This window comes from Coregonus clupeaformis, chromosome 31 (genome assembly GCF_020615455.1).
Source record: "Coregonus clupeaformis isolate EN_2021a chromosome 31, ASM2061545v1, whole genome shotgun sequence".
NCBI lineage: Eukaryota > Metazoa > Chordata > Actinopteri > Salmoniformes > Salmonidae > Coregonus > Coregonus clupeaformis.
The window spans coordinates 13,382,723-13,526,901 of record NC_059222.1 but is presented as its reverse complement, the minus strand read 5'-3'; the positions used below and the strand labels follow the sequence as shown (position 1 = coordinate 13,526,901).

At 44.8% G+C, this 144,179-nt stretch overlaps 1 protein-coding gene across 1 annotated transcript; it reads right to left on the bottom strand.

Annotated features, from left to right (window-relative positions):
* Positions 1-53,320: 53,320 nt before the first annotated feature.
* On the bottom strand, positions 53,321-115,085 carry LOC121547579 (heparan sulfate glucosamine 3-O-sulfotransferase 3A1-like). Its single transcript, XM_041858920.1, has 2 exons — positions 114,017-115,085; positions 53,321-55,356 (listed from the first exon to the last, which is right to left on the bottom strand). The coding sequence occupies exons 1-2, from the start codon at positions 114,658-114,660 to the stop codon at positions 54,735-54,737; spliced, it is 1,266 nt and encodes a 421-aa protein (XP_041714854.1). The 5' UTR covers positions 114,661-115,085; the 3' UTR covers positions 53,321-54,734.
* Between the last annotated feature and the right edge of the window lie 29,094 nt (positions 115,086-144,179).

The window sequence follows — 144,179 nt, the reverse complement described above, 5'->3', positions numbered from 1 at the left end:
GAATAGGGTTGCCTGTGTAAACACAGTCTTCGAGAGGTTCCTTATTCAAGTGATATCATGCCACGTGTAAGTAACACAGTGCCATGTTTTAAGTAATGCCATGCCACGTTTGATGCCACAGTTTCGAATTGTGACTCGCTCGCATGTCAATCTAACACAGCATACTGAACATAAGATAGCTTTAGCAAGGCTGTAATTCTGGATACAACTGTTTAACCAGAATCTGTTTGGTAACCCAAGCTGATAATTACAGTGGGGAGAACAAGTATTTGATACACTGCCGATTTTGCAGGTTTTCCTGCTTACAAAGCATGTAGAGGTCTGTACTTTTTATCATAGGTACACTTCAACTGTGAGAGACGGAATCTAAAACAAAAATCCAGAAAATCACATTGTATGATTTTTAAGTAATTAATTTGCATTTTATTGCATGACATAAGTATTTGATACATCAGAAAAGCAGAACTTTATATTTGGTACAGAAACCTTTGTTTGCAATTACAGAGATCATACGTTTCCTGTAGGTCTTGACCAGGTTTGCACACACTGCAGCAGGGATTTTGGCCCACTCCTCCATACAGAACTTCTCCAGATCCTTCAGGTTTCGGGGCTGTCGCTGGGCAATACGGACTTTCAGCTCCCTCCAAATATTTTCTATTGGGTTCAGGTCTGGAGACTGGCTAGGCCACTCCAGGACCTTGAGATGCTTCTTACGGAGCCACTCCTTAGTTGCCCTGGCTGTGTGTTTCGGGTCATTGTCATGCTGGAAGACCCAGCCACGACCCATCTTCAATGCTCTTACTGAGGGAAGGAGGTTGTTGGCCAAGATCTCGCAATACATGGCCCCATCCATCCTCCCCTCAATACGGTGCAGTCGTCCTGTCCCTTTGCAGAAAAGTATCCCCAAAGAATGATGTTTCCACCTCCATGCTTCACGGTTGGGATGGTGTTCTTGGGGTTGTACTCATCCTTCTTCTTCCTCCAAACACGGTGAGTGGAGTTTAGACCAAAAAGCTCTATTTTTGTCTCATCAGACCACATGACCTTCTCCCATTCCTCCTCTGGATCATCCAGATGGTCATTGGCAAACTTCAGACGGGCCTGGACATGCGCTGGCTTGAACAGGGGGACCTTGCGTGCGCTGCAGGATTTTAATCCATGACGGCGTAGTGTGTTACTAATGGTTTTCTTTGAGACTGTGTTCCCAGCTCTCTTCAGGTCATTGACCAGGTCCTGCCGTGTAGTTCTGGGCTGATCCCTCACCTTCCTCATGATCATTGATGCCCCACGAGGTGAGATCTTGCATGGAGCCCCAGACCGAGGGTGATTGACCGTCATCTTGAACTTCTTCCATTTACTAATAATTGCGCCAACAGTTGTTGCCTTCTCACCAAGCTGCTTGCCTATTGTCCTGTAGCCCATCCCAGCCTTGTGCAGGTCTACAATTTTATCCCTGATGTCCTTACACAGCTCTCTGGTCTTGGCCATTGTGGAGAGGTTGGAGTCTGTTTGATTGAGTGTGTGGACAGGTGTCTTTTATACAGGTAACGAGTTCAAACAGGTGCAGTTAATACAGGTAATGAGTGGAGAACAGGATGGCTTCTTAAAGAAAAACGAACAGGTCTGTGAGAGCCGGAATTCTTACTGGTTGGTAGGTGATCAAATACTTATGTCATGCAATAAAATGCAAATTAATTACTTAAAAATCATTCAATGTGATTTTCTGGATTTTTGTTTTAGATTCCGTCTCTCACAGTTGAAGTGTACCTATGATAAAAATTACAGACCTCTACATGCTTTGTAAGTAGGAAAACCTGCAAAATCGGCAGTGTATCAAATACTTGTTCTCCCCATTGTATATGATTCTGTTTACATGAAGTGATCAAGTGTTGGAGTCTGAGAGTTCTTTTCTGCAATTTCAGTCACTTACAAGACATCCAGAGGGCTAGCATGATTACTCTTTCCTTCCTGCAAATTGCATTAGGCCTACAATTTGTGAATTGGACATCAACACTCTATTGTCAAATGTTGTTCCCTTTTTGAATGAAAACCTCTTTGTTCTGTCTCACCAGAATGGCCCACCAACACATCTCTGTGTCATGATGATCAATAAAATGTAGTTCTGTAGTTCTTAGAATACAGTATGTCTAAACTTCTCTTTAGTTCTTAGAAACATGACTAAACTGTGCCTCCCACCTCTTACATATTTTAAATACTTAAATCCTAGCCTCTGAAGTAGACTCTAAACATATCCCTTAAGTATGTGACTCCTGGGGTAGAAACATCCCCAGAGCCCTTAGAAGCCTGTAGATGAAACAACCTTCGACTAGAGCAGCATATGTTAGTGGTGAGGAGGAAAAGAAAAACGCTAAAAATCAAGGGAAGGAGAAGTTGTTCAGGAGGAGAGCAGGTGGCTGCTGTGAGTTCAAAGACTGTCAGGATGAGGCTATTTTATTTTCTCTCTATTTTTTCTCCTGCTCTCTTTTTCTTCCCTCCGTCGGGTCTTGTCCTGCTAGGCTTCCTCTGTTCTGTCTGTCTGCCTGTCTGCCTGTCTGCCTGTCTGTTCTGTCTGTTCTGTCTGTTCTGTCTGTTATGTATGTTCTGTCTGTTCTGTCTGTTCTGTCTGTTCTGTCTGATCTGTCTGTTCTGTCTGTCTGTTCTGTCTGTTCTGTTCTTTTCTGGCTATCTGTCTGTTCTGTCTGTTCTGTCTGTCTGTCTGTCTGTCTGTATGTATGTATGCCTGTCTGTTCTGTCTGTCTGCATGTCTGTTCTGTCTGTCTGTTCTGTCTGTTCTGTCTGTTCTGTCTGTTCTGTCTGTCTGTTCTGTCTGTCTGTCTGTCTGTCTGTCTGTCTGTCTGTCTGTCTGTCTGTCTGTCTGTCTGCCTGCCTGTCTAGCTGTCTGTCTGTCTGTCTGTCTGTCTGTCTGTCTGTCTGTCTGTCTGTCTGTCTGTCTGTCTGTCTGTCTGTCTGTCTGGTCTGTCTGGTCTGTCTGGTCTGTCTGGTCTGTCTGCCTGTCTGTTCTGCCTGTCTGTTCTGTCTGTCTGTCTGTTCTGTCTGTCTATCTGTCTGTTCTGTTCTGTTCTGTTCTGTTCTGTTCTGTCTGTATGTCTGTTCTGTCTGTCTGCTCTGCTTCAGAGTGGTGTTATTATCAGTAAAGTGCTTTTAAATCCTTCTAGCGCTCAACACCAGGATGTCTTCTGCATGCTAATCCCCCAGGATACTGATCCGTCACTCCTCCCTCGCTCTCTCATGCCTGGCGTGCCTAAGACAGCTGGGAAAGCAGTCTCTGCCCAACGATCCCCGCACAGCACACAATGGGGATCTCTCAGACAGGGTAGGCCATTGAGGCCAGGGACCAGACAGAACACTGACTAGTCTGTACAGTGGTTTTACAGTAGGGATGTCTGTGTGCTTCAGAAGAATAACATGAGCTCTGAAGAGGGTCTAGGGAGACTCTGGGGGAATCATGGCAGGACAGGAGGGGTATGAAAGGACATACACTGATGTCCAGCCCATCATGATCAGATCCCTCTGAGAAGGTCATGGAGTTCTTTCTCTCAGGCCTTTTCTCAATTCTTCTTTCCTTGATTCCTTGTATCTTCTGTCCTCGCCTTCTTAAAACTCATAGGAGGAGAATGGAAGAGGGGAGGATGCTTGGGTCATCTCCACCAATGTGGTTTTAGAAGGAGGCAAGGCAAGACGATGCAAGGAATCGAGAATAACTAGAAAAAAGAGCCTCAGATATCAAGAAACATATGGGTTATGTCACCTCAGTCGATTTGTCAAAACCATCCTTTCAGGTTAGCTTAACCCTAGCCCCACCACTTCAGAGGTAGATACTTTATTCTGCACGGTAACACCACTATGCCTTCCCCTAGTACTTTTCAGTCATTGATCTGAATGTCTTCCATTGAGAAGCCTATAGCCATGAAACCTTAGAGGATGACTTTGAAGTGAAAGTTATCATCTACTCAGGACTCCGTAGGACTAAATAGCATCCACTGAGATAGAGATTTATCTGAGAGAGAGAGAGAGAGAGAGAGAAATATATATATATATATATATATATATATAGAGAGAGAGAGAGAGAGAGAGAGAGAGAGAGAGAGAGAGAGAGAGAGAGAGAGAGAGAGAGAGAGAGAGAGAGAGAGAGAGAGAGAGAGAGAGAGAGAGAGAGAGAGAGAGAGAGAGAGAGATTCATCTGTACTCAAAGCATATATACCCACTGTAGTGATTAGGAGGATGGAGAATCCACACAGACAACCTCTCTCCTCTCCCTTGGAGTAACGCCCAGCCCTCTCATTCTTAAGTCCTCAAGGCAGTTTCAATGTTTTTGCTGATTCAGTCTATTAGCTGATAAATAGGCCATTGAAATAATCACAAGCTAAAGCTATATGGTTTTAATTAAAAGTTTGACTTCCCTCCCTTCCACTCTTTCTGCTCTTTCTCTTCTCCTCTCTCATTTGTTCAGGATGAGTTTAGCGGTCTGTTGCTTATCAGGGACTCTTTGATTTAGGCTAGTCTGTAAACGTAGTCTTTGAATTTGTCTTGAAATCAAATCAAATCAAATCAAATTGTATTTGTCACATGCGCTGAATACAACATGTGTAGACCTTACAGTGAAATGTTTACTTAGAAGCCCTCAACCAACAATGCAGTCTTAAGAAAAATAAGTGTTAAGTAAAAAATAGAGAAAAAAAATAAATAATAATAATAATTAAAGAGCAGCAGTAAAATAACAGTAGAGAGGCTATATACAGGGGGTACCGGTACAAAGTCAATGTGCGGGGGCACAGGTTAGTCGAGGTAATTGAGGTAATATGTACATGTAGGTAGAGTTAAAGTGACTATGCATAGATAATAAACATAGAGTGGCAGCAACGTAAAAGACTGCAATGCAAATAGTCTGGGTAACCATTCGATTAGCTGTTCAGGAGTCTTATGGCTTGGGGGTAGAAGCTGGTAAGAAGCCTTTTGAACCTAGACTTGGCGCTCTGGTATCGCTTGCCGTGCAGTAGCAGAGAGAACAGTCTATGACTAGGGTGGCTGGAGTCTTTGACAATGTTTAGGGCCTTCCTCTGACACCGCCTGGTATAGAGGTCCTGGAAGGCAGGAAGCTTGGTCCCAGTGATGTACCCTCTGTAGTGCCTTGAGGTCGGAGGCCGAGCAGTTGCCATACCAGGCAGTGATGCAACCAGTCAGGATGCTGTCGATGGTGCAGCTGTAGAACTGAGGACCCATGCCAAATCTTTTCAGTCTCCTAAGGGGGGATAGGCTTTGTTGTGCCCTCTTCATGACTGTCTTGGTGTATTTGGATCATGATAGTTTGTTGGTGATGTGGACACCAATGAACTTGAAGCTCTCAACCTGCTCCACTACAGCCCTGTCGATGAGAATGGGGGCATGCTCGTCTTGATCACGTTGAGGGAGAGGTTGTTATCCTGCCACCACACGGCCAGGTCTCTGACCTCCTCCCTATAGGCTGTCTCATCGTTGTCGGTGATCAGGCCTACCACTGTTATGTCGTCGGCAAACTTAATGGTGGTGTTGGAGTCGTGCCTGGCCATGCAGTCATGGGTGAACAGGGAGTACAGGAGGGGACTGAGCACACACCCCTGAGGGGCCCCCGTGTTGAGGATCAGTGTGGCAGATGTGTTGTTACCTACCCTTACCACCTGGGGGCGGCCCGTCAGGAAGTCCAGGATCCAGTTGCAGAGGGAGGTGTTTAGTCCCAGAATCCTTAGCTTAGTGATGAGCTTTGAGGGCACTATGGTGTTGAATGCTGAGCTGTAGTCAATGAATAGCATTCTCACGTAGGTGTTCCTCTTGTCCAGGTGGGAAAGGGCAGTGTGGAGTGCAATAGAGATTGCATCATCTGTGGATCTGTTGGGGTGGTATGCAAATTGGAGTGGGTCTAGGGTTTCTGGGATAATGGTGTTGATGTGAGCCATGACCAGCCTTTCAAAGCACTTCATGGCTACAGACGTCAGTGCTACGGGTCGGTAGTCATTTAGGCAGGTTATCTTAGAGTCCTTGGGCACGGGGACTATGGTGGTCTGCTTGAAACATATTGGTATTACAGACTCAGTCAGGGACATGTCAGTGAAGACATTTGCCAGTTGGTCAGCACATGCTCGGAGTACACGTCCTGGTAATCCGTCTAGCCCTGCGGCCTTGTGAATGTTGACCTGCTTAAAAGTCTTACTCACATCGGCTACGGAGAGCGTGATCACATAGTCATCCGGAACAGCTGGTGCTCTCATGCATGCTTCAGTGTTGCTTGCCTCGAAGCGAGCATAGAATTGGTTTAGCTCGTCTGGAAGTCTTGTGTCACTGGGCAGCTCGCGGCTGTGCCTCCCTTTGTAGTCTGTAATAGTTTTCAAGCCCTGCCACATCCGACGAGCGTCAGAGCCGGTGTAGTACGATTCAATCTTAGTCCTGTATTGACTCTTTGCCTGTTTGAATGTTCGTCGGAGGTCATAGCGGGATTTCTTATAAGCGTCCGGGTTAGAGTCCCGCTCCTTGAAAGCGGCAGCTCTATCCTTTAGCTCAGTGCGGATGTTTCCTGTAATCCATGGCTTCTGGTTGGGGTATGTACGTACGGTCACTGTGGGGACGACATCATCGATGCACTTAATGATGAAGCCAGTGACTGATGTGGTGTACTCCTCAATGCTATCTGAAGAATCCCGGAACATGTTCCAGTCTGTGCTAGCAAAACAGTCCTGTAGCTTAGCATCTGCGTCATCTGACCACTTTTTTATTAACCGAGTCACTGGTGCTTCCTGCTTTAGTTTTTGCTTATAAGCAGGAATCAGGAGTATAGAGTTATGGTCAGATTTGCCAAATGGAGGGCGAGGGAGAGCTTTGTATGCGTCTCTGTGTGTGGAGTAAAGGTGGTCTAGAGTTTTTTTCCCCTCTGGTTGCACATTTAACATGCTGGTAGAAATTAGGTAGAATGGATTTCAGTTTCCCTGCATTAAAGTCCCCGGCCACTAGGAGCGCTGCTTCTGGATGAGCGTTTTCCTGTTGACTTATGGCCTTATACAGCTCATTCAGTGCAATCTTAATGCCAGCATTGGTTTGTGGTGGTAAATAGACAGCTATGAAAAATATAGATGAAAACTCTCTTGGTAAATAGTGTGGTCTACAGCTTATCATAAGATACTCTACCTCAGGCAAGCAAAACCTCGAGACTTCCTTAGTATTTGATTTTGTGCACCAGCTGTTGTTTACAAATATACACAGACCACCACCATTGTCTTACCGGAGTCAGCTGTTCTATCCTGCCGATGTAGCGTATAGCCCACTAGCTGTATGTTTTTAATGTCCTGTTGGTAGGATAACCGTAATCTTAAGTCATCCAATTTATTCTCAAATGATTGAAGATTGGCTAATAGGATTGACGGGAGAGGCAGTTTACTCGCTCGCCGTCAGATCCTTACAAGGCACCCCGACCTACGTCCACGATATCTCTGTCTCTTCCTCATGCGAATGATGGGGATTTGGGCCTTGTCGGGTGTCTGTAGGATATCCTTCGCGGCCGCCTCTTTGAAGAAACAATCTTCGTCCAATACGAGGTGAGTAATCGCTGTCCTAATATCCAGAAGCTCTTTTTGCTTATAAGAGACGATGGCAGAAACATTATGTACAAAATAAATTACAAATAACGCGTAAAAACACACATAATAGTACAATTGGTTAGAGGGCTGTAAAACGGCAGCCATCTTCTCCGGCGCCATTAAATTACCCACTTGCCATTGGATCCTTACAAGGCACCCCGACCTATATCCCCGATATCTCTGTCTCTTTCTCCTGCGAATGACAGGGATTTGGTCCTTGTCGGGTGTCTGAAGTAAATCCTTTGCGTCCGACTCGTTAAAGAAAAAATCTTTGTCCAGTACGAGGTGAGTAATCGCTGTCCTGATATCCAGAAGCTCTTTTCGCTCATAAGAGACGGTGGCAGAAACATTATGTACAAAATAAGTTACAAATAACGTGAAAAAGCACACACAATAGCACAATTGGTTAGGAGCCCATAAAACGGCAGCCATCTCCTCCGGCGCCATTTAGAAAAGGTAAATGGCGTTCATGAAACCTGGCATCCGCTCTTCAACATCAATCACCAACCAACACAGAGACACAAACAACACTACCAAGAATGTGACCGAGCACAAGTACAAACAGATATGCAGTTCTAACTCTCTAACTTTATAAAGACAAACCAAAGAGCCCTGTGTACACAACACAACATGATCCTGTTTGAGTGAAAAGATAATGTCATAATAAGTCTGACAGATAGGGGGCAGTGTCCTCAAAGGCAGTACCTTAAAGCAGCCAAAACTTGGCTTTGATAGAAGAGAACTTCAGATGGTTACAACACTTCTTGAAGCACAAGAAGAGCATTTTATCCCATGCCATTAACACAACAGTGTGGTTAGGTGGCAACTTAACCAGGGTATCAGAAACTTTAAAACACACATGGTAAAGCTTGCTTTATTAGACACAATGAAATGGATCATGTTTTTCTCATCACATTCAAATGAATCTTTAGTAAAATGCACATTAAGATTCAGTGTAAATCACATTAAATTATTTAATTTGGTCCTATGGTCCTAATTATGGTGCATATCACATGTAGAAATTGGTTTATATGAGTGTAAGGTTTTGCCTTTTTCTTCCCTGCAGCAGTAGGCTGAGAAGAATATCAGTGAAAAGTGCCGGACGAAATCCTGGTATATCACGATTCACAACAAAGCCTTACCTACACAGCTTCCCATTCTGCACCTGGCTGAATTGAACACATTTAGTCTGCTAATAAGGCCATTCTGTATCTTTTTTTAATCAGTATGTCAAAAAGGCAGGAAATGGGTGAATTTGCATCAGTGGACTGGCTTCCCTTGAGGCTCAGTTTAAATGCATGGTGGAAGGATTTCATTATAGAGTACAATGCTTTGGACACACGCTATCTGATATCAATGAGACTGTAGAATATGAGAAATCATCTCCTATACCATTGACCTCACATGTTCGTATGCTTGGTTAATTCTACTTCTTTGAAGATAGACTTTGACTGTCTTACACTTTTCAGTCCTTCCCAGCAACAGCTTAACCTCAACGTTCAACCTACTCCTCCTCTCTCTACCCCAGACAAATCAGAACAGTGCTCCATCCTTCTCATCCTTGTTCGTCCTGTGTCTAAGTAGCCAGACCTTGTTGTCTACTGTACGCCTGTCTCGCTTCTCCTACAGTAGTCAGTCTTTGTGCCTGCGGAACAGAAATAGCTCTTAATAATAAAAGATTGATGTGGAGTAAGGTTGTCATTACATGCTGCAGTAGACAATTAGGTGCCTCCTCCCCAACACGATGCTGCACTCACTTCCTGCCTCCTCTCCTTCCTTCCCTCCTTCTATCTTTCTCTCTCTCTCTCCTCTCCCTCCCTTTCCTCTAGCTTTGTATCATCTCTCGCCCTTCCTCTCTCTTTTTATCTCTCTCTCTCCTCTCCCTCCCTTTCCTCTAACTTTGTATAATCTCTCGCCCTCCCTCTCTCTCTCTCCAACCCTGTGTCTCTCCTCTGTAGCCTACCCCAGGTGTTCCTCTTACCCCCCTACCACAGCCCTTCATCAGTCCCTCATCCCATCAACCACACTACCTGCTGCTACTCTGGTGAACACACACAAACACACACACACACACACACACACACACACACACACACACACACACACACTTGGCTGCATTGACATCTCAATAGGGTGTCTCTATTCCCCCTACTATCAACTTACATACTATAATCGTAGCCAATCATCTTGGATCAGGCTTGTCTGCCCGAACAGCCCATTGCAGCATCTGGTGCCTCTGTGTATTCATTCCTTCTCCAAAATACTAACAGGCCAGGGACTCTCTGATAATTCCCATAATAAGCCTGATAATTGTGTGTATGTTGAAGGAGGAGGAGAGGTATGTTAACAGGTACGATATACAGAACTATAGCTACCATGAGGGATACCAGGATATAACTCAGGGGAACTTTGTGGTATTGTTTCTAACAGGTGCTCTGAGGCAATGCTTATCTTTACTTTCATGCCAGTGTAACAGTATATTTTATCTACATAATAAAAATGCTTTAGGACATTCAGATAAAAAAAGCATGGATCATTTGGATCACAATAAAAGGAATAGCTGGTGATGTTAAACTATTTTCTGTACATGATCAAAATATAATTATCTCGCTTTAGGTCCACAGAACAATACGAGATGCTATACAAAATATCATTTCTGATGCCAAGTAAATTGTCCTACTAAGGCTTGGGGCTCTATTCAATCTGTAAAGCTGAAACATTACAGATTCCATGATAGAAATGTAAAGGTAATTTCTGATTGAGCCAACATTTGCAGCGTTTACCGTGAATGCAGTCATTGTGGGAACATTGCCTTTAATGAACTTCCACAATGCGGATTGAATAGAGCCCTTGATGTTTATAATGTTGAAGGGGAGCTAGGTTACATAAATAGTTGTTTACCTAGGCTCACCACAGTGTCATTGTAGTGTGGCACTGCAACACAGAGAGAATGGCCCTGCTGTCACAGGCATTGGTGCTCATTTTCATACATTCAAGTTTGGTTTGCAAATGAAAGGCAATCAGAGACATTCAATTATTTAGCTACTGAGACTAGCTACCCTCATTGAGGAGAATAAACCAAAACTAAATGACATTGATTAAAGATGTGATTGACAGATTTAGAGTATGAGGTTGGCTCTGTTCAATGTCATACAAACCTCCCGGACCACAATGCAACACTGGAGAGGAAAACCTCTCCTCCTTTGTCAGGGAGAAAGACATTCCAGGACGGTATGCAAACACCTCCCAACTAAAGTGAAATATTGCCTGTGAAACAGGAGATTTTACATACGCTGAACCACAGCAAACGATTCCCTCACTCTTCACTTTATGTTTCAGATTTGTTATGGAAATGATGTTGCAGTCAGAGTGAGGGAGGAAGAGAGGGAGGGAGGGAGGGATTGATAGAAATGAGAATGAAACTGAGCAGGGTGTGTTAGGGAGGAATGGTGTTACCTAATTGACCAACCAACCACCCCTGTACAGTATTGTTATTATTGAACAGCCTCTCTCTCTCTCTCTCTCTCTCTCTCTCTCTCTCTCTCTCTCTCTCTCTCTCTCTCTCTCTCTCTCTCCTCTCTATCTCTCTTTCTTTCTCTCTCTCCCTCTCTCGCTCTCTCCACACAGTCTCGTTCATTGTGTGTATGCAAACAAGTTAATCAGACACAGAAGCCTGGGCTGTGGCTGGCTGGGACCTGGCCCTGTGCTGGGGCTTCACAGCCATCAATCATCACATTAGGAATCTGGGGAAAAACCAAGCAAACACACGCACAGGATCACACCCAAGTCTGAGTCCCTACATAGTGCACTACTTCCATAGGGCTCTGGTCAAAGGTAGTGTACTATGTAGGGGATAGTGTGCCATCTGGGACATCCTGAGTCTACTGTACTGCACACTCCCTGCTGAACTCAGCAGCACCACAGAGCTGGCTACACTAACATTACAGCAGCCAGCCAGCCAGGGCCCAGACTAGACCAGAAAACCATCTGACATGACAGTAGGGGAGAGTCAAGGGAAATATAGTATTATTTCTAACAAAGACATCTACATATATTTCAGGATGTTGTGTATCCCTGGAAATAATCAGAATTCATGTAAACATTACAAATTTGAAAACGTAGCTTGTCCAAAAAAGTGGTCTCTTGGCACAACTTACCCCAGGTATGGGGTAAATTGAGCAACAGGACAGGGTAAGTTAAGCTGCCTAAAAATGTTGGTACTGAATTAAAACTACCTTTTTCTAACCATGCCTATCTTTATTTCTCAAAACACAATTCAACACAATCACAATTGCTTTTTTGTCTTTTAAGCATCTTTTAACAGCTAACAAACACCGTACTTTTTAAAACTCTTTTAACATAGGCCCTGTTGTTACCTCATATTCCAGCGATAATGCCTTACATTACGCCGGGGAAGAAACACTTCAATTTGCTCAACTTGCCATTGGCTCAACCATTGGCTCAATTTTCCCCATGGCAAACATTTTGACTGTATTAGCCCACACAGCTACAAGGATGCACTTTCATGCTAGGTTTAGGACCTCATATTGAAGCTTATAGAAACCCCAACTGATGTATAGAACAATCTTAAAATGATCTATCATTTTGTTCGACCTAACTTGCTTACCACTTTTTCCATGTGGTTTCTTCCCTCACAGACTCTAAGAAATGATGACCTCTTCCGAAATATTTGTTCAAATTATACATTTTGTGTATGGTTTCCAAGCAACCAGGGTGGCTCAACTTACCCCTTTGGCTCAACTGGTAATAGTCTCTTTACCTTGGTCACCATAACTTGTCTGTTTTGTCTTTGCCTTTCTTCATTGCATGTCTCAACTCCTAGTCTGTTGTCTGTTGGTGTGGAATGGCGGGCCGAGGTGGGCTTTGTCTGTTGGTTCCCTGGATAGCCAAGGTTGGCTGTTGTTTCTGTGGAGGGTTTGGGCAGCACTCTGTGTGCTAGTGGGAAAACACTCTCTCGCCTAGCAGCCAGTGGTTCTTGCAGTGAGCGGTACCTGGAGTGCCTCCAGAGCCATCAGCGTTCATGGTCTTCCTTTTTTAGAGCTCATTTATCCATTGTTTTACAGCGCAGTAAAGTGGAATGGCTTCAAGGTATTATAGGGAGTAGGGACTGGGAAGGGTCTGCCATGAGAACTCTTTTATTTATTGTAGAAGAAACAGTGGGTAATCCTTTTCAACTGATCCTGAACCCATGAAACAATCCCAGTTCTGAATATGACCAAATGAGATTTAGGCTTCACCATAAATTGTTTTTGTAGGTTGTTCAATGTTGGCATCCGACTGACTTACCATGGGCATTTGCCTTAGCAGTGAAGTGTCAACCAGTCCCCCCCTTCCCTTCTCTTTGTCCAGACAAAACTCTGTTTGACCTCATGTTTAGTCTTCCAAGGGGGTCATTAACGGCTTCTCCTGCAACGTAATGAAAACGTTGTGACAACAGTAAAGGGTGAAGCAGCAAAACAAGGATGAAGAGACAGCTGAACCAACCTCTATTATAGACATTCCAGGGCCACCAGGGACTAAGGGGGTTTAGAGAAAGAAAATGATGGTTATCATCCCAACACCCCTGAGACATTGATATTAGCGTTGAGAGCAGAGGATGGATTTAATGATAACCCTGAGTGCTAGGCTAAATCCAGCTTTAAGGAAAGCCTATCATAAAACCCTCTGGGTGTTGGCCCTGTCACTGGAGTCAAAGGGTTCTTCTGAATATCTTCTGGAGATGTGAATTTATATAATAAAATAATAAAATATGCCACTTTATTCAAAGCAACTTACATTCATGCGCACACACAGTGCCTTCAGAAAGTATTCACACCTTTACTTTTTCCACATTTTGATGTGTTACAAAGTGGGATTCAAATGGATTTAATTGTCTTTTTAAAATTTTTTACAACGATCTACACAAAATACTGTAATGTCAAAGTGGAAGAAAATGTTTACATTTGTGAGAAAATATATATATAAAGAATAAAACACTAATATATCTTGATTAGATAAGTATTCAATCCCCTGAGTCAATACATGTTAGAATCAGCTTTGGCAGCGATTACAGCTGTGAGTCTTTCTGGGTAAGGCTCTAAGAGATTGGCACACCTGGATTGTACAATATTTGCACATTATTTTTTCCCAAAAAATATCAAGCTCTGTCAAGTTGGTTTTTGATCATTGCTAGATAGCCATTTTCAAGTATTGCCATAGATTTTCAAGCCAAAACTGTAACTAGGCCACTCAGGAACATTCAATGTCGTCTTGGTAAGCAACTCCAGTGTATATTTGGCCTAGTGTTTTAGGTTGTCCTGCTGAAAGGTGAATTTGTCTCCCAGTGTCTGTTGGAAACCAGACTGAAACAGGTTTTCCTCTAGGATATTGCCTGTGCTTACCTCTATTCTATTTATTTTTATCTTTAAAAACTCCCTAGTCCTTGCCGATGACAAACATACCCATAACATGATGCAGCCACCACCCCTTTTGACTGCATTCATCATCATTCTGTGGCTTGTTGTTTTTCAACCATATGGTCGCTGGCAAGATGAAGAGTAATGAAGAGTAATTTGCTTTGTCTCAGCTCCTCAGTCCTGTGAATAGACTCCTGCCGCAACCAACACACATACGCATGCACATTCACACACACATACACACACACAACCAACCCACCCAGCACATAAACACTTCCACATGCTGTAGGAATCTATGGCCTGGGTGAAGTCCTCCTCCCAGCCCAGAGCTTGGACTGAGGCCTGCTCTAACCCCTCTGCTTAAAAGCTGCACCGCCTTGGATTTTTCAACACCACCACAGGTATGCAGGCTGGCCACTCTAAAGTCTACCCCTACCCATTACTCACTTAGACCAGCTCTACTGAACATGGCAGTGGAGGCTGCTGAGGGGAGGACGGCTCATAATAATGGCCGGAAAGGAGCAAATGGAATGGCATAAACACATGGAAACCATGTGATTGATGTATTTGATACCATTCCACCAATTCCGCTCCAGCCATTACCACGAGCCTGTCCTCCCCAATGAAGGTGCCACCAACCTCCTGTGGAACATGGGCTGCGTCTCAACTAGCACACTAGTCCCTATATAGTATACACATTTTGAACAGGGCCCATAGGTCTCTAGTCAAAATTAGTGCACTATATAGGGAATAGGTTGCATTTGGGTTGCAATCAAGAATATCCTATGATGACACCTGATCTGCTCGTGCATCGGCTAATTTCTATACATTTCACTGCATGAGTGCATAACTTGATAGGTATCTGGATAAAGCCATTAGCTACAGCACCTATGCTAAAGTTTATTCTATTCTACTATGCCATTTACTTTATATTCATATTCTTATCTTTCTTATTGTTGTTGCATTGACGAGAAGGATGTCATTTGGGTGGTGGACCATTCTTGATACACACAGGAAACTCTTGAGCATGAAAACCCAGCAGCATTGCAATTATTGACACACTCAAACCTACTACCATACCCTGTTCAAAGGCACTTATATATTTTGTCTTGCCCATTCACCCTCTGAATGGCACACATACACAATCCATGTCTCAATTGTTTCAAGGCTTAAAAATCCTTCTTTAACCTGTCTCCTCCCCTTCATTTACACTGATTGAACTGGATTTAACAGGTGACGTCAGTAAGGGATCATAGCAGTCACCTGGATTCACCTGGTCAGTCTATGTCATGGAAAGAGTTCTTAATGTTTTGTTCAGAAAACTTGGGGGCCAAATAAAATCACTCTGTGTATTGGGGAACCCTGCTGTATATCATGTCTATCCTGTACGACTAATACAACTTGGTGCTTCTCAGGTACCTGCTCCTCTATATGGACACTTTAACTACCTATACGTTGTTACATTATCATTCATTTGTTACATTGCTACTAGAACTAGTTACTTAATGCCTCAGTGGACTGTTCCCATGCTGAATGGCAGTGCTTCATATTTCTCTTAAGCCAGTATGGAACCTACCATCACTTAAAGCCCAACCACAAGACCCAGACAGACCAGAAACTGACAGGATGAGAGGTGGGACGTGAAGTAACAGGAATGCTGCGTAATCGCTGGGCCAGCTTCCATAGCAACCAAGCAGAGCTAACTGAGTGAGTACCTATAGTCTACTCTCCACAGACAGACCAGCGAGGGAAACATTATACACAGTACTCAGACTCCTCCATACCACTGCTACCAACCACAAAACAAGGCATGAAATACTGCCTCCCAACTGTGCAACACATGAATCATTGCGTCATGACATCGCTCAGTGCCCAGAGCGAGATTCTCATTCCCTCCCTCCCTCCCTCCCTCCCTCTCTCTCTCTCTCTCTCTCTCTCTCTCTCACCCTCCCTCCCTCCCTCCCTCTCTCTCCCCCTCTCTCTCCCCTCCCTCCCTCCCTCCCTCCCTCCCTCCCTCCCTCCCTCCCTCCCTCCCTCCCTCCCTCCCTCCCTCCCTCCCTCCCTCCCTCTGTCTTGTAAATGAGCCAGTCTGCTTTACCAAAAGCAGCCAGGGAGCCTGGAGGAGAGACAGGACTATTATCTCTCTCACAGCAGAAGCCCGGCAGCAGCAGCATGTAGAAGCTACAGCACCAGAGATATGAGTCTTAAACAGGCTGCTGTCCGGACCCTGATTATTATACACACTGTTGATTTTGTCATTGCCTAGCCATGCAGTGTCCTGTATATTTGCCATGAATGCAATAATGCAGTTATTTCACTGTAGACAATTGGTGATTATTAGTGTTGGTGTCTCTCTAAGGTTGCTGTAGTAGTCAAGGTCTTTGGGGTGCATATTGTAATGAAATTCTTGAAGAAAGATGCCTTTCTCAATGGGACTTACCTGGGTAAATAAAGGATACATAAATAGAGAAAAGCGTAGTGAACAGACAGACAGGACAACATGGCTGCAGCATTGCTATGCAGGGATCACATCTGCTCAAGGCCCCCTTCCTTCTCTCTCTTCTGTTTCTGCTCCATTACATCTCATCACAGGATACCGCCTGGACAACAGGAGGAGGAGGAGAGGAGGAGGAGAGGAGGATACCGCCTGGACAACAGGAGGAGGAGAGGAGGATACTGCCTGGACAACAGGAGGAGGAGGAGAAGGAGGAGGAGAGGAGGATACCGCCTGGACAACAGGAGGAGGAGGAGAAGGAGGAGGAGAGGAGGATACCGCCTGGACAACAGGAGGAGGAGGAGAAGGAGGAGGAGAGGAGGATACTGCCTGGACAACAGGAGGAGGAGGAGAAGGAGGAGGAGGAGAAGAAGATACAGCCTGGATAACAGAAGTAGGAGGAGAGGAGGAGAGGAGGATACTGCCTGGACAACAGGAGGATGAAGAGGAGGAGGAGATGAGGACACAGCCTGGACAACAGAAGTAGGAGGAGAGGAGGATACTGCCTGGACAACAGGAGGAGGAGGAGAAGGAGGAGGAGAGGAGGAGAGGAGGATACAACCTGGACAACAGGAGGATGAAGAGGAGGAGGAGATGAGGACACAGCCTAGACAACAGAAGTAGGAGGAGAGGAGGATACAGCCTGGACAACAGGAGGAGGAGGAGGAAGAGGAGGAGGAGGAGGAGGAGGAGGAGGAGGAGGAGGAGGAGGAGGAGGAGGAGGAGGAGGAGGAGGAGAAAGCCAAGGTAGGAGGATACAGCCTGGATACAGCCCGGGGTATGGAGGAATACTGGGGTAGGAGGAGACACAGGGGGAGAAGGAGGAGAAGAACCAGGGCAGGGGGAGGAGGATAGCCAGGGAAGAGGAAGGAGGAGAGCCAGGGTAAAGAGAGGACGACTCCCCCCAAAAGAGGCATCCTGACTCAAGTAGTGTACCAAGAGACACAGGTTCATGATGTGGTTGTCTCTACATTCTCAGTAGATTACTCTGTGGGATGGATGGATGGACTCTCACTTGAAGAGATAGCCAGAGTGCCCTTTCTGTGTTTTACCTCAGAACAGACAGACAGGTGCAGGATGAGTCCCATGTTCAAGCAGCTGTTTTATATCCTACCCTTATCACTGGAGCTGTAAAATACGCGGTAAGCCCTCTACGAGGAACACTCAAACAAAACCGGATATCTCTTTACTGCGAAAGACGCCCCCAAGAATTGTAAAGTAAATGAAACATGAGGATTTGGCTTTTTCTCTTTGCTGAAGAATCAATAGGTTTTGCAGTGTTCTTGACAAAGCGTACTGGACCGTGCTCAGGTTAATGGTCCAGAAAGCTCCCATCTGTCTGTGAAAGAGATTTCAGCATGTCTTCTCTCTGCTGTGTGTGTGTGTGCGTGTGTGTGTGTGCGCGTTCGTGCGTGTGACACAGGAAACTGGGTACACACACAAAAATGTGATGATTTTTATTAAGAGTTGGCTGGAAAACAAGTGCAGGTCAAACACACGGCTGTTAAAACCCCCTAGAGTCTATTGACGTACCAGTGCGTCAATCTAAGTAACATTTCTAAAAAATCCCCATCAAAATCTGTCAGTTTAAGCTAGAGATATCTGTTTTCTGCATGGGCTGTGTCTCAGGCCTGCCGCATCTACGGTGGAAGGTGGCCGAGCTACAGCGGTGTTTGTCAGACCATGAGACATCCCGAAAATCGTTCTTTTCACAAAAACGTCAGAACGGTTTGGCCTACAAACGAATATGACCACTCCACAACTGCTCTACAACTCCCACAAGCCCCACGGGACTCGTCTGAAGTCGGTACCTCTAATGTGTCAACTTCTGTCTGTAGTGTCCGAACCATTTGGGCTACAAACTAATATGACCCCACTATGGAAAGGGAGGCTCTCCGTTTTGTTCTACGACCCCCACAAGATTCACCTGGAATGCATTTCAATTAACAGGTGTTCCTTCATTAAAGTAATTTGTGGAATTTCTTTCCTTCTTAATGCGTTTGAGCCAATCAGTTGTGTTGTGACAAGGTAGGGGGGGTATACAGAAGATGGCTCCCTATTTGGCAAAAGACCAAGTCCATATTAATGAAGGGGCAGCAGGTAGCTTAGTGGTTAAGAGCGTAGTGCCAGTAACCAAAAGGTCGCTGGTTCTAATCCCCGAGCCGACTAGGTGAAAATCTGTCGATGTGCCCTTGAGCAAGGCACTTAACCCTAATTGCTCCTGTAAGTCGCTCTGGATAACAGCGTCTGCTAAATGACAAAAATATATATAATAATAATTATGGCAAGAACAGCTCAAATAAGCAAAGAGAAATGACAGTCCATCATTACTTTAAGACATGAAGGTCAGTCAATATGGAAAATGTCAACGTTTCTTCAAGTGCAGTCGCAAAAACCATCAAGCACTATGATGAAACTGGCTCTCATGAGGACCGCCACAGAAATGGAAGACACAGAGTTACCTCTGCTGCAGAGGATAAGTTCATTAGAGTTACCAGCCTCAAAAATTGCAGCCCAAATAAATGCTTCACAGAGTTCAAGTATCAGACACATCTCAACATCAACTGTTCAGAGGAGACTGTGTGAATCAGGCCTTCATGATAGAATTGCTGCAAATAAACCATTACTAAAGGACACCAATAAGAAGAAGAGACTTGCTTGGGCCAAGAAACACGAGCAATGGACATTAGACCGGTGGAAATTTGTCCACATTTGAGATTTTTGGTTCCAACCGCCGTGTCTTTGTGGGTGAACGGATGATCTCTGCATGTGTATTTCCCACTGTAAAGCATGGAGGAGGAGGTGTTATGGTGTGTGGGTGCTTTGCTGGTGACACTGTCTGTGATTTATTTAGAATTCAAGGCACACTTAACCAGCATGGCTACCACAGCATTCTGCAGCGATACACCATCCCATCTGGTTTGGGCTTAGTGGGACTATCAGTTGTTTTTTAACAGGACAATGACCCAACACACCTCCAGGCTGTTTAAGGGCTATTTTACCAAGAAGGAGAGTGATGGAGTGCTACATCAGATGACCTGGCCTTCACAATCCCCCGACCTCAACCAAATTGAGATGGTTTGAGATGAGTCGGACCGCAGAGTGAAGGAAAAGCAGCCAGCAAGTGCTCAGAATATGTGCGAACTCCTTCAAGACTGTTGGAAAAGCATTCCAGGTGAAGCTGGTTGAGAGAATGCCAAGAGTGTGCAAAGCTGTCATCAAGGCAAAGAGTCGCTATTTGAAGAATCTCAAATATAAAATACATTTTGATTTGTTTAACACTTTTTGGTTGCTACATGATTCCATATGTGTTATTTCATAGTTTTGATGTCTTCACTATTATTCTACAATGTAGAAAATAGTAAAAATTAAGAAAAACCCTTGAATGAGTAGGTGTTCTAAAACTTTTGACCAGTAGTGTACTACTTTTGACCAGAGACCCTATGTGCCCCGGTCAAAGTACATAGTGCACTATAAAGCGAATAGGGTTCCATTTGGGATGCAGACCCTGTTCCTCACAGTGTGTGATGTAATGAAGGTGTGCCACAGCCCTGTCATGGGATAGACAGGCAAGGCAGAACTCCGATTATTTACACAAGACGCAAGACGACCAGACCTGTCAATCACAGAGCAGAAAACTCCCAGACCCCAGAAAATGTGCTGTTTTATTTCAGGGCGGAGAACATCACACACTCTGTAAACCATCCGCCAAAACACAATCCACAGATGACTACCAGCTCTGGAAGGGGCTACAAGGTCTGCAAGAGTTGAGTTTTTTTATTCAATTTCACATCACAGAACATCCCCCCTTCCTCTCCTCACCCTAGTCCTTCTCCCTTCCCTTTTTAGGGGTTCCATTGAAAGAATTTCACACTGGCATGTTTTGAAACACAACTCCAGGTTAAGATGGAATATCCCTCAGTGACCAAGCTAATGTGGACTATCCACCTCTCCCCCTCCCCCTGTCCCCCTCTCTCCCCCTCTTTCTTTCTCTCCCTTTTTCTCTCCCCCTCTCCTCTGCTGTCCCCTCCTAAGCCCCTTCCCTGGGCCTTTAATAGATGGCCTTTCCCTGACATGGGGCCGCCGGCGACGCCGGCAGAGACAAACTGTTTTACCAGGATCGCGGCCATTTATCTGAAAGACTTTTCATGAGCCAGAGGCTTGGAACAGTCTGCCATCGATGAAAGAGACGAGCGGGAGGGAGAGAGAGGGGGAAAAGCGGGAAAGACATTGTGGTCGCTCACCAAACAGCAAGTACGCAAAGCAAAACATGTTCCCATTGACCGCATATAGGCTTTGATGGGACCTGACTGGATGAGCTCTGATGTAAGTATGGGAGGCAGGGGAAGATAGGAGACAAATTGCTTTTTATGGGATCTTGACTTACAGAAAGGGTTGCAAAATGTTGTTAACTTACCAATATTCCCATGTTTTCCCGATATCCTGGTTAGAAGATTCCTGGAATCAGGAGAGAATAAGCAGGAAATCCAAAATCCTTCAACCAGGATTTCTGGAAAACCTGAGACTTTTGGAACTCAACTTCCAGAGCTTTGTAGCTGCCTTTCAAATGCTCCTCTTAATTAAATTTGAAAGGATGTAGGCTAATCAAAGTGTCTGAGCTAAGGCAAAATGCCTAAGGGACAGGACAGCACAGCTTGTCTCAGATATTGACATCTCTTTGAATTCAATGAAACCATCAGAGATAGGCTTAAGAGGAGATGTGGGTTCCCCTATGCTTTTGGATCACCTGCAAGAGGCTGCTGTTCCGCTGTTCCATTTGAGGCCCCAGGCGTCGCATCAGCTTCTTCACCTCCTCCTCGCCATCTGTGATGTCATCAGCCACTAAGCCTGCCTGGTTTATTTGGACAGGCCTTTCCAAACAGGAACGACTACGAATGAATCAGCAAACAGGATAACATGACGCAGATGTGGTGGGTCAACGGTCGATGGTTGCGGGCAGGTTTGATGGTCAATTAATTAAGACCCGGTAATAACCTGGTTCCTCTGCCCCAGTGGGAGGGAGGGGAAGACACTCTCTGCATCCCAAATGGCACCCTATTCCCTATGTAGCAAATAGGGTTCCCTATGTAGGGAATAGGTGTGACATTTGGGACAAAGACACTGTAATGGAATCAACTCCTCCACAGAGGAGGGGGGGGGGGGGTCTGCTGCTTGCTTGAGTCTCCACTGTCCACCACAACTGCCTTGCTTCTTATTAAAGTAAAAATCACTTTATTCATGCAACAGACATTGGACTTCCGGAGAGGTTGGAGGCCATACTACGGCACCCATTGAGCAGTTGTTGTGGGGGATTAAGTGCCTTGCTTAAGGGTTGCGATGGCATCTAGGATTTGATACTAGCAAACCTCTGGTTGCCAGCTCACTTCCCGCCAAATGTTTCCCATCAGACCTGGGATTCAAAACTCTCCACAGTTGCCGTCTCGGCACTCTAATCGCTAGGCTACCTGCCGCCCACGATGATTTCAGCTTCATAGCCACTACAGCCAACTGAGCTATCGAAGGGCCGCTATCGCAACGATGCATGCGACATGCTCAACCACTCCCTTTTTTGTCTCACTGTCCACTTATTACGATGTTAACAGTTGTTCTGCTTTGTCTTCATAAAACTCTTGGAACAAAGTATTTTCGATTCTAATTTTATTTGATCTTGTCGATCAAAACGTGTATCGTATCAATTAGAAAACAACATAATCTTCCATGAAAATACATGATGAAAGTCACAGATGATGAAAGCAGCAGGCCGCCCACACTGCATAGCCGATCAGCGTGTGCACCTCGGTGTTTAGCGTCCGTGTCATGAGGCTGGTTTCCTGGTTTCCTGGTCTCTATCCCCGGCAGGACTAATAGGATCTGTCTTAATCCATCCTCCGTGTTCAGCCCCGCTCGGCCCTGCTCTCTCACACACACACACCGACAACCACACATGCACACACACAAGCGCGCACACACCCCCCTCATTTCCCCTGTCCAACATGTGGTCCACAACTCCACGCACAGCACAGGGGATCAGGGTTGTTTTTACAGTCACACCCCCTACCCTACCCACCATACCTCCTGCATACTCCCCTGTCCCTCCACCCTCCACTCCAGGCTTGGACAGAACCCTAGCCTGGACCACAGAGGTAATGCATGCATCATGTTTTGATTAAAATGTTCCCTTATGTTGTTTTGGCTTGAAGCAGTGCTGCCATTACATTAATGCCTGTGTGTGCGGCGAACAAATGGTTGGTATCTAAGTGCCAAGGCTCTGCCCCACCCCTGCTCTGTATCTTGCCCACCTAACTGACTGTGTGTCTATCCAACCATGGATCCACCACTCACCCCAACCTGGACCCTCTCTCTATATATAATCTGCCATTCACTTAAGCTCCTCTCAACCCCTCCACGCTCTCTTTCACCTTTCAGCTATTAAATTATCCTCCTTTCACTATCCATAATGTCATCTCTTCTCATAGCATCACTCCATGCTCTGATAGTCATATTGCAGAAGCAACAATTCCCAGGAGACCTGCTGTGTTTTTGTCTTATCACGCTTTCACACAAGCCTACCGCTGCTCCCTCAGACAATTCTGAAATGGTGCTTTTGTTCTCAGTCTGTGAAAAGGAGGATGAGGGGAACGAGGCCTCAGAGACCTAGAGAGCATCAGTGCGTTAACACAACGAAGCTGTGGAGACTGCGCTGTGCCAAGGTGGCACTGTGTGTGTGTGTGTGTCTGTGTGTGTGTGTGCGTGCCTGTGTGTGAGCATGCATGTCTGTGTACCAGGGTGCGCATGTGTGCTTGTGTGTGTTTCCGTGCATGTGTGTGTGTGTGTGTATAGATGGATAAAGTGAATGAGTGGTTGAAAATCAACACTTCTTCCTCAGGTCGTCTCTCCTAACCTACATGTGCTACATGTCACTGACCCTGTTAGTGTATGCCTGATTGACCTCTTACCTCTGTGCATCACTGGACTTGTTGGTTGCAGTGTCTACGGTGGCTGTGAAGGAATAACTAAAGCATCTAAATCAATATGGCTGATTTATTTATTATGGTAGAATTGACAGTTGATCCATTAGAGAGAGAGAGAGAGAGAGAGAGAGAGAGAGAGAGAGAGAGAGAGAGAGAGAGAGAGAGAGAGAGAGAGAGAGAGAGAGAGAGAGAGAGAGAGAGAGAGAGAGAGAGAGAGAGAGAGAGAGAGAGAGAGAGAGAGAGAGAGGAGGGGAAAAGAGAGAGGTAGAGAGAGAGAGGGGAGGACTGAAGAGAGCGAGCGAGGGGATGAGTGAAGAGCGAGAAAGGGGATGACTGAAGAGCGAGAGGGAGAGAAGAAAGACAGTAAGGGGAGGAGGTAAAGAAAGGGAGATGAGGAAAAGATCACCCTGAATGACTCCATGCTGCAGCTCATCAGTTCCATAACATAACAATATATTCCCATAATGCGTGTCACAGAATCATCAAAGAGAGACTAATAATTCTGACATTTGAGACATTGGAAAATGAGTGTATGTTTCCACATCTGGCCTCAAGCTGTGAGTGAAGTGTAGTGAACTAGATCCAGGCCAGAGGATCATTTTGACACTCAACAGGCCATTTCTGGACAACACCAATCACAACAATCACCAATCACAATCTACCTCAGGGAGACTTAACCAATCAGCAATGACCATAAGGACTAATCATATGCCACATGGAAATGTGTCTAGTTGTGTCCAAAACATGCTGAATTGGGAAACGTCCAAATCACCCTATCCTTCTATTCACTCAACATCTGTACCTGTAGGACCTCAACATAAAATCACATCAAACATGTTCAGGAATTATGATGAGAAACATATTGTAGCTAAGCATGAAGCATTCTTCAACTATAGGACTGGTTTTCTTTTCTCTATACTTGATTGTCCCTTCCAGGGTACCTAACGAAGTACTGGTTTTGGACTGGTCCAGGACCAATCAACAGTGAGGAAACAACAATCAGTAGAGGAAGGGAATCAAATCTGTAAGTGGCTTAGGCATCAGGGGTCAGTGTCGACAAATTAGTCTGTTGATAGGTCAGTGGGAAAGGTCGTGACCTACAGGAAGAAGGACCAGGGTCCGGTTTCTGCAGACAGACAGACACAGGCTCCATGAACATGCTTCAGCCACAGTCAGGACATTTCTTAGACTTCATCCTCTTCATCTTCATCATTGCCGTAGTAATCTTTATCATCATCGGGATTATGGGCAGCGGTGCAAAATAGATTTAGTGGAGGCCTTCCCTTTGCCTGTTAAATTCACTCTGAGCTCCTTAGTCCACTGTCCACAGACAGAGAACTTAGTTATTTCAACTGTGTAGGGCCTAGCTAGCCAGTCTATCGATAGGCTGACAGAGAGGACTGAGGTATTTAAACTGTGTAGGGACTAGCTAGCCAGTCTATTGATAGGCTGACAGACAGAGGACCAATGTATTTCCACCCTCCATTACCTCCTCATTGATCGGGGAGGATTTTATGTGTTAATCCCTCCTCCCTGGTGAGAGATTCCAGCCTTTTGAGACACGAAATCCAAACCTACACTCTTAGCTTGAGTAGAGGAAGAAAAAAACCTGAATGTAGTCAAGCAGCTTTGAGTCCGGCAAGGCCTCTCATTCACCCCCACGTCTCCAGAACAGCACTTTGATCAACTAGTGCTTAGGTTTCACATTAATGTTTGGATACCTTTCAGAGAGCATGCTAAGCACATGGTTCTTTGGGGAGTTAGGCTGCTTTTATGTCTGTTTTCAGAGCTCTTCGCTGGGGTTTATGTCCAACACGTTAGCTGAACGGATGGTGAGTTATGCAGCGCCACACAAGATGTTTCATTGACATTACATAATGTGGGCTGAAACAAATGGTAAGATACAGCAAAACAGCAAAACTCCAACTATTGTGAAACAAGTCTTCCATTGAAATGAATTGAAGTCAATCAGCAATTCACACACATTTGAGCTACATTACCTGCATGTTCTGCACTAAACTGTACCTCAAACAAGGATTTTGGCCTGGGTGAGTGAAACACATTGTCAATGTCAAACACATTACATTTGACTAGACTACACCCACCGTGCTGCCCATGTTTAAAGCCCAGACTAGACTACCTAACATGACAACACTTTAAAGAAGTAGACAGATGTTAATTAGTCAGAGCCTGTTTGAAGACTTCATGCACTTCATTAACTCTCCTCTTCCATCTGTCTTTCAAATGTTCCCTAGTTTTTTCCTCCGTTTTTCCAGGGGCATCTGTTGCTTAGCACTCATAGCACACGCATGTGTTTCCAAGGACTGTTCTAGAGTGTTTTTCAAAGAAGCAAAGCTGGTGCAGTTTACATGTCTGATGAGATGGAAAGTAAATAAATGGGAGAACAAAGGGACCCTGATGACAAACAATCACCAGCCATCTCCTAACCTTGTCCCATTTGTGTGCCTTATTTTTCACTGCCTGCATGGCTAGACGCCTTAGTTTGTTTGTGAACATGTTTCCAAATCCTCTAAGTCCCATGATGTTGTGAGTGAAATGAACTGTTGAGTAATTCCATAAAAAACACATACACGGGTAGAATGTGTGTGTGTGCTCTCATGTTTGTGTGTTGGTTCTGAGACATTGTGTGTACATCTGTTCTAGTGTGTGTGTGTGTGTGTGTGTGTGTGTGTGCGTGCGTGTGTGTGTATGTACAGTTGGCTTGCTTGATTTTTTGGGGGATTTGTATCATTTGATTTACACAACACGCCTACCACTTTGAAGATGCAAAATATGTTTTATTGTGAAACAAAATAAGACAAAAAAACAGAAAACTTGAGCGTGCATAATCATTCACCCCCCCCAAAGTCAATACTTTGTAGAGCCACCTTTTGCAGCAATTACAGCTGCAAGTTTCTTGGGGTATGTCTCTATAAGCTTGGCACATCTAGCCACTAGGATTTTTGTCCATTCTTCAAGGCAAAACTGCTCCAGCTCCTTCAAGTTGGATGGGTTCCGCTGGTGTACAGCAATCTTTAAGTCATACCACAGATTCTCAATTGGATTGAGGTCTGGGCTTTGACTAGGCCATTCCAAGACATTTAAATGTTTCCCCTTAAACCACTCGAGTGTTGCTTTAGCAGTATGCTTAGGGTCATTGTCCTGCTGGAAGGTGAACCGCCGTCCCAGTCTCAAATCTCTGGAAGACTGAAACAGGTTTCCCTCAAGAGTTTCTCTGTATTTAGCGCCATCCATCATTCCTTTATTCTGACCAGTTTCCCAGTCCCTGCCGATTAAAAACATCCCCACAGCATGATGCTGCCACCACCATGCTTCACTATGGGGATGGTGTTCTTGGGGTGATGAGAGGTGTTGGGTTTGCACCAGACATAGCGTTTTCCTTGATGGCTAAAAAGCTCAATTTTAGTCTCATCTGACCAGAGTACCTTCTTCCATATGTTTGGGGAGTGTCCAACATGCCTTTTGGTGAACACCAAACGTGTTTGCTTATTTTTTTCTTTAAGCAATGGCTTTTTTCTGGCCACTCTTCCATAAAGCCCAGCTCTGTGGAGTGTATGGACAGATACTCCAATCTCCGCTGTGGAGCTTTGCAGCTCCTTCAGGGTTATCTTTGGTCTCTTTGTTGCCTCTCTGATTAATGTCCTCCTTGCCTGGTCTGTGAGTTTTGGTGGGCGGCCCTCTCTTGGCAGGTTTGTTGTGGTGCCATATTCTTTCAATTTTTTAACAATGGATTTAATGGTGCTCCATGGGATGTTCAAAGTTTCGTATATTTTTTTATAACCCAACCCTGATCTGTACTTCTCCACAACTTTGTCCCTGACCTGTTTGGACAGCTCCTTGGTCTTCATGGTGCCGCTTGCTTGGTGGTGCCCCTTGCTTACTGGTGTTGCAGACTCTGGGGCCTTTCAGAACAGGTTTATATATACTGAGATCATGTGACAGATCATGTGACACTTAGATTGCACACAGGTGGACTTTATTTAACTAATTATGTGACTTCGGAAGGTAATTGGTTGCACCAGATCTTATTTAGGGGCTTCATAGCAAAGGGGGTGAATACATATGCATGCACCACTTTTCCGTTATTTATTTTTTGAAACAAGTTATTTTTTTAATTTCACTTCAGCAAATTTGACTATTTTGTGTATGTTCATTACATGAAATCAAAATAAAAATCAATTTCAATTACATGTTGTAATGCAACACAATAGGAAAAACGCCAAGGGGGATGAATACTTTTGCAAGGCACTATATGTCTGCGTGAATGCATGTGGGTGTGTGTGTGCACTTGTGTGGTTGTACAGTGGATATAAAAAGTCTACACACCCCTGTTAAAATGCCAGGTTTTTGTGATGTAAAAGAATGAGACAAAGATAAATCATGTCAGAACTTTTTCCACCTTTAATGTGACCTATAAAGTGAACAATTCAATTGAAAAACAAACTGAAATCTTTGAGGGGGAAATTTTTAAAATTAAAAACTCACAATAACCTGGTTGCATAAGTGTGCACACCCTTAAACTAATACTTTGTTGAAGCACCTTTTGATTTTATTACAGCACTCAGTCTTTTTGGGTAGGAGTCTATTAGCATGGCACATCTTGACGTGGCAACATTTGCCCACTCTTCTTTGCAAAAGCGCTCCAAATCTGTCAGATTGCGAGGACATATCCTGTGCACAGCCCTCTTCAGATCACCCCAGAGATGTTCAATTGGATTCAGGTCTGGGCTCTGGCTGGGCCATTCAAAAACGTTAATCTTCTTCTGGTGAAGCCATGCTTTTGTGGATTTGGATGTGTGCTTTGGGTCGTTGTCGTGCTGAAAGGTGAACTTCCTCTTCATCTTCAGCTTTCGAACGGACGCCTGAAGGTTTTGTGCCAAAATTGCCTGGTATTTGGAACTGTTCATAATTCCCTCCACCCTGACTAAGGCCCCGGTTCCAGCTGAAGAAAGACAGCCCCAAAGCATGATGCTGCCACCACCATGCTTCACTGTGGGTATGGTGTTCTTTGGGTGATGTGCAGTGTTGTTTTTGTGCCAAACATACCTTTTGGAATTATAGCCAAAAGTTCAACCTTGGTTTCATCAGACCATAACACATTTTCCCACGTGCTTTTGGGGGACTTGATGTTTGTTTTTGCAAACTTCAGCCGGGCTTGGATGTTTTTCTTTGTAAGAAAAGGCTTCCGTCTTGCCACCCTACCCCATAGCCCATTCATATGAAGAATACGGGAGATTGTTGTCACATGTAGCACACACAGCCAGTACTTGCCAGAAATTCCTGCAGTTCCTTTAATGTTGCTGTAGGCCTCTTGGAAGCCTCCCTGACCAGTTTTCTTCTCGTCTTTTCATAAATTTTGGAGGGACGTCCAGTTCTTGGTAATGTCTCTGTTGTGCCATATTTTCTCCACTTGATGATGACTGTCTTCACTGTGTTCCATGGTATATGTAATGCTTTGGAAATTCTTTTGTACCCTTCTCCTGACTGATATCTTTCAACAATGAGATCCCCCTGATGCTTTGGAAGCTCTCTGCAGACCATGGCTTTTGCTCTGAGATGCAGCTAAGAAAATGTCAGGAAAATCCTACTAGAACGGCTGAACTTTATTTGTGATTAATCATAGTCACTTTAAATGATGGCAGGTGTGTAATGACTTCTATTTAACATGAGTTTGAATGTGATTGGTTAATTCTGAACACAGCCACATCCCCAGTTATAAGAGGGTGTGCACACTTATGCAACCCGGTCATTGTAAGGTTTTCATTTTTCATTTTTCCCCCTCGAAGATTTCAGTTTGTTTTTCAATTGAATTGTTCACATTATAGGTCACATTAACAGTGGAAAAAGTTCTGACATGATTTATCTTTGTCTCAATCTTTTACATTACAAAAACCTGGCATTTTAACAGGGGTGTGTAGACTTTTTATATCCACTGTATGTGTTCTGAGACATTGCTCCATCTCATTTACATATTCTGCACTGGGACCTGTTGTTTTGTTCAGACTCATCCCACATCCCACCCTACCCTGTGGTGTTGTGATAAACACTTACAGCCAGGCAGGTGGATTCTCTCTCTCTCTGTCTTAGGGCACTATTCAATCCAAATCGTGGAAGTTCAGCTTTACAGAGTGATTGAAATTTAAAGGCAATGATCCCGCTTTAGCGGAGACTGCATGCATGGTAAACGCTGGCATACAGTTGAAGTTGGAAGTTTACATACACTTAGGTTGGTCATTAAAACTCGTTTTTCAACCACTCCACATATTTCTTGTTAAGAAACTATAGTTTTGGCAAGTCGGTTAGGACATCTACTTTGTGCATGACACAAGTAATTTGTGCAACAATTGTTTACAGACAGATTATTTCACTTATAATTCACTGTATCACAATTCCGGTGGGTCAGAAGTTTACATACACTAAGTTGACTGTGCCTTTAAACAGCTTGGAAAATTCCAGAAAATGATGTCATGGCTTTAGACGCTTCTGATAGGCTAATTGACATAATTTGAGTCAATTGGAGGTGTACCTGTGGATGTATTTCAAGGCCTACCTTCAAACTCAGTGCCTCTTTGCTTGACATCATGGGAAAATCGAAAGAAATCAGCCAAGACCTCAGAAAAAAAATGGTAGACCTCCACAAGTCTGGTTCATTTTTGGGAGCAATTTCCAAACGCCTGAAGGTACCACGTTCATCTGTACAAACAATAGTACGCAAGTATAAACACCATGGGACCACGCAGCCGTCATACTGCTCAGGAAGGAGACGCGTTCTGTCTCCTAGAGTACTCCTAGAGAACTTTTTGTACTTTGGTGCGAAAAGTGCAAATCAATTCCAGAACAACTGCAATGGACCTTGTGAAGATGCTGGAGGAAACAGGTACAAAAGTATCTATATCCACAGTAAAACAAGTCCTATATCGACATAACCTGAAAGGCCGCTCAGCAAGGAAGAAGCCACTGCTCCAAAACCGCCATAAAAAAGCCAGACTATGGTTTGCAACTGCACATGGGGACAAAGATCGTACTTTTTGGAGAAATGTCCACTGGTCTGATGAAACAAAAATAGAACTGTTTGGCCATAATGACCATCGTTATGTTTGGAGGAAAAAGGGGGTTGCTTGCAAGCTGAAGAACACCATCCCAATCATGAATCATGGGGGTGGCAGCATCATGCTGTGGGGGTGTTTTGCTGCAGGAGGGACTGGTGCACTTCACAAAGTAGATGGCATCATGAGGAAGGAAAATGATGTGGATATATTGAAGCAACATCTATAGACATCAGTCAGGAAGTTAAAGCTTGATCGCAAATGGGTCTTCCAAATGAACAATGACCCCAAGCATACTTCCAAAGTTGTGGCAAAATGGCTTAAGGACAACAAAGTCAAGGTATTGGAGTGGCCATCACAAAGCCCTGACCTCAATCCTATAGAACATTTGTGGGCAGAACTGAAAAAGCGTGTGCGAGCAAGGAGGCTTACAAACCTGATTCAGTTACACCTGCTCTGTTAGGAGGAATGGGCCAAAATTCACCCAACTTATTGTGGGAAGCTTGTGGAAGGCTACCCGAAACGTTTGATCCAGGTTAAACAATTTAAAGGCAATGCTACCAAATACTAATTGAGTGTATGTAAACTTCTGACCACTGGGAATTTGATGAAATAAATAAAAGCTGAAATAAATCATTCTCGCTACTATTATTCTGACATTTCACATTCTTAAAATAAAGTGGTGATCCTAACTGACCTAAGACAGGGAATTTTTACTAGGATTAAATGTCAGGAATTGTGAAAAACTGAGTTTAAATGTATTTGGCTAAGGTGTATGTAAACTTCCGACTTCAACTGTATGTAATCTGAAATTTCCTTAATTTTTATTTTGCAGAATCGAATCTGTAATGCTTCAGCTTTAATAGAGCCTTTCTTTCTTTCTTTCTTTCTTTCTTTCTTTCTTTCTTTCTTTCTTTCTTTCTTTCTTTCTTTCTTTCTTTCTTTCTTTCTTTCTTTCTTTCTTTCTTTCTTTCTTTCTTTCTTTCTTTCTTTCTTTCTTTCTTTCTTTCTTTCTTTCTTTCTTTCTTTCTTTCTTTCTTTCTTTCTTTCTTTCTTTCTTTCTCTCTCTCTCTCTCTCTCTCTCTCTCTCTCTGTGTTTCTCTCTCGCTCTCTCTCTGACTATCTCACTTTCTCTCCCAATGTGTCGACACACCACACTCTGATGATTGACTGTGATTTGCATGCATGCTTATTTGCAAGGGAAAGTGGCAGCAAATCCTGTAACCAGATGCAACCTTTACTACACCTCAGGCCTCCCATGTTGCGTTTCTCTCCACAGACATGTCAGTTTGATGTGCCTCAGAGCGCTAAATGATTTACTCTTTCATGCCGTCTCATTCTCTCTCTTTGTTTTGACGAGGCTATTCTTTTCCCCGAAACCGCCGATACGCATCAGTGCAAACCCATGCTTCTTATTTCCTACTGTTGACATATTTCAGCCAAAATACGTTTCTGGGTAGAGGGAATCCCTCCAGAGTTGTAGTGATGCTGTCAAACGAGTGAGTGCACACACACACACACACACACACACACACACGTACACACACGTCATTATCTCCCTCTGCACACACACACACACACTCACTGAAACGGCTGATACTTTCCAGAGCCCCGTACAGATTGACATAAAGCAACATTCGCACGGGAGCTCCTCCACCCCTCCCCATGAATCAAAGAGCGGACTAGGGAAAGGTTAAAAGCTCCTGAGGCCCGCAGACACATTTTTCAGGGGGGCGGCGTAATAGGATCAGGGTTTCCATAACTCTGGTGAAGAGCCAATCCTCCCTCGTTTCTGTCGTTTAGCCTTCAAAGAGAAAGTTGGTGTGTCTGTAAAAGGCTTGGTCAGAGGGTTAAGAGGAAAAGTGTTTTTTTTCAGTCGAAAACTCAATTTCCTTAGTGCGCTGGAGAGGCCACACTTTAAAACCCAGGGCATGAAGCTCTTTTAATTTGTCCCATATTATCCCTACCAAATCTTTCACTCTGGTTTAGGGAGCGTGAGCCCAGATTGAAGGTTCTTGAAGACCCAATAGAGGGAATGGAATCTGTGTCAAGTATAACCCTCCCTGTCTGTCCTACTGTCGACCCCCTTCAACAATTCCCTGCCATGTTCTGTCTCATGTTCCTATGTCATGCTATCTTTATGTGTGTTACATGGTTTAGTTAACATTTAAGAGCAAGGGAACTAAGTCAGGCCAAACTACTTTAACCTTGCCTTGCAATCTTCAATCATCTTCTGCAAATATTATGTGATGATTGACTGAATATATCCATATGACATGTCTAAAAATGTAGATATCCATGAACATTGTTGGTGTGTATTACAGATGGTCAAGTTCTTTAAAGTCTTGAAGCAAAGAGTGAGGGCCCTCAGCTTTAAACCAGGTGTTTGTGGAGGTCCAAAAGAAGTCCACACAGGGCCCCATACTCTGCTCTGCATAACAACACTCAAGGATCCTGAATCCATGGGGCAGACCTATCCCCAGCCAGCTACTGACCTATCCCCAGCCAGCTACAGACCTATCCCCAGCCAGCTACAGACCTATCCCCAGCCAGCTACAGACCTATCCCCAGCCAGCTACTGACCTATCCCCAGCCAGCTATTGTGTGAGAATGACACAGGGTTGACCTAGACCTAAACCTCAGTTGAAACCTGTGGGAGAGCCCCATTTGTTGCCTGTTGGACTAGGGACGCCCATTGTGCAAATCCATTTTGGCCTCGGCTCTGCAGCATGGTCCTGGTCTGGTAGTAGGGAGTATGTGAGCTGTATAGTGGTTCACTGTGGGGGAGGCTGTGTGTAAACAAGGCTGCATGGGATTTCTGATAATGTGACTCCGTGCAGCCAATGGCAATGTCCGCTTTAGGTATAAGCCAGGAGCCACTTGTCGATTTGACAGCTCTAGCGCAGTTTCACCTCTACCACCGCCAAAACAAGCGCTATGCGGATGTCGGCTAAAGCAGATCTGATTGAATAGAGCCCTAAGTAAACACAGACTATGCGAGGGAACCATAGGGTCATTGTCTGTGGGGAATTCCAAAAGGAATTACAACTCCTATTCCTTCATATTGGCCCGATCATGGCTTCTAAGGCCCAGGTTTTAGATTTCTTACACGCTACACATTTCATCACCGATTTAGCCTGTGAGGTAGTTGGTAGCAACTATCTTTGTCTACCAGGTCATTGTATAATCTATTCTGTTACATGTGATCAGTTATCATAGTACCTGACAGGCTGAATGTCTGTACTGTTAGTTCCGTGACAGGGACATCCATCTCTCGCTCATCCATCTCTCCCTCATCATCACTGGAGCGAGGAAGGCCTCCATCCATTCCCCACTAATTAAAAGAGCTCCATTGTCATGTGGACAAGCCACTGCTCTCCTCTGTGTGGCAGCTAAGATCAGATGACTATGATGACAGGCGAAGGTGGAGTGGAGCCATAGAGCCAGGGGGCTCTGTGATGGGGGGCAGGGGGGAGGATGGTGAACTCGGGGGGGGGTCTACGCTCACCACCTGTTCTCTGACACCAGAAACCCTTATGATCCACCTGGATCACTTACCTGGACTCACCTGCACCCGCCCTGAATACAAAGCTGATGTGCTGAACAGCCATTGTACAGTGTCTTGCAGTGTCTTGAAAAAACATTTTAGGGAAAGAATGCGATAAATCCATTGGATTCACATACTCATACTGTATGGAATAGCAACTTAATACAACTTTACTGATTACTACGTCAGTCATTTTCAGAAAAAAACTATTCATCACTGGTCACATACTCAGAGCTAAAGAAACACACTCCTTTGGAAAGAAATAACAAACTGCCATACCTGTCGTATTTATGAGTCTGAGGCCTGACTTTAGAACAGTCACAGCTAGTGCATGCTTCTCACAATGACCCCCTCGGGACCCTCATTTGCCATTACGATAAGTCATAACTTACCATAGAACAGCGGAGTGAAGGAACGAAAGAATGAGAACCTGCCCAGTACAACGTGTAGTGAGTGATCTGAAAGTGACGTTGGATAAACAAACATGGTGCCATACATTACGGGGTGGGTGTGTGCGTACGTGTGTGTGTGTGTTTGTGTGTGTGTTTGCGTGTAGATGCGTGTGTGTACAAGACGTTGGATAAACACACACATAGCTGTATGTTATGGCTGTATCGGGTTGCCTGACATGCTCAGTGTTAAATCCCAACAGGTTGACAGGGTGAGAGAGAAACAGGCTCACACACACACATACACAAACACACACACATACACACACATACACACACATACACACACATACACACACACACATACACGCACACACACACACACACACACACACACACACACACACACACACACACACACCACCGCTACATAAAGCACAAAGATAGCAGTCATGGCTAGCTTTAAACACACCAGCTTTTCCCCCCTTTGGGCTCAGTTCAGATTTCTCATCCTTTTCTCCATCCATACAGCCATCAATCCATCATGTTGTACCATATGTTTTTTTGATCCATGCATTCATCATTCCGTATGAATGTACAGTAGGCTTATGTAATGTTGTCTCCATCTGGAGCCGTTTTATATGTATTTCTGTTTATCAAATAAATTGATTCATTTCATTTATGTTCCAACTCCACCAATGTCCAGTGTACATGTTGGGAGTCATGCCCACCTTGAAGTAAACACCTCATCATATTCTCATTAATGCTACTCTGTCCCGCCTGGTCTCATAACTAGATGTAACATAGTAAATGTAAATCCGAGACTCACAAATTAGTATGATATGCTACGTTTGGTATGGTTACGTGAGACAGATGGTTACTTAAGGCAAAAACAAAAGTAGGGTGGTTGGTCGGCCATATATCACGTACGTCTAGCAACCCAAAGGTTGCTAGTTTGAATCTCATCACGGACAACTTTAGCTAATTAGCAACTTTCAACTACTTACTACTTTTTAGGTACTTTGCAACTACTTAGCATGTTAGCTAACCCACCCACTAACCCTAACCCTTTTAGCTAACCCTTCCCCTAACCTTAACCTTAACCCTTTACCCTAACTCCTAAACTTAACCCTAACCTTAACCCTAACCCCTAACCCCTAGCCTAGCCATCTAGACACCTAGCTAGAATTTGTAACATATCATATATTTGGCAAATTCTAAACATATAGTATGTTTTGAAAATTCATAACATATTCTACATTTTGCAAATTCATAACATATAATAAGAATTGTAATTCGTAACATATCATACCAAATGGGTGATGGACATCCACAAATTAATATCTATCTCATACTAAATGGAGTTCTCGGATTTAAGTACAGAATAATACTAAATGCTCTGAGACCAGGTTGCTCCGACCCACTTGCCCCCACTTCTAAACTAACACATTACCTTGATCCACCTGCCCCCACGTCTAAACTAACACATTACCTTGACCCACCTGCCCCCACTTCTAAACTAAGATATTACCTCGACCCACCTGCCCCCCATTTCTAAACTAAGACATTACCTTGACCCACCTGCCCCCACTTCTAAACTAAGACATTACCTTGACCCACCTGCCCCCATTTCTAAACTAAGACATTACCCTGACCCACCTGCCCCCACTTCTAAACTAACACATTACCTTAACCCACCTGCCCCCACTTCTAAACTAACACGTTACCCCGACTCACCTGCCTCCACTTCTAAACTAACACTTTACCCCGACCCACCTGCCCGCACTTCTAAACTAACACATTACCCCGACCCACCTGCCCCCACTTCTAAACTAAGACATTACCTCGACCCACCTGCCCCCCATTTCTAAACTAAGACATTACCTTGACCCACCTGCCCCCACTTCTAAACTAAGACATTACCTCGACCCACCTGCCCCCATTTCTAAACTAAGACATTACCCTGACCCACCTGCCCCCACTTCTAAACTAACACATTACCTCAACCCACTTGCCCCCACTTCTAAACTAAGACATTAACCCGACTCACCTGCACCAACTTCTAAACTAACACATTACCTTAACCCACCTGCCCCCACTTCTAAACTAACACATTACCCCGACTCACCTGCCTCCACTTCTAAACTAACACATTACCCCGACACACCTGCCCCACTTCTAAACTAACACTTTACCCCGACCCACCTGCCCGCACTTCTAAACTAACACATTACCCCGACCCACCTGCCCCCAATTCTAAACTAACACACTACCCAGACCCACCTTTGGCCAAGGCCCCTACAGCCAGCTCAGGTAATGAATAATTACTCATTGAGGCCCTGACTTTTCTTCTGGCTTGTTTGCATGTCGCCCCATTGTGCAGCACGTTGGCGCTCTAATGGCGTTAAATATTGATAACCTCCTTTGCCTCAGTGAACATTCTGTGTGTTTGGAGTCGAGCTGTGTACAGAGTGGGAGTCTGGGGTGTGTGAGGCTGCAATAGACTGCGGCGTCATGGAGTCAATATAACTGTCTTGCGCAAACTCTTTTGTGCAAACTGGTTGTATGTGTAAATGTGGTTTGACAGGTGAATACACTGCAGGTGTGCATTTGTCTGTTGCTGTTTGTGTGCATGGGTGGGTGGGTAAGTCAGGGTGTATGTGTACATGTGAGGACAGAGTGAGTGTTTGTGTTTGAGATTGGGTGTATGAGAGAAGGGCTGGATACAAGGCACAGTGGTTTGTTGAATTGGTGTGTGTGTAGGTTGAGGGCAGTTGGCTGTAACAATGTGTGTGTGTCTGTGTACCTCAGAGCGTGGGGGCTAAAAGCGGTCTCCTCATTTATTCATAAGGCAAATAGAAACTGCTCACTGAATAGGAAAAAGTGTTGATTATTTATTTACAGCTATTTGTTTCAGACCACCAAGGCAAACTTTTGGAGCAAAAACAATACAACTATAATTTTCTCTTCCTCTCTGTCGATCTCTATCACCTCGTCGTTCTCTGTTGTCATACTTTCAATATATCAGGCAAGACTAGTGTACATTCAAATAACATACAATCTCAGTCTATGGTCCTGAACTATGGTATTGTTATGTATTTTCTCTCTTAATAGAAATACACAGGAAAATGACCTAAGCAATCAAATAAACTGACATTCAACCATTTGAAAAGCTGTCTATTCAAAGGTCATTAATGAGAAAAGGAAACATAATAACATTAGCAGCCCCTTACTGTGCTGTCACCAGGACCAGTGGGATATAATGTCAGTCAGGACCACGGAGGCTTCGGGGAGAGAGTGGCAGGGCCAGGCAGGGCCTGACAGAGCCTTCAGCTGGCAGAGCAGGGCCCCTCTGCCCCCCAAGCTTCTCTGGCCTACTTGTTTAGACTACTGTTGCCTTGGTTTTCATCCCAAGGAAGGAAAATGTGAGTTGAACAGAAACACGCCTTTTATCAAGTGTCAGGACCGATAAAGCGTCATCTGAAGAAGATATTTTCCTGCTTAGGAAGGATGCGTGAAAATTACTGCAGAAGTCAAAACGCATATGTTTGGAAATTGTCCTGCTCCCCAGAAGATGTTAATTGCCCCGTTTTTCGGTGTGCTGTCTGTTTTAGGCCTACCCAGGCACAGTGGCAGATGAAAGTAAGAACAAAAAACGTTTTTTCCCACATAGCATGCAAACCATTTGTGAAATGTTCTTTTGATCATATCCAAACAATTGGTCATTTCATGAGAACCACCAATGCATCTTTAAATGCTAAACCAACAGTTATTTTGGAAAGAGAGACATTTCTTATGTCTTTCACACCAGGCCACTATTCTTATTATTATCTTCTGTCACAACAGGGAAAATATGCTTGTGGTGGTGTCTGCTGCTCAGAGCCTGGTTTCCCAGAAGCATTTTAAGGCTAAGTTCAACGTTTGGAACCTTCGTAGGAGCATAGTTAAATCTCTGAGCTGTTTCCGAAAACCATCATTATTAATGTTGCACTTGAAAACACTTCTAATCTAACGCCTGCCTCAGACCACTCCTAGAGTCCCATGTAGCTCAGTTAGTAGAGCATGGCGTTTGCAACGCCAGGGTTGTGGGTTCATTTCCCACGGGGGACCAGTATGAAAAAATAATAGAAATATGTATGCACTCACTAACTGTAAGTCGCTCTGAATAAGAGCGTCTGCTAAATGACTAAAATGTAGAGCGCCAAGTGCGTTGTTAGATGCTTTTTTGCCCTCCCACGTCACTTCATACACAGAAGATGTCCGCTGAACATAGAATCACATCGTTTATCCGTCTTTGACCACCTATAACTTCAGAACAAAGTAGACTACACATACAAAGTTACCCAATAAAATACTGGGAGTTTAGATATATAGAGTGTGCAACTTTATTTATAAATTTTTATTTGGTGTTAGTCAGCACCTCTACACAAAATAATTTTCTCTGGGTATGCTGCAGCTCATGCTTTTTATTACAAATACAAGTTGCCAATGTCTTTGTAATTGACACAAACAAGTGACATATAAAAAGATGCTTCAAATGAAAACCGAGATGACTGCATTAAAATATAAACAGTAGGCTATAGACATATTTATTCAATCATATTGAAATACATTTCATGTTCAATCATTTGAGATCTATTTTGCTACTTGTAGGCTACTGTCTGTAATTTGTCTCAATACATTTCATGATGTGTAGCCTAAAATGCACGCAATTATGTGCCAAATCTGTGATTTAGTGCATTTTTATTGGGTAAGCATTAGAATAAGCTGCCTCAATATTTGCAGCTGTAGGTGATAATATCTCTCTAGGAGCTGATCCGTCGTCAGTATTGTGAAATAATTATAATGTTAAGGTCAGATTTGAATGGAGAAAACTGATCCGAGTGCAGCGCTCCCTTTCTTTCGATCCTATCAGTATCGAAACATGCTCCAACGACACACTTAGCGACCATTCCCTCTGCGTGGTGTTTTGGGAAATGCATGTTAAATCTTCGGCCGTTGTAGAAAAGATGTATCGTCAAAACACTTGTAAGCCTAAGTTTTATCGCTATCGGGAAACTGGGCCCTGGTCCTTGAGACAGAGGCTTAGTCCCAAATGGCACCATATTCCCTTTAGAGTGCACTACTTTTGACCAGGGCCCATAGGGTGCGCTAACCATAGGGCTCTGGTCAAAAGTAGTGCACTATAAAGGGAATATGGTGCTATGTGGGATACATACAGAAACACCAAAGAGAACAGAACAGAGAAAACAGAACAGAACCCTGTAGGTACTGTAGGATCCTCAGTCCCTTGCTGTTTTTATTCATGCAGGGTTTGGAGCGTGCCTCACACAGATATTTGCTCAGACTATTAAAGGGATTAAGGGGCTCTTTCCTGACATCCAGAGAAAACAGAGGGCTGATCTCCTCCATGTCCCTCTGCGGGGCAGGACCAAGCTCTGTGGCGGTGTCTGTGGCGCTGTGTGTGCGTGTCTGCGTGTGCGTACATATCTCTGTGTGTGTGCCTCTCCGATTCAGACCACCACGACAGTCTCTCCTCCATCCTTCAAAGGGCTGTTCTTTGATCCGCCCGTCTCATCAGTTTATGTGTGGTGGCGTGGCGTGGTATATCTGATGCCCCCGGCGTGTATTTCAATATAGCGCCACACGCAGGACCCCATTTTTCTGGGGAGCAGCCTGGGCTGTTTCTGCTCTGCTGTGTGGAATAACAGACTGTGTGCGTGCGGAGAGTGGAGGGTCTGGGTGATCAGAGAGGCTGAGCGGGGCGGGTGGCTTACTCTGGGCTCTGGGGGCTCTGGGGATAGAGGGAGGGTTAATTGTGCACAGGTGACTCTGTGCAGGTACTTCAACACACCAGCTGCTGCCCTGGCACGCACAGACACAGACAGATGGTGGGGAGAAGAGAGAGGGTGGGTGTGTGTTTGAAGTGTGGGGTGTGTGTGCATGCGCGTGTGTGTGAGAGAGAGAGAAAGAGAAAGACAGAGGGATAGTGAGAAGGAGAGAGTGAGAAGGAGAGAAGGATAGTAAAATAGAAATGCCATTCTTTTTTGACAGCATCTCTCTTTCTGTCTGTTTTTTAAATAAACCACATGCGGTCAAACAGTGGTCTTTATTTCTCTCTGTTCGTGCTGCTATTGATATTGAGCTGAATATTCTCTGACAGGGATGGTCTGTCTCTGTCAGTCTGTACATAACATGTTTACATCCCAAATGGCACTCTATTCCCTACACAGTGCACTACTTTTGACCAGGGCCCATAGATCTTTGGTCAAAAGTAGTGCACTACGTAATAGGGTGCTATTTGGGACACAGCTCATGCCCCACAGCAGATGTTACGCTTTCATTTCCTCCTTCGTTACCCTCTCGCTCCTTCAGAGAGTTAGACAGGAACATGAAAAATGCATCCCAAATGGCACCCTATTCTCTGCACTACTTTGACATAGGGATCTGGTCAAAAGTAGCGCACTATGTAGGGAATAGGGTGCTATTTGGGATGCATTCAGTTTATTTCCCTGATAAACTTCTCTGAAGAGGCTTGCTGATCCAGTCAGAGAGGAATAACAAACAACATCCAGAACGTTAATGATCTAAATCAGGGTTCCCCAACTGATGGCCCATGGGCCGAATTTGGCCCACGGGTGGTTTTATTTGGCCCCTAAGTTTTCTTATATAAAAATAAAAAAAGACATGGAAGACTGTAAAAACATAAAAGCGTTCTGTTGGCTCAATCAGAAATTACCTTTAAATTTCAGTGGATCTTCTGCGATAAGGATTGAATCAACCCCAAGGTCTAAATGCTAGAGGAACTCAAATAAGCAAGGGTACCAAGCGATATAGAGGGGGTAGTGTCTCTCTTGAGAGAAGACAAAACTTTCCTCCCCTGGAGCGTCATCTGTGGCTGCCAGTGCACCCTCTTAACTCATACACATTAGAAACCAGTCCACACTCAGTGTTTCAGAGCCAGGGGACATGAGCAGTGCAGTCACCACACCCTTAAGGCTGTGCTCTACAAGCCCTTTGGACTAGGTCCTCAGTCCTCACCCCGCAAGGGACGCCAGCAGTCCAAAAATAAGGCTTTTAGAAAGAAAGCATATTTTAGCATCCTTGGAGCCTCCTTTGACATCCTGTCCTGGAGGCTTGGCAGAGATAAGCAGAGACAATGAGAGAAGGTGAAATGTGGGAGATGGGAGAGGGGCTATTACCTACTGTGTTTGTACGTACTGTATGGTGGGAGAGACAGGGAGAGATGAGCAGCACTCTAATGTCATATTATTTTTCTTACATTTTTATTTAACCTTTATTTAACTAGGCAAGTCAGGCCTATCAAGAGGCAAAAGGCCACCTGCGGGGACAGGGGTTGGGATTAAAAATGAAAATGTAGGACAAAAAGAGAGAGACACCACAACACTACATAAAGAGAGACCTAAGACAACAACACAGCATGGTAGCAACACAACATGACAACAACACGGTAGCAACACAATATTGCAGCAGCACCACATGGTAGCAGCACAAACATGGTACAAACATTGTTGGGCACAGACAACAGCACAAAGGGCAAACAGTTAGAGATAACAATACCTCATGCGAAGCAGCCACAAGTGTCAGTAAGAGTGTCCATGATTGAGTCATTGAATGAAGAGATGGAGATAAAACTGTCCAGTTTGAGTGTTTTTTGCAGCTCGTTCCAGTCGCTAGCTGCAGCGAACTGAAAAGAGGAACGACCCAGGGATGGGTGGTGACTGGCAGAACAGGTGTTGTATGTGGAGGATGAAGGCTGCAGTAGGTATCTCAGATAGAGGGAGTGAGGCCTAAGAGGGTTTTATAAATAAGCATCAACCAGTGGGTCTTGCATCGGGCATACAGAGATTACCAGTTTACAGAAGAGTATAGAGTGCAGTGATGTGTCTTATAAGGAGCATTGGTGGCAAATCTGATGGTCGAATGGTAAAGAACATCTAGCCGCTCGAGAGCACCCTTACCTGCCGATCTATAAATTATGTCTCTGTAATCTAGCATGGGTAGGACGGTCATCTGAATCAGGGTTCGTTTGGCAGCTGGGGTGAAAGAGGAGCGATTACGATAGAGGAAACCAAGTCTAGATTTAATCTTAGCCTGCATCTTGGATATGTGCTGAGAGAAGGACAGTGTACCATCTAGCCATACTCCCAAGTACTTGTATGAGGTGACCACCTCAAGCTCTAAACCCTCAGAGGTAATAATCACACCAGTGGAGAGAGGGGCATTCTTCTTACCGAACCACATTACCTTTGTTTTGGAGGTCTTCAGAACAAGGTTAAGGGCAGAGAAAGCTTGTTGGACACTAACAAAACTTTGTTGTAGAGCGTTTAACACAAACTACGGGGAGGGGCCAGCTGGGTATAAGACTGTATAATCTGCATATAAATGGATGAGAGAGAGCTTCCTACTACCTGAGCTATGTTGTTGATGTAAATTGAGAAAAGCGTGGGGCCTAGGATCGAGCCTTGGGTTACTCCCTTGGTGACAGGCAGCGGCTGAGACAGCAGATGTTCTGACTTTATACACCTCAATAAAAATAGCAGCACAACATTGCTTAGAATCAAGGGCAATGGTGACATCATTTAGGACCTTTAAGGTTGCAGTGACACATCCATAACCTGAGCGGAAACCAGATTGCATACCAGAGAGAATACTATAGACATCAAGAAAGCCAGTCAGTTTTTTCTCACTTCTGATAAACAGGGCAAGATAGAAATTGGCATTTAACAGTTAGGCTCAGCTTGATCTCCCCCTTTAAATAAAGGACGCACCGTTGCTGCCTTCCAAGCAATGGGAACCTCCCCAGAAAGGAGAGACAGGTTAAAAAGGTCCGAGATAGGGTCGGCGATGATAGGGGCAGCAACCTTAAAGAAGAAAGGATCTAAACCATCTGACCAATATGTTTTTTTGGGGTCAAGTTTAAGGAGCTCCTTTAGAACCTCAGACTCAGTGACCGCCTGCAGGGAGAAACTGTGTAGCGGGGCAGGGGAATAAGAGGGAGGAGGCTAGTCGCATTAGAAGGGCTGGGAGAAGAGGAAATGTTGGACGGGCAATGAGGCATGGCTGAGTCAAATAGGAATCCTGACTTACAGTGAGGGAAAAAAGTATTTGATCCCCTGCTGATTTTGTACGTTTGCCCACCGACAAAGAAATGATCAGTCTATAATTTTAATGGTAGGTTTATTTGAACAGTGAGAGACAAAATAACAACCCAAAAATCCAGAAAAACGTTATAAATTGATTTGCATTTTAATGAGGGAAATAAGTATTTGACCCCTCTGCAAAACATGACTTAGTACTTGGTGGCAAAACCCTTGTTGGCAATCACAGAGGTCAGACATTTCTTGTAGTTGGCCACCAGGTTTGCACACATCTCAGGAGGGATTTTGTCCCACTGCTCTTTGCAGATCTTCTCCAAGTCATTAAGGTTTCGAGGCTGACGTTTGTCAAAAATGTTATAAATTGATTTGCATTTTAATGAGGGAAATAAGTATTTGACCCCCTCTCAATCAGAAAGATTTCTGGCTCCCAGTGTCACGACTTCCGCCGAGGCTGCCCCCCTCCTGGTTTGGGCAGGCTTCAGCGTTCGTCGTCACCGGAGTACTAGCTACTGCCGATCCTATTCTCATCACTCCCCTTGTCATGTCTTGTCAATCACACACACCTGGTGCTCATTCCCCTAATTAGCATGTGTATAGGTGTTCCCTCTGTTCCCCTTGTCTTTGTGAGTGATTGTTTGTTGTGAGAGTGTGTAGCTCGTTTGAGCTACTATTCACTGTGTTCATGCCAAGGTGGATGTTTTCCCTTGTAATAGTTTCGTTTGATGCTTTGGGCGTTTGATTTATGTAAACGGAATAAACTCTGGACTTCGGTATTTTACCTCCTGCGCCTGACTCCTTCATTCACACCTCGTCACAGAATCACTCACCTGATCTGATATGGAGTCAGCAGGAGAAGACCGAATGCCTGGAGTTGTGGCAAGGGTCCAGGAGCATTCCTCGATGTTGGCCAGCTTGGGGGAAGCGATGGATCGGGTTATTCAGGTGGTACAACACCTGGAGAGGAGAGGATCCGATCTATCGAGACCAGCTGGTCAACCGGATCCAGCCACCTACACCCCAGCCCCTGGAGGGATCCAGATATCCCGGCCACCGGCGTTTGATGGGACGGCAGCGCGATGTAAGGGATTCCTAATCCAACTGGAGTTGTATTTCTCCAGCATCAGGCTGGCTCCCCGGGAGCGGGAGAAGGTGTCCGTCCTCGTTTCCTGCCTTTGTGGGAGAGTCCTGGAGTAGGCCAACGCGGTGTGGAACGAGGGAGGTACCGCGTTGGAGGACTACGGGGAGTTTGCTCGCCTCTTTCGGGTGAACGACTGGTTCATCTGAGGTAGGGGACGAGGACCGCTCAGGACTACGCGCTGGACATCCGGACACTGGCAGTGGGGTCCGGGTGGAACGAGTGGGCCCTGATCGACCATTTCCGGTGCCACCTAAGGGAGGACGTCCGACGGGAGCTAGCCTGCCGTGATGCCATGCTATCGTTCTCCCAACTGGTGGACATGGCCATCCGGCTGGACAATCTGCTAGCAGCCAGAGGACGTCCTGGTAGGGGTCTGCCCGTTCCCATTCCGGACGACTCTGACCCCGAGCAGATGGAGCTGGGGGGAGCCGCCGGTCGAGAGAGCGCAGGAGGACAGCAACAGTGCCACTCTGGTGGCACGAAGGGAGAATCCACCTCACGTCTCAGTCAACGTTCTTTTGGGTCTGGAGGTGGTAGGCAGGGTACTCACGCATCACCCCAGGTAACGAACACCCAAATATGTTCAGAGCCCTTTGCGGCGCACTGTACTTTATCTATCTCCTTTCCCGATCACTTGGTAGGTTCCCAGTGTAAGGCGCTAGTTGATTCAGGCGCAGCTGGGAATTTTATGGACAGGGCATTTGCACGCCGTCAAGGCATTTCATTGGTTCCCCTAACCATTCCACTCCCCATCAGAGCACTTGATAGTCAACCATTAAGGTCCGGGTTGGTTAAGGAAGTTACGGTACCAGTCACCATGATTACGCAGGAGACGCATGTTGAGCAGATCACTTTTATGATTATTGAGTCTCCTGCTTACCCTGTAGTATTGGGTATCCCGTGGTTAGCCCTTCACAACCCCAATTTCTCATGGCCGCAGAGGGCTCTTACAGGGTGGTCATGTGAATGTCCGGGTAGGTGTCTAGGTGTTTCCGTTGGTGCAACCACGGTGGAAAGTCCAGACGGTACCCCCACCGTGCGCATTCCCACCGAATACAATTATCTGGCGCTCGCGTTTTCCAAGACGCAAGCGACTAAATTACCACCTAATCGGGAAGGGGATTGCGCGATAAACCTTCGGGTAGAAGCTGTACCTCCCAGGAGTCATGTGTGTCCCCTGTCGCACGCTGAAATGGAGGCTATGGAAACATACGTCACCGAGTCCCTGCGCCAGGGGTATATACGTCCCTCCACTTCACCTGCCTCCTCGAGTTTCTTCTTTTTGAAGAAAATAGATGGTGGTTTACGCCCGTGCATTGATTATCGACCACTGAATAATGTGACGGTACGATTTAGTTATCCTCTTCCCCTCATTCCTTCAGTGATTGAGTCAATGCATGGGGCCCGCTTTTTCATAAAATTAGACCTCAGGAGTGCCTACAACCTGGTGCGTATTCGGGAAGGGGATGAGTGGAAAACAGCATTCAGCACAACCTCGGGGCATTATGAATACCTGGTGATGCCCTACAGTTTGATGAATGCTCCATCCGTTTTCCAGTCCTTTGTGAACGAGGTGTTTCGGGACATGCTTGGTCGTAGTGTGGTGGTCTACATCGATGACATCCTGGTGTCGAGCATGTGTCCCTGGTTCGCAAGGTACTGGTCTGAATGCTGGAAAATTATGTTTATGCCAAGGCAGAGAAGTGTGAGTTTTTCCAGCAGTCAATCTCCTTCCTTGGATATTGCATTACCACCACAGGTGTGGAGATGGAGGGAGAACGCATTGAAGCTGTGCGTAATTGGCCGACTCCACGGTAAAGGAGGTGCAGCACTTCCTTGGCTTTGCCAACTACTATCAAAGGTTTATTCTGGGCTTTGGCAAGGTCGCAGCTCCCATTACCTCCTTGTTGAAGGGTGGGCCGTCCCGGCTCCGCTGGTCTGCTGAGGCTGATTTGGCCTTCAGTAGATTGTGGGGTCTGTTCACCTCAGCCCCGGTACTGGCTCACCCCGATCCATCACTACCGTTCGTAGTGGAGGTGGATGCGTCCGAGGTAGGGATAGGAGCTGTCTTATCCCAATGCTCGGGCACGCCACCCAAGCTCCGCCCCGTGCCTTCTTTTCTAAGAAGCTCAGCTCGGCGGAGCAGAACTACGGCGTTGGTGATCGGGAGCTGCTGGCTGTTGTCCGAGCTTTGACAGTGTGGAGACATTGGCTTGAAGGGGCGAAACACCCTTTCCTCGTCTGGACAGACCACCATAACCTGGAGTACATTCGGGCAGCGAGGAGGCTGAATCCTCGCCAGGCCAGGTGGGCCCTCTTCTTCACCCGGTTTGATTTCACACTCTCATACATCCCGGGTACGAAGAACGTGAAGGCAGACGTACTGTCTCGGCTGTATGACACAGAGGAGAGGCCCAGAGATAACACCCCCATACACCCGGCCTCATGCATCGTGGCGCCGGTAGTATGGGCGAGGGACACAGATATAGCACAGGCATTAAGCGCAGATCCATCTCCACCACAGTGTCCAACTGGGCTGCACACGTCACCCTCCTCTGGTCATCCAGGTATCGGTCGTACAATGCGCTGCCTTACTGAGAAGTACTGGTGGCCTACCTTGGCTAAGGACGTGAGGGTGTATGTTTCCTCATGCTCAGTGTGCGCCCAGAGTAAGGAACCTAGGCACCTCCCAGCGGGTAAGCTACAACCTTTACCAGTTCCACAACGACCATGGTCTCACCTGAGTATTGGTTTTCTCACTGATCTTCCCCCCCTCCCAAGGTAACACCACTATCCTGGTTGTTGTGGACCGCTTTTCAAAGTCCTGCCACCTCCTTCCTCTGCCCGGTCTCCCCACGGCCCTACAAACTGCGGAGGCTCTGTTTACTCATGTCTTCCGGCACTACGGGGTACCAGAAGATATAGTGTCCGACCAAGGTCCCCAGTTCACGTCTAAAGTCTGGAAGGCGTTCATGGTACGTCTGGGGGTCTCAGTCAGCATGACCTCTGGATTTCACCCCGAGAGTAATGGGCTGGTGGAAAGGGTGAATCAAGATGTGGGTAGGTCCCTGCGGACCTACTGTCAGGACCGGCCGGGGGAGTGGTCGGTGTTCCTGCCATGGGCAGAATATGCTCAGAACTCTCTCCATCACTCCTCCACTAACCTAACACCCTTCCAATGTGTTTTAGGTTACCAACCGGTCCTGGCACCATGGCAACAGAGCCAGACCGAGGCTCCTGCGGTGGATGACTGGTTTTGGCACGCGGAGACTTCGCCTCCAGCGTGCCGTGTGGCATCAGAAGGCCAATGCTGACCGCCACCGCAGGGAGGCCCCGGTGTTCGTACCGGAGGATCGGATCTGGCTCTCGACCCGGAATCTGCCCCTCCGCCTGCCCTGCCTGAAGCTGAGCCCGCGGTTTGTGGGGCCATTTAAAGTCCTGAGGAGAATAAACGAGGTGACATACAGGTTGTTACTCCCCCCTGATTACCGTATTAACCCCTCGTTTCATGTGTCTCTCCTCAGGCCGGTGGTAGCTGGTCCGCTCCAGGAGTCTGAGGTACGGGAGGTTCCTCCACCTCTTCTGGACATTGAGGGGGCCCCGGCGTACTCTGTCCGTTCCATTCTGGATTCTAGGCGTTGGGTGGGGGGCCTTCAGTATCTCATGGAGTGGGAGGGGTATGGTCCGGAGGAACGGTGCTGGGTCCCAAGGCGGGACATCCTCGATCCCTCCCTGTTGAGGGATTTCCACCATCGCCATCCGACTCGCCCTGCTCCGCGTCCTCCTGGCTGTCCCCGAGGCCGGGGTCGGCGCACTGCTGGAGCCGCGCGTCGGGGGTGGGGGGGTGTACTGTCACGACTTCCGCCGAGACTCCTGGTTTGGGCAGGCTTCGGTCCCATTCTCATCACTCCACTTGTCGTGTCTTGTCAATCACACACACCTGGTGCTCATTCCCCTAATTAGTATGTGTATAAGTGTTCCCTCTGTTCCCCTTGTCTTTGTGAGTGATTGTTTGTTGTGAGAGCGTGTAGCTTGGTTGAGCTACTATTCACTGTGTTTATGCCAAGGTTGATGTTTTCCCTTGTAATAGTTTCGTTTGACGCTTTGGGCGTTTGATTTATGTAAACGGTATAAACTCTGGACTTCGGTATTTTACCTCCTGCGCCTGACTCCTTCATTCACACCTCGTCACACCCAGGTGTCTTTTATACAGGTAACGAGCTGAGATTAGGAGCACACTCTTAAAGGGAGTGCTCCTAATCTCAGCTTGTTACCTGTATAAAAGACACCTGTCCACAGAAGCAATCAATCAATCAGATTCCAAACTCTCCACCATGGCCAAGACCAAAGAGCTCTACAAGGATGTCAGGGACAAGATTGTAGACCTACACAAGGCTGGAATGGGCTACAAGACCATCACCAAGCAGCTTGGTGAGAAGGTGACAACAGTTGGTGCGATTATTCGCAAATGGAAGAAACACAAAAGAACTGTCAATTTCCCTCGGCATGGGGCCCCATGCAAGATCTCACCTCGTGGAGTTGCAATGATCATGAGAATCAGCCCAGAACTACACGGGAGGATCTTGTCAATGATCTCAAGGCAGCTGGGACCATAGTCACCAAGAAAACAATTGGTAACACACTACGCTGTGAAAGACTGAAATCCTGCAGCGCCCGCAACGTTCCCCTGCTCAAGAAAGCACATATACAGGCCCGTCTGAAGTTTGCCAGTGAACATCTGAATGATTCAGAGGAGAACTGGGTGAAAGTGTTGTGGTCAGATGAGACCAAAATGGAGCTCTGGCATCAACTCAACTCGCCGTGTTTGGAGGAGGAGGAATGCTGCCTATGACCCCAAGAACACCATCCCCACCGTCAAACATGGAGGTGGAAACATTATGCTTTGGGGGAGTTTTTCTGCTAAGGGGACAGGACAACTTCACCGCAACAAAGGGACGATGGACGGGGCCATGTACCGTCAAATCTTGCGTGAGAACCTCCTTCCCTCAGCCAGGGCATTGAAAATGGGTCGTGGATGGGTATTCCAGCATGACAATGACCCAAAACACACGGCCAAGGCAACAAAGGAGTGGCTCAAGAAGAAGCACATTAAGGTCCTGGAGTGGCCTAGCCAGTCTCCAGACCTTAATCCCATAGAAAATCTGTGGAGGGAGCTGAAGGTTTGAGTTGCCAAACGTCAGCCTCGAAACCTTAATGACTTGGAGAAGATCTGCAAAGAGGAGTGGGACAAAATCCCTCCTGAGATGTGTGCAAACCTGGTGGCCAACTACAAGAAACGTCTGACCTCTGTGATTGCCAACAATGGTTTTGCCACCAAGTACTAAGTCATGTTTTGCAGAGGGGTCAAATACTTATTTCCCTAATTAAAATGCAAATTAATTTATAACATTTTTGACATGCGTTTTTCTGGATTTTTTTGTTGTTATTCTGTCTCTCACTGTTCAAATAAACCTACCATTAAAATTATAGACTGATCATGTCTTTGTCAGTGGGCAAACGTACAAAATCAGCAGTGGATCAAATACTTTTTTCCCTCACTGTAATGAAGTGGTGATTAAAGAGCTCAGCCATGTGCTCCTTGTCAGTATCAACCACATCATCAATATTAAGGGACATGGGCAGCTGTGAGGAGGAGGGTTTATTCTCCAGGTCTTTCACAGTTTTCCAGAACTTCTTGGGGTTAGACCCACAGAGAGAGAGCTGCTCCTTAAAGTAACTAACTTTGGCCTTTTGGATAGCCTCATGCACTTATTTCTAATTTGCCTGAACGACAGCCAGTTAGCCTGCGTATTTGTGTGTCGAGCCTTTCGCCGAATTGTGTTCTTGAGGTGGAGTAATTCTGCCAGATCACGGTCGATCCAGGGGCTGAACCTGTTTTTTATTATAATTTTCTTTATGAGGGCGTGTTTGTTAACAATACCACAGAAAATATCAAAAAAGTAGGTCCAAGCGTCTTTGACAGAGGGGATCAAGCTGATTCTATACCAATTTACAGAGGCCAGGTCATGAAGGAAGGCTTGCTCATTAAAGTTTTTCAGCAAGCGTCTATCACAAATCAGGACAGGTCGTTCAACTGAGCAGCCATTTCGAACACAGGCTGTAAAACAGTGATCACTAAGGTCATTACAGAAAACACCAGACTGATACTTATCAGGATTATTTGTGAGGATAACATCAAGGAGAGTAGCCTTTTCTGGTTGTTTGGAGTCATACCGTGTGGGATTGATAATAATCTGAGAGAAATTTAGGGAGTCCCATTGTTTTAGGACTTGGTCAGGTGGTTTAAGCATGTCCCAGTTTAGGTCATCTAGCAGGACATATTCAGACTTAGTGTAAGGGGCCAGGAGAGAGCTTAGGGCAGGTAGGGTACAGGCCGGTGCTGATGGTGGACGATAACACCCAGCAACAGTCAATAAAGAGCTATTTGAAAGCTTAATGCTTAAAACCAGTAAATCAAATTGTTTGGGGATAGACTTGGTGGAGATTTCTCCACCACCTTTGGAAGATCTGTCTTGACGAAAAAGGCTGTAACAAGAAAGGTTAACATCAGTGTTTAAAACACTCTTTCTTAACCACATCTCAGTAATGACCAACACATCTAGATTGGAGCTGTGAACCCACACTTTCAATTGATCCATTTTAGGTAATAAGCTTCTAGTGTTAATGTGCAGAAAACCCAGGCTTTTACGAGAGCAGAAATCAGTGAAGCAGATATCAGAGCACAAGTCAGAATTGGGGCTAGCAACAGTAGATGGGCCAGGGTGTACATGCACATTTCCAGATATCATCAGCAGTAATACAATCAGGGCACGGCAGAGGACAGGGAGAGCTTTGCAGTGTAGATTTTTATGACATTTGAATGTGCATCAGATGGTAACAAGATCCTATTGTACAACAATTTCATCAGGTAACATGACTCAAGCTGGCGAGAGGTGGTTAGAATAGGATGGGAGGCCAAGAGTCTGTGTAACCAATAGAGAGTCAGAGTCGCGAGTGTGGGAACAAACATTGTCTGTCCCATGGCCGGGTAAACGAGCAAGTTAATTGTCAACAAAGCATGCAGGAGTCATAGGGCAAATAGTATAGATCACAAGAATATAATAAAACCACTTACATTTACATTTTTTACATTTTAGTCATTTAGCAGACGTTCTTATAGAGCGACTTACAGTTAGTGAGTGCATACAATGTTTTATTTATATTCTTTTTTTTTTTTTTACATTATTTTTATACTGGCCCCCCGTGAGAATCGAACCCACAACCCTGCCGTTGCAAACGCCATGCTACATCCCTGCCGGCCATTCCCTACCCTACCCTACCCTGGACGACACTGGGCCAATTGTGCGCCGCCTCATGGGTCTCCCGGTCGCGGCCGGCTACGACAGAGCCTGTATTCGAACCAGGATCTCTAGTGGCACAGCTAGCACTGCGATGCTTGGGGCTAGCCATTGTTCAAAGAGTCACTGGTCTCAACAAGACAACTTGAGAGAGTAGCTCTCTATGAGTCAAGCAGGCTATAAAAGTCTGAAATAAAATAAATAAATAGTAGGCCTATACTAGTTAGTTAAAGCGTTTCTGAGTAAGCTCACATAATGAGCTTCACAAGTTAATTAGCCTACATAAAATGTAGATCAATCCAAAGTCTGCGGTGTGTGTGTATGTGCGTGTGGCTAGAGGCGAGCGAAAGCTCAGGAGAGAGGAGGGAGTGTGGCGCGGGTACCTGTACCAGACAGTGGGAGACAGGCCAGGGCAGACAGGGAACAGATCACCGGGTGGGATCCAAGCAGCAGTGCAGCATGCAATGGGAGTAGGTGTAACACCCATTTGGGGAGAAGCTTTTCTCGGGAGGCTGAGTAGGAGAGGAGGTGTTCAACCTTACCAGACAGGTGCGTGGTAGAGCAGATAAAAACGTCCGAAGCGAAAAGCTTGGTGAAAAACTTGGTAGTTGGCTTGAGTTTCGATATTCGCCAGACATTCGGGCCTTCAAACATCACTAGCTCGCGAACGATTTCCTGAGATGTGGATATTCTACACAGAACATGGTGGGGGGTTCCCAGTCATTACAACACCACTAATTTGTTCTTTGCCTCACACAAGTCAACAAAATATTTTTTTTGGTACTTTTATTTTTTACATCCGTTAAGCCTAATTTATGCCCTATGTATATATGTACACAATGCAGGAACTCAATTAGCTACGCAAAATGACAATCCTGCATACTTGTGTCAAGTTTATAATTGAGGGGCTGCTCACATACCGTATTTTTGCTATGAATCTATGCAGGATTGCCATTTTGCGTGGCTAGTTGTAGTTCTTGTGTTGCGTACTGTGTAAATGAGGCTTTACTCCACATCACTTTAAAGCTACAGTACATTACTTTAATACTGCAACCTCATAGGAATACATCTGCATGCACTGTAGTCCATTGAATAACTATTCTAAAGCATAAGAACAGGCAGAATGGTGATAAAAGGGCAGGATCAGGATTTCACAAATGTCACTCACCAGATGTTTATATAACTGTTATCTTTTATTAAAAGTGTGCTTTATAAATCCAACATTAATTCAAATTAAATAGACAAAACCATAACAGTATGTATGTATGATAAAGAGTGATGGCAGATTGCATAAAACCTAAGGATATGTTTCCCCCTGAACTCCTATAGAAAACACTGACCATGATTAAGTGTTCCTTTGAGGCACATCTGCTTTGAGAGAAGAGAGGCTCTTTTGGAAGCTTACAATACAACCAGGCAGATATAAATCAGAAACACAACTTCACCATTGTGCTATGGCTATTTTTAACTCTGTTACTTTAAAAAGACACAGAGAGAGAGACCTCCATCCACGGATGCCTCCGAGGCAAGAAAGGCAGACTGACATCAACTGTATTCAGTTCACAAGGAGGCATGTTGAAGAGGAAATTTGAGGAATCATTTGGTTAGGCCCACTGGAGGTCTCGTTATAACATTAGTTCAGGAGTTGCTGTTGATGATACAACAGCTGACTGAGTGTCCATCCAAATGGCACCCTAATCCCTATGGGCCCTGGTCAAAAGTAATGCACTATATAGGGAATAGGGTGCCATTGGACACATCCAGTGAGTGCTATCTTTGCTCTGTCTCTCGCGCTACACTGTAATTCAATTAACTCCATTAAATGAACGTGGGGAAACTACCCTCGGAATAACAAACCCTTGGAATTGCAAGCTCAGCGGGAAAGAGTGTGGGAACCGCATCAATGTAAAGAAAATACTAATTAAAATGAATAACCGGGAAATAACATGATAAAGAAGAAAATATGTTGTACAGTATAAAACAAATGTAGTTCTCTAGAGGCGCTTAGAACATAATAGGACATAATATTATTAGTGATGAAAGTTATTCAAAACATGTATATTATATACTGCATGTGTACATCATCTTAAATAAATAAAATGAAATTATTTTTTCCAAAAAATTCTAGAAAAATGCAAAGCAGCTAGGTTTGCTTTAAAGTATGGCATAGAACCACTCAGACCAGGCTTTATATCCAAAGTCTCTCTGTGTGATTTCAAATAACTTCATATACAGAAACAGCTATGCATATTTGTCTTTTGCAGCACTGAAAAGTTCCAACAGAAAACACTTCACTCTGATAGTGCTGGGAAAACCTTGTAGGGAAGTAGATACAGTACCTACAGTATCTTTCTGTATTGGAACCACCACATGGTCTATGAGGGATAATCCAGCTCTATGCATTTTCTTCAACCAGCCTCTTGTAGGCTGCTGATATTGGTTTTTGAGGCAGTTCAGATAAAAATACGTAACACAGTGAAACATATTGCATATCTGGCTTGCCAATAAGACCAGATTAGGCTTCTTTCTTCTCTCTCACAGACACATATTGCTTCTAGGCTTAGTATTGTGGCTGTCGCACAGTTATACTGTAGTGTCAATAGTCCTCAGTCAATCGTCCCAACCAAATATCTGTCCTGTCATCTGGTAGAACTTCATGTTGAAAGGCCTGTAGAAGTCCCGTAGCCTCTGCACCACTTCTGGGTGAATGTTGGGGTGGGTCCGCCCTTTGGTTTTGCCCAGGCAGTGGGGCTTGCTGCTGCCCTCAGCCTTCTTGAGGCAGGGGAAGCCCTTGGTCTGGTTGAAGTAGAAGTGTTTGTCTGTGATGATCCTCTTGAGCCCCAGGAAGTCCTGCACCCGGCCTAGCTCTCCGGCCGGGTCGCTGATCAGACGCTCCCCACTCACAAACAGGATCTGGCCCATGGGGAAGTACTGCAGCCAGTTGTCCAGGTGCTTGGCATAGATGCCGATCTGGATGGCGCTCCAGGACGTGTCGATGAGCCCCGTAGTCCTGTTTCTGAAGGTCAGGCTCTCGAAGGTGGGAATATCGGGCTTCTTAGACAGCGTCTGCGTGTAGTCAGAGATGGCCCTGGTGACGGGGTCCCTCACCACCACGATCAGCTTGGTGTCCCGGGACATGCCGGAGATCCGGGCCGGGGCCTCTCTGGTCACAAAGTAGCTGGGGGTCTTCTCCATGGTGATCTGGCCCTCCAGGGTCTTGGGCATCAGCTCCCTGAGGAGTGGAGAGGAGAGGGATAGGGTAAGAAGACAATTCATGACTAAATATAAACTTTGACAATGGTAAAAACACACCAAATGTGAGACTGAGAAAACACAAAACACGTAACACTTTATTCTTTAGCAGGCGGCTACATTATGTTGGCAAGCTTTACTACTAGCCAGAGAAGCAGAGGTTAAATGTACAGCATCACATCAGCCCCTACACTCAACCACTTCTCTGAGATTATTGACAGTTGTGTAGAGTGAGGGAACGGATGTCTCTCCAAGTGTTTCCTAATGCAGCCAAAGGGCTACGGAAACCCAGAGAGCTTCTTCCTAGGGTCCATTTGGAGGGTATCCCTCACTCTCACACACAACACATAAAAGCGTTAAGAGGATCTCTGTCAATCTCCATCCATCTAACGTACTAGGGATTACTATTTTCCTGAAAATCTACCAAGTTTCAATACCAGGAATAATTCATATTTATCCTGAGAGTCCCGGGAAATACTGCAAAAATCGAAAGTGCCCAAAAACGTGTTTAAAACCAAGATATGGTCACTATGCCAGCATTCTCCCCAAATAAGATTGTTGCTGCGCCACATTGCTGGCTTCACTGCGCCACTATGTCAAGATTTCAGAGCAAATAAAAATGATATTTAGTAATGATAGAGTAACTATCTTTGATCGGCAATTACATTGTTATGAATTACTAAACAGGCCGTTCATAAATTCCAAGCGTTATCATGTTCCTTCATTAATTCAGTGCATTTCAGCAGTAGGCTATCTCGACCCAGAGCGCGCTCAGGATGCACAAAGCACACCCGGAGTATAGCATTGTCAAATCATGCAAACTTTGTAATGGCAGTCAAACAAAAGTCAAATGACCAAAGTTGCTAAACTTGCTAGATAACCTGCTTCAACGAATGACAGAATATTTCCTATATTTGGCAAAATCGAGTTGATGGTCTATACAGATAGCAGATCAGCTCATGAATAACGCGGAGATGAAGAGAGGAAATAGTTTAAGGTATCTTAACGGGGACCAACTCTGTTAAAAAAGATATCCATATCTACTATCATACTGTTTGTTGATCACACATTCTCTACCGAAGCTCTCATTTGAGCAGCAAGTAGGCCTAAGAGACAGCACAGAGAAGCGGAGGAAATGTTATAGCGGTATTTTGACATGCATAGGCGAGAGATGTGCTTTGATAATGCATTGCAACCTATGGATTACAGAATAAAGTTTGGAATTTTCATGCGAGACAGGAGTCAGGATTTTGGGTTTCAGTGGGATTGGGACTGGATAGAAAAATAGCCTAGGCTCTAGGAAAGGCAAATATTGAATTTTCCTTCATGCCTCTCTGAGTTGTTAACACTTAACAGATTTCATATCTGTGACGGAGATGCCTATGTAGTGAATTGTGCGTAGGCCTATCAAATTTGTGACTGTCTGTAGAGTCACAATGACAGCTCAAAGAGGCACACTTTATTTTATAGGCTATACTCTAGGTTTCCTGCAGGGTTTATTAATTGCATTTGGGTCGCGTCCGTCAGTGTCAATTATACGTGTGCTTTGAATTTATGGTGACTTTGTGTGAAGTAAATACGCTAGGCTAAAGGCTTCCATGCAACAACCTGTTTGGATAATGTGATATAAAATGTTTGGCTAATCTGCTGCTGCGCATGTTATGTATTTTGTGGAATTGCATTAGTGCGGCATTGGAGGAAACATTTTGTAGGGCCTAATTTCCCGGGTCTTGTCATTCAAATTTATTTGGAAGTGTGAAGAGTGTTCCCGGGACAGTCCCGGGATTCGGTTGCCCATGTTAATCCCAATAACGTACTGTATCGCTAGTAAAAAAACTACGTATTATACCTATGTTCCTCAGCAGGAAAAAACGATCCTTCTTTTGTGACAAGCAACAGTGGAACAATATGCTTATAAAGCTTATCTGAATCATAATTTGGAACGACATCAAATAAATAAATAGTATTTTAGAACCAAGATTTGATTCATTACTGCCTGGACATATTCACTCGTTGTTATTCATTAGATATTGAGAAATTAAAAGTGTTAGTATTGGGCTGCATAATATTGTGATTATTGTTTTGTTTTTGTTTCAATGTCACATTTATTGGCCACTTCATTTGGAAAAGAGAAACCTTATGTTTCACAGGGCACCTTATCAACCGTCGCAGATGAGTGAGCAGAACCTAGCAGACATAGTAGTCATAGCAACAGCAGGCGTAAAGGCACATTTTCCTAAACGTGTTGGACTATAGGGCTGTGTCCCTAATGGCACCCTATTCCCTCATTTGGGACACGTCGGAAATTAAATCCCGGTGATAAAAGAATATCCATAAATCCCACCTCAAATATTTATAGCAAAAAAGTTCAACTGGGCAGGCTGCTCAGCCATAATATTTGGTTTAACGTTTTCTTTGGCAAAAATGTCATCTGTGCGGGCACGTTTTTCACCGAGGACTTACACACACACAAACACACTGGAGGCGAGAAAGAGGCAAATCTTTTTGGTCATGACACCCCACCTTTCCTGCCTCTCTACCCCTTCCTCTCCCCCCCCCCCACCCCCCTCTCCCCCAATGCCCCGCGCTCCTTCAGGACAGTGACCTGAACCAAAACGGATAAAAGCAGCCCATGAATCATTAACGTCTCCTTCTCCCTGCCATTTAGAGCCTCTGCAGAATACAGCTTTAAAATTCACCAAAGTACAGAATGCACACTTCAATTATTTATCCTAGCTCTCTCTATCTCTCTGCTGGTGCACTTCTGCTTAAAGCCCAGTGTGTGTGTGTGTGTGTGTGTGTGTGTGTGTGTGTGTGTGTGTGTGTGTGTGTGTGTGCTGACAAAGTGGCCTGCCCGCGCTGCTCCCATGGCAGACGCAGTTTACTGGCCGTGACAGAACTACTGAGCTGTAGGTGGGGAGGGAGGAGGGCTCAGCCTCTGTCAGGTCCCCTGGCTAGTCAAAATGGGGAGGAGGGGAGGAGAGGAGAGAATGAGGGTTAGGCTACTCATCTTTTCAATCTCAGGCTCTTTATAAAGCGACACACAACAGCAAATAGGCCTCGGCTAACACCATAATGAACAAAATAAAAGAATACACAGCTGCCCACCACCACCAAACTTGTCCTTTTCCTAATGAGATGGGCACCACCGTTTTTCTGCCTCACAAACATGCAGGAAAACATCATGCTCCGTTTAACCTCCATGCAGCTAAATGAGACAAGAGGCATCTGAGATGCAACTAGACAGATGTGTTTCTCAGAGGGAGAGTGCTTCTGTCTGACTGTGTACTGGATGAATTTACTACGCCGTTATGCTTCTCTCCAAGATTTTCCTGTTGCACTTATACCGGAAAAGTCAAGATATAGATGTAAATATTCAGTCTGAAAACAGAGGATTTGGTTTCACCCAAAAAATTACCACCTTCAATTTGGGCAACGTCTTCTGGGTTCCGCCATGATACCTAAATGTGTTTAAAATCATTAATGTTCTGCCAAGATTTATACAGATGTAGGAATGTAATTTGAGCCAGTTTGCTTCAGCAGGAAAATAATCCTGCAGCAACAGGAAATGTGAATTGTTGCTTGGATTATAATTAATGGATATTTTTGTAGGGGTTGATACATTTTCAAAATCAAGTTTCACATTTTAAAGCTACAATATGTTGCTTTTTGGTCGACCCGACCAAATTCACACAGAAATGTATATTATAGATCTGTCATTCATTGAAAACAAGTCTAAGACGCCGTAGATCTGTTCTACGTGCACTATTTCTATGCTTCCCGTTCTTAAGTTTCATTTTTGCGTCTTTTACTTTCGGTTTTGTACACCAGCTTCAAACAGCTGAAAATACAATATTTTTGGTTATAGAAAATATATTTCACAGCGGTTTAGATGGTACAGTGATTCTTTACATGATACTTGCTTGTTTTGTCACATAAACTGAAATTAGGCTAACTATTAGAATTTTAGCAACCAGGAAATGGCGGAGAGATTTCTGCATAGTGCATCTTTAAAGTGGAAATCAATGGTTTATGGTGCCTCTTCTGCCCTTCAAGGCCCAGGACAGAAGTACAGGGGTGCAGATGCATCCAGGGCAAAGAGCATCCTGAGTGACTCTAACCTGGCAGCCTCATGTCACAAGGTCAGGGCTGCCGTGGTGACAGATAGAGAGACAGGAAGTGGGTTGATGCAGACAGGAAGTAAGCCAACACGAGAAGGAAGTGGTTGATGGGGGCAGGGGGCTACAAGGCTCTCCTGTGTTCTGACATTCGCCCTGCACCCCCAACATTGACTGACACCTGTCCTCAATCCTCTCAGTGTCAATGAGAGGCAGCACACCTACAGCTGTATCGGGGGGGGGGGGGTGGGGGGGGGGGGGGGGGGGGAAGGGAGGAGGGGATAAACGGCAGGGAACAAGCTTTCTTTCCTTTCACATTATCTCTGGCCCATTGCCTCCACAGGCTGGGCTATCACCCTGGTTTATGGTCTGCTCTGGTCTGCTCTCCTGTGTGCAGTGTGTGTGTGTGTGTGTGTGTGTGGGGGGGGGTTCAGAGTACAGGAATGAGACTGTGGTTCGTTGAGGTTATCCACCAGCTCCTCAACTGAAGCATCAGATATAGGCTCTGTCCCAAATGGCACCCTGAGCCCTATAGGCCCTGGTCAACAGTAGTGCACAGTGTACTATTAAGGGAATGGGGGGGGGGGGTGAACTAGACACCCATTAGCCATAACCATGTTCTTCTTCTTCTACAAAGCAGAACTTTCCAGATGTTCGGCTCCCATGGGTATTTCAGCGTATAGAGGATTTGTAGTTTAAATAAACTCTGCAATTCTAAAGAAAGAAAGAAATCTCTAAATGTCTTCCCAAGGAGTGCAGCCTGGGGATTGAGTTGGGAGGGAGTTTGAAGTCGAACCCCGATAGATCCATTCACAGGTCTGGGAGGACTATACAGGGAAGAGGGAAGAGAGCGGCTCTGGTTTATGTGGACTATACAATAGTATTTATTTCCATTCCAACAGGAACCGCATGCAGTTCTTTCTAATGAAACTTTATTGGCAGCGTAGGTGATGTAACGAACAAGGCACCTTCCAAGTGCCTGAGATTTACTGCGGTTCCACAGCGCTGCTTTGATGTCTTCTTCGCGCTGCTAAAATAGGACTCCTCATACACAGTGATGCATGAAATATAGGCAGCAGGTTTCAACTCGTGAAACAACGCGACTACAGAGAAGAATTGAATAAAGATATACAGTATGTAAGCCTAACCTTTTTTTATATTTCAATTTTGATGCTAAAACTAACATAGATATAGCGGAAAGTGGAAAGTGAATTGACGATTTATGGTGTCGCCCCAAAATTCAAAAATGAAAATGACAAAGGTTGAGGGGGAAATTTATGAGAGTGCAAACAAATAACCAATATTGTTTTTATGGAGAAGGTATGTGCAACAGAACATGGTATAAACTGTACTCTGAGAGAATAACCTCATATGGTTCTACTAACTAGGCAATGTAGCCTGCCAACACTCAATGGGGGGACTATTCCATGTTATATCAGTCAATGAGTCCTTTGTAAGGTTGTCTATAAAAAGAGCACTTTGGCACAAGGAGTCTGACGCATCATGGCTTTCGTTTCCCCAGCCATCCAGCCATCCATCCAGCCATCCATCCAGCCATCCAGCCATCCATCCATCCATCCCATGTAACTTCGAAACCCATGCAGCCTATATACAGTACCACTACCCACCTCTCCTCCCTCCCTCCTTATCCTCCTCCTCCTCCTCCTCCTCCTCTTCCTCCTCCTCCTCCTCCTCCTCCTCCTCCTCCTCCTCCTCCTCCTCCTCCTCCTCCTCACACACATAGTGACTCAGTGACTGCCTCCATTAAATATGGGCACTAAAATGTCCACAGCTTAATAGACTTTTAGAAAAAAAAATCAAGCTATGTACTGTACAAAGGTCTAGCACAAAATATACATTGAAACAAATATACCAACAAAAAAAAGGAAGTGAGCAAATCCCTTCTGCTTTATCCCACTTGAATCAGAAAGGGTCTGGGGAATGAAAGGGTCTGGGGTTGGACTGGGTCTAATGTCTGGCCCAAATTAATGTGTGTCTGGTGACCTGTGAAGAAGGGGGATCCCTCATTTACTTCTACAGATATAAGATCTTACTTTGATTCCTCTTTTGTTGCTGAGATTTACATAAATTCACTGAAAACCCGCACTAACACACAGTTATGTTAACAGTATTCCAATTTCATGTAGCCTCATTTTGACCAGCTAATAGCCTAAGCACCGATCACGCAACAGTTTAGACTAAATGTTCAAATCCTGTAGGATTATTTTCCTGCGACAATACAGGTCAAATTAAGATCCTACATCTGTACATGTCAATGGAGGTATAATGGCCAAAAGGCTAGTGGAGTGGGCATCCCGGTCCACTTCTCCCCATGTAGAAGCCTTTGATTAATTATTCCCTTCCAGGGTGGAGGGAGGCTGACAGCCAGCCAAGCATGCTGTACATCCACTCATCCACTCCCAGAGTGTTTCCCACCCGGTCGCCGTGGCCGGTGTTGTGACCAGATAATCATCTGGTAATTGGCTGAATATTTCTGCTGTCTGCAGGGGAGGGAAGGGAGGGAAGAGGAGGGGAAGCGCTTGGCTCTCTGTCCGCAGCTCTGCTCAGCAGCCATTTTCCAGGTCACTGGTCTCGAGCTGAGGTCAGGAGGGGGATGGAGCTGGGGAGAGGAGGAGGGGCAGTGATTTAGAGTAATGACTGCTGTGTGTGGTATGTCTGCCTGCTCCTGTTCTGCTGGGCCTGCTACTTTACAACTCTGTCAACCCCTCTGGTAACAATGTAGCACCTCAACCAGCCCTGGGGCCAGCAAACGCCCCAGGCACAGGGACTGGGCTGGGCTGGCATAGGAGATGTGATGTGAGAGGGGAGTTACAGTCGTAGGCTATGGTGTGAGATGGAGAAACAACTGTTTTCTATAACCTTATGTACTCTACTGAAACATAATGGGTTCCAACTGTAATCTCTAACGAGTGACAAAATAAAAGGACAGGTGAGCTAGCTATAAAATCAAATTACTCCCCGTTTCATTCCATCCCACGGTTATTTGTATATACTGTAGCTGCACTTGCTGGCAGTAGTTGGTGTATAAAGTAAACTGTGGTACTGGGTAACGGTTGTCACCAACAGCTCCGGTGGTGAGAGATCCAGCCGTTTATCATGGTGGTTGGGGTCGGGGGATTACAGGTGTGAGACTAACCCCAAATCCTGCTCTCCGTTTGGGCTTAGTGTCCCTCCTCCTGCCCCTGTCAGCTCCAGAGCTCCATGCCCCTGGGATCTGTCTGTTCACCTGCTCTTTATTCCCCTAGCGTATTTATAATCTCCCCGTCCATTCCCCTCCTCTACTACTAACCCACCTGTGATCTATAGCTCTAAATCCCCCTGACTGTGTCACAAAGTCCACCCTATTCACTATATGGGCCCACAGTATTCTGGTCAAAAGTAGTGCACTATATAGGGAATAGGACACCATTTGGGACACAGACCCTAGATTCCCCTCCCGCCCCGGCTCCACATCGCCATACAGTGTAGCTGTCCAAGCCACATAGCTATTACTGATGTACCCTCTGCCCATTGGTAAACAACTTGAGGAAAATGTATGTCATTAAAGACTAATTATCTCATTAGATTGCATTAGAGAGATATATTCTGCAGGCAGATACATCTGCTTCAAGTTGTGACACACCTTGCTTGTGGGTGGCTCAGTTATACCAGATACAGTCCTCATATTGCTAATTTGAAACCAAACGTTTTTTTCACGCGACTGACTGGCACTTTGGAAAACCAAATCTAACTAAAAATAATCTACAAACAGGAAGAGCACATGGGTGATTCCATATGAAACCAGGACAAAAAGTACCATGATTTTTGGGATTTTCACTAAATGTAATCCATAGAATGGTACTTTGGAGAAAAGATTGTTGACATATATTTCACATTTGTATCTAAAAGCATAATTGAGAAATAATTAACCTATAACTGCAGTGGGCTAAATCAGGGTCACATATTATAGACTTGGTCTTTTACCAAATAGGGCTATCTTCTGTATACCAACCCTACCTTGTCACAACACAACTGATTGGCTCAAATGCATTAAGAAGGAAAGAAATTCCACAAATTAACTTTTAATAAGGCACACCTGTTAATTGAAATCCATTCCAGGTGACTACCTCATGAAGCTCGTTGAGAGAATGCCAAAACTGTGCAAAGCTGTCATCAAGGCAAAGGGTGGCTACTTTGAAGAATCTCAAAAATAAAATATATTTTGATTTGTTTAACACTTTTTGGTTACTACATGATTCCATATGTGTTATTTCATAGTTTTGATGTCTTCACTATTATTCTACAATGTAGAAAATAGTAAAAAATAAAGAAAAACCCTTGAATGAGTAGGTGTATCCAAACTTTTGACTGGTACTGTATGTCAACAATCCTTCCTCCAAAGTACCATTCTATGGATTCAGTTTATTGAAAATCTTTTTTAGTCCCGGTTTCGTATGGAATCACTCACATGGGAATTGTGGGGGGGTTGGAGTGATGCATGGGAATTTGAAGGGGTCGGAAGTCATTTTGGAGAGCGACACAATTACTAGATAAGAGACTCATCTCTTCCTGGAAAAAAAGGGAGGACAGGACCTCCGTTAGTCTTTCCTCTGAGGAAACAACAACAAGGTTTTGATAAAACCTAAGTGGGGCCATGAAAGGATACAAGCAAAATCGTGGGATAAAAAATCAAGATATTGGACAGCAATAACTGCTGAGATAAGGATCTTAATTTGATCACTATTTTGTTGCTGAGACTTTTCCTGCACCGCAAGAAATGCAGATGAGCTTCATGATTTAGATAAATTCACTGAAATCCCACACTAACATACGGTTAAATTAAAAGTATTGCATTTTTCATGTAGGCTGCTTTTGGCCAGCTAATAGCCTAACCACCGATCAAGCAACATTATGGACTAAATCCTATTTTGCTGTGACAATATAGGTCAAATTATCTGTAGGAGGTAGGAAGAAACAGTCTGAGCACAGTCAAGGGAACATCCTTCACTTAAAAGCTACAGCTGAACAAACTGGGTCGTAGAACATAAAAAAATTTAAAACTGTGTTGTTAGTCCCTTTGGGCTGGCTGTCTGATTTAAACTGTGTTGTTAGTCCCTTTGGGCTGGCTGTCTGATTTAAACTGTGTTGTTAGTCCCTTTGGGCTGGCTGTCTGATTTAAACTGTGTTGTTAGTCCCTTTGGGCTGGCTGTCTGATTTAAACTGTGTTAGTCCCTTTGGGCTGGCTGTCTGATTTAAACTGTGTTGTTAGTCCCTTTGGGCTGGCTGTCTGATTTAAACCGTGTTGTTAGTCCCTTTGGGCTGGCTGTCTGATTTAAACTGTGTTGTTAGTCCCTTTGGGCTGGCTGTCTGATTTAAACTGTGTTGTTAGTCCCTTTGGGCTGGCTGTCTGATTTAAACTGTGTTGTTAGTCCCTTTGGGCTGGCTGTCTGATTTAAACTGTGTTGTTAGTCCCTTTGGGCTGGCTATCTGAATTAAACTGTGTTGTTAGTCCCTTTGGGCTGGCTGTCTGATTTAAACTGTGTTGTTTGTCCCTTTGGGCTGGCTGTCTGATTATCAAATGAACAAAAAAGAAACAATGAACAAGTGTTTTCGCTCCATTTGCTCAGTTTGTCACCATTTTTAGAGGCATAACATAAACACACACACACACACACACACTCCAAGGCTCAAAGTACCTTCCGGTGTCTATTCCCTCAATGATGTAAACTACTGCTGTAATCTAATAAAAAGCTAATTGAAGCATTCTAGCAAAGGTTGCAAACCTGACACACTATATTCACCATTCAAACCACACTAGAGCAGAGAAAAGCACCATTGGAAAATCGCCATTGCCAAATGGATTTCTGATTTTCTGCACCAGTTTAGCAAAACCTTTTTGGGTTGGGTTTAGTCTGGCTACCACCTGAAATAGAAGCGAGGAAAAATCAAAAAATGTCCCACCCTAACTCATAATATTAGAAAAGTAATAAACTGTGAAGGGAGATGGAAAAAAAATGGAACCCTATCTGACCCTGCGGGGTGTTAAAATAATACCGTGCATTGAAACAAAAACAGCCAACACTTTTTTCTCAATTCGTGTGCAAATCCGTTTCCCCGCTAGCCGCTGTCTGTGCTGGTGAGAGCTGAGTGCTTTTTGTCCTCTTTTTCTTCTTCCATGTCAACTACCCCATGCGGTTTAGTAAATATTTTATAGTTAGCTTTGCAATATGTTCTTCTAAATTCATCAACAGTGTTTTAGGCAGACCACTGAGTGTAAGTCCCCAGTTTATTGCGTAAGGTTAAAAATAAGGCTTATCTTTGCAGAAACCTGCTAGTGAATTGTTCCTCACTATAACTGTGGAGGAAGAAGATGAGAGACAGACTGAGGTGGGGAGAGAGAGAACCTACATTATACACTAGAGCCATCCCAGAACTCAAAAACCTTTTAGACATTGAATAACAGAAGAGAGGAGAGCTCGCATCCCAAATGGCACCCTATTCCCTTTCTAGTGCACTTATTTTCACCAGTCTCTGGTCAAAAGTTGTGCACTACATAGCGAATAGGGTGCCATTTAGGATGCACCCAGAATAGAGGATAGAAGAGTCCCCACACGTTTAGTTCCTGACTGGAGTTCAGCATCCACTGTAGAGAGAGAGCAAACTTGCCTAATGCACTGTCCAACTCAACTGAGGTCTCTCACACTCTGACCATTCTCTCCTCTCTCTCATGGGGAAGCTGAACTAGGCTACAGTACATGAACTGAAAGAGCATTCAACTGAGTTCAGTGTGACTGAGGAGTGACAAGATCAATCCAGGTTTCGTTCCTTTCAACTGTGACCCCACAACACCCTGAAAAACAAATGGAACAAACAGGGATTGTTTGAACGGATTTGTATAATATCTGGGTCTGTGTGTGTGTAGTGTATGTTATGAGCAGGTTCTATGACATGGGACACACACACATGCACACACACGCACACGCACACACACACACACACACACACACACACGCACACAACTTTTTAATAGTGCTCTGACCCACTTGTTCAGAGATGTGGGGAGTTTAAGATGGAGTTGAGTGGAGGGAGGCTGCAGTACAGAGCTATGGGGATCAGCTTCAGTAACAGCACTACTCTTCTGTCTGTTTCTTTCCGCCAAGTCAGTTTTTAGGGTCTCAACAGCTTGAGAAAGATAAGACACCTAAAATGGAGGCTTAATGCCCAAGCTCATTTTCAAGGTATTGTATTTCCCCAACGTCAGCTTCTAGGTGCTTCTTGTGCGTGCACTCAATTAAAATATAAGACATCACTCTATATATAGTCAGCTCTAAAATGATTGGCACCCTTGATAAAGATGAGCAAAAAATTATGTATAAAATAAATAATATAAATACTGAGCTATATTTTATGGTTAAAAAAAATGAATATTATATTTTATACTAATACATTTGCTCAGAGAAATATATATATTTTAACAAGTAATACAAAATAATCTGAAAAATATCTGGAAAGATTCTGTATGGAGCAATGGTCTAAGATCCCTCTCAATGTGTTCTCCAATCTCAGAAAACATTTTAGAAAACGGCTCAGTGTTGTTATCCTCGCAAGGGGAGGGTGCTGGAGTATTGAAAACAGGGGTGCCAATAATTTTGACCCTATCTTTTTTATTTTTATTTATTTATTGTTAAGCAAAATCTATTTTTCTTAGCAATTGTATTAATATAAAATAATTGTAAAAAAAATAAAACAGCATGCAATCAGTATTTGTATTATTTATTTTATACTGTCTTTTTTGCTCATCTTTATCAAGGGTGCCAATAATTTTGGACCTGACAGTATATCCACTTCGATGCTGATTCTTTCTTTAGCCTCTGGAATAGTAGCTGACATTTTTTGGGGAAACCTCACAGAGCTTGAGTCCCTTCAAATTGAGCCTGTTTCACAGACGGAGAGTTTTAATTCCACGTGATTTAAAGCTTGATTTTCAAATAAAGTTGTGTCAAACGCATTGGAGCATAATTAAGTGGGAATTTGTTCAGAGCCAAAATTAAGGCTTAGTAGAAAGCTGTTCCTCTATAATTACCCATGACAAAAGGACACCGCTTCTGTCTCTTGGACCATTACCATGGTGATTTCCACCCCACTCAAATATTCAATCTAAACATTCCATTCCAGTCTTTGGTGAATGTATCTAACCGCCACTATCAGCTATCAGTGAAATACATCCCTTTTAAGCCCATTTTTTGCTAGCACAGATCCTCCATCCCAACCTCCATCCGAATGTTGCTGATATTGAGACTTGCGAGCGAAAATAAGAAAAAGAAGCAGTAAGGCTTCGGGGAAGCCCCACAAAAAGCTTGTGATTTATAAATATTAGAACTAACTGAAAGTCTGATAGGAGATTACCCCTCTGAGTCAAGCTTTGTTTTCTCTAAACCTCTCTAAGTGCATTTCTAGAATGCAGCTGTAAATACAGCCGTAAAATGATGGACTGGCAGAAAGACAATCCAATCCTCCTCCTCGTCTGTTTACAATGTGATGCACTCTGGCACTTCTACATCCACAGTAGAGCTTTATATTGAGAAAATACAAGTCGTCTCCACTGTATGTATGCTGCTTTTTACTTTGCTGCTGCTGGGTGTTGTGTTGAATGTTGATGGGGGAAGACTTTCCAATCATCTCCCATAGCTTCCTGTCTGACTGTGGTGGGGTTCAGTGTTATGTTTTCAGAATACTATGTTTCAATGTGGTTCAGTATGATGTGTTTCAGTGTGGTTCAGTGTTATGTGTCTAGTGTGTTTCAGAGTGATGTTTCAGTGTGGTTCAGTGTTATGTGTTTAGTGTGTTTCAGAATGATGTTTCAGTGTGGTTCAGTGTTATGTGTTTAGTGTGTTTCAGAATTATGTTTCAGTGTGGTTCAGTGTTGTGTTTTCAGCCTTTCAGCCTCTCTGATCATCTATGTTTTAGGAGGTTCACTGAATACATGACTGGAGAGTAAGAGAGTATAAAGGCTTGAATAGAAGTTGAATCTCAGCCAATTCTGCTCCTTTTAATGGTTCAGTAGAGGGGTTTCTACCCCAGCCACTGCTCTGTGGCTCCTCTCTCCCAACCCCTTCCTCTATGATCGAACAGGTATTCCAGCATTTAGAGGCCCTATTAAATAAGGCCTTATAAAATTCGAGATGAACGTTTCACTGCAGTTAGCAGTGCCAGGAAACGTGAATGGACCCTAGAAGATGTCACACACAAAGAGCATCAGACGCTAGTTAAGTCTCTGGGATGTTCTCAATCTCAAGCACTACGGCGGTGTTGACCAGGTAGACAAGTATCATTCAGTATAAAATGCCTCACTCAATGGTACAAAAAGGGCACATTCTTCATTGATTTGTCCATGTTCATATTGTTGCAAATGTATAAAGAGTATCCATACAAGAGTTTATATGATAGCAAGTAAATATATACTATATGTGTATGGTATTTATACCTGCACTACATTACATTATTTATTCAAAACATTATTAACCAACCATTATGTTAGCCTACTGTGGTCACTATCAAACCTTGTGCACTCTCCCCATCCCCTTATAAACAGTAAACACATAATGATCAACTACGTATCATTCAAATCCTGGCTTACCTACAATCAACAGTACTTAACTACTTTCTAACCTTCATTGGGTTCGGGTTTTCACCTGCATCTGTTTGACATTCTAACACGGACATAACAGTAGAACCTGGAATAGCTTGCCTGCATCCGAAATGGCACCCTATTCCCCATAGGGCTCTGGTCAAAAGTAGTGCACTATATATAGGGAATAGGGTGCCATTTGGGATGCGCGTTATATGTCTTTATCCCATTGGAGTAAGATTCATTGAAGGTGAATAAAGAGTCTAGGGATCCCTCTCACAGAATAGAGAACATTGGGGTTACAATATACTGTATCAACTGGGGATGACATGGATACCATGGAATATAGTCAACCTTCCTTCTGTGAGGAATGAGAGAGAGAGAGAAAGAGAGAGAGACAGAGAAAAAGTGAGAGATGTGTGTGCGTCCGTGTGTGTGTGTGACAGTGTGTGTGCGTCAAATCAAATCAAATTGTATTGGTCACATGCGTCGAATACAACAGGCGGAGACTTTACCGTGAAATGCTTAGTCACAAGCCCTTAACCAACAACGCAGAGTTAAAAAGTAAGAACATTTGCAGATTTAAAAAATGAAATATTAACACAATAAAATAACAATAACGAGGCTATATACAGTGGGGGAAAAAAGTATTTAGTCAGCCACCAATTGTGCAAGTTCTCCCACTTAAAAAGATGAGAGAGGCCTGTAATTTTCATCATAGGTACACGTCAACTATGACAGACAAATTGAGATTTTTTTTCTCCAGAAAATCACATTGTAGGATTTTTAATGAATTTATTTGCAAATTATGGTGGAAAATAAGTATTTGGTCACCTACAAACAAGCAAGATTACTGGCTCTCACAGACCTGTAACTTCTTCTTTAAGAGGCTCCTCTGTCCTCCACTCGTTACCTGTATTAATGGCACCTGTTTGAACTTGTTATCAGTATAAAAACACCTGTCCACAACCTCAAACAGTCACACTCCAAACTCCACTATGGCCAAGACCAAAGAGCTGTCAAAGGACACCAGAAACAAAATTGTAGACCTGCACCAGGCTGGGAAGACTGAATCTGCAATAGGTAAGCAGCTTGGTTTGAAGAAATCAACTGTGGGAGCAATTATTAGGAAATGGAAGACATACAAGACCACTGATAATCTCCCTCGATCTGGGGCTCCACGCAAGATCTCACCCCGTGGGGTCAAAATGATCACAAGAACGGTGAGCAAAAATCCCAGAACCACACGGGGGACCTAGTGAATGACCTGCAGAGAGCTGGGACCAAAGTAACAAAGCCTACCATCAGTAACACACTACGCCGCCAGGGACTCAAATCCTGCAGTGCCAGACGTGTCCCCCTGCTTAAGCCAGTACATGTCCAGGCCCGTCTGAAGTTTGCTAGAGTGCATTTGGATGATCCAGAAGAGGATTGGGAGAATGTCATATGGTCAGATGAAACCAAAGTAGAACTTTTTGGTAAAAACTCAACTCGTCGTGTTTGGATGACAAAGAATGCTGAGTTGCATCCAAAGAACACCATACCTACTATGAAGCATGGGGGTGGAAACATCATGCTTTGGGGCTGTTTTTCTGCAAAGGGACCAGGACGACTGATCCGTGTAAAGGAAAGAATGAATGGGGTCATGTATCGTGAGATTTTGAGTGAAAACCTCCTTCCATCAGCAAGGGCATTGAAGATGAAACGTGGCTGGGTCTTTCAGCATGACAATGATCCCAAACACACCGCCCGGGCAACGAAGGAGTGGCTTCGTGAAGAAGCATTTCAAGGTCCTGGAGTGGCCTAGCCAGTCTCCAGATCTCAACCCCATAGAAAATCTTTGGAGGGAGTTGAAAGTCTGTGTTGCCCAGCGACAGCCCCAAAACATCACTGCTCTAGAGGAGATCTGCATGGAGGAATGGGCCAAAATACCAGCAACAGTGTGTGAAAACCTTGTGAAGACTTACAGAAAACGTTTGACCTGTGTCATTGCCAACAATGGGTATATAACAAAGTATTGAGAAACTTTTGTTATTGACCAAATACTTATTTTCCACCATAATTTGCTAATAAATTCATTAAAAATCCTACAATGTGATTTTCTGGATTTTTTTCTCTCATTTTGTCTGTCATAGCTGACGTGTACCTATTATGAAAATTACAGGCCTCTCTCATCTTTTTAAGTGGGAGAACTTGCACAATTGGTGGCTGACTAAATACTTGTTTTCCCCACTGTACAAGGAGTACCAGTACAGAGTCAATGAGTGGGGGTATGAGGTAGTTGAGGTAATTTAGGTAATATGTAAATGTAGGTAGTAGGGGTAAACGTGACTAAGCAATCAGGATAGATAATAAACAGTGTGTGTGAAGAGTGTGAAAGAGTGTGAAAGTGTGTCTACGTGTGTGTGTGTGTGTGTGGCGTCTATATGCATGTGTGTGTGAGCGTATATAGTGTGTGCGTGTGTGTTGGAGTGTAGTATGTGTGAGTGTATGGGTAGAGTCCAGTGAGTGTGCATAGAGCCAGTGCAAGAGAGAGTGCAAAAACAAAAAGGGGGTCAATGCAAAAAATAAAAAATCAGTGCGTGCAAGCATGTGTGGGTGTGCATGAATGTGTGTGTGTGTGTGTGTGTGTGTGTGTGTGTGTGTGTGTGTGTGTGTGTGTGTGTGTGTGTGTGTGCAGATCCAGGTTATAAATTAGACAGTGCTTCAGACTGCACTTTATCTGTTAGTCACATATGGCAGAAAGCTCAATACATTTACTTCATCCATCATTTGAATCCTCAGTCCGTTCAGGTACAGAGGCTGGTCCAATATTTATCTAAAGTGTTTTCTCTGCTACAACCGTGGTTTGGGCTACAGGCAAATCTGCTCATAATAATCAAGTAGTTGAACAATAAGTGTTAGCTATAAATAGTAAACACACACAAACACACACACCACTACTGTAGTTAGCTACTTGACAAGGGGAAAGCCCCAGTCGGTCCTGGCACCCACAGCTCTGATTGCAAAAAGCCTGGGATTCACTAAACAGCTTGGGTCTTGTAAAAGGAACCTGTTCTCTTCAAATGTCCAGAATTAGTCAGGTAGCATCCCAGCCTGGAGAGATTGAGTAAAGGAGCTGGCAAGACTCTACTGGTAAAGTAGTAGGTTACAGTTAACGGTGGATGCATCACAAATGGCACCCTATTCTCTATATAGTGCACTTCTTAAAAATAAGTGCACTAGATACTATATACCAGGTCAGGGATCATCAACTAAATTCAGCCGTGACCTGATTTTTTTTGAGCGGATGGTCAGGGGGCCAGAACATAATTAAAAATAATTTGTAGACTGCAAATTGACCTCAAGAAGCCCAAACAGATATAATATTTGACTAAAGCATAATCATTTCAAACCTTGCATACGATCATATAAAGTATATCTCTCTATTTTGAGTGGCAATAGGCCTACTTTGGAACAGATTTTCAAAACTCAAATCACTTGGAGCTGATTTGCTGGTGTTTTACAGTCTTTTATGCCCAACAATAACCCTCTACTGCACACATTTAGTTTTTTCATTAAAAATATTATTCCATCCTATTTTTTGGAGGATTTAGGCTTTCTGATAATGTATCAATAATTAAAAATATATATTTTTTTCTCCCCACAACCATAATTTTTTTTGTAGCCTCGGCCATAAGGGTACTGAAACACCAAGGAAAATCAGATATTTTCAGAACATTTATTCAGTGAAATATAGTAGAAACAAGCACTCTTTTCATAAGAAAATATTTCACTGCCTCTCAAACCTGATTCTGGGGTTCATTCTTCCTCACTGTCACTGTCCTCAAGCTCACTGCCCTCACTATCAGAGGGTATGATCCTAACTGCTCGATTAGGCTACTTTTGCCGATAGAATGTCCCTGTGTCCATTGCCTGTGAATGTCAGTGGATGTGTTGGCAAAAACATTGACTAAGGCCATCATTTTACATACATTTATATGTCTTTCATTGAGCACGATATTGCCCTGAAAAGTAGCCTAACTGCACAACGTTGTCCTGAGGCAACAAAAATAATACAACATTTTTGAATATATCTAAAAACAAAATATGTTCAAAACCTATCAAATATGCTTCTTTAGAGGTTCCTACAAGTACATATTTTTTTGGTCAAGTTATCTCTATTTAAACATGCAAAATAATGTATCTGACCCTTTGCTCACACCATGAGTTCACATCGCTCCTGAAAGAAGGCCACTACCCCAATTGATACATCATACCAACTTCTGCACCTCATTGGATTGTTTACAGACATGTCATCACATATTGTCATGTGTAGGAATTAACTTAAATATTCTTTGCTAATATGTTTTTTTTTTCTTCAGGTTTTCTGAATGATAACACAATAGTGGAATCTACTCTGTGTATCATATGTTTCAATCCCACAGCAATCACAATGCAACAATATATTATATATTTGAAGACAACCGCACAGCATCGATAATATGATATTGATAAGTGAGCTTTGTAGATGTAGATGCTAATATGTATCTAGCTCAACAGAAAAACTGTTGAGATAACATACTGCACATAAGCCCATAGCCCATCAGTTCGAGTTAGTGTTTATTGAGAGAGAGAGAGAGAGAAAGAGAGAGGGGGGGTTTAAGGATGAGAGTCAAGCATTAGGCACTGCGCAGGAGTGAGGGGTGTTAAACTGATTACACTGTTTCCATGTTCTCTGGTCTCTGTCTGTTCTTTCTCTCTCTTGCTCTCCCTCTCTCCTTCTCTTTCCCCCTCCATCTCTCTCTTCCCCCCCTGCTGTTTCTCTCATCCCCACTCGCTCTGAACCCCCCCCTCCCCCCCTCTCTCTCTTGCTCTCCCTTCCCACTCTCTGAGCCCTGAGAATACAAAGAGGAACTGGCAGCATCACATCACACTCCTCATCCGCGTGCCAAAACACAGCGGGCACCGCCAGCCCTTACCATCCCTCACCCCCCTCACTCTCCCTCCCCCCACTCCTCAGCCTCCATCCCTCTAATCCTCACCCTCCATCCCCTCATATTCCATCCCCCCACTCTTCTCCATCCATCCCCCCACTACTTTCCCTCCATCCCCCCACTCCTCACCCTCCATCCCCCCACTCTTCTCCCTCCATCCCCCCACTCTTCTCCCTCCATCCCCCCACTCTTCTCCGTCCATCCCCCCACTTCTCACCCTCCATCCCTCCACCCTCCCTGCCGTCCTGCCATCACTCCCTCTGGAAGCAGCTCTGGATAGGGGTTCAGATTAGCATGTATAAAACCGGCTTCTTATCGCTTCTCTCGACATAAACTCATTACACACACGACAGGCTTGTATCCTCTCTCTAGGTTTTCACCCAGCCACTGCTGCATGACAGAGAGAGAGAGAGAGAGAGAGAGAGAGAGAGAGAGAGAGAGAGAGAGAGAGAGAGAGAGAGAGAGAGAGAGAGAGAGAGAGAGAGAGAGAGAGAGAGAGAGAGAGAGAGAGAGAGATGGGGTAAAATAATGATTTATTAAAATTATTTATTCTGAGATGTAAATGTAGCTAGCACTGTATGGCGGGTTGGCAGTGGTGGGGGAGACAAGCAGGGTTAACGACATGGTCGGATGCACGATTTCCATTCTGAGTCCCCTGCATTATCCATTAAGTAAATAGCCCGGGGAAAATGGAACTTAAAGCACCTTGTTTCTTTCTGTCGAGGCAGTGGGAGCTAGCGGTGCCGGCGCTGTGCATAACGAACAGGAGATTATGAAGTTTAAGAGAGAGGGAACTTGCTTGCTATCAGCACCAGTTGCACACAATCTAATGCTAACAGTAAGTAATGTCAATAGAGGCAGAGGAGAGGGAGGAGATGAGGGAGATGGTGTTGAAAGGAGCGGAGAGAAATTACGTGGGGAACAAGTCTACTCTAGAATGTGGGTAAAATGGCACAAATGGCTAAAGCAAGGCCAGGCCCGGCAGCGGTTGACTGGGCTCCAGAACCAACAGACAGACTCAATAGATCCTGGTAAGAACCTGGACGCCCCAGCGCCCTGTCGGCAGGCTAAACTGACCATGCATGCGTCCCAAATGGCACCCTATTCCCTATGTAGGGCCATAGGCTCTAGTCAACAGTAGTGCACAATGGGCCCTGGTCAAAGGTAGTGCACTATATAGGAAATAGGGTGACATTTGGGCCGTAGCCTATGCAACAGGAACACAACACCACCACCTCCCGAGACCAACCCTAGACTGTAGGTAACCTCAACTGGGAGTTGGGTTTGAAACTAAAAGTGTAAAATAATCTGGAATGTAAGTAACAGTGTGTGTAAACCGTCTGAGAAGCTGTTGACAATATGTGCTGATGTTTTAGCCTGTCAACCCGCTATGAGAAAATGGATGGATATAGAAATATAAGTTAATTATAGGGTAAAGCTTCATTGTCGTGTTTAGGGTTTATGGACAATGGGCATAGTGTAGAGCTGAGGTTTTCTCTCTGCAAACAACAGATAGACAGGATTGTGAGTTTCTCTGCAAAGCTACCTCATAAAGAAGAACCACCTATAAAATATTCAAGAAAACACAACAAAATGACCAAAAAAAACAAAAAAGCATACACTTTAGCTCTCATGCCCTACACCAGAATCTAAAGGGGTTAACCCTCACAGCACAAATGAAACACAAAATGACAAGGTTCTAAACATTAACTACTAGGCTATAGATTAACAGTTATCTGCATGAGGGATGTTTCCCTTCATTCCTTTACCAGAAGTCCTGCTCTATATTTAAGTATGGCGTTATAGAAGCAGCTAACCCCTGCAGCTGTCTGCCTGTGTTATCTGTCCAATAACTAATGTCCTAATTCTCCCCAGGCTGTCTGATTACCAACCCAGCCCACACACACCCTGATCTCTGGTGAGCAGGTGATTATACGTGCACGTACACGTACACGTACACACACACAGACAAACACGCGCACATGCATAGGCATGGATGCACACACACAGACAGACACACACACACAAACACCGCTCCTTATATGTTGCCAGGGGGATGCTTAATGAGGTGTTCAAGAAGGAGGGGACAGCGTCTTGATGATTCATATTATCAATCAGGGTGTTAGTTTTCCATTTTTCACATCGATGTAATCATCCTAAAATACATTAACATTGAGGAGAGTCATAATGTGTGAATATTTTCAGTGTTATTGAGTCAAACTCTGCCAGCCTTGAATGACTGATGCGTCTTCCATACCAAAAAGTATACCCCCATCCCATGAATAAATATGCAGCATCAAAACTGCTATTAGAAGAAAAAAAACGGTGTAAAAAAGAATTATGAGGATGGGCTGGGCTGGGTGTTTACCAAGAATAGCTCGGCAAACAAGAACAGAATGCATATTACCATTAACAGTGTTCATATTCATGATAAAATAATTGACCTTATGACAAGTCGTTTTCAATCCCATTTAGATTTACATTAGTGTTCCATCATTTAAATAGTAAACACTAAACATGCAGAATGCATACAGTATTGGAAGAAGGAATCTGTGCTTCTGGATAGTACCTTGCGTAGTAGGCTATACCTGTGGGGTGCAGCTCTACCCGGACAAATAACACCCAGGCCAGTGGTAATGCTTTGGGATTGTGTGCATGTGTACATGAGTGTCTACGTTTGTGCTGCTAACTAGCTCTTGCATGTCAAACCCTGATCTGTTTAACCTGTCTTGTGTTGTCTCCAACCCCCACCAACCCCCACCAAATTCTGAGACTATTACTATCCGCCTCCTGTGTCTGCATCTGGGTCTTAGCCTGAGCCGTGACAGTACGAACTGGTCATGACTGACCCAGCAGACTCTGACCAGCTCCGCAACGCTGTCTCCTCCCAAGGAGCCACCATTGGAAGACATGAGGGGTTACTACAAAGCCTTATGGAGGGACTCCCTACCCTGGCAGAACGCCATGACCATGCGTTCAATACATTGCCCAACTAGGCAGCAAGCCACAATAGTAACCCCCCAGACTCTCAGCAACCCCGCTACCAGCGGCGCTTCTTCCCAGCCTACCCCAGTGTCCCGAGAACCTCGCTTACCTCTTCCGGAGTGCTACGCTGGAGATACTGGAACCTGCCGGGCGTTTCTCTCCCAGTGCTTCCTCATCTTCGAGCTGCAGCCTTCTTCATTCCCCTCGGACCGCTCCAAGATAGCGTACTTGATAACGCTGATGTCCGGGAGGGCCCTCGCCTGGGCTACGCGGTGTGGGAGCAACAGTCCACCGTTTGCCTCAGTCTGGAGGAGTTCGTGGCGGAGGTTAGAAAGGTGTTCGATTCTCCGTTGTCCTGGAGAGGGCTGCTCGTAAGCTGCTCCAACTACGTCAAGACTCCCGTAGTGTGGCAGACTACGTGGTGGAATTTGGCACGTTAGCGGCTGAGAGCGCCTGGAACCCAGAAGCCCTGTTCGACACGTTCCTTCACGTTTGCAATGCCAGGGTTGTGGGTTCGATTCCCACGGGGGGCCAGTATGAAAAATAAATAAAAAATTATGTATGCACTCACTAACTGTAAGTCGCTCTGGATAAGAGTGTCTGCTAAATTACTAAAATGTAAAATGTAAATTATCAGAGGTAATTAAAGACGAGCTCGCAGCTCCGGAGCTGCCCATGGACCTCGACTCCCTCATAGCCTTGACCATCCGGATCGATGGGCGGCTACGGGAACGTAGGAGGGATAGGGGGTCTGTTCCCTGTCGCCCTCGCTCATCCTCGAATTCCACCTCGCCTCTGAGGAATCCCGGAAATCCTTGAAGTCTACATTTCCGAGAGAGTCCGGTGTCACCCGAGTTCCCTCAGAGATCACCGAAGGCTGCCGACTCGCCTCCTCTGGAGCCCATGCAACTGGACAGGGCTAGATTGTCTCCTGCTGAGCGCTTACGCAGACTAAACACTAAGAGCTGTCTGTATTGTGGAGCTACGGGACATTTCTTATCTACCTGCTCATTAAAAGACCAGGCTCATCAGTAGGTACGAGTACACTGGTGAGCCATAAGGGGAGTTTCCAATCTCCCTCTACTCGTAACCCCCTCTTTGCTACCCTGTTGTGGGGAGACCAGTACAAATCCATCCGGGTGCTCATTGACTCTGGGGCCGACGAGAGCTTTATGGACACTACCCTGGTGTTGGAGCTGGGTATCTCCACTCAACCCCTTTCCATCCCGATGGACGTCAGAGCGCTGGATGAGCGCTCTATGGGCAGAGTCACTCACAATACAATTCTTATCAACCTGCGAGTGTCAGGCAACCACAGTGAGGCTACGCAGTTTCTGCTCCTGGAGTCTCCTCATGTACCCATGGTTTTGGGGTTTTCATGGCTCCAGGGGCACAACTCCCTAATCGACTGGGCTACGGGTTCCATCCGTTTTGCCATGCCCATTGCCTGAAGTCAGCGGAGCCTGCCCGGGACGTCTTCCTGTGGGCTCGAAAGAAGCCATGGACCTCTCTGCCATTTCCGTGGAGTACCAGGACCCCCGGGAAGCTTTCAGCAAGGCCCGCGCCACATCTCTTCCTCCGCATCGGCCCTACGACGGTGCAATCAACCTTCTCCTGGGCACCACACCGCCTCGGGGGCGACTTTATTCCCTGTCGGGACCGGAGACCAAAGCGATGGAAGGGTACGTTGAGGACTCTCTCGCTGCAGGGATTATGCGTCCATCTGCCTCCCCCGCCAGCACAGGGTTCTTCTTTGTGGAGAAGAAGGACAAGACCCTGCGTCCGTGTATCGACTACCGGGGTCTTAATGACATTACGGTTAAAAAACATTACCTGCTACCACTCATCTCCTCGGCTTTTGAGCCTCTCCAGGAGGCAGTCATTTTCACCAAGTTGGACCTTCAGAACGCCTACCATCTGGTTCGGATACGTGAAGGAGACGAGTGGAAGACAGCCTTCAACACGGCTAGCGGGCACTACGAGTACCTGATGACGCCGTTCGGACTGACCAATGCTCCCGCAGTGTTCCAGGCCCTGGTAAATGATTTGCTCCATGACAGGGGCGGCCTGTTCAATAGGGCGATATGGGCGACGCACTGCCAAACGGGAAAAGGAAGGGATTTTTTTTCTAATCAATTATATCACGGCAACAGTAGTTATCAGTGTTGTAATCTATACGTCTGATCTGCCACAGTGCCACACTGCCACTAAATGTCGAATCAGGCTAAAGTCGTGCTTCAAATGGCTCCCCCCCCTTTTGGGGCGATTTCAGTCAGGTTGAAAATCGCCCAGAAGTCTCTCATAGCCTCTAATGTAAAATCTATTTTTTTCAAATTTCAGAGCCTTCAATACAATCTCTATGGGTGTCTGAGGGCTTGCACTTACGCGCTTTCGTCATACGTAACGTAACGTAACCATGAACGTAACTGAGAAAAGAGCGGATTGTGTCTTTGAAAGAAGTTCCTTTTTGTCGGCGAACAAATGAAGATAAATTGGCAACGAAACAATTAGGACCTCCCAGACCAAATTTAATAATTCAACAGGTTTCTACTAAAGGCGGAAAGTCCTACACCCGAGGATTTTCCAAAAATTGGTACGAACGGAAAAATAACATTGCCACTCAACTTGATGAGGGATACAGGCTAGCTGTCCGCCGCCACAACGATGAGGTTAGTGTTGATAATCACAAGTTTACTGGAGAACTGAGACCAAGTAGAGACTTTGGACAGGGTGGATATGGTATAATAAAGGCAGTTTATTCAGAGGTAAAGATATCTGGAATCGCGTGCACGGACCCGTTCGTCAAACTCTTAGGGAGCTATAAATTAAGCCCCATTACTTACCATATCAGATAAGAGAAATTGCTGCAGCTACATATATTTTACATCCTGGCCCTACATAGTTCACTATTTGCATCACTTACCAAAATATTACATGTGGTCATATATGCTTGGAAAGTGGAGATGCCATAGAACGTCAAAAAAGTAAACATTGCTGGAGACACATTGCCGTTTTGGAGAAGACATCGCGTTTGCTAGCGAAGAGATTTGTTGTGGCAAATGAACTTGGGCTGGGAATTGCCAGGAACCTCACGATAAGATATATGCATCAGCATTGCGAGTCTCATGATTCTATACGTATTGCGATTCGATACTGTGATTTTATTGCGCACCATATGTCTGTTGCAGAGGGATCAGAAAGCCATGAGAACGAGTTTTGATCAGTCATGGAAATAAAAGTGCTGAAAACAAATTGGCTCCCAATGTGAAAAGATTGAGAACAAGCTATGAAGGAACAATAATGGTGTTTTGGTGCAGGTACAGCCAACTAGCGCTAAAATATTGCGATATTGTCAATACAGTATATCGTAAAGTATCACTATGTAACTCGATTTCTTTCACCCCAATCCCTCAAATTAACGGTAAATAACTGAATTGTTTGCCCCACATTTAGCTAAGATGATTAGCTAGCCAGCTAAAATGTTTTATTTAGTTAGCAGTCGCATCTACAATAGTTTACTGTCAATAACATGTCTCCAAAAATGACGTGGTGTCTCCAATTGTGTTGACATTTTACAATTGCGATGCGCATCCATGAGTATCCACTTTCTGTAGCTCAGCTGGTAGAGCATGGCGCTTGTAACGCCAAGGTAGTGGGTTCGATCCCCGGGACCACCCATACACAAAAATGTATGCACGCATGACTGTAAGTCGCTTTGGATAAAAGCGTCTGCTAAATGGCATATTATTATTATTATTCTGAAGAGAGCCCCGAAACATTGTGTGCAGACATTTTATGCAATAAATGAAGTAGGTTGAATCTAGTAGTTCTGATCTTCTGATTGGTCCTGATGAGTTGGGCGAGGTCCCCTCCAGGCTACTGTCACTGTTGCATTGGCTCTGAGTCGGGTTCTCTGTCTTCAAATGTTCAGCCTAAGAGAGGGGATTTTTGTGTGTGTGTGTGTGTGTGTTTAACAGTGATGATGTGTGTGTGTGTGTGTGTGTGTGTGTGTGTGTGTGTTTTAACAGTGATGATGTGTGTGTGTGTGTGTTTGTGTGTGTGTGTGTGTGTGTCCTCAGAGCAAGAACTCGTGAGTTGGAAGAACTGAGAGGCCTATGGCGTGGGTGTTGTCCTTGGCCACCTGCTGACAAGGCTGACAAGATAGGACCCTTTTGTCCATTGTTATTGGATAGGAACAGAACTTATAACCAGCTCCTGACCTAAATAGATCTTAGCACAACATTTTACTCAACATATCATATTCCATATTCACTATAACAAATATATTTACTACGACATTAGCAAGAACCGCCACATCCTCAGCCGGCTAATCCAGTGTGTGAAGTTTTGCGGAGTGTTTGAGTTAGCTTTGCGAGGCAAAGATGAAACTGAGGGCTCCACCAACCCTGGTAAGCCAACACTTTTGAGATCAGTCAATAAATGCTTCTGGTATTGACTTATATGCTGCCCCTGTCTTCATGTTGTTGCTGGACATATCTTTTTAAAAATGTGTGTAGGTCACCTAAATCATCAGAAAAATTGCCCCCCCTGAGAATTTTTTCAGGAGCCGCCACTGCTCCATGACATGTTGAACCGATTTGTGGTTGTCTACCTCGACGACATCCTCATTTATTCCCGGTCAGCTCAAGAGCACGTTCGACAGGTTCTCCAGAGTCTCCTGGAGAACCAGCTTTTCATGAAGGCGGAGAAATGTGAGTTCCATTGCTCCACCATCTCCTTCCTAGGATACGTCATCGATGGACCCTGACAAGGTGAGAGCGGTGGTGGATTGGCCTCAACCCACATCCAGAGTGCAGCTGCAACGTTTTCTGGGGTTTGCCAATTTCTACCGTCATTTCATCTGGGGTTACAGCACCCTTGCTTCCCCCCTCTCTGTACTCACCACTCCCAAGGTTCCGTTCATATGGTTTCCAGCAGCTGACCGGGCTTTCTCAGACCTCAAGCAGCAATTCACTTCAGCTCCTAATCCATCCGGACCCGTCCCGTCAGTTCGTGGTGGAGGTCGACGCCTCGGACGTCGGATTGGGGTTGTCCTTTCCCAGCGTTCTGCCCAGGACTAGAAGCTGCATCCCTGCACCTTCCTTTCCCATCATCTTAACCCCGCTGAGAGGAACTATGACGTGAGAAATCGAGAATTACTCGCAGTCAAGATGGCGTTGGAGGAGTGGAGGCACTGGTTAGAAGGGGCGGAACACCCATTCTTGGTGTAGACGGACCATAAGAACCTGGAATATCTCCGCACCGCCAAGCGCCTCAACTCCAGGCAGACGAGATGGGCCCTGTTATTCACTCGTTTCCATTTCACTATCTCCTACCGCCCGGGGTCCAAGAATGTGATGCCTGACGCACTCTCACGTCTGTACAGCCCCGCTACTACACCATCGGACCCCGAGACCATCCTACCTACTTCCTGTCTAGCGGATGCTATCATCTGGGGAATAGAGAGTCTGGTCTGCAAGGCGCAGTGTTCCCAGCCCGGCTAACCGGATGTTTGTCCCGGATTCTGTCCATGCTGGTCCTGGACAAGACTCACCTGTCATCCTGGCTCCCGTCGGACTTTGGCTTTTATCCAACAACGTTTTTGGTGGCCCACCATGGTTCCTGACGTCTCCGCATTCGTTGCCGCCTGCATTGTGTGTACGCAGAACAAGACTCCGCGGCAAGCTCCGGCTGGCCTCCTTCTACCAATCCCTGCTCCTCACCGCTACTGGTCCCATATATCCTTGGACTTTGTCACGGGCCTCCCTCCGTCAGAGGGCAACACCACCATCCTTATGGTGGTGGATAGGTTTTCCAAAGCTGCCCATTTTATCCCCCTTCCTAAGTTGCCCTTAGCTAAGGAGACGGCCCAGCTCATGGTGCAGCACTTCTTCCGGATCCATGGACTTCCGGTCGACATGGTCTCCAATCACGGTCCTCAGTTCTCATCCCGGTTCTGGAAGGCGTTCTGCACCCTTATTGGGTCGTCGGCCAGCCTGTCCTCTGGTTTTCATCCCCAGTCTAACGACCAGTCAGAGAGAGCCAATCAGGACCTGGAGATGACTCTTCGTTGCCTCGTCTCCACCAATCCCACCACCTGGAGCCAGCAACACGTCTGGGTGGAATTTGCCCGCAACACCCTTCCCTGTTCTGCTACTGGTCTCTCGCCTTTTGAGTGTTCCCTGGGATATCAGCCCCCGCTCTTCCCGGAGGAAGAGGAAGAGGTCAGCATACCTTCTGCCCAGATGTTCATCCGTTGCTATCGCCGTATCTGGAAGAGAACCTGGGCCGCTCTTCTCAAGACCACCTCCAGGTATCGATGACTGGCAGACCACCACCGGACCCCTGCTCCACTCTACCATCTTGGGCAGAGTGCATGGCTTTCCACTCGGGATCTGCCCCTCCGGGTGGAGTCCCGCAAACTTTCCTCCCGTTTTATCGGCCCTTTCTCCATCTCTAAGGACCTTAGCCCCTCTGCTGTTCGCCTTCTATTGCCCCGCACCCTCCATATACATCCCACTTTCCATGTATCTAGAATTAAACCCCTGTCTCACAGTCTTTTGTCTCCTGTTTCCAGGCCAACCCCTCTCCCCCGTCTCATTGACGGCCATCCGTCGTACACAGTGAGGCGCCTCCTGAGTGTTCGACCTCGAGGCAGGGGATTCCAGTACCTGGTTCACTGGGAGGGTTATGGCTCGGAGGAGAGGTGTTGTGTCCCCGTCAGGAATATCCTGGACCCAGCCCTCATCGCAGACTTCCGCCGTCGACACCCCAGTCAACCAGGTATGTCCCAGGGTAGGACGCCAGGTGGCGCCCCTAGAGGGGGGGGGGGTATTGTCACACCCTGATCTGTTTCACCTGTCTTGTGATTGTCTCCAACCCCCACCAGGTGTCTCCCATTACCTCATGTGTATTTATACCTGCGTTTTCTGTTTTGTCTGTGCCAGTTCGCCTTGTCCCTCAAATCCTACCAGCGTGTTCCCGTGTTTCCTGTGCTCTAGTTTTTGCTTTTTCTAGTCTTCCCAGTTCTGACCTTTCTGCCTGTCCTGACCTTGATCCTGCCTGCCGTCCTGTACCTGCCTGACTCTGATTTGGATTACGACTCTGTGCCTGCCTTGACCTACCGATTGCCTGCCCCTTGTACTGTAATAAACTCTGAGACTCGTACTATCCGCCTCCTGTGTCTGCATCTGGGTCTTAGCCTGAGCCGTGATAATGCATGTGTTTGTACAGTATGTGCCCGAGTGCGTGTATGCGTGCCCACGTGTGTACTGTATGTGTGCATTTGTGCAAGTGACTCAATGCATATTTTAAAGTTCACTTCTGCTATAATGTGCATCGAGGTGATCACCAGGGAGAGTTAGAAATGAGGAGGGGCACTACAAAATGAGCAGGAGTACCCGAACGCAGATCCAAAAGGGTTTGTGGGCTAGGGAAAGCCTGGTGGGTTTAAGCCCAGCAGACCTCTGTTAAAGTAGGAGCCAGTTGGATAGAAGAAAGCGAAAATAAATGTAAGAGCATAAACAGGGTAGTGAAAGGAATTATTCACTGGTGCTGGCTAAGTGGAAAATAATATGATGTAATGAATGGTATGTCAGAAACAGCCCGGCCCACTGGCCAGTGAAGCAGTTTGTGTGGGTAGGGGGTGAAGGAGTGGCAGGCATCATGCTTTGGGGACTACTACTGCACCTGAGACACTAGTCTGACCATTTGGCTAATATGAGTCCTCTCTCTCTCTCTCTCTCTCTCTCTCTCTCTCTCTCTCTCTCCCTCTCTCTCTCTCTCTCTCTCTCTCTCTCTCTCTCTCTCTCTCTCTCTCTCTCTCTCTCTCTCTCTCCCTCCCTCTCTTTCTCCCATAATGCTCCACAGATTAAGGATTTTACATCAATTTGGTCCTAATGGACCTTCATCAGGATTTTATTTCTGGTTGTGAGTCAAATGTTGATTTCTTACATTGTGACAATATCAGGCAAACTAATCAATGGTTGGGGTGGATCCCTACAACCTAATCAATACTGAGCTTCTCAAAGCGGACCGTTCGTAATGAGAGAATGTAGTTCATGGTGAATGTTCTGAATCTAAATCAACCACTGATTGGTTTATCAAAGCTCAATTACAACTCAATAAGGTGTCAAACGATACAAACACAATACCAAGGACTGACCAACCATGATATCACAATTATAGTTTTAACCATATTATGAGGCTATATAGTGTTTGTTTACATTTACATTGTTTACAAACATTGGAGTAAAACAAGCTTATATTTTGGGTTCTGATGCGGTATGACAGTTGAACTAACTGGTTTTAGTTAAAGTTAAAACCATCAATCTATAGGTCCAAACATGGATGTAGCAACTAAGGATTCTAGCTTTAAGGAGGTCCAACCAGAGGCACATTTCTTCACAGAAAAATACACAATTACATTTCCCAAGACCCTCACTGCTGATATGCAATAAAAATAATATCTCTCTCTCCAACCACTGTAATATAAATGTAATAACCAGCTATGAAAGAATCAGCTTCATGACTAAAGATAACAATGCAAACTCAAAAATTGGATTAAAAATATTATATTTCTTATTGCAAAATAATTGGATTTAGACTTTTTTTTTACTGTAAGCAATTCTACAGTTACCAAAGAAGTGAGAATAACATATCTGACCTCTGCCAAGTGATTTCCTGGCTTTTATTCAGTTACTCACTACTCACTCACTTTTCATTTCCCCTAGTTTCCAATATGAAACAACATATTGGACTTTCATACAGTGTAACTCTATGCTGTTTGGCACACAGGGAGCATTTGTAAGACTCTTTCACCATTTCTCTCCTCCTTCATTCAAATTCCACAGAAAGGGGTACATTCCATTTACTGTCAGAGGGAAATACTTATCGAAGAGATAAATAGACAGACAAATAATGAGATTCCTTCCCTCCTTACGTTCTTCTCTCTGTGATAGGGAGTTGGTTATTAATGACCCTAGGCCAAGGCCTTGCCTTGTTCTGAAAGAGTCAACCCTTACCGATAAACCACATGAATTTCACATGAACACGTGAAGTGTTCCAAAAACACGTTTTTATGTGATCACGTGATCTCATGTGAAGTTAATATGAAAACATGTGACAACATGTAAAGCAACATGTGATAACATGAAACTACACATGTGAAAAAGTGAACACATGCGAAGTGTTCCAAAAACACGTTTTCACATGATTTCACGTGAAATTTCATGTGAAATCATGCGATTTTCCATATGTGAAATCATGTGATTTTTCTGTAAGGGAATGTAAGGAACAGTGCGGAATGGTGTGTGTGTGTGTGTCGACGTGAGGAACAGTGAGGAACGACCTGTCACGTCTCCTCCCGTTGCACCCCTCCGGTCTACTGAGCCACCGGTCTGAGCGAACAACCGCGGCAACACCGGAATGGAAACCCAACGCCCTCCAGCGCACCTGCACCTCATCATCTCATCACCACCCCTATATAGCCCTGGACTGTTCAGTGTTGTGTTGTGTGTGATTGTTAGTGTCTTGTCGTGTACTCACTCTTTGTTGTTCTCTTGCTCAGTGTTCAGTAAACCTTTACATTGTTGATTCCTGCGTCTGCGTCCTGCCTCTTCGTATCCTCAGTACTCGTCACAGAATCACACACCAATCACGAAGATGGATGCAGCAGGTAATCCTCCTGGAGTTTCCCAGCGCCTCGACCAACACCAGCAGCAGATTGCCCAGCTGAACGCCGCCATGCAGGAAGTGCTCCAAACGCTGCATAAACTGACCATCGCTCCGTTTCCACCTCAGGGATCAGCGAGTGCACCCAGTCCACCTCCTCCTGTGCTATCACCAATGTCTGAGGGACCCCTCGCCCTGCTGGAGCACTATGACAGGAAAATGACGTAGATGCTTCCTGCTACAGGTTTCACTGTGTCTGGTGCGTCAGCGTGGGGCATCTCCATCAGACCAAGCCAGGATAGTGCTGGTGATTTCGCTATTGAAGGGAAAGGCGCTGGATTGGGCCACGGCAGTCTGGGAAGGAGGTGAGGCCGCGGCGCTTCCCTACTCCACCTTCCTCGCTCATTCAGGGCGGTGTTCGATCAGCGTCTCCTCCGGCTACTACAGGGTGAGGGGGCCGTGTTCGAGTACACCCTGAGCTTTCGCACGGTTGCGGCGTCTTCCGGCTGGAATGAGCGTGCTCTGCGCACGGCCTTCAGGAGAGGCTTACGGGAGGACATCACGATGGAACTCGCATGTCGGGATGACGAGATGGACCTTGATACCCTCATCGCCAAGTCCATTCGTCTTGACGACATGTTGAGAGACTGACAGCGTTCCCAAGACCTCCCGGAGCCTCGTCGCTCACCCCATCGGAGCTATGGAAGCCGCCCTGCCTCTGAGTCCTTACCCATGGAGGTGGGAAGCACCCCCTACACCCCCACGGACCACAGATCTCCTGGCGGCTCCCTATCTAGGCGGTATGACTCCCGTCGCCGCTCTGTGAGTGTTCCATCATCACCTGTCACCAAACCATTGTTTTTAGTTCCCTTAACGGTGAATGGTTCTTCCTTCTCTTCGCTTTCCACGGATTCCGGATTCCAGATCAGCGGGGAATCTTATAGATAGGGAGCTGGTCTCTGAAGGGGGTTGTCCACTGTGCCACTGCCTTCTCCACTACACGTCACCTCGCTGGACAATAAACCACTTGGATCAGGCACCATTACGCACGTCACTCTCCCCATCACCATCACCATTCCCACACTACCGGAGCACCACGAGGAGCTGTCCTTCCACGTCGTCACGTCACCCCTTCACCGAATCGTCTTGGGATTGCCCTGGCTCAGACTACACAACCCCACCATCAATTGGATCACCAAGAGGATAACAGCCTGGTCCCCCTCATGCCGGAGGACCTGCCTGCCAGTGGTTTGTTGTTCCACGTCAGTGGAGAGTCCGGAGTCCGCCCTCCAGCCCAACATTCCACGTGAGTACGGAGATCTCTCCGATGTCTTCTCTGCCTCCAAGGCTAAGTGTCTCCCTCTTCACAGGCCCTGGGACTGCGCCATTGACCTGCTGGAGGGACAACACCCACTGAAGAGTCGCATTTACTCCCTTTCCATAGTGGAGACTGAGGCCATGGAGAAGTATGTGGCGGAGACCCTGAAACAGGGGTTCATCAGACACTCTACCTCTCCTGCCTCCGCCAGCTTCTTCTTCGTGTACAAAAAAAGACGGAGGACTGAGACCGTGCATTGACTACCGGGGGCTGAACGCAGTCATCCCCAAGTACCGGTACCCCCTCCCTCTGGTTCCGTCGGCCATCGAGCAGCTGCGAGGGGCCCCGTACTTTACCAAGTTGGACCTGAGGAGTGCCTACAACCTGATGCGAATCCGGGAAGGAGACGAGTGGATGACGGCATTCAGCACTACCTCAGGCCACAATGAATACTGTGTCATGCCCTACGGCCTCACCAACGCACCTTCCGTGTTCCAGTCTTTCGTCAATGACGTGTTCCGAGACATGCTGAGTAGACAGGTGGTGGTGTACATCGACGATATCCTGATCTACTCGGCTACGTTCGAGGAGCATGTCAGGGACGTCAGAGCGGTCCTACTCCGCCTCCGGGAACACAGCCTGTTGGTAAAGGGGGAGAAATGCGAATTCCACCAACAGGCCATCTCCTTCCTGGGATACAGGATCAGTCCTCAGGGGGTGTTCATGGAAAGAGTGAAGACGGACGCCGTCAGGTGATGGCCAGTCTCCACCACCATCAAGGGCCTACAGAGCTTCCTGCGCAACGCAGATTTCTACCGTCGTTTCATCAGGTTCTTCAGCTCCATAGCCGCCCCGCTCACCTCTCTCCTTAAGAGGGGTCCTCAGAAGCTGGCCTGGAACCCTGAGGCTGATGCTGCCTTCAAGAAGCTGAGGAGAGGTTCACCACAGCGCCCCTCCTAAAACACCCAGATCCAGCTCGTCCTTTCATCCTGGAGGTGGACGCATCTGAGCAGGGCGTGGGTGGGATCCTCTCCCAACGGCAAGGTAAGCCAGAGAAAATGTATCACTGTGCCTTTTCTCGAAAAAGCTTACCCCCGCAGAGAGGAACTATGGAGTTGGAGACATGGAGCTGTTGGCGGTGGTCCTCGCTCTGGACGAATGGAGACACTGTCTGGAGGGCACAGTCCATCCATTCCGGATTCTAACTACCCACTGGAATTTGGAGCACATACGGTCAGCAAAACGGATGAACTCTCGTCAAGCCAGGTGGGCCCAATTTCATACTCACTTTCAGTTTATTCTGTCCTACCGCCCAGGATCCCAGAATGTGAAAGCTGACGTACTCTCCAGGATGCACCATACCGGAGAAAGGAAGGATCTGGGGGTCCTATCCTGCCTCCATCTCTCATCGTGGCACCTGTCGTTTGGGATGTGGACGAAGACAACCGCCTGGCGGCTCAGGTGGACCCAGCGCCTGCCAACGCCCCTCCGGGGCGCATGTATGTACCCACCAGGGTCCGTGACCGTCTGCTGATTAGGATGCACACCACCCTTACGGCAGGGCACTCCGATATGACGCGCACCCTACATTCTCTCTCAAATAAATACTGGTGGCCCACCTTGGCTACTGATGTCTCCCACTATATCAACTCCTGTTTCGTATGTGCCCAAACGAAGACACCTCGGAACGCCCTAACTAGTTCCTCTCCCAGCGCCTCAGCGACCTTGGTGACACCTGTCCATAGACTTTGTCACCAACCTCCCATGTTCTGACGGCTTCACCACAGACCTGGTGGTCGTAGATCGGTTCTCCAAATCATGCCGTTTTTTTTGCCACTAACTGGTCTTCCTTCTGCTCTCCAGGTCGCTGAGGTCCTGTTCCAACAGGTCTTCCGGCATTATGGACTTCCGGAGGACATCTTCTCGGACCGTGGCCCCCAATTCACCTCCTGAGTGTGGAAGGCTTTCCTGGAGAAGATCGGGGCCACGGCCATCCTCACATCCGGGTATAGGCCTCAGTCGAATGGGCAGGTGGAGCGCATGAACCAGGAGCTGGGGATGTCACGTCTCCTCCCGTTGCTCGCCGGTCTACTGAGCCACCGGTCTGAGCGCACCACCTCGGCAACACCGGAATGGAAACCCAACGCACCCTAATCACCTCCAGCGCACCTGCACCTCATCATCTCATCACCACCCCTATATAGCCCTGGATTGTTCAGTATTGTGTTGTGTGTGATTGTTAGTGTCTTGTCATGTACTCGCTCTTTGTTGTTCTCTTGCTCAGTGTTCAGTAAACCTTTACATTGTTGATTCCTGCATCTGTGTCCTGCCTCTTCGTATCCTCAGTACTCGTCACACGACCAAGGCCCGCAACGTGTGGGAACAACATGGAAATAGCAGTGGGGAGCCCTGAACTCTCATTTGTGTTAATAAAACGTCTCTAAATTGTTTGTGTAATGAAATTAACGTTGTCAGTGCCGGGGGGGCTGGGGGACATCAATTAAGCAGATAAGCAAATTAAAATAAATCACTTCTGATGGTGACCCGCCGGCTGGTCGCCGTCCAGTAAACAACAGGGAGGAAACAGGAAGCAGGAAGCCATTTTGCTGAGCGATTAGAGGGATTATGAATCGTCATGACACCAAGCAGCAGCAATAGATACTATAGTTTGTCTATAGTCTGTCCTCTCTTCAGGCCTCAGGACAAAGGGAGGACTGCTATCACTACTTCCTCGTCTGAGATGAACTGTGTTGGTCTCGCACGTATCTATAAAAATTACTAGGTCTTTGACTAGGCCATGACCCATGAGGCCATGACACAATTAATGAGTTTACACAACATAATTATGAGGTAATGGTCGATGGATGGATGTAAATGTGTGAAGATACAGATTGATATCCTGTCCCCACTGTTTTCTTAAGGTTTGTCCTAGTAAAGACCAAGAGGATGCCATTTTGTGACGGTGGCATGTAGTATGTGAAGTTTCACCAAGGTATAGATCAATGATCAGCTTTCCCTCCCCCAATCCTAACCTTAACCATTAGTAGGGAAAACTGACCCAAGATCAGTGTCTAGGGACAACTTCACCCTACACTGTAGTATGTCTCCTGGGTGGGGAATTATGTGATGTGTAGGAGGGAGTGGTGGATATGATCATAGCATCTAGTGAACGGGTCGCATTCCACAGCTAAGGCGAGGCAATGCAACAATCAATGGTTGCATGCCACGTTATCGACTGTGTCATCAACTGACAAATTGCTACAACATATGATGTGGTTTGCTGATACTTAAAATACCTATCCAGGCGTTGTACGATCAGCCAGACATCAGCAACGTCTAAGCTCTGGAACACGGCCAATAATGCAGCTCACCTAATTGGCTGAAGTAATAATGGATGGTGATGGAGGTGGTGGTGGGGGGAATAGTGGTGGGAGCCACCACAGATCAGAATTAGAGTTGATAGGCAGAAATGGGTGTGATGAGAGAATGAATGGGACACAAGAGGGCACATTTGCAGATTTTACTGCTAATGTGATTTATCTGTCATTCTGTCCAGTGTCCAGAGGAGGCATAAAAACCAGCTCAGCCCTCTCTTCCTGTCTCTAGGGGTAGCAGCAGGGGTATTCAAAGGATCTTCAGGCAGTTTAAAGCATTTTTTGTCAAGACACAAGGAGACAGGAAACGATGGAGGTCGAACACAAAATAATAACAAAACAAAACAAATGTATTTCATGAGTTAGCATGTGTTCTCCATTACAACCAACATAATATGGACCACACCTTTAAGCCACGTTAGCATTAGTCAGTGCTTTACTAACTGGCAGCTAGTTTCAAAGGGACAACTAGCCTAAACTTAATTTGGATGAATTATCATCCTCATCTGAACTATAGAATGACAATCTGTTCAGAGATTAAATTCCCCATATTCATAATTTTCCCTAAAGTTTTTTTCTCTTAATTTCTCTGCAGTATCACAGCCTATCCAAGTCTTGCGGTCTGATCCCAGCTTCATTCATTAGCATGCAAATCCTCATCTTTAGGAGAAAGCAGAGAAGGAGAGAAGCTATAGCCCTATCACACTGGAGAAAGAACCTCTTTTGTTCTGGAACTGGAACTTTGGAACATTGAAGATGTTCATTCTCTCTATCTCCATCCAGGTACAGCTACATGCTCCTGTGACAGCAGCCATCTCCCCCTGCCTCAGCCTAATGTACAGTCAGGGCTAGTTACATTAGCAATTACAGTGTTCAGGTTAAGATGAATTGAATTACTGGGTGGCTTCCCCCATGCTCCACTGTGGGCGTATCAATCACTTCCTGGGAGCCAGAGAGACCCTGAATCACCACATGCACACACACACATACACGCGCACACACCCTCCATCCTCCTATCCTCCCTGCTTCTTTATGCAAAATGGCCGGGCCGAGCTGCTGCACTCCATCTATCAATAAACGGGTATGTTGGGTGCACACTCATTTTCTAACACTTTCCATCTCTTTAATCAAGCAGCTGTATGACACCGGTGGTAGTCAGTGAAGAGCGTCCATATTTATTTACTATATCTTGCAGATAAATAAATAATACAAAGAATTAAGCAGAAACAGAGCTGTTGTGATTGCAATTTTGGTTGTGTGTATGAATGTATGAGATATTAAGAGTAAACGTAGGCCTATACACAAACCTCTAATATTCACTGACATACAGTGCCTTCAGAAAGTATTCATACCCCTTGACTTATTCCACATTTTGTTGTGTTAGAGCCTGAATTCAAAATTAATTAAATACATTTTTTCTCTATCACCCATCTACACACAATATAGTTGCGAAACAGAATGCATGCTCACAAGATCAGGATGGTTCATACGAGGCTACACACAATATCCCATAATGAGAAAGTGAAAACATGTTTATAGAAATGTTCGCTAATGTATTGAAGATGAAATACAGAAATATCTCATTTACATAAGCATTCACACCCCTGAGTCAATACATGTTAGAATCACCTTTGGCAGCGATTACAGCTGTGAGTCTTTCTGGGTAGTCAATAAGAGCTTTGCACACCTGGATTGTACAATATTTTCCCATTATTCTTTTCAAAATTCTTTAAGCTCTGTTAAATTGGTTGTTCATCATTGCTAGACAACCATTTTCAAGCCATAGATTTTCAAGCAGATTTAAGTCAAAGCTGTAACTCGGCCACTCAGGAACATTCACTGTCTTGGTAAGCAACACTAGTGTAGATTTGGCCTTGTGTTTTAGGTTATTGTCCTGCTGAAAGGTGAATTAATCTCCCAGTGTCTGGTGGAAAGCAGACTGAACCAGGTTTTCCTCTACGTTTTTGCCTGTGCCTAGCTCCATTCCGTGTATTTTGTATCCTGGAAAACTCCCCAGTCCTTAATGATTACAAGCATACTCATAACACGATGCAGCCACCACTATGCTTGAAAATATGGAGCGTGGTACTCAGTAATGTGTTGTATTGGATTTGCCACAAACATAACACTTTGTATTCCGGACAAAAAGTTAATTGCTTTGCCACATTCTTTACAGTATAACTTCAGTGCCTTGTTGCAAACAGGATGCATGTTTTGGAATCTGTTTTATTCTTTACAGGCTTCCTTCTTTTCACTCTGTCAATTAAGTTTGTATTGTGGAGTAACTACAATTTTGTTGATCCATCCTCAGTTTTCTCCTACCACAGCCATTAAACTCTGTAACTGTTTTACAGTCCCCATTGGCCTCATGGTGAAATCCCTGAGCGGTTTCCTTCCTCTCCGGCAACTGAGTTAGGAAGGACGCCTGTATCTTTGTATTGACTGGGTGTATTGATACACCATCCAAAGTGTAATTAATAACTTCACCTTGCTCAAAGAGATATTCAATGTCTGCTTTTTTTTACCAATCTACCAATAGGTGCCCTTTACTAGGCATTGGAAAACCTCCCTGGTCTTTGTGGTTGAATCTGTGTTTGAAATTCACTGCTCGACTGAGGGACTTTACAGATAATTGCATGTGTGGGGTACAGAGATTAGGTAGTCATTAAAAAATCATGTTAAACACTATTATTGCACACAGAGTGAGTCCATGCAATTTATTATATGACCTGTTAAGCACATTTTTACTCCTGAACTTATTTAGGCTTGCTTATTGACTCAAGACATTTCAGCTTTTCATTTGTAGTTATTTAGAAAAAATATAGAAAAACATAATTCCACTTTGATATTATAGGGTATTGTGTGTAGGCCAGTTACCAAAAATCTCAATTTAATCCATTTTAAATTCAGGCTGTAACACAACAAAATGTGGAAAAAGTCAAGGGGTGTGACTACTTTCTGAAGGCACTGTATCTAATTTTTACCTACAGTATAGTATTAGGGAAAGGGAGAGGGTGATACCTAGTCAGTTGTACAACTGAATGCATTCAACTGAAATGTGTCTTCCGCGTTTAACCCAACCCCTCTGAATCAGAGAGGTGCGTGGGGCTGCCTTAATCAACATCCACGTCATCGGCGCCTGGGGAACAGTGGGTTAACTGCCTTACTCAGGGGCATTTTTACAAAGCACTCCATAGGGCAGGGTCCCCAACTGGCGGGCCGCGGGCCGCATTTCGTTTTATTTGGCCCCCCAAGTTTTCTGAGCAAAATAAATGTGTTTTTTTTAATGTAATTTTGGACATAAAAGACTGTAAAAACACAAGGAAATCAGCGCAAAGTGATTTTAATTTTGGAAATCTGCTCCCAAGTATTCTCACGCATAATTGAGAGACACATGATCATATACAATTGTAAGCAAGGTTTGAAATGTTATATCTGTTTGGGCTTCTTGCTGTCAATTTGCCATCTACAAATTATTTGTCATTATGTTCCGGCCCCCGACCATCCGCTCAAGAACAAATATTGAGTCTAGCTGATGATCCCTACCATAGGGCACTTAATATGACTGACTGTCTCTTATACTAAGCAGATGTATTTTATTTCAGTCCCGTCCAGTAATACAATACATATTGTGTAAAACACTTGTTTGAACAGCTGGGTTCCTGCTTGAGAGAAACTCAGGTACCTCTTTTAGAAACCACAAATGTAATGATTCTATGGTGCTTCTGTTCTATGAAATGCCTTTCAGGACAGATTAAACTCCACTCTGTCTTTCTCTCCTCGTTCTCCTGCTACATTATTAGCCCATGACTGCATCCCAAATGGCACCCTACTCATTTGGGATGCAGCCCGTATTAGAAAATCTGCAGGGTTTCTGGCCAAGCAACGATAGCACTGCCAAACTGTAGGACTGTTCCCTTTTACGGTACTGCATCCTGTTTATGTTTAGCCTCAGCCCAAACTGTGTCGTCATTACCAGCTGTTGTCTTAGCTCTCTCAAATTACACCTGTGATAACTTTATGCCTATCTCCCTTGTCAATATGGTTAGCTTATTGTTGTTTCGGTTATTTCTAATTGTACTATTTCACTGTAGATCCCCCAGCCCAGCTAAACCTGCCTTAGATAGCTCCTTTGTCCCACCCCCCATACACGCGGAGACCGACTCAATTGGTGCCTCCAGTGATGCTATCTTTTCATTGTTACCCAACGCTTAGGTTTACCTCCACTTTACTCATATCCTTCCATATCCTTGTCTGTACATAATGCCCTGAATCTTTCTACAACGCCCGAAATCTGCCCCCTTTATTCTATGTACCCAACGCACTAGAAGACCAGTTCTTAAAGCCTTTAGCCGTATCCTTATTCTAGTCCTCCTCTGTTCCACTGGTGATGTAGAGGCTAACCCAGGCCCTGCAGCCCTCAGTATCACTCCTACTCCCCAGGCGCTATCATTTGCTGACTTCTGTAATCGCAAAAGTCTTGGTTTCTTGCATGTAAATATCAGAAGTCTACTTCCTAAGTTTGAGTTATTCACTGCGTTAGCACACTCCGCCAACCCTGATGTTCTAGCAGTGTCTGAATCCTGGCTTAGGAAGGCCACCAAAAATTCTGACATTTCCATCCCCAACTATAACATTTTCCGTCTAGATAGAACTGCCAAAGGGGGTGGAGTTGCAATCTACTGTAGAGATAGCCTGCAGAGCTCTATCATACTATCCAGGTCTGTGCCCAAACAGTTTGAGCTTCTACTTCTAAAAATCCACCTTTCCAGAAATAAGTCTCTCACTGTTGCCGCTTGCTACAGACCCCCCTCAGCCCCCAGCTGTGCCCTGGACACCATATGTGAATTGATTGCCCCCCATTTATCCTCAGAGTTCGTACTGCTTGGTGACCTAAATTGGTATATGCTTAACACCCCAGCCATCCTACAATCCAAACTAGATGCCCTCAATCTCACACAAATTATCAACGAACCTACCAGGTACAACCCTAAATCCGTAAACATGGGTACCCTCATAGATATCATCCTGACTAACTTACCCTCTAAATACACCTCCGCTATCTTCAACCAGGATCTCAGCGATCACTGCCTTATTGCCTGCGTCCGTAACGGGTCCGCGGTCAAACGACCACCCCTCATCACTGTCAAACGCTCCCTAAAACACTTTAGCGAGCAGGCCTTCCTAATTGACCTGGCCCAGGTATCCTGGATGGATATAGATCTCATTCCGTCAGTAGAGGATGCCTGGTTGTTCTTTAAAAGTAATTTCCTCTCAATCTTAAATAAACATGCCCCATTAAAAAAATACAGAACTAAGAACAGATATAGCCCCTGGTTCTCCTCAGACTTGACTGCCCTTGACCAGCATAAAAACATCCTCTGGCGTACTGCATTAGCATCAAATAGCCCCCGCGATATGCAACTTTTCAGGGAAGTTAGGAACCAATATACACAAGCAGTCAGGAAAGCAAAGGCTAACTTTTTCAAACAGAAATTTGCATCCTGTAGCATTAACTCCAAAAAGTTTTGGGACACTGTAAAGTCCATGGAGAATAAAAGCACTTCCTCCCAGCTGCCCACTGCACTGAGGCTAGGAAACACTATCACCACCGATAAATCTACAATAATCGAGAATTTCAACAAGCATTTTGCTACGGCTGGCCATGCTTTCCACCTGGCTACCATTACCCCGGCCATCAACTCTGCACCCTCCGCTGCAACTTGCCCATGCCCCCCCCCCCCCGCTTCTCCTTCACACAAATTCAGACAGCTGATGTTCTGAAAGAGCTGCAAAATCTGGACCCCTACAAATCAGCTGGGCTAGACAATCTGGACCCTTTCTTTCTAAAACTAGCCGCCAAATTGTCGCAACCCCTATTACTAGCCTGTTCAACCTCTCTTTCGTAACGTCTGAGATCCCCAGAGATTGGAATGCTGCCGCGGTCATCCCCCTCTTCAAAGGGGGTGACACTCTAGATCCAAACTATTACAGACCTATATCCATCCTGCCCTGCCTTTCGAAAGTATTTGAAAGCCAAGTTAACAAACAGATCACCGACCATTTCGATTCCCACCGTACCTTCTCCGCTATGCAATCCGGTTTCCGAGCTGGTCATGGGTGCACTTCAGCCACGCTCAAGGTCCTAAACGATATTATAACCGCGATCGATAATAGACAGTACTGTGCAGCCATCTTCATCGACCTGGCCAAGGCTTTCGACTCTGTCAACCACCGCATTCTTATTGGCAGATTAAATAGCCTTGGTTTCTCAAATGACTGCCTCGCCTGGTTCACCAACTACTTCTCAGATAGAGTTCAATGTGTCAAATCGGAGGGCCTGTTGTCTGGACCTATGGCAGTCTCTATGGGGTGCCACAGGGTTCAATTCTTGGGCCGACTCTTTTCTCCGTGTATATCAATGATGTCGCTCTTGCTGCTGGTGACTCTCAGATCCACCTCTACGCAGACGACACCATTTTGTATACATCTGGCCCTTCATTGGACACTGTGTTAACAAACCTCCAAACGAGCTTCAATGCCATACAACACTCCTTCAGTAGCCTCCAACTGCTCTTAAACACTAGTAAAACTAAATGCATGCTCTTCAATCGAACGCTGCTGGCACCCGCCCACCCGACTAGAATCACCACTCTTGACGGGTCTGACCTAGAGTATGTGGACAACTACAAATACCTAGGTGTCTGGTTAGACTGTAAACTCTCCTTCCAGACTCACATTAAGAATCTCCAATCCAAAGTTAAATCTAGAATCGGCTTCCTATTTCGCAACAAAGCTTCCTTCACTCATGCTGCCAAACATGCCCTCGTAAAACTGACTATCCTACCGATCCTTGACTTCGGCGATGTCATTTACAAAATAGCCTCCAACACTCTACTCAGCAAATTGGATGTAGTCTATCACAGTGCCATCCGTTTTGTCTCCAAAGCCCCATACACTACCCACCACTGTGACCTGTACGCTCTTGTTGGCTGGTCCTCACTACATGTTCGTCGTCAAACCCACTGGCTTCAGGCCATCTATAAATCACTGCTAGGCAAATCCCCGCCTTATCTTAGCTCATTGGTCACCATAGCAGCACCCACCCGTAGTCTGCGCTCCAGCAGGTATATCTCACTGGTCATTCCCAAAGCCAACACCTCCTTTGGCCGCCAGTCCTTCCAGTTCTCTGCTGCCAATGACTGGAACGAATTGCAAAAATCTCTGAAGCTGGAGACTCTTATCTCCCTCACTAACTTTAAGCATCAGTTGTCAGAGCACCTTACCGATCACTGCACATGTACACAGCCCATCTGAAATTAGCCCACCCAAATACCTCATCCCTATATTGTTATTTATTTTGCTCTTTTGCACCCCAATATCTCTATTTGCACAACTCAATATTAGGAAGTTGTTCCTAATGTTTTGTACACTCAGTGTATATACCCACAGTACAGGTCCTGTGACAGGACTTACTCAACAAGCGTCTGCCTATTGTGCTCATACAGTAGGTAGAGATTGTGCGGTGTCTGTCTGTCTGAGGTATAGAGTGTGTTCATCCTCTCTCCATGCTCTGGCAGAGTCTGGCCTACAGACTGGAGCAGGGGGAGGTCTAGACTCTGCCAGAGAGCCTGTTTGGCTCTTCACATGCCCCTCTGGAGCAGGAGGGGAAAGGAAGGTTGGTTTGGAGGTTTGGAAACATTCTATCGCAACATGGACGGCTGCAGATAACACACACAGCAAGTGTATCAGCATCCAGGCTGCCGATCGAGCAGGGAGGCACCAAGAAGAGAATGTGTTGTTTTCATGTTTGAACAGATGAATAAGTAAAGCAGAGAGGAACAGAGCAACAAGACTTCACTGCAGAGGTGGTTAAGGAACTGTGGACTTGTAACCTTTTGAGGAGTCATTATTTAACTGACCAAACTGCTGTTAATTTTGACAGGCACTCTAAAACTGCTAAAAAGCTAGACATATTGGATGTGTGGCAAAGTCATTTCAGAGAAACATATTACGGTCAAAACGGAAAACAGAACACTCAAGAGTTGAGGGCTTCCTTCTTTTTATTAGTTCCCAGGCTTTCCAAAGATCTGGGTTCTCTCTCTGTCTCTGTCTGTCTGTCTCTCCACCCCCTCTCTCTCTCTCTCTCTCTCTCTCTCTCTCTCTCTGTCTCTCTCTCTCTCTCTCTCCACCCCCCCTCTCTCCCTCTCTCCCTCTCTCTGTCTCTCTCTCCACCCCCCCTCTCTCCCTCTCTCCCTCTCTCTGTCTCTCTCCACCCCCCCTCTCTCCCTCTCTCCCTCTCTCCCTCTCTTCCTCTCATTCTCTCTCCCCCATCCTCTTTTTTTCTCTTTTGTGGAAAACACGGCGGACGGCTCCCTGTCCTGTGATAAAGCTGTTGCCTGCGTGATGGGAGAGAGAGATCCATCATGCTAAGGCAGAGGGTTTATTCCACCATTCCGCACCATTGAGTGCCGTAACACGCATGTGCTCTACATCGCGCATCATTTAACCGGCCTTCTCTCTGCCCAAATAACACGGTTTTGGCTCGCCTCTATCTGCAACAATATTGCGGCTTTCAGGCTAAAGCTCTAAAGAAATTCTCCATCTGCATACATTTCTTGGGTACTTTAGTGGTTTGTTTAGCGGAGAGACCGTAGAGACCGTGCCAGTAGCCTTAAGCGCTCTCGAAGACTTGAACGCAACGGTTCTCAGTACCAAATGATAGGTTTAAGATTTCACTTTGTTTGTGGAAGGATAACACTTTACTTCCATCCTCCTCAGGCTGCCAGAAAACTGAAATACCAAGTAGAAGGGGGAGACATAAATGGCAGTCAGTGAAATTACTGACATGGGTCCTTTTCATTCAGACTCATATAAAGTGGATACACTAACTTATAAGAGAAGTGCCTTAAGGAGCAGTAATAAAGCTCTATAATGTTAGAAAACATTACATTGCAAGTTTCCACTGAGGGAGCTCAAGGAGAATAAACAACATTGACATTCACGAACATTCGCTGAAAACCGGTAAATGACTATCGTTCTCTTTAGGAGTTACACATATTGCCTTACAGTGGAACAGTGGTGCAGACTTACAGGCAAAGGCTAGAGAGGTCTAATGTTGGGATATTGCATATCTGGCCTTAAGACATGATCAAAATTGCTTCAGTAAATTGCTTCAGCTCTATAACATTTCAAACCATAGGGGAGAGTTGCAGGCCTTGAACGTTTGTAGGCCTAAACCAAATTGTTCCTTTGTAATCTGAATCCTTGAACGGATACTGCTTAGTACTGTAACGGATACCCCATAAAACAAGAATAACAGCTGTTTAACTGAAGTGGTCTTAAGAAAGGGACAAACAGGTTGCTGCCTGACTAGTGTGGACGCAAATCTCCAAAGGAAATAAACAACAAGCAGAATGTTGCAACAAGTGTAACTCTATCCCCAACAATACCATCTGCTGTCTGCTGTAGTGAACTCTGAACTCTTTTGGGTGGCACATTCTGTGTGTAGCCCTCTAGGTGGCCCTCGATGACCTAAACCTAACCATGATCAATTACCTTTCTTTCTACAGGCTCTCAGTAAAGCTCAGCTCACCAGACCTAGGTTAAAATACTATTTGATATAAATTTCAAGCAAAATATCAAATATCAGGTCTGCAGCTCACCGTGGTCCCTGATCCGTGAGGCTTCGGCCACTTGTACCACAGTTACCAACTAGACCCCCACAGGAATGAACGACAGACCGACGGACAGACGCCGACAGACAACAAACAGGTTGTTATTTTGGTTGCCTTGGTCAGTCAGGTGAAAACATCAGGTGTGAGCGTCTGGGGGATTCAGGAGGTGTCTGAGGATCACCCTGCACCTGCTGCCTGACCTCATCCTCCCATCGGGGGGCAGATTCCCTGCATGCCAGGGGGCAGCTGCTGACAGCCAGTACTGTGGCCCAACCTACCGCATCTCCCCCCTCCCCAACCTTCCCCACCTCCCCCCTCCCCAACCTACCCCGCTTCCCTCCTTCCCTGTATGGGGGCCTCCTAGGGTCAGCTGCTGTGGTGTGCAGGGGTGATGGTGGGGGTCGAGGGCATGTGTGTGTGTGTGTGTGTGTGTGTGTGTGTGTGTGTGTGTGTGTGTCAAAGGTATTATAGTAAACTAAAACTAAAACTAAAATTAAATCTAATCATCAAAAAACTAAACTGAAATATAATAATTAACAAACACGTTTTTTAAACGACAACTATACTGAAACTATTATCTTTGACTACAACACTAAATACAATAAAAACCATCATGAATTATGTTCAGTTTTAGGTTTTTGGGGGGGCAGAAATGTAGTGGAGTTTTCAAGCTTCTGAATCTGGCGGGTCACATTGAGATTTACTTTATAATTTAACCTTTTACTGCAGTGGGCTAAATCAGGGTCACACAGAGTGATTGTTAGTAGTCTTAAATAAATCTACTTTGAAACAAAAGTATACACCTCACACACATGGTTATGGGCTTCAAAAAAAGAAGACACTTGTACCATGTCAGATAGAGAGTTGAAATGTAATACATTTTGAGTTTGCTGTCCAATATTACATTTTATATACAGTGGGGAGAACAACTATTTGATACACTGCCGATTTTGCAGGTTTTCCTACTTACAAAGCATGTAGAGGTCTGTAATTTTTATCATAGGTACACTTCAACTGTGAGAGACGGAATCTAAAACAAAAATCCAGAAAATCACATTGTATGATTTATAAGGAATTAATTTGCATTTTATTGCATGACATAAGTATTTGATACATCAGAAAAGCAGAACTTAATATTTGGTACAGAAACCTTTGTTTGCAATTACAGAGATCATACGTTTCCTGTAGGTCTTGACCAAGTTTGCACACACTGCAGCAGGGATTTTGGCCCACTCCTCCATACAGACCTCCAATGATTTTCTATTGGGTTCAGGTCTGGAGACTGGCTAGGCCACTCCAGGACCTTGAGATGCTTCTTACGGAGCCACTCCTTAGTTGCCCTGGTTGTGTGTTTCGGGTCGTTGTCATGCTGGAAGACCCAGCCACGACCCATCTTCAATGCTCTTACTGAGGAAAGGAGGTTGTTGGCCAAGATCTTGCGACACATGGCCCCATCCATCCTCCCCTCAATATGGTGCAGTCGTCCTGTCCCCTTTGTAGAAAAGCATCCCCAAAGAATGATGTTTCCACCTCCATGCTTCATGGTTGGGATGGTGTTCTTGGGGTTGTATTCATCCTTCTTCTTCCTTCAAACACGGCGAGTGGAGTTTAGACCAAAAAGCTCTATTTTTGTCTCATCAGACCACATGACCTTCTCCCATTCCTCCTCTGGATCATCCAGATGGTCATTGGCAAACTTCAGACGGGCCTGGACATGCGCTGGCTTGAGCAGGGGGACCTTGCGTGCGCTGCAGGATTTTAATCCATGACGGCGTAGTGTATTACTAATGGTTTTCTTTGAGACTGTGGTCCCAGCTCTCTTCAGGTCATTGACCAGGTCCTGCCGTGTAGTTCTGGGCTGATCCCTCACCTTCCACATGATCATTGATGCCCCACGAGGTGAGATCTTGCATGGAGCCCCAGACCAAGGGTGATTGACCGTCATCTTGAACTTCTTCCATTTACTAATAATTGCGCCAACAGTTGTTGCCTTCTCACCAAGCTGCTTGCCTATTGTCCTGTAGCCCATCCCAGCCTTGTGCAGGTCTACAATTTTATCCCTGATGTCCTTACACAGCTCTCTGGTCTTGGCCATTGTGGAGAGGTTGGAGTCTGTTTGATTGAGTGTGTGGACAGGTGTCTTTTATACAAGTAACGAGTTCAAACAGGTGCAGTTAATACAAGTAATGAGTGGAGAACAGGAGGGCTTCTTAAAGAAAAACTAACAGGTCTGTGAGAGCCGGAATTCTTACTGGTTGGTAGGTGACCAAATACTTATGTCATGCAATAAAATGCAAATTAATTACTTAAAAATCATACAATGTGATTTTCTGGATTTTTGTTTTAGATTCCGTCTCTCACAGTTGAAGTGTACCTATGATAAAAATTACAGACCTCTACATACTTTGTAAGTAGGAAAACCTGGAAAATTGGCAGTGTATCAAATACTTGTTCTCCCCACTGTACATCACAGAAGACTGAAATATAACAAAACCGTTTGACATAGAAACACCGGATTTTCGGCATAAAAAAAAATTAATGTTGATTAATTATGAATATTAAAAATATGAATAACATTCCACCCATGAGGCCACTAGGTCATTTGACTGCAGGAAAGGGCTACAGGTAGACTCAGCGAGATGACGTTGCCACGAGCAGCACTGCAGATATTGGGCACGTTTGAGTGGTAAAGATAAAGCAACCGGCTATAGACTTACTCTCATGTATCTAACCCTCATATCACACACTCACAAGCTGAAATCATAATTATAATATTATGTGTGTACACATTGTACAATCAATTAGTGAGAGAGAGCCTCAAATATCACATTTATTTGTATATATCCACTTTAAACATAAATCACGTCAAACTGGTTCCTGTTTCAGTCATGTCTTTGGTGACGTTCGCGTGGGTCAAACAGAAACACCCTAATGATTGGTTGACAATAGAGCCTCCCACAATGCAGGCGATGGCTGCAGGATGAAGTTGGTGAAGAGCAACTGCAGACATTTGCAGTCGACTGCAGTCAAAACTTCATCACCTTTGATCACATGATTTTTGTAAAGTGCAACGTTTGCCCATTATTCTTTTCAAAATTCTTCAAGCTCTGTAAAATTGGTTGTTGATCATTGCTAGACAACCATTTTCAGGTCTTGCCACATATAGTAGATTTAAGTCCAAACTGTAACTCGGCCACTCAGGGACACCCACTGTCTTCTTGGTAAGCAACTCCAGTGTAGATTTGACCTTGTGTTTTAGGTTATTGTCCTACTGAAAGGTGAATTCATCTCCCAGTGCCAATTTTTTTTACAGTATTACTTTAGTGCCTTTTTGCAAACAGGATGCATGTTTTGGAATATGTTTTATTGGCCTCATGGCGAAATCCCTGAGCGGTTTTCTTCCTCTCCAGCAACTGAGTTAGGAAGGACGCCTGTATCTTTGTAGTGACTGGGTGTATTGATACACCATCCAAACTCTAATTAATAACTTGACGATGCTCAAAGAGATATTCAACGTCTGTTTGTTTTTTACCTATCTACCAATAGGTGTCCTTTGTTGCGAGGCATTGGAAAACCTCCCTGGTCTTTGTGGTTGAATCTGTGTTTGAAATTCACTGCTCAACTTACAGTATGTGTGTGGTACAGAGATGAGGAAGTCATTCAAAAATCATGTTAAACACTATTATTGCACACAGAGTCCATGCAACTTCTTTTTTTGAGTTGTTAAGCAAGTGTTTATTCCTGAACTTATTTAGGCTTGCCATAACAAAGGTGTTGAATACTTATTGACTCAAGACATTTCAGCTTTAAATTTTTCATGAATTACTAAAAACATCAAAAAACATAATTCTACTTTGACATTATGGGGTATTGTGTGTAGGCCAGTGACCAAAAATCTCAGTTGAATCCATTTAAATTCAAGCTGTAACACAACAAAATGTGGAAATAGTCAAGGGGTGTGAATACTTTCTGAAGCACTGTAGGTGCCAGTCTGACAATTTTTATCCCCTTAATGCAACACACTTAGAAAGGCCATGACCAACGATGGTCACCGACTTGACAAAAGTGATCCGCTCGAACCCATTGAGATGAGCATGATGCAAGATTTATCTGCACAGGTGTGCTTCACGCTGCTACACCGTGGTAACTACGGGACCAAAACAGAGGAAAGGTTGAGCCTCGCGCTTCATCACTCCTGGTTGTTGCGGAAACTGACCCACTACTACTGTTTACTTGGTGCATCTACGTCATCTCCCTGAGTCTACCTTTAAACCTAACCTAACCTATAACCTGACCCATCATCTTATGCATTACTGCTCCACAGTGACAAGAAGTGACATCCCAAAAACAACTATACAACACATAAATGGTTCCTAGCCTCCCACACATCAGGCTACTTTCTGTCCTTAACACTAAAACTAAAACTAAAACTGAAACTAAATAATATCAAAACGAAATAGAAATGTTTTTATAAAACTTCAACTGAATAAAAACTAGTAAAGTGGATCTGAAAACTAACTGAAACTAAACTGAATTTCAAATAAAAATCTTAGTCTAATAGAAATAAAAACACAAAACTATAATAACCTTGGTGTGTGCGTGTGTGTGTGTGTTTGTGTATGTGTGTGGTGTTGGTGGGTTACATTCCTCCAGCGGGAGGGGAGGGGCCCCTTGTGTTACAAGTACAATTATACTCCATGATAATCACTTTCACAACCCTGAGGCAGTCAGGGGCTCATGCACAGGAGGTCTCTCTCTCTCTCTCTCTCTCTCTCTCTCTCTCTCTCTCTCTCTCTCTCTCTCTCTCTCTCTCTCTCTCTCTCTCTCTCTCTCTCTCTCTCTCTCTCTCTCTCTCTCTCTCTCTCTCTCTCTCTCTCTCTCTCTCTCTCTCTCTCTCTCTCTCTCTCTCTCTCTCTCTCTCTCTCTCTCTCTCTCTCTCTCTCTCTCCAGTGCTGTTCTGGGTGTGTCAATGCATCTTCGTGTTTTTAGTAGTGCACCTTCAAGGAAAATCAGATAAATCAATTGGGCTCAGAGAAGCGAGTGTATTAAATTTACATCAAACACCTTGGTACAAGAGAGAGTGTACTGTACGTGAGCAACAGAGAGAAATAAAGAAACAAAAAGTGGGATGAGAGACAGACCCACCAGACGTCAGTTCAATCAACGTCTATTCCACATTGGTTCAAAGTAATTTAATTGAAATGACGTGGAAACAACGTTGATTCAACCAGTGTGTACCCAGCGAGGAGAGACTGGGGATTATTTTGCCCATTTTAACTCATTCGCTCCGTTTAAAACTCGGAGAGGAGGAACATGTCATAGCTGGACTCCTGGCCAAGCCAGATCAAAGCAATGTCGACTGCCAGTGGTACACTGGGGGGATGCATACAGCGTGGACACACGCACACACACACACACACACACACACACACACACACACACACACACACACACACACACACACACACACACACACACACACACACATACAAACACACACACACACACACAAACACACACACACACACACACACACACACACACACACACACACACACACACACACATAGGAGTCTCTTTGTTTGGTAGGGTTCCATGCTCCAGCTGGTGGCCTGCTTTCACATGACAACCTGCAGCAGCAGGCAGGCAGGGACTCAGAGGGTCTCCGTCATCCAGGTACAGAGGCATGGGAGGAGGCTGGGGGGATGGTGGGGGGTGCACTTCATTTCTCCTTTCTGAAGATCAAGACAAGTAGTCCAGATGTAGTCATCATGATGTGTGACAAAGAACAGGGGTAGACTTGCTATTGCTGAACCTTACAGTTTGTTTCAGACTTCCACAATGAAGGCTAACTAATTAACTTATGAAATATGGATAGTTGCAAAGTCATCTACTGTAAATGCATTGTTTCTGTGTGCCTGTATAGACTTTGCTATAATGGAAAACTCCAGAAATTCCTCACACTACTCAAGGCGTCCACAGTAATATAGCTAACTGCTGAGATGTTTCTCCTCCGAACCAATAAGCTGCCAGCCTTTCCTTTCCACAGGTCCTCCAGACCTCTTCACAGGCCCAATGATGAGTGACATGTCTGACAGCAACAAACAAGGCAGCACTCTCAACTCTGCCACCCACTTAATTGACACCTAACCCTGCCAAGATATGAACAACTTGGAAGTGGAGCTCACGGAAAATGCTGGGAATTTAAACCACTTTTCACCAACAGCTTTGACGACTGAGTGAATTTATTTTCTTTTGTGCAACTTTTCATACATGGAGCAGCATCAGCGAAGCTATTTGGCTGGACGACTAGCCTAATCTAGGAAATAATGACAATCACAAAAGAGTTTGAAACATGAATGTTTATGGAATTCATACATGGGAAAAGACCCAAAATATTATTCCAAATATTTACATCTGGATCTTGTAATGTATGCCTGGCTTTTGGAGTACAGTAAAAACATACTTTGATACTGTCTCCCCCTACATCCACATCTGACGGCCTCTCACCACAGGCCACTGCAGAAACGGGGCTAGCCAGAGGAACAGAGAGCAGCACTACAGAAAAGCCCCAAAGAACTGTTCTCTATGGGTCCCGATTGGGTCAATGTTTTTATTATCAGAACACTTTTAGTACCATTACTGAATTTCCTGTAAAATACAGCCAGTTCAATAAACAGGGAAAGGCCCTAATTTTACACCAATTTCATTTTTTGGAGCTGAGCTTTTTCATTCATAATTCACTCCCTCATGTCTTGTTTTTGGTACAACATACTTTTCATGCAAACAACTGAATCCAAAATAATAACATCTATTTTTCTTGTAAGACTTGGCTTAACAAGACAATAAAATGGGTTTCTGGAAATATACTATGTACAGTGAGGGAAAAAAGTATTTGATCCCCTGCTGATTTTGTAAGTTTGCCCACTGACAAAGAAATGAACAGTCTATATCAGTCTCTCAATTAGAAAGATTACTGGCTCCCAGGTGTCTTTTATACAGGTAACGAGCTGAGATTAGGAGCACACTCTTAAAGGGAGTGCTCCTAATCTCAGCGTGTTACCTGTATAAAAGACACCTGTCCACAGAAGCAATCAATCAGATTCCAAACTCTCCACCATGGCCAAGACCAAAGAGCTCTCCAAGGATGTCAGGGACAAGATTGTAGACCTACACAAGGCTGGAACGGGCTACAAGACCATCGCCAAGCAGCTTGGTGAGAAGGTGACAACAGTGGTGCGATTATTCGCAAATGGAAGAAACACAAAATAACTGTCAATCTCCCTCGGCCTGGGGCTCCATGCAAGATCTCACCTCGTGGAGTTGCAATGATCATGAGAACGGTGAGGAATCAGCCCAGAACTACACGGGAGGATCTTGTCAATGATCTCAAGGCAGCTGGGACCATAGTCACCAAGAAAACAATTGGTAACACACTACGCCGTGAAGGACTGAAATCCTGCAGCGCCCGCAAGGTCCCCCTGCTCAAGAAAGCACATATACAGGCCCGTCTGAAGTTTGCCAATGAACATCTGAATGATTCAGAGGAGAACTGGGTGAAAGTGTTGTGGTCAGATGAGCTCTTTGGCATCAACTCAACTCGCCGAATTTGGAGGAGGAGGAATGCTGCCTATGACCCCAAGAACACCATCTCCACCGTCAAACATGGAGGTGGAAACATTATGCTTTGGGGATTGTTTTACTGCTAAGGGGACAGGACAACTTCACCGCATCAAAGGGACGATGGACGGGGCAAAGTACCGTCAAATCTTGGGTGAGAACCTCCAGCACGACAATGACCCAAAACACACGGCCAAGGCAACAAAGGAGTGGCTCAAGAAGAAGCACATGAAGGTCCTGGAGTGGCCTAGCCAGTCTCCAGACCTTAATCCCATAGAAAATCTGTAGAGGGAGCTGAAGGTTCGAGTTGCCAAACGTCAGCCTTGAAACCTTAATGACTAGGAGAAGATCTGCAAAGAGGAGTGGAACAGAAGCCCTCCTGAGATGTGTGCAAACCTGGTGGCCAACTACAAGAAACATCTGACCTCTGTGATTGCCAGCAAGGGTTTTGCCACCAAGTACTAAGTCATGTTTTGCAGAGGGGTCAAATACTTATTTCCCTCATTAAAATGCAAATCAATCTATAACGTTTTTGACATGCGTTTTTCTGGATTTTTTTGTTGTTATTCTGTCTCTCACTGTTCAAATAAACCTACCATAAAAATTATAGACTGATCATTTCTTTGTCAGTGGGCAAACGTACAAAATCAGCAGGGGATCAAATACTTTTTTCCCTCACTGTATGGGATGGATGATGTGTCGGCAGGCAGGGACCTCAGACTGGTAGTCTGGTTCAGGTCACATGTGTTTTTATGAAGGGCAATTAACTCATTAGATGGTTTGGTCTGGCCTAATCCAGCCAGTCTGGTGATGTCAGACAGCGCACCCCCTCGGACCCCCGCAGACCCTGCTCAACCCCCCCAAAGCCCCTGGCCTTGACAGGTGAAGGCTGGGTTAGGGGGTTGAAGGCTGAGCTAGAGGGTAACCCTAGTAGGTCCCAGACATAACGCTAAACTACCATCTACATGGACCTTTCATTACATCAGTGTTGTCGCTGACTTTGTTCACTTGGAGTACATCACATTTCCACAACAATAGCTTGTCGGATTGAGCGCGATTGTCTCGGTACAAGGTAGAGAAATGGGTTGTGAAATGTAACACTGAGCCATTGGTTTCCTGTTTCATGGCTAACAATGTAGATTGTGGTCCTCTGTAGCTCAGCTGGTAGAGCACGGCGCTTGTAATGCCAGGGTAGTGGGTTCGATCCCCGGGACCACCCATACACAAAAATGTATGCACGCATGACTGTAAGTCGCTTTGGATAAAAGTGTCTGCTAAGTGGCATATTATTATTACCTACAACTACATACACATCATGCATCTGCATAAAACATACATTTTACCCAACGTATTACAAGACTAAAAGATAACGGTTTGTTGTACAAAATGCATTAGTACAACTTTGGTGTGGATCAGATTTCACTTCATCAGGGGAAGGAAGATACACTGGGTATCACAAACTCAAAACTCCAAAAACGTACAACTGTTGGATATACTACATAGAAAATAATATGAAAAATACTATGCAAATAATGACGATATTTCTTGGGAACTTCTACACAAAGAATGACAACTTTCCTTGGGGACTTGGGGGCTACAATATGTCTGTCTATGTTTCCACTGGGAAAGCAGGACAACACAGACCGCTGGATGTTGTTGTTGCCACGTCACATTAGGACTTAGAAGTGTTAAACTATGTGCCCCACACACACATTCCCACAGACACACACACTCACACGCACGCACACACACACCGGAAACATACACACACGTACACTCACTCACACACACACAAACACACAAACACACACACACACACATTCCCACAGGGACAGACAGACAGGCCACAGTGATTCATGTTCAGTCCACATATCGGCCATTACTCTAAACAAAGACTTTAAGTCCCCTGAGACGGATGCCTCTGCTCTCTCTGCCTTTAACTATTCACAGACACACACACACACACACACACACACACTAATGAAAATAATCACATAATTCCAGAAAATTGGATGCAGTGATTAGCTATAGAAAACCATGGCCTTGTTTCCCACTACCACCAAGACCGTCTTTCTAGAACGAAAACCGTTTTCTAGAATTGTGAAACAATACACAAAAATGACAAGTAGCATGAATGAATAGCGCCGGACCATTCTCTTGTTTGTTTTCTTATTGCTTAGCCATTTGCACAAATCCATCATATTGTCATGTTTGTTGTATAATCTGCTGAATGTTTTTTTTGAATGAAAAAATGTCCAGAGCTTGATAGCTGAAGCCCAGATTTTTAGTGTTTTGACGTGAAGTGAATGAACTCTGAGTGCACTGCAGTTCAGAAACACCATTTCACTTCCATTAGTGTTTGACACTTCTTGAATAGAGAAAAAAATAAACTTCACACACTTCAATCAAACTAAGGCCTAGATTAAATCAGATCAAGCGTTTACTGGCGATAGCAGACAGCCGCATAGCGATTTTGGAGGTGGAACTGCGTTGGAGCCGTCAAATTGTTCAGCAGCTGCTCTTGCGATCATTGTCATGAAGCCACACCTGCCCCACTTGCATTAGAAGTTCAGGACGAGAAAGTGTAGGCTATAAAGAAATTACGCTCAAATTGAAAAATCAATTGTAAATTGTAAACAAGGCTGCATGGGTTTTCTCTTAATGCGAGTCCGTGCAGCCAATGGCAATGTCCGCTTTAGGTATAAGCCAGGAGCCACTTGTCGATTTGACAGCTCTAACATAGTTTCACCTCTACCACCGCCAAAACAAGCGCTATGCGGATGTCGGCTAAAGCAGATCTGATTGAATAGAGCCCTAAGTCTAAATGAGAGGGCTACTTCCTATCAAAAGCATACACACACAGAGGCTATTAACAGTTCAGCAACAGCATTACACTTCCATTTGCGTGTTAGACACTTCATGAGTAAAACAACAAAGTTTCACACACTTCAATCAAGTTTAAGTCTAAATGACTGTGTTAAAGTGTCCACACACAAAGACTATTAATAAAGGAACTCTCTCTCAGACTCCCTGGAACAGAGTTGACAGGAGTATACCTCTACACAGCAGATGCACTCCTTCAGGCTGACTAGTCAGTCACGTTGTTGTAACTCTTCTTTATTTCTTCTGCTCCGGCCATTTTAATTCAATGGCCCATTCCCCATTTTAATGGAAAGCATTAAGTGTAACCGGCCCTGAGGTTGAGTTTGTTCGGCTAGTCCTTGGAGCCCATGAACCAAATTCCATGTAGAAGAATCTTGGCAACTCCTCAGGATAGATGGAACCCTCATGGATATACACTCCCACAATGGATGAATAGGTAAACAGAAGGGTGTGAAAGAGTGATGGCCAAAAGAGAGAGTGTTCACTCTCACAGAGGCACAAAGAGGGAGGTGTATGTGTGTGGGGAGAGGGTATGAGAGCTAGGGTATGAGGGGGCCGAGGCTGGATGGGGGGTTTGGGGGAGTTAGAGGGAGGGGGCCCGGGTGAGAGGAGAAGTTTCTGCAAGCTTTTAGAGTGAGCTGCATAGTGGTAACTCAACCAAAAGGTGAATCAAACCTCCTGAGACACTCAGGTAACCCTTAATTATAACCCTAATCCTTCTTAACAACAGAGCTGCAGTGTCGGCAATGCCCCATTAAACACAGACCCACTGAGAGGGGAGAGACATTAACCCCAGGAGAGAGAACACACACACAAACACACGGACACACTCACAACCACACACACACACACACACACACACACACACACACACACACACACACACACACACACACGGGCACGGGCACGCGCACAACCACACACACACACATGGACATACGCACAACCACACACACACACACATGGGCACGCGCACAACCACACACACACACATGGATGTACGCACAACCACACAACCACACACACACACACACACAAACGTACGCACACACACACACACACCAACGTGAACCTACTGATAAAAAGATATCACAAATCCATAGGCTTGAACGCAGAGGGAGAAAAGTGGGGTAAAATATGGTAACTCCCAAAGAAGAGAGGGGATTGAGGGGGAGAGAGTGTATGTCTGTATTTCTGTGTATTTAGAGCTTGTTCAGAATATTTATTTTAGGTCAGACATTGACCCTACTCCCGCAGCATTTAAAGTGCTACTCACTTTGGAAGCAAGGCGGTACTTTGCTTGGTACTTAAATCTGGGACTTTTCCCTATAATACTTATTTGTATCTCCCCATTAAACTATTGATGATGTTGAATAGGCCTATGAAGAACAGTTATATTTTTTATATATTTTTTTATATTTGATATTTAATCATTACAAGACAGCAATTAAGTTTCTTTTTTTACATGAAAAGTAAATAACTTTCTTTCATTTTAACTGCAATGGAAAATGTCATAAATTACGTTAATACACTAATATATTTCTTTAGGATTTTTTGGGGATACATTTTATAAGGTGATATTGTGCTCTGCCATGAAACCTAGAGAGTAGCCAAGATTAGTTTAACGAAATTTACCACGATTAATTTTTATTCTATAAAATATGAACTTATTGATAAGGTTATTGATAAGGTTGGCTACTCAGTCATGTAAACTATGGTTACAAATGAATCCCCATCATTGGTCTTTGAAAAAGGTGTATTATGAACATTTAAACAATAGCCTATATAATTGGGTAGGACAAACATGTCGTTAGTCTAGTTCATAATTCTGTAGTGTTAATTGTAGGCTACGGAAATACCTATTTTTTAAATCTAAATGTGTATTTTCTTAATATCAAAAATACCCAAAATATCGAATTAATCTGCAGTGAATCATAAGATATATTTAGGTGTGATTAGAGCTTTCCCACAACTTTGACACTGGTTGAACAGTTGAATAAAGTAGGCTATAGGGCACCAAGTTGTCCATGATTTACAAGTAAATATCTTTGTTTATATACTGTATATTGTAATAAAAAAGGACCATATACTGTAATTAAAGCCCATTCAAAGAGAAAAGGCAACAAAGTAATTGAAACGAAGTGTGTTATAAAACCTGGTCCGTTTGAATTATTCCAATGGTGAACAAGTGTTGCCAGTGAGAGGCACAACTTTTTAAACTTTTCACCAAACACTATTTCACTCCTCACTGATGAATTTAGAAAAGGTAGAGGCATAGGATACACATGATCTAATAATAATAATAATACCAAAAATAAGCCTACTACTAATAAAAAATAACAATAATAATAATTTCACTTATATTGAATGTATTTATTTAAACATTTACCTGTACCACTCCAGTCCGTTCTCGTAGTTGCGGTCGAAGAAGTGCGGCTCCGCTCCCACAGCTCTGATGTCTGGATGCACGCGGAGGAACTCGAGCAGCGCGCGCGTCCCTCCTTTCTTTACCCCGATGATCATCGCCTGTGGCAGCTTCTTGGTCCCGTCTCCAAGCGGACTGAGTTTACCTGTACTTCCCGTCTTCATCATAAACCGAGGTGCCAATCTCTTAGAATAAACTATGTCACCCAAAGAAGGCTGCATATCATGCGACAGTTCTCGGTTCTTGCTATCGCTGTCCACCTGAGGTCCCGGTTCGTACAAAACCTGTCCCGTATCAGCATCGTCGAACCGCGAGTACTCGGAGGTGCGTTTAGCATCGTCGGCGCTCTGGTAGCTCAAGCCCGGCTTGGACCCTGTGGTCCATTTCTGTAACAGTCTTTTCCTCCTCAGCGACCTCAAGTCGTGTAGTTCCGAGGCGAAAAAGCCCACGACTTGGCTGGATGCTTTCACCGGCGTGGGCATGCTGCTGCAGCGGTCCGTGAGGCAGTGGAGGAGGTACAGGGAGGTGAGGAGAGAACACAGCATGACCACGAATTTCTTGAAAATGCCTCGGGACAGGGGGTCCGAATAGACTCGACTAAAAGCCATAACGGTCCTTGGGTCTCCGGTTCAGGAGCCACAGCCATGCTAGGCAGACATTCTCGGGTCTTGCCATTAAGAAACAGAGAGGACAGCTCGTAGGCTACCGGAGCTTGCTCCGCATCCACCAGTGGATTAGACCTTGCACGCGGCTCACTCAAAAATAACCCTCACATGTGTCCCAGAGCTCGAGCTGCTATATTCCTTATAATAAATAATATTGTAAATTTACGTCAACGTCAAAAAACAGTTGAATACGCAGTGCAATTCTAAACGTCAAAGGCAGGCTATTCCGCATTAAACCAATCATATATTGCCAAAACAGCATTGTCAGTACTCTAGCCACGATTAGAAGACAACATGTTGGCTGTTTGTTGTTTAAATTAAATGACTATGCATAAGTTCAGCACCCTTATTTCATTTTAAACACCTGGCAGTTGTATCAAACTTCTGTATGACTTCAGAAAGGAAGAAGGGTGTCTTCATCTAATTAGAGTATGTAAACGTTTTGCAAAGGTATGTGAGAGGCATGTCAGGATCCAATGAAATGGCAGTAGAGAGGGAACGCAGTCCCAAACCTGCTTTGCCTGTTGATGGGCTGTCACACACACACACACACACACACACACACACACACACACACACACACCTGTTTTATTAAGTCGTCGTTAAAATGTTTCTTAGTATAATTAAAATACTGCAGTTTACCCTTATTCTGAAGCTAAAATGTTTTTTCACTGAGTCAACCTCAGAACCATCACTCTCCTTAGATATTCAGTTTCCCAACAGTCACACATAAACTCAACCCTCTCTCTGCCTCAGGCCACCTAAGAAGATGACCTCCATTGTAAACATTCTTTCTCTCTGTTTTATAATACAGAGCGGAACAGCAGAAAATAAAATAATGATAACGGGCGCATTATTTCTTTACAAGTGAACAAGAACAGAACCAAATGTTTCACATCTGCTGTCAGCCTTTCTGTGTATTAGCATGAGAATGTCTGGGCAGTGCTTCAATGCTGCACAGCTCACTGGTCGAGAAAGAGGACAGAGACCACAGAGACTTTTATCACAGGGCCGTATTGCTACTGCCAGATGTCCCCGTGTTGGGGACACAATACAGGGGGCACCCCACATTTAACAAATCACCCCCCCTGCCTTTCTACCTCCCTAAAAGACGAGAGGCGATAGGAGGGTCCTCTCCGGCCCCCTGTGCTGCCCAGCGGACCCCCGGGGGTCAAATGTTTTCACATCAATGGAGGAATGCAAAGAGAGAAAGAGAGATAGTAGAGAGAGAGAGAGAGTAGAAAGATATGGGTCTCTTTCAGGCTGCATGTCTTACCCCATACAGTTGTTCCTTCCTTGGTCAGGAGTTCAGTCAAGAGTTAGACACACAGATTTTGTAGTGATTCATCAGAACTAGCCATCTAGCAGCTTTTCCAAAGTATTAGAGACTTAGTCTGTGTGATCTGGGGTGTGTCTGTGTAACATCCATTTGGAGAATGCTAAATGTTTGTGCAAGGAGTGCAAGGATACACATTTTCTTCAAACACAAAAAAACAGCATTTAGAGTGTAATTATACACCCAGACTTCAGTGATTCAGCAAAAATGTGCAAGCAGTCTAGAAGGCATGTAAAAACGAAATCCCACTTTCATCTTCGCCATTTATCCAAATTACTGTACTATGGTTACATCGACGCAGCCTTGTTGGAATCTTGGATGCAGAGTTGGGGTTTAAGTTTAAAGGTAATACAAAACACAAAGCTGTTTATTACCCTCAGAATAGAATTACACTTTACTTTGCATACTGAATCAATTCTAAGGGCACGGTGAGGCAAAGGTTAACACTGTCCACAGAGAAGACAAATCATAAAATAATCTGTCCCTAATTGTTGTTTTAAAGTTATATTGAATTATTATTTCTAGCGCTGTAGATTTTGACGATGTTCCACTCAAATGTACTACGTATTAACAATGAAACCTTGGTTGCTCCAACATTTCCTTGTTTGAATGATTGAATTGGCCAAGTAGTCTGGGTACATAAGGAGACTGGGGGTGTGTCCAAAATGGCACCCTATTCCTTATATAGTGCACTACTTTTTGACCAGGGACCATAGTGCTCATGGTCAAAGGTAGTGCACTATATGGGCCATTTCGGATGCAGACTGGGCGTCTCAGTACTGCACATCATTGTCAGACAACTTTATGCTCTGAGGTTTGGGAACTATTATTGCTGCAGTTTTCTGGACTTGGAAATTCAAGGCTGTAAAACAAGAATACTAATTTCATCAAAATGTTGGGACTCCCGGGTGGGATTCGGACGTGGTCAGAAGAAGTTTCCCACTATTAGAGGTTATGTTGTGAACTTTGTGATACAATATTATTGACACGCAGGATCATTTAGTCTGAGGCCCACACAGTACAAACATTGTTATATGAATATACTACCATTTAAAACTTTTACAATTGGACAAAGTTGAATTATGATTTACAATATGTTCCCATTAAAAAAACTTTACCCACAAGCACATTTATTTCTCTCTGGCTGAAACAGAGCAACTCTTTAAAAAACAGAGCAAGTCCTAAAATCGTCAAATTCTTATGTGAATTGAAGTGGCATCGGCCACTTAAGAGCTCAATTAAGAGAGTAAGTAAGAGCTAAATAAAATGCAGAGTTAAATGCCACCCAGTGTGCAATGATATCATACCCTCCTCAGCACCCAGTAAGGAACTATTTTAGATTCTCTGAGTGATGATTAAAGCAGACCTGGGTTCAACAACTATTTGAAATCCAGAGCAATTTACAGTAGTGAGTGCATACAGTTTTTAACTTTTTTGTACTGGCCCCCCATGGGAATTGAATCCACAACTCCGGCATTGCAAGCGCCATGCTCTACCAACTGAGCCACACGGGATGTCGCAAATCCTATCAAGCCCAGCTAAAGTATTGAAAATTATTTCAAATAGTACTGGAACCCAGGTCTGGATTAAAGTAACAGGCTTCAGGGAATAATGAAATCCATCATTCCTGATACACAACATATTTATGACATGATATAATACCAACATATCATTCAATGTATATCCTCGTGGGCAGGCCTGAAGCGTTGCATAGCTGTATATTGTAGGATTCATTCAATGCTTCACTCAAACCAACAGGCTTTTTTCTGTGGAGACAGGAAGAAAATGTATTGGGTTGTATATACACAGCTGTGGGCCAGTCATTGAGGTGGTGTTTTTAATATCATCATCCTGGCCTGAAGAGGAGGAAGGGTTCCTATTAAGTAACCACGGAAACACAAATAAATCAAACTCTTAATCAGATTAATGCTCAAGTGAAGTTGATTGTTTTGCCGTGGATTTTTCAAATGTCTAAACATACATTTGTATCCGTGAACATTTGAACAATACATCAAAAACAATATTATTCATTTGTAAGTGAGTTGAAAGTTTGTTAATCTTGAAAGTTTGTTAATGTTTGCTGTGTGTGTGTATGGGCGTTAGGCACTAGGCAAGGGAGTATAGAGAGGCTACTTGACCAGGAACATTCATTTTTAGATTGGAAGGATATGATGGAGTTCCGTGCCACTACGGCTGTGTTTACACAGGCAGCCCAATTCTGATCTTTCACTAATTGGTCTTTTGACCAATCAGTTCAGCTCTGAGAAAGATCTGATGTGAAAAGATCTGATGTGATTGGTAAAAAAACAATTAGTGGTAAAACAGATCAGAATTGGGCTGCCTGTGTAAACACAGCCTACTTCCCATGGACTCTAAAGGTCCATAGTTCATCAATATTAAGGAGGCATTGATAAAGATCTAGAATGTGTAATTTACTTGTGTTTGCATGACCTGTATCACAGTGTCACAATCAAAATAAATATTTTATGAAGCAAAGTACCCAGCAATCTTTGTCATGTGAATTAGGTGAATTAATTATTCTCAGTGTTCTGATTGGATAATATCTTAAAATGACAAGACCTCATTGGTTCACTCATGCTTTTACAAACACATGCTTTTTCAAATCTAATGTTCAAATTTCAGTGTGTGTTGAGTGTGTGCGTGTGTATGTGTGTCACATTCCTTCCTCTAAGAGGCAGCAGGATGCAGACAGAGAGAGACGAGAGAGAGAGAGAAAGAAAGACAGAAAGAGAGAGAGAGAGAGAGATAGGAGGGTGCGGCTTAGGGAGTCTTTGCAGCACGGAGGGCCTCCATATTTCCAGTAATCAGGTTGAAAGACAGGCTGGTTTGAGTCCCAGAAGGTTAAAAACACATAAGGTATATTATATTTCAAAACAGGACAACAATCGTCAAAACCAATCTACAAATGCACTCTGCAAGTCACGGTCCAAACGTCACGGTGACTTTTACTTTATTGTCTCTGCAAAGTGCGAAACATAAACACATAAACTTAAAACGTTCCACGTGGGAGTTCCTAGAATATCACTGAAGCTGGATTACAATAATCTAAACAACTAGTCAATACTTAGAATAACAACCTATTACTTAGCATAATAGCATTGCCCCCAAAGCATTCCTGCTCAAAATGGTATATGCTCAAGCCAGGGTAATGCGCCTACGTTTGGCCCCTTGTCAAAAGTAGTGTACTATAATGGGAATAGGGTGCCATTTGGGACGCATGCTAGGTCACTGCCCTGCTTGGCCCAACTCAGCAAGGCTAAAGTCAGGGATGCAGAGATGACACTTGTATCATTAGATAGATTGCACTCCTACATAAACAAATGAATCAATATACTATGTCCACGCTAAGACTTCTAAATAGCTAATCAAATGGCTATCCCCTGCTGCTACTATTCCGTTGCCTAGTCACTTTAACCCTACCCTACCTATATGTACATACAGTGGCCCCCTTAGCATTTTTCCTATTTTGTTGCCTTACAACCTGGAATTTACACAACATGCCTACCACTTTGAAGATGCAAAATATTTTTTATTGTGAAACAAACAAGAAATAAGACCAAAAAAATGAAAACTTGAGCGTGCATAACTATTCACGCAAGTCTCTTGGGGTATGTCTCTATAAGCTTGGCACATCTAGCTACTGGGATTTTTGCCCATTCTTCAAGGCAAAACTGCTCCCAATCTTTAAGTCATACCACAGATTCTCAATTGGATTGAGGTCTGGGCTTTGACTAGGACATTCCAAGAAATTTTTATGTTTCCCCTTAAACCACTCAAGTGTTGCTTTAGCAGTATGCTTAGTTAGGGTCATTGTCCTGCTGGAAGGTGAACCTCCGTCCCAGTCTCAAATCTCTGGAAGACTGAAACAGGTTTCCCTCAAGAATTTCCCTGTATTTAGCGCCATCCATCATTCCTTCAATTCTGACCAGTTTCCCAGTCCCTGCCGATTAAAAACATCCCCACAGCATGATGCTGCCACCACCATGCTTCACTATGGGGATGGTGTTCTTGGAGTGATGAGAGGTGTTGGGTTTGCGCCAGACATAGTGTTTTCCTTGATGGCCAAAAAGCTCAATTTTAGTCTCATCTGACCAGAGTACCTTCTTCCATATGTTTGGGGAGTCTCCCACATGCCTTTTGGTGAACACCAAACGTGTTTGCTTATTTTTTTCTTTAAGCAATGGCTTTTTTCTGGCCACTCTTCTGTAAAGCCCAGCTCTGTGGAGTGTACGGCTTAAAGTGGTCCTATGGACAGATACTCCAATCTCCGCTGTGGAGCTTTGCAGCTCCTTCAGGGTTATCTTTGGTCTCTTTGTTGCCTCTCTGATTAATGTCCTCCTTGCCTGGTCCATGAGTTTTGGTGGGCGGCCCTCTCTTGGCAGGTTTGTTGTGGAGACATATTCTTTCCATTTTTTAATAATGGATTTAATGGTGCTCTGTAGGATGTTCAAAGTTTCGTAAATTTTTTATAACCCAACTCTGATCTGTACTTCTCCACAACTTTGTCCCTGACCTGTTTGGAGAGCTCCTTGGTCTTCATGGTGCCGCTTGCTTGGTGGTGTTGCAGACTCTGGGGCCTTTCAGAACAGGTGTATATGTACTGAGATCATGTGACAGATCATGTGACACTTAGATTGAACAAAGGTGGACTTCATTTAACTAATTATGTGACTTCTGAAGGTAATTGGTTGCAACAGATCTTATTTAGGGATTTCATAGCAAAAGGGGTGAATACATATGCACGCACCACTTTTCCGTTATTTATATTTTTGATTTTTTTTTAAACAAGTTATTACTTTCGTTTCACTTCAACAATTTGGACTATTTTGTGTAAGTCCATTACATGAAAACCCCAAAAAAATCCATTTAAATTACAGGTTGTAATGCAACAAAATTGGAAAAACACCAAGGGGGATGAATACTTTTGCAAGGCACTGTAGGTACCTCAATTACCTCGTACCCCTGCACACAGTGGTGGAAAAAGTACTCAAATGTCATACTTGAGTAAAAGTAAAGATACCTTAATAGAAAATGAGTCAAGTAAAAGTAAAAGTCACCTATTAAAATACTACTTGAGTAAAAGTCTAAAATATTTGGTTTTAAATATACTTAAGTATCAAAAGTACATGGAATTGCTAAAATATACTTAAGTATCAAAAGTAAAAGTAAAATTATGAATAATTTCAAAATCCTTATATTAAGCAAACCAGGATAGCCAGGGGCACACTCCAACACTCAGATATTTCATTACAAATGAAGCGTTTGTGTTTAGTGAGTCCGCCAGATCAGAGGCAGTAGGGATGACCAGGGATGTTTTCTTGATAAGTGTGTGAATTGGACCATTTTCCTGTCAAAATGTGATGAGTACTTTTGGGTGTCAGGGTAAATGTAGGGAGTAAAAAGTACATTATTTTTTTTAGGAATGTAGTGAAGTAAAAGTAAAAGTTGTCAAAAATATAAATAGTAAAGTAAAGTACAGATACCCAAAAAAACTACTTAAGTAGTAGTACTTTAAAGTATTTTTACTTAAGTACTTTACACAACTGCCTGCACATCAACTCGGTACTGGTTCACCCTGTATTTAGCCATGTTATTTTTACTTGTCATTGTTATTCATTCACTGTCTATTTATTCCTCCTGTCACTATTTCTTTATATATTCACTACCGGTCAAACATTTTAGAACACGTACTCATTCAAGGGTTTTTATAATAATATAATAATATGCCATTTAGCAGACGCTTTTATCCAAAGCGACTTACAGTCATTCGTGCATACATTTATTTTTTTTGTGTGTATGGGTGGTCCCGGGGATCGAACCCACTACCTTGGCGTTACAAGAATAATAGTAGAATAATAGTGAAGACATCAAAACTATGAAATAACACATATGGAATCATGCAGTAACCAAAAAAGTGTTAAACAAATCAAAATATATTTCATATTTGATATTCTTCAAATAGCCACCCTTTGCCTTAATGACAGCTTTGCACACTCTTGGCATTCTCTCAACCAGCTTCACCTGGAATGCTTTTCCATCAGTCTTGAAGGAGTTCCCACATTTGCTGAGCACTTGTTGGCAGCTTTTTTGTGGAGGCCAGGTCATCTGATGCAGCACTCCATCACTCTCCTTCTTGGTAAAATAGCCCTTACACAGCCTGGAGGTGTGTTGTGTCATTGACCTGTTGAAAAACAAATGGTAGTCCCACTAAGCGCAAACCAGATGCGATGGCGTATCACTGCAGAATGCTGTGGTAGCAATGCTGGTTAAGTGTGCCTTGAATTGTAAATAAATCACAGACAGTGTCACCAGCAAAGCACCCCCACACCATAACACCTCCTCCTCCATGCTTTACGGTGGGAAATACACATGTGGAGATCATCCGTTCACCCACATCGCGTCTCTCAAAGACACAGTGGTTTGAACCAAAAATCTCCAATTTGGACTCCAGACAAAGGACAAATTTCCTCCGGTGTAATGTTAATTGTTCGTGTTTCTTGGCCCAAGCAAGTCTCTTCTTCTTATTGGTGTCCTTTAGTAATGGTTTCTTTGCAGCAATTCGACCATGAAGGCCTGATTCACACAGTCTCCTCTGAACAGTTGATGTTGAGATGTGTCTGTTACTTGAACTCTGTGAAGCATTTATTTGGGCTGCAATTTCTGAGGCTGGTAACTCTAATGTGGGTCTCCTGTAGCTCAGTTGGTAGAGCATGGCGCTTGCAATGCCAGGGTTGTGGGTTCGATTCCCACGGGGGGCCAGTATGAAAAATGTATGCACTCACTAACTGTAAGTTGCTCTGGATAAGAGCGTCTGCTAAATGACTAAAATGTAAATGTAATGAACTTATCCTCTGCAGCAGAGGTAACTCTGGGTCTTCCATTCCTGTGGCGGTCTTCATGAGAGCCAGTTTCATCATAGCGCTTGATGGTTTTTGCGACTGCACTTGAAGAAACTTTCAAAGTTCTTGAAATTTTCCGTATTGACTGACCTTCATGTCTTAAAGTAATGATGGACTGTCGTTTCTCTTTGCTTATTTGAGCTATTCTTGCCATAATATGGACTTAGTCTTTTACCAAATAGGGCTATCTTCTGTATACCTTGTCACAACACAACTGATTGGTTCAAATGCATTAAGAAGGAAAGAAATTCCACAAATTAACTTTTAAGAAGACACACCTGTTAATTGAAAGATAAGTACAGTGGCTTGCGAAAGTATTCACCCCCCTTAGCATTTTTCCTATTTTGTTGCCTTACAACCTGGAATTAAAATTGATTTTTGGAGGGTTTGTATCATTTGATTTACACAACATGCCTACCACTTTGAAGATGCAAAATATTTTTTATCGTGAAACAAACAAGAAATAAGACAAAAAAACTGAAAACTTGAGCGTGCATAACTATTCACCACCCCAAAGTCAATACTTTGTAGAGCCACCTTTTGCAACAATTACAGCTGCACGTCTCTTGGGGTATGTCTCTATAAGCTTGGCACATCTAGCCACTGGGATTTTTGCCCATTCTTCAAGGCAAAACTGCTCCAGCTCCTTCAAGTTGGATGGGTTCCGCTGGTGTACAGCAATCTTTAAGTCATAACACAGATTCTCAATTGGATTGAGGTCTGGGCTTTGACTAGGTCATTCTAAGACATTTAAATGTTTCCCCTTAAACCACTCGAGTGTTGCTTTAGCAGTATGCTTAGGGTCATTGTCCTGCTGGAAGGTGAACCTCCGTCCCAGTCTCAAATCTCTGGAAGACTGAAACAGGTTTCCCTCAAGAATTTCCCTGTATTTAGCGCCACCATCATTCCTTCAATTCTGACCAGTTTCCCAGTCCCTGCCGATTAAAAACATCCCCACAGCATGATGCTGCCACCACCATGCTTCACTATGGGGATGGTGTTCATGGGGTGATGAGAGGTGTTGGGTTTGCACCAGACATAGCGTTTTCCTTGATGGCTAAAAAGCTCAATTTTAGTCTCATCTGACCAGAGTACCTTCTTCCATATGTTTGGGGAGTCTCCAACAGGCCTTTTGGTGAACACCAAACGTGTTTGCTTATTTTTTTCTTTAAGCAATGGCTTTTTTCTGGCCACTCTTCCATAAAGCCCAGCTCTGTGGAGTGTATGGCTTAAAGTGGTCCTATGGACAGATACTCCAATCTCCGCTGTGGAGCTTTGCAGCTCCTTCAGGGTTATCTTTGGTCTCTTTGTTGCCTCTCTGATTAATGTCCTCCTTGCCTGGTCTGTGAGTTTTGGTCTTGGCAGGTTTGTTGTGGTGCCATATTCTTTCAATTTTTTTATAATGGATTTAATGGTGCTCCATGGGATGTTCAAAGTTTCATATATTTTTTTATAACCCAACCCTGATCTGTACTTCTCCACAACTTTGTCCCTGACCTGTTTGGAGAGCTCCTTGGTCTTCATGGTGCTTGGTTGTGCCCCTTTCTTAGTGGTGTTGCAGACTCTGGGGCCTTTCAGAATAGGTGTATATATACTGAGATCATGTGACACTTAGATTACACACAGGTGGACATTATTTAACTAATTATGTGACTTCTGAAGGTAATTGGTTGCACCAGATCTTATTTAGGCGTTTCATAGCAAAGGGGGTGAATACATATGCACGCACCACTTTTCCGTTATTTATTTTTTAGAATTTTTTGAAACAAGTTATTTTTTTCATTCCACTTCACCAATTTGGACTATTTTGTGTATGTCCATTACATGAAATCCAAATAAAAATCTATTTAAATTACAGGTTGTAATGCAACAAAATAGGAAAAACGTGAAGGGGTATGAATACTTTTGCAAGGCACTGTATCTCCTCATACATTTAAAGAAGACAGCTGGATTGGACGGGACCGCGGATTCTCTTCAACTGTACTATGTTGGGGTAATAATCTAGTTGCTGCCGAACTGAATGTGAGTTTGAAATAAGAATCTTGTTAATGGAGACGGGATTTTTGTGGTATTTCAATTTCAAGGTCTGGGGACTGACTGAAAACTAGCATATTTTCACACTGTTTTGTCTCATAGGTAATGAATGAAGCCAAAAAAGTATCAATTTAGGCAGTAATTTGTTGAATCAGGTTTTTGTCTTCCTGAATGAAATGATTGCATAGCGTCACTGTGGTGTTGAATATCGCTGGTCTGGTGGGTAACGTACAGCTACAGTATTCATGCTGGGTGAAGATTGTGATTTATGTGAGGTAACTGATGAAATATCATACAACATGTATGGAAATTGTATTAGTGTTAAGCCAGCTGTCTTTCTCAACCAGAACAAAAGTCTAACCCACCATGGATGACATCATATGATTAAGCCTCATTAAAATAACGCTCATGAATTTGCTTAAGCAGCATATATTTTGATAAACATTATGATCTTTCCTTAGTTGGACATAGTCTTTTCTCTCTTAACTGCTTTCTTTACATGAGCTCCTATGAGTTTCAACAGTGGCCTGAGGTGTTCAGGTGAAGTGTAGCGTTCACTGGTTGGCCTAAACTGAGATGATAGACCAGTCAATCCCAACCTTTCTGTTGATGATGGACACCTGAGAGTCCAGACACGCGCCAAGACAAACACACTTCTCAATCTGTGTGATTATTGTGCCACAGTAAGAATAATTCCTTGTGAAAGCAAAGATGGGAGACTGGGGAAGAAGGGCCGGCTGCTGTCAAGCTGAAGGACTTGAACGTGCCAGATATGATATATCATTAGAGGAGGGACCGGAGTCTGGTGCTGCTTTTCTTGCAGGCTCCCCCACCATCCCCATCCTCCCCCGCTCTCCTCCTTAATGAACTATATGAGCAGCATGTTGCCTGTGGTAGAGAAAGGGGGCAATCTATTGCTGGACATTGAGGATATTGCCTTACCTTTGTTGAGAGGTCCATTCTTAATCAAATCAATCAAAATCTCGATTTCCAATGTAAGAAAAATGAAAGAAACAGTTATTGCTCTATAAGTGAGAATATAAGGATTAGAAGTCAGTCAGAGGTGTATGGGAAGAGATTACGTCCCTATACTGTTGCTTTCTTGTATGTCTCCCCAACTTCTGTTAGTCAGAACTGTATAGAAAGTCTATGAATATCTCTCTCTCTCTCTCTCTCTCTCTCTCTCTCTCTCTCACACTCCAGAGTCGGCTGTGAAATTTAGTAGCTCCTCATCAGTCATTCATTCAAGGAGAGCAGGTCTCCATTTGGGGGAGAACCTGGAACGCTGGAACGGAAACCCCACACTGTGAAAACACCTGAGCTCTCTCTGTCTCTGTGGACACACTGAGGTCATGAGAACAGGGTTGATTGGCAGTGTGTGTGTGTATCTGAGTGTGTTTTGGGTGACGTCTGGTGGGATTGCGTTACAACTGGTGTCACCAGGCATAAGTCAACTGCTGACTGCTGTGGAGTTCCCTTGTTGTATCCATTCCATATATCACATGGGAATTTACCTCCATGTCTCCAAGTCCTGTCAAGTTCAAATTTGTAAAATTGTTTTGGTTAAAAATACCTTAAACGGATAGACAAATATCTAATTAAATAATGTGAGGTGTTTCTAAATATGTTGAAACAGCACGGTTGTATATTTGCAAAAACCTATAACTCCATGACTTAATTACATTAGTGAATGATGTGGCCGTTGATATGTTAGAAGCTGATGTGAAAGAAATTATGTTCCAAAGGTAATTTTTCATCATCGTCAATTGGGCAATAAACTCCCTATCTCTCACTGGCCGATAAGCTTCCCCTCACCATCTTTCATGTTTAAGTGTGAAGCCAGCCAACCCCTCAGCTCTTGCATCCCACTCACAATATTTACATCGTGGAGGATCCGGCCTGGTCATTCGGAAAATATGTAATGAACACTATTTCTTAAGGTCAGAATCTGTGGTCTGGATATAAGCTTAGCATTCATTTATTTACATACTGCTAGATACCCCAGAAGTATAATTAAATCTCTGCCTTCAATGAATTACTTGTAAATATCATGCGGAGCGACAAAGATACCTTGTTAGCCACACTGCATAATCAAAGGGCAGTGATAGATTATTCCAGCTATGTGTCTGTGAGGCTGAATGGGGCTGCCAAGGGTAGAATATCTGTAGTCTTGTTGATTGTCTCTGTGGCCAAGATACTGTCCAAGATGTCCCACTCCAACCAGGCTTTTAACAATGAACACATTATCAGGAGTCAAAGACAAATCCCTAAGCAAATACTTACATTTGTATGCGAGGGAAGTGTTTAAATTTGTTTTTAGAGCATCCACTGTCCTGTACGTGTACCTCTCACAGGTATATCAATCTTCTCTGTAATTGCTGCTTATACACCAATAGGGGTAATTTCGACAAGTGCAACTGTCTCTGCCAGGAATCCTGACTATATAAAAACTGGTTTGAGGTATACTGTAGACTAGATACTGTACCTCCAGTAGGGTGGGATAAGAAAGAGGTATAATTTACCCTGCCAGCCTCAACTTGCGTGTCATTACAGGAGATGAAAGCCACTTGACACTGCATTGTCATTTACATTCCCCAGTACAGTGCTGATGGGTCTCCTAGTGACTCATAAGCCACAAGAGAAAACTATTTGGTAAATGCATAAACATTTAGACAGGGCTGTCTCCAGTAAAATGTGGTGGTTGGCAGATAGACAAATATGTATAAAAGTGATTTCTAATAATGTATTGTTATTGTTTTTAATGTAATCATTACTGCATTCGTTTTGGTACTGTATGTTTGTTTGCTGAATGTAGGATAAATGCTGTGGATGTGTGTTTGATTGTTTTAATTGCATGTTAATCCCTTATTTGCTTTGAATTGATCCTAAAGAAAAAGTTTGTGTAAAACAGAGTCTCTTGAAGTTCAAGAACGTAAAACAAGTCTTAATGGCCGGCATCCAAACTGCTAATAATTAATCCATGAAAACCAAGCTTTCAATCCAACAGCGAGGCCACTTGAATTGTTTCATTTGAGTGGTAAGACTACTGCTTCTCTTTGTGTCTGTAAGAATTTCTCCCTGTAGAGAAGTAATCACAATACAAAGTAAATAATGACAGTCATACACAACACTTAAAAACTCAACATTGGAATTCTGCCCGCCTTCTAAACTCCATAGAATTCTAACCACCTTCTAAACTCCATAGAATTCTAACCACCTTCTAAACTCCATGGAATTCTGCCCGCCTTCTAAACTCCATAGAATTCTAACCACCTTCTAAACTCCATGGAATTCTGCCCGCCTTCTAAACTCCATAGAATTCTAACCACCTTCTAAACTCCATGGAATTCTGCCCGCCTTCTAAACTCCATGGAATTGTGCCCACCTTCTAAACCATGGAATTCTAACCACCTTCTAAACTCCATGGAATTCTACACACCTTCCTTCTGCTCAAGAAGACCTTGTAGAGAGTAAGGTGGACCTCTTAGAGTGTCGGGGTGTGACTGCTAAACCTATTAACGGATGGTATTCACTTTGCCTGCAGAGCATGAAGTGAGATCCGTCAGCACCAGTAACGACACCAGGACATGGATACACACACACACACACTGTACGCACACACAGACACACAGACACAGACACACACACTGCAGCACTCAGGCCCTAGTCCACTAGACAGATGTGCCTCCCCTGACCGTAGAAACAGCAGCCACATCTGGACTAGCATTTAGGTGTGTAGAGGTTTCCCTATACCCCAACCCTATCGCCCCCTCCACCTCCACAAGCATGTACGCACGCACACACACACACACACACACACACACACACACACACACACACACACACACACACACACACACACACACACACATACACAAGCACACACACACACGACACCATACTCATGTGTGCCTGCCCTGCTTTCTCCATTCTCTGCCCTCCGACGTGGCAAAAGTTATACATTCCACACACACACCTCACCATAACGCTCCTCACTGAAACAGATATCCTTTCTCTCTCTGATGAGCTGCCAGGAGTAGAAGCAAATGGGAATACAACATGGAATCATAACCCACCTCCTCACATCAGTGCTACCTCCCACGAGACGAGAGGGTGATAAAATGTGAGTCTGGCCAAGGTGGTTTAACCGTAACTCCCTTCTACATGTAATGAGAATGAGGAATGCAGATGTCCTCTTACGTGATACAGGGTTCCTCTCTCTTGGAGAGTGCTAATTACTGGAATGATTTAGTTTGAGTCCCATATGGCACCCTATTCCGTATATACTGTAGTGCACTAATTTTGTATCAAGACAATTCCTTCTCTTATTTGGCTTCTCTCTTCAGAGATAGCCACCTTGCTACATCAGTTAATGTGCAGGAGTGACCATACTCCCTACACGGTCTACAGATCTGGCCCACAAATCTTTTTTTCTGCTGTTGTTAATTGTGACCCAGGAACCCAAGAGGAAGAGAGATTTATCCCAAATGGCACCCTATCACGTATATAGTGCACTACATTTGACCAGAGCCCCATAGGGCTCTGGTCAAAAGTAGTGTACTATAAAAGGAATAGGGTGCCATTTGGGATGCACATATCTATTTTACATAGAGACTGAAAAAGCTATCATTTAATGAAATGAAAAAAAACATCACTTTCCCTGAGCTGAACCCTATTGCTGCTGTCCCACCACCCACCATCAACCCAGCACCCTGTCACTGCCACCTCAATTTGATGTTCAGATAGGTCCCTGCACCTCGGCCGCCGCAATTTGACACAACTAATGTAGACCTGGACACGCAGGAATATATTACCCAGCCAGGACATAAAAATAATGGAGAAGCATCAATCAAAGAGGACCTGTGCATACATTGTGTAATAAACCTTATCTCTGCCTGACACAGACAGTCTGTGACTGCGTCAGCCTGCCATGGAAAGGGAGAAGGAGAGGGAGTTCGGCTGAATCCCAGATGGCACCCTATTCCCTATGTATTGCACTACTTTTGACCAGGGCCTAAATAGAGAATAGGGTGCCATTTGGGACAGTACCTCTCTGTGCTGTGAATGCTCTGCTGCCTGCCATCGCAGCCCCGGTTAGCAGTGTATAAATATGCTGTTTAAGAGTCAATGACATTTTAATAAGGTAAAGCTGACAGCTACAGTGGCTTGCTAAAGTATTCACCCCCTTGGCATTTTTCCTATTTTGTTGCCTTACAACCTGGAATTAAAAATGGATTTTTGGTGGGTTTGTATCATTTCATTTGCACAACATGCCTACCACTTTGAAGATGCAAAATATATTTTTTTGTGAAACAAACAAGAAATAAGACAAAAAACAGAACACTTGAGCATGCATAACTATTCACCCCCCAAAGTCAATACTTTTAGAGCCACCTTTTGCAGCAATTACAGCTGCAAGTCTCTTGGGGTATGTCTCTATAAGCTTGGCACATCTAGCTACTGGGATTTTTGCCCATTCTTCAAGGCAAAACTGCTCCAGCTCCTTCAAGTTGGATGGGTTCCGCTGGTGTAAAGCAATCTTTAAGTCATATCACAGATTCTCAATTGGATTGAGGTCTGGGCTTTGACTAGGCCATTCCAAGACATTTAAATGTTTCCCCTTAAACCACTCGAGTGTTGCTTTAGCAGTATGCTTAGGGTCATTGTCCTGCTGGAAGGTGAACCTCCGTCCCAGTCTCAAATCTCTGGAAGACTGAAACAGGTTTCCCTCAAGAATTTCCCTGTATTTAGCTCCAAATCATCATTCCTTCAATTCTGACCAGTTTCCCAGTCCCAGCCAATGAAAAACATCCCCACAGCATGATGCTGCCACCACCATGCTTCACTGTGGGGATGGTGTTCTCGGGGTGATGAGAGGTGTTGGGTTTGCGCAAGACATAGCGTTTTCCTTGATGGCCAAAAAGCTCAATTTTAGTCTCATTTGACCAGAGTACCTTCTTCCATATGTTTGGGGAGTCTCCCACATGCCTTTTGGCGAACACCAAACATGTTTGCTTATTTTTGTCTTTAAGCAATGGCTTTTATCTGGCCACTCTTCCGTAAAGCCCAGCTCTGTGGAGTGTATGGCTTAAAGTGGTCCTATGGACAGATACTCCGCTGTGGAGCTTTGCAGCTTCTTACATTTTTTGTCATTTAGCAGACGCTCTTATCCAGAGCGACTTACGGGAGCAATTAGCGTTAAGTGCCTTGCTCAAGGGCACAGACAGATTTTTCACCTAGTCGGCTCAGGGATTAGAACCATTAACCTTTCGGTTACTGGCACAACGTTCTTAACCACTAAGCTACCTGCTGCCCTTCTTCAGGGTTATCTTTGGTATCTTTGTTGCCTCTCTGATTAATGCCCTCCTGGCCTGGTCCGTGAGTTTTGGTGGGCGGCCCTCTCTTGGCATGTTTGTTGTGGTGCCATATTCTTTCCATTTTTTTAATAATGGATTTAATGGTGCTCCATGGGATGTTCAAAGTTTCATATCTTTTTTTATAACCCAACCCTGATCTGTACTTCTCCACAACTTTGTCCCTGACCTGTTTGGAGAGGTGTATACAGTGGGGAAAAAAAGTATTTAGTCAGCCACCAATTGTGCAAGTTCTCCCACTTAAAAAGATGAGAGAGGCCTGTAATTTTCATCATAGGTACACGTCAACTATGACAGACAAAATGAGGAAAAAAAATCCAGAAAATCACATTGTAGGATTTTTAATGAATTTATTTGCAAATTATGGTGGAAAATAAGTATTTGGTCACCTACAAACAAGCAAGATTTCTGGCTCTCACAGACCTGTAACTTCTTCTTTAAGAGGCTCCTCTGTCCTCCACTCGTTACCTGTATTAATGGCACCTGTTTGAACTTGTTATCAGTATAAAGACACCTGTCCACAACCTCAAACAGTCACACTCCAAACTCCACTATGGCCAAGACCAAAGAGCTGTCAAAGGACACCAGAAACAGAATTGTAGACCTGCACCAGGCTGGGAAGACTGAATCTGCAATAGGTAAGCAGCTTGGTTTGAATAAATCAACTGTGGGAGCAATTATTAGGAAATGGAAGACATACAAGACCACTGATAATCTCCCTCGATCTGGGGCTCCACGCAAGATCTCACCCCTTGGGGTCAAAATGATCACAAGAACGGTGAGCAAAAATCCCAGAACCACACGGGGGACCTAGTGAATGACCGGCAGAGAGCTGGGACCAAAGTAACAAAGCCTACCATCAGTAACACACTACGCCGCCAGGGACTCAAATCCTGTAGTGGGAGACGTGTCCCCCCTGCTTAAGCCAGTACATGTCCAGGCCCGTCTGAAGTTTGCTAGAGTGCATTTGGATGATCCAGAAGAGGATTGGGAGAATGTCATATGGTCAGATGAAACCAAAATATAACTTTTTGGTTAAAAAAACTCAACTCGTCGTGTTTGGAGGACAAAGAATGCTGAGTTCCATCCAAAGAACACCATACCTACTGTGAAGCATGGGGGTGGGAAACATCATGCTTTGGGGCTGTTTTTCTGCAAAGGGACCAGGACAACTGATCCGTGTAAAGGAAAGAATGAATGGGGCCATGTTTTGTGAGATTTTGAGTGAAAACCTCCTTCCATCAGCAAGGGCATTGAAGATGAAACGTGGCTGGGTCTTTCAGCATGACAATGATCCCAAATACACCGCCCGGCAACGAAGGAGTGGCTTCGTAAGAAGCATTTCAAGGTCCTGGAGTGGCCTAGCCAGTCTCCAGATCTCAACCCCATAGAAAATCTTTGGAGGGAGTTGAAAGTCCGTGTTGCCCAGCGACAGCCCCAAAACATCACTGCTCTAGAGGAGATCTGCATGAAAGAATGGGCCAAAATACCAGCAACAGTGTGTGAAAACCTTGTGAAGAGGTACAGAAAACGTTTGACCTGTGTCATTGCCAACAAAGGGTATATAACAAAGTATTGAGAAACTTTTGTTATTGACCAAATACTTATTTTCCACCATAATTTGCAAATAAATTCATTAAAAATCCTACAATGTGATTTTCTGGATTTTTTTTTCTCATTTTGTCTGTCATAGTTGACGTGTACCTATGATGAAAATTACAGGCCTCTCTCATCTTTTTAAGTGGGAGAACTTGCACAATTGGTGGCTGACTAAATACTTTTTTTCCCCACTGTCATGTGACACTTAGATTGCACACAGGTGGACTTTATTTAACTAATTATGTAACTTCTGAAGGTAATTGGTTGCACTAGATCTTATTTAGGGGCTTCATAGCAATGGGGGTGAATACATCTTTATGCACCACTTTTCCATTATTTATTTTTTAGAATTTTTTGAAACAAGTAATTTTTTTTATTTCACTTCACCAATTTGGACTATTTTGTGTATGTCCATTACATGAAATCCAAATAAAAATCCATTTAAATTACAGGATTTAAGAACAATGATACTGTTTCTCTTTGAATATGTATAACACCTCCAGTGTTCACACACTCACACATACACATACCCTCCAAACTGTCAGCCATAGACTGTTTACCCCTCACCTCCCCTATCCCCTCCTAAATATTTTCCAAACAGGCGTTAACTGGGTTCAGCTGTGAAGCTGTTCTGGCTCTCATCTCCACTTTCCATATTATTTAGAGAGAGGCCTTCTTGTTGTATGTGTCTTTTCTTGTTTTGCTGACTGTTCTCACCAGCCACCAGCCACCTCTCAAAGTCCTCATTGTGCTCTTGAATGGCAGGGTGATGTCACTGGCTCCGGAACACCTGGGAAATCCTTGAGCTTATGATGTCAGAGTCTGTTTGGACAAGGCTTTTCATAGGTTGTGTCCCAAATGGCACCCTATTTCCTATATACTGCACTATTTTTAACCAGAGCCCTATTCCCTGTATAGTGCACTACTTTTGACCAGAGCCCAATGCACCATATATACTATATAGGGAATAGGGTGCCATTTGGGACACACACATATGCTGCTTGGCTGGGAGCCTGCGACAGACAGACTGGTAGAGGACCTGTTTGTTAGCTGTGATTAATGGTGGCACCAGCTGGGCATTGCCTACTGTATGGGTACTAGTGTTAGCCTGTGTCCCAAATGGCACCCTATTGCCATTTGGGATGCAGACTAAGGTTAGAGAGAGAGCCAGAGCCAGCTATGTTTAAAAGTACTGAAGTTGTTATCAACCCAATGGTTGAGTAAATGGAACCCTGTGTCAATCTGAAATTAAATATCTAGCTGCCACTTCATGGTGTTGTAGACACTTATCATCTGTATTCCGTATTGGTAAATTCAAACTCAATCAGTAACACACCAGTTATTATGACTCTACCATACAATTAAACTGATCATTAGATTCCACTGTGTACCCCTGTAAATCATCCACCCATGTCTGTGATGAGTGTGATTAGAAGGAGTCAGGCGCAGGAGGGTAAATCACAGAATCCAGAGTATTCTGTCGTACACAGTTGCGCTGGATAGTGAACAACAAAATACAGGCACCGGGGTACAATCTACCCCGGCAATACAAGGTACGGCTAGCTCCAACGAGCTACACTCAACTCACATAAACCAATCACCCACAAGGACAAGGGGGAAGAGGGAACACTTATACACGGACTAATGAGGGGATATGAACCAGGTGTGTGTAATTGACAAGACAAGACAAATGGAATGATGATATATAGTGAGGGAAAAAGGTATTTGATCCCCTGCTGATTTTGTAAGTTTGCCCACTGACAAAGAAATTATCAGCCTATAATTTTAATGGTAGGTTTATTTGAACAGTGAGAGACAGAATAACAACAAAAAAATCCTGAAAAACGCATGTCAAAAATGTTATAAATTGATTTGCATTTTTAATGAGGGAAATAAGTATTTGACCCCCTCTCAATCAGAAAGATTTCTGGCTCCCAGGTGTCTTTTATACAGGTAACGAACTGAGATTAGGACCACACTCTTAAAGGGAGTGCTCCTAATCTCAGCTTGTTACCTGTATAAAAGACACCTGTCCACAGAAACAATCAATCAATCAGATTCCAAACTCTCCACCATGGCCAAGACCAAAGAGCTCTCCAAGGATGTCAGGGACAAGACTGTAGACCTACACAAGGCTGGAATGGGCTACAAGACCATCGCCAAGCAGCTTGGTGAGAAGGTGACAACAGTTGGTGAGATTATTCGCAAATGGAAGAAACACAAAAGAACTGTCAATCTCCCTCGGCCTGGGGCTCCATGCAAGATCTCACCTCGTGGAGTTGCAATGAGAACGGTGAGGAATCAGCCCAGAACTACACGGGAGGATCTTGTCAATGATCTCAAGGCAGCTGGGACCATAGTCACCAAGAAAACAATTGGTAACACACTACGTCGTGAAGGACTGAAATCCTGCAACGCCCGCAAGGTCCCCCTGCTCAAGAAAGCACATATACAGGGCCGTCTGAAGTTTGCCAATGAACATCTGAATGATTCAGAGGAGAACTGGGTGAAAGTGTTGTGATCAAATGAGACCAAAATGGAGCTCTTTGGCATCAACTCAACTCGCCGTGTTTGGATGAGGAGGAATGCTGCCTATGACACCAAGAACACCATCCCCACCATCAAACATGGAGGTGGAAACATTATGCTTTGGGGGTGTTTTTCTGCTAAGGGGACAGGACAACTTCACCGCATCAAAGGGACGATGGACGGGGCCATGTACCGTCAAATCTTGGGTGAGAACCTCCTTCCCTCAGGCAGGGCATTGAAAATGGGTCGTGGATGGTTATTCCAGCATGACAATGACCCAAAACACACGGCCAAGGCAACAAAGGAGTGGCTCAAGAAGATGCACATTAAGGTCCTGGAGTGGCCTAGCCAGTCTCCAGACCTTAATTCCATAGAAAATCTGTGGAGAGAGCTGAAGGTTCGAGTTGCCAAACGTCAGCCTCGAAACCTTAATGACTTGGGGATGATCTGCAAAGAGGAGTGGGACAAAATCCCTCCTGAGATGTGTGCAAACCTGGTGGCCAACTACAAGAAACGTCTGACCTCTGTGATTGCAAACAAGGGTTTTGCCACCAAGTACTAAGTCATGTTTTGCAGAGGGGTCAAATACTTATTTCCCTCATTAAAATGCAAATCAATTTATAACATTTTTTGACATGCGTTTTTCTGGATTTTTGTTTTGTTATTCTGTCTCACACTGTTCAAATAAACCTACCATTAAAATTATAGACTGATCATTTCTTTGTCAGTGGGCAAACGTACAAAATCAGCAGGGGATCAAATACTTTTTTCCCTCACTGTATGGAGCGGCAGTGGCTAATAAGCCGGTGACGACGAACGACGAAGCCTGCCCGAACAAGGAGGGGAGGCAGCCTCGGCGGAAGTCGTGACAGTACCCCCCCCTTGACGCGCAGCTCCAACAGCGCGCAGACCCCGGCCTCGGGAATGTCCAGGACGACGCGGAGCATGGCGAGCCAGATGGCGATGGAGGAAATCCCTCACCGGGACCCAGCACCGTTCCTCCGGACTGTACCCCTCCCACTCCACGAGGTACTGAAGGCCCCCCACCTGACGCCTTGAATCCAGGATGGAACGGACAGAGTACGCCGGGGCCCCCTTAATGTCCAGAGGAGGTGGAGGGACCTCCTACACCTGGAGCGGACCAGCCACCACCGGCCTGAGGAGAGACACATGAAACAAGGGGTTAATATGGTAATCAGAGGGAAGTAATAACCTATAGGTGACCTCGTTGATTCTCCTCAGGACTTTGAACGGCCCCACAAACCGCGGGCTCAGCTTCCGCCAGGGCAGGCGGAGGGGCAGATTCCGGGTCGAGAGCCAGACCTGATCCCCCGGAATAAAGACCGGGGCCTCACTGCGGTGGCGGTCAGCGTTGGCCTTCTGACGACGCACAGCGCGTTGGAGGTGAACGTGGGCAGAGTCCCACGTCTCCTCTGCGCGCCGAAACCAGTCGTCCACCGCAGGAACCTCGGTCTGGCTCTGGTGCCACGGTGCCAGAACCGGTTGGTAACCTAAAACACATTGGAATGGCGTTAGGTTAGTAGAGGAGTGGCGGCGAGAGTTCTGGGCATATTTTGCCCATGGCAAGAACACCGACCACTCCCCCGGCCGGTCCTGGCAGTAGGACCGCAGGAACCTACCCACATCCTGATTTACCCGTTCCACCTGCCCATTAGACTCGGGGTGGAACCCAGAGGTCAGGTTGACCGAGACCCCCAGACGTTCCATGAACGCCTTCCAAACCTTGGATGTGAACTGGGGACCTCGGTCAGACACTATATCCTCTGGTACCCCGTAGTGCCGGAAGACGTGTGTAAACAGGTCCTCCGCAGTTTGCAGAGCCGTGGGGAGACCGGGCAGAGGAAGTAGGCGGCAGGCCTTGGAAAAGCGGTCCACAACGACCAGGATGGTGGTGTTAGCTAGGGAGAGGGGAAGATCAGTCAGGAAATCAACAGTTAGGTGAGACCATGGTCGTTGTGGAACTGGTAAAGGTTGTAACTTACCCTCTGGGAGGTGCCTAGGTGCCTTACTCTGGGTGCACACCGAGCAGGAGGAGACATACACCCTCACGTCCTTAGTCAAGGTAGGCCACCAGTACTTTCCGGTCAGGCAGCGCACTGTACGACCGATACTTGGGTGACCAGAGGAGGGTGACGAGTGTGCCCAGTAGATCAGACGATCACGGATATGAGCAGGCACGTACCGCAGCCCAGCTGGACACTGAGGTGGAGATGGATCTGTGCGTAATGCCTTCTCTATATCCTCGTCCAGCTCCCATACTACCGGCGCCACAATGCAGGAGGCCGGGAGTATGGGGATGTTGTCTCTGGGCCTCTCCTCTGTGTTATACAGCTGTGACAATGCGTCTGCCTTCACGTTCTTCGTACCCGGGATGTATGACAGTGTAAAATCGAACCGAGTGAAGAATAGGGCCCACCTGGCCTGGCGAGGATTCAGCCTCATCACTGCCCGGATGTACTCCAGGTTATGGTGGTCCGTCCAGACGAGGAAAGGGTGTTTCGCCCCTTCGAGCCAATACCTCCACACGGTCAAGGCTCGGACAACAGCCAACAGCTCCCGATCACCAACGTCGTAGTTCTGCTCCGCCTGGCTGAGCTTCTTAGAGAAGAAGGCACAGGGGCGGAGCTTGGGTGGCGTGCCCGAGTGTTGAGACAGGACAGCGCCTATCCCTACCTCGGATGCATCCACCTCCACTATGAACGGTAGTGATGGATCGGGGTGGGCCAGTACCGGGGCTGAGGTGAACAGACCCAGCAGTTTGTTGAAGGCCAGGTCAGCCTCAGCAGACCAGCGGAGCTGGGATGGCCCACCCTTCAACAGGAATCTAATGGGAGCTGCGACCTTGCTAAAGCCCCGGATAAACCTCCGATAGTAGTTGGCGAAGCCAAGGAAGCGCTGCACTTGCTTAACCGTGGTTGGAGTCAGCCAACTTACGCATGGCTGAAATGCGATCTCCCTCCATTTCCACACCTGAGGTGGTAATGCGGTATCCGAGGAAGGAGACCGACTGCTGGAAAAACATACACTTCTCTGCCTTGGCATAAAGGTAATTTTCCAACAGTCGGGCCAGCACTTTGCAAACCAGGACACATGCTCAGCGCGCGCAGCGGAATACACCAGGATGTCATCGATGTAGACCACTACACCGCGACCAAGCATGTCCCGAAACACATTGTTCACAAAGGACTGGAAGACGGATGGAGCATTCATCAAACCGTAGGACATCACCAGGTATTCATAATGTGCTGAATGCTGTCTTCCACTCATCCCCCTCTCGGATACGCACCAGGTTGTACGCACTCCTGAGATCTAATTTGGTGAAGAAGCGCACCCCATGCATTGACTCAATCACTGAAGGAATGAGGGGGAGAGGAGAACTAAATCTTATCGTCTCCTTGTTCAGTGGTCGATAATCAATGCAAGGGCGCAGACTGCCGTCTTTCTTCTTCACAAAGAAGAAACTCGAGGAGGCGGCTGAAGTGGAGGGACATATATACCCCTGGCGCAGGGACTCGGTGATGTATGTTTCCATAGCCTCCGTTTCAGCCTGCGACAGGGGGTACACATGACTCCTGGGAGGTACAACGTCTACCCGGAGGTTTATTGCGCAATCCCCCGCCCAATGAGGTGGTAACTTGGTAGCCTGATTTTTTGAGAACGCGTGCGCCAAATCGTGGTATTCGGGGGGAATGCGCACAGTGGAGGTACTGTCTGGACTTTCCACCGTGTTTGCACCAACGGAAACACCTACTCACTTACCCTGACACTCTCACGACTACCCCGTGAGAACCCTCTGTGGCCATGAGAAGGTGGGGTTGTGGAGTGCTAACCAAGGGATCCCTAATACCACAGGGAAAGCAGGGGAAAAGTGATCTGCTCACAATGAGTCTGCTGGGTAATCATGGTGATTTACCCTCCTGAGCCTGACTCCTTCTAATCACACTCATCACAGAATCATCCACCAGTTTCGTGAAGGACAACATGGTGTCCCGGCAGGCTAGCTCCTGTCGGACGTCCTCCCGCAGATGGCACCGGAAATGGTTGATCAGGGCCTGCTCGTTCCACCCGGACCCTGCTGCAAGAGTCCGAAACTCCAAAGCGAAATCCTGCGCGGTCCTCGTCCCCTGCCTCAGGTGGACCAGCCACTCGCCCGCCTCTCGACCTTCGGGCGGGTGATCGAAGACAGCCCGAAAGAGGCGAGCAAAACCGCGTTGGCCCACTCCAGGGCTTTCCCCGAGAGGCAGGAAACGAGGGCGGACACCTTCTCCCACTCCGATGGGGCCGGCCTGATGCTGGAGAAGTAGAGCTCCAGTTGGAGGAGGAATCCTTGGCAGAGCGCCGCCGTCCCGTTGAACTCCCGTGGTCGGGATATCTGGATCCCTCCGGGTGCTGGGGTGTGGGTGGCTGGATCCGGTTGGCCAGCTGGTCTCGATAGATCGGGTCCTCTCCTTTCCAGGCGTTGGACGACCTGAAGAACCCGATCCATCACTTCCTCCAAGCTGGCCAGCATCGTGGAATGCTCCAGGACCCGTGCCACGACTCCAGGCATGCGCTCCTCTCCCGCTGACTGGGTGGGTGATTCTGTGATGAGTGTGATTAGAAGGAGTCAGGCGCAGGAGGGTAAATCACAGAATCCAGAGTTTATTCCGTCGTACACAGTTGCGCTGGATAGCGAACAACAAAATACAGGCACAGGGGAACAATCTACCCCGGCAATACAAGGTATGGCTAGCTCCAACGAGCTACACTCAACTCACATAAAACAATCACCCACAAGGACAAGGGGGCAGAGGGAACACTTATACACAGACTATTGAGGGGATATGAACCAGGTGTGTGTAATTGACAAAACAAGACAAATGGAATGATGATATATGGAGCGGCAGTGGCTAATAAGCCGGTGACGACGAACACCGAAGCCTGCCCGAACAAGGAGGGGAGGCAGCCTCGGCAGAAGTCGTGACAATGTCTGAGTTTCCATTCCATTGTGTCAATCAAATGTAATGGCTACTGTCACTGGGTTGGAGGCAAACAGACAAGGATGAAGTCCTATGGCTCCAATGGGGCTGGAAAAACATCAGATCCATCCACACACAAACCCAACCCAGACCATTCAACTTGCAACGCCAGACAGAACAGCAATACCTCACCAAAAACACCCATCAATGGTTAGTTATCTCTATTTGAGCCCTCAAGAGCCATTGAATCAACCAGGATTTGAATGACTATTAGTAAACTAGTATGTTTGTCTGGGTCCCCTGTACCTTCGGAAAGAATGTAGTCCCCATGTCACAGACTGAGCCTTAGAGGGAAGAGACAGAACTTCTAATAGACTAGTCTCCGTTATACTCATGGGTTGCGTCCCAAATGGCATCCTATAGGGCTCTGGTCATTAGTAGTGCACTATACAGGGAATAGGGTGACATTTGGGACAATGTCTAACCATCAGATTTAGGACAGCCTTAGCACTAGCAGCTCATGAGCCCAGCGTGTTCAGAAATAAAAAGGAGTAAAGATCCCCCTGACTTAAACCTGTGGCTCATTGTCTCTCTGCTCTGCTGCATTCTCTACATTAGAGAGATCAGCCTGTGGACATGGCCTGTTGGTGTCATGGGGAGTGTCTCAAATGGCACCCTATTACCCATAGGGCTCTGGTCAAAAGTAGTGCACTATATGGGGAATATGGGTGCCCTTTGGGTCGCAGACATGTTGAATTGGCTGTATAGTATAGTGTCCTGACTTCATAGTGACGGAGATAAGCTTGGACTCAGACTTGACTGAATGTCAACTGGAGAGTTGTTATGTGAGCCATTGTTTTTTAAACAAAGTTCTTCAGCATGGCATTTCAAAGAGCCATGGTGTCAGACAGCTTTGGCTAATACAAACATTACACAGCTGTAGTGCCAGATAGGCAGTCATAACTAAAATACTGTGAGCCCACCTGTCTATACAAAAATAGAAAATCATTGGTTAGACGTATACTTGAAATCGCCCATGATACTGCTCCTCCTCTTTGTCTGTTACAGTAATAGAAACTCTTCCTGATTTGTAAATGTGTAGTTGCCATATCTCATAAGTAGGTGACAGTCAGTCCCCTGATAAGGCTTGACTAGACAGGACAAATCCCTGCCTAACGCTTCAGACAGACACCACACCCAAGCCAGGCTTCCAGTCCACACATCCCCATACACAGCTGTCACCTTTCCTATAATTAATATACTGTCCTGTCTCTGGGTGTGTCAGCAGCTATAATATGACACATTCAGGAGGTGACCCTCATGGCACAGAGGCCTTTGATCCACAAAGAGAGTACAATCCTGTCTTTAGAAGATGCAGTTTGGACAATTAGCACCATCTTTTTACAGGGATGCTGTGTGTTACTGTGAATAGCTGTGACTACCGGCCTATAACAGTAGTGGCATTAGACCAAAAAGGAAAACAAAACACACTTCCTGTAATACTTATCATATCGAACACATAATCTCAACATATAAGTCTTAAAAAAGTATTGCAATATAAGGTAAATCCGGGGGGGTGGGAGGGTGTCAAAACAAATCAAAACCAATATGTGATGAAAATTCCTCCGAAGACGAGACATGATATGAAATGTTGAATAAGAGCTAAATATACCAACGATATTGGTAGACCGCAATGGTTGCATGGATGCACACTGCTCCGTCATTGTTTCTGGTTGGTTGTGACCCATAGCCTGGTTAAACCAGACTGAACGCTGCACGCCATGGTGAACACAACATTCAATGTCCTTTAACCAGGCTACATGACCCAGGCAGCTTCACATTAAACACACGTGACTGCCCGACTGCTGCTCTAGGAAAACCAAACCCAGATCATTAAAGGGGACTGGGATAACAGGGACTAATGGAGGAGGGTGTGGTGTCAGATGTGCAACCCTGAATGATCCCAGTGCATTGTGGAGTAAACTCTGGCATTCTGAAGCCCTCAATGTCCATTAAAAGGGTTTTAAGCATGGCTGTGTTCAGTAAATGCATGTGTATGTGAGCTAATGACAATGTATACACTGTATTTATGTGTGTGCTGTAAGGGCACCACCGTGATTTAGTAGAAGTTTCCATTGTGATCTCTGTCCAAAACTTTTATTGCTTTTCTGAACCACTTTCAACACTTATCGAGCCCTATTGAAAACAGGCATATAGTACAACAGCACACAGCCGGTCCAGCTCAAAGTGTAGTGATATGGCTGCCCTCTAGACATGTCAGCTCTCCCTAAACAAACGTGAAAGCTTTCCATGATGACTGCTGCTTCGTGTCACGTACAGCTCCCACTCATCACTGCCTATCGGCCTACAGTCTTCTGTTTGGTTCTCTCCTCTCCTCTTCTCCTCTTCCCCTCTCCTCTCTCTGCCATACTGGAACAAAGGTAAGCTGGTCCATGCCGCCTCCCATCTGTTAAAAATAAGGACTCCGATATTAGTCAAGGGAACATCACAAATGGCCCCCTGTTCCCTATATATTACACTACTTTTGACCAAAGCCCTATGGGTCCTGGTCAAAAGTAGTGCACCATAAAGGGGATAGGGTGCCATTTGGGACGCAAACAAAATCTTTGATCAAGACGCAGCATATTACATGGCAGCTTTGTGGGTCCAGAGCCAGCTAATCCCTGACATGCTAAATGAGTACCTGCTTTGTTAACCTTTGATCTGCTGGGTTAGGACACGCACCGGGCCAATTACACCCCTGGGTTTATGAGAGGGCAACAACGTGCTCATTGAGACACAGAGGGATTTGGGCTTTTTATTACAATGCAAGGGTTGTTTTGGGAGACTGTCAGCACGGCCGAAACATAAGGGGTTGAGGGATTAGAATGTTAAAGGACAAATGGGGTTGTGTTAATTAATGTATAAAAGCATGTATAGGGTTTGGCTGCCCACCATAGTTTAACCATAAACTCTGGCCCTGAAGGGCCTTAAAAACACATCACCTCCACTACCATCACCACCACCATGACTACCACCAGCACTACTGAGATTTCAGCAACAATGTTTGTGGTTTGGGTTTCTGGCAATAGGCAACGGTATGGCCCCTGAAAATAGCTGCCCTAGGATAGTACTTTGAGTACATAATAGCGCTTTTGATTGGAGTAAATTCAGATTTACGTAACAGATGGCTGTTAGTGGTCTGCTCTGCACTATGCATTGGCCCTGTCTTGTGCCTCTTCCCCAGGAGTGGCTAAGTTTCCACCCTGACAGCTAGGCTGCTATGGTACTAGGACACCCAGGGGTACATTGAGCTGTAATGGGCAGAGAAGTGATGAACCCTCCCCTCCCTGACAGCCAGCCAGCCCCAGTGTTGGGGTAGTGGAGGTGGGGGAGGGGTAGAGGATGGTTGGCATGGGGATAAATGTTCACTAGGGGCTCAGTCAGTCAGTTGGAAGGACAAGACTGTAATAGGAAACCTCTCCAACCCTCTGTTAAAAAATGTCAAACCCCCATTTATAACCAGCCACATTTGCAGGGAGATTAAAAAAGGCACAGAAGTCCCAAAGCACCAATTTCGTTTCTAAAACTCAATCCGCCAGCAGAGGGATTTGCATAGCTAATTAGAGACAGTGCTACTCCGTCGCTCTCCTCCTCTCATCATCCTCCTCTGCCTCCTCCTTTTCTGAGG

Excerpts from the sequence above, each read along its gene's own strand:
- LOC121547579 (XM_041858920.1), bottom strand. The coding sequence starts at position 114,660 with ATGGCTTTTAGTCGAGTCTATTCGGACCCCCTGTCCCGAGGCATTTTC. Across the intron at positions 55,357-114,016 it reads AACGGACTGGAGTGGTACAG|GGAGCTGATGCCCAAGACCC; the intron begins GTAAATGTTTAA and ends TCCACTCCTCAG.